The 121,896-nt window shown below is 37.1% G+C and overlaps 9 protein-coding genes, 2 long non-coding RNA genes, 1 other non-coding gene and 1 pseudogene across 18 annotated transcripts in view; 7 read left to right on the top strand and 6 right to left on the bottom strand.

Moving 5' to 3' along the window:
* The window catches only part of LOC148863478 (uncharacterized), a 1,684-nt gene extending 470 nt beyond the window's left edge, over positions 1–1,214 (bottom strand). Inside the window, exons 1-2 of the long non-coding RNA XR_016110550.1 lie at positions 1,067–1,214; positions 1–38 (exon numbers count right to left, since the gene is read on the bottom strand). The exon at positions 1–38 is cut by the window's left edge and continues 470 nt beyond it. This is a non-coding gene — a long non-coding RNA (uncharacterized LOC148863478). The remainder of the gene's footprint in view (positions 39–1,066) is intronic.
* Positions 1,215–14,776: 13,562 nt separating this feature from the next.
* PERK9 (Protein kinase superfamily protein) lies at positions 14,777–23,511 on the top strand. 3 transcript variants are annotated; one of them, XR_016109093.1, is made up of 9 exons: positions 14,777–16,276; positions 16,664–17,074; positions 17,157–17,243; positions 18,958–19,028; positions 19,129–19,205; positions 19,385–19,532; positions 22,246–22,407; positions 22,533–22,810; positions 23,147–23,511. XR_016109093.1 is itself a non-coding variant. In XM_088974837.1 (8 exons), the coding sequence occupies exons 1-8, from the start codon at positions 15,376–15,378 to the stop codon at positions 22,722–22,724; spliced, it is 2,049 nt and encodes a 682-aa protein (XP_088830963.1). In that variant the 5' UTR covers positions 14,777–15,375; the 3' UTR covers positions 22,725–23,105. The 3 variants fall into 3 exon arrangements, 1 of the variants encoding a protein (XP_088830963.1); XR_016109094.1 differs by having other exon boundaries at positions 22,533–22,775; positions 23,147–23,286; XM_088974837.1 differs by lacking the exon at positions 23,147–23,511 and having other exon boundaries at positions 22,533–23,105.
* Positions 23,512–31,712: 8,201 nt separating this feature from the next.
* LOC148863480 (cinnamoyl-CoA reductase-like SNL6) lies at positions 31,713–36,813 on the top strand. Its single transcript, XM_088979428.1, has 5 exons — positions 31,713–32,263; positions 32,364–32,539; positions 35,562–35,747; positions 35,967–36,120; positions 36,281–36,813. Exons 1-5 carry the CDS (start codon positions 31,939–31,941, stop codon positions 36,592–36,594), a joined length of 1,155 nt encoding a protein of 384 aa, XP_088835554.1. The 5' UTR covers positions 31,713–31,938; the 3' UTR covers positions 36,595–36,813.
* LOC148863481 (uncharacterized) lies at positions 35,313–36,673 on the bottom strand. Its single transcript, XR_016110250.1, has 2 exons — positions 36,534–36,673; positions 35,313–35,731 (listed from the first exon to the last, which is right to left on the bottom strand). It is a non-coding gene; the product is annotated as an uncharacterized LOC148863481 (long non-coding RNA).
* A 1,783-nt stretch (positions 36,814–38,596) lies between the features above and the next one.
* LOC148863482 (uncharacterized) lies at positions 38,597–52,781 on the top strand. 2 transcript variants are annotated; one of them, XM_088977396.1, is made up of 10 exons: positions 38,631–39,008; positions 42,167–42,281; positions 42,443–42,543; positions 46,469–46,594; positions 46,694–46,814; positions 46,943–47,027; positions 50,591–50,704; positions 50,795–50,834; positions 51,246–51,310; positions 51,510–52,781. In XM_088977396.1, the coding sequence occupies exons 1-9, from the start codon at positions 38,841–38,843 to the stop codon at positions 51,264–51,266; spliced, it is 891 nt and encodes a 296-aa protein (XP_088833522.1). In that variant the 5' UTR covers positions 38,631–38,840; the 3' UTR covers positions 51,267–51,310; positions 51,510–52,781. The 2 variants fall into 2 exon arrangements, with proteins under 2 accessions (XP_088833520.1, XP_088833522.1); XM_088977394.1 differs by lacking the exon at positions 51,246–51,310 and having other exon boundaries at positions 38,597–39,008.
* A 3,005-nt stretch (positions 52,782–55,786) lies between these two features.
* On the top strand, positions 55,787–56,888 carry LOC148863483 (putative calcium-binding protein CML16). The gene has a single exon (XM_088981702.1). The coding sequence runs from the start codon at positions 56,046–56,048 to the stop codon at positions 56,532–56,534; it is 489 nt and encodes a 162-aa protein (XP_088837828.1). The 5' UTR covers positions 55,787–56,045; the 3' UTR covers positions 56,535–56,888.
* A 3,566-nt stretch (positions 56,889–60,454) lies between these two features.
* LOC148863484 (pentatricopeptide repeat-containing protein At2g22410, mitochondrial pseudogene) lies at positions 60,455–61,865 on the top strand (annotated as a pseudogene).
* Positions 61,866–64,359: 2,494 nt separating this feature from the next.
* On the bottom strand, positions 64,360–73,217 carry LOC148863485 (putative phospholipid-transporting ATPase 9). Of its 2 annotated transcripts, XR_016109619.1 has the most exons (13): positions 72,622–73,217; positions 70,143–71,494; positions 69,139–69,249; positions 68,673–68,949; positions 68,474–68,562; positions 68,277–68,385; positions 66,382–66,588; positions 66,165–66,290; positions 65,977–66,075; positions 65,549–65,740; positions 64,873–65,454; positions 64,598–64,778; positions 64,360–64,421 (listed from the first exon to the last, which is right to left on the bottom strand). XR_016109619.1 is itself a non-coding variant. In XM_088976635.1 (11 exons), exons 1-11 carry the CDS (start codon positions 73,012–73,014, stop codon positions 64,849–64,851), a joined length of 3,561 nt encoding a protein of 1,186 aa, XP_088832761.1. In that variant the 5' UTR covers positions 73,015–73,217; the 3' UTR covers positions 64,707–64,848. The 2 variants fall into 2 exon arrangements, 1 of the variants encoding a protein (XP_088832761.1); XM_088976635.1 differs by lacking the exon at positions 64,360–64,421 and having other exon boundaries at positions 64,707–65,454.
* Positions 73,218–86,802: 13,585 nt separating this feature from the next.
* Positions 86,803–101,520, top strand: TADA (tRNA arginine adenosine deaminase). Of its 3 annotated transcripts, XM_088976638.1 has the most exons (5): positions 86,803–87,058; positions 87,194–90,515; positions 90,598–90,685; positions 94,195–94,322; positions 101,147–101,520. In XM_088976638.1, the coding sequence occupies exons 2-5, from the start codon at positions 87,538–87,540 to the stop codon at positions 101,421–101,423; spliced, it is 3,471 nt and encodes a 1,156-aa protein (XP_088832764.1). In that variant the 5' UTR covers positions 86,803–87,058; positions 87,194–87,537; the 3' UTR covers positions 101,424–101,520. The 3 variants fall into 3 exon arrangements, with proteins under 3 accessions (XP_088832764.1, XP_088832762.1, XP_088832763.1); XM_088976636.1 differs by having other exon boundaries at positions 86,838–90,515; XM_088976637.1 differs by lacking the exon at positions 94,195–94,322 and having other exon boundaries at positions 86,838–90,515.
* Positions 101,521–102,555: 1,035 nt separating this feature from the next.
* On the bottom strand, positions 102,556–102,628 carry TRNAK-CUU (transfer RNA lysine (anticodon CUU)). Its single transcript has one exon. It is a non-coding gene; the product is annotated as a tRNA-Lys (tRNA).
* A 694-nt stretch (positions 102,629–103,322) lies between these two features.
* Positions 103,323–104,380, top strand: LOC148863488 (uncharacterized). Its single transcript, XM_088980432.1, has 2 exons — positions 103,323–104,027; positions 104,178–104,380. The coding sequence occupies exons 1-2, from the start codon at positions 103,338–103,340 to the stop codon at positions 104,268–104,270; spliced, it is 783 nt and encodes a 260-aa protein (XP_088836558.1). The 5' UTR covers positions 103,323–103,337; the 3' UTR covers positions 104,271–104,380.
* Positions 104,381–104,974: 594 nt separating this feature from the next.
* On the bottom strand, positions 104,975–109,462 carry LOC148863489 (Zim17-type zinc finger protein). The gene is made up of 4 exons (XM_088976639.1): positions 109,188–109,462; positions 108,914–109,034; positions 108,445–108,573; positions 104,975–105,281 (listed from the first exon to the last, which is right to left on the bottom strand). Exons 1-4 carry the CDS (start codon positions 109,325–109,327, stop codon positions 105,174–105,176), a joined length of 498 nt encoding a protein of 165 aa, XP_088832765.1. The 5' UTR covers positions 109,328–109,462; the 3' UTR covers positions 104,975–105,173.
* Positions 109,463–110,622: 1,160 nt separating this feature from the next.
* On the bottom strand, positions 110,623–121,316 carry LOC148863490 (nucleolar essential protein-like protein). Its single transcript, XM_088979264.1, has 7 exons — positions 120,645–121,316; positions 120,263–120,355; positions 119,751–119,895; positions 119,528–119,638; positions 119,364–119,446; positions 119,178–119,235; positions 110,623–111,152 (listed from the first exon to the last, which is right to left on the bottom strand). The coding sequence occupies exons 1-7, from the start codon at positions 120,966–120,968 to the stop codon at positions 111,073–111,075; spliced, it is 894 nt and encodes a 297-aa protein (XP_088835390.1). The 5' UTR covers positions 120,969–121,316; the 3' UTR covers positions 110,623–111,072.
* Between the last annotated feature and the right edge of the window lie 580 nt (positions 121,317–121,896).

The following is a 121,896-nucleotide window of genomic DNA, read 5'->3' on the forward strand; positions in this document are numbered from 1 at the left end:
AGTACCTAACGCAAACCTACAGTGCACCCTCAGATCATCTGCTCAAAACAAACTGGTAAGAGCTAGCATTTTCCACTCATTCATTTCATATCCATAATAAAATTATTCTCTGAAGAAACATCAAGTACTTTAGTGAAAGAAATAAAAGCATCAGAATAATTGTTCCCAAAGACAGATTATACATCAATATTTACTGGGAACAAAATAATAGATCCATGGCATAGATTGATATGTCTTATTGGGGCATAGTTATTATAACCAGAGTGATGCAACAATAACCTAGAAGATGCAAAGAAAACCCACAAGTACATGCACTTATTTGAAAGTTTCTGAATTAGAAATGATAAATAAACTGAAGTTTAATCAACAGGAAAAATCAATGCTTCAGCTGACTCAAAAAAAGAATGCCAACAACCAAACAAGCAGAAGAAACCAAACTGGGAAAGCCTCTTCCAGTGTCAATGAAGCATCTAATATCTGCTTTTTTGCATACGAGGTTAATGTGTAAGCAGCAATCTGCAGAAAGAGAATCTTAGAATTTTTAAGTCCAAAACTGCATTTTGGATTCTTCGAGGCAGAAGGGTATCAACTATCAAAAACAATTGTCTAATTGAAGCAGATTTATTCAAGAGAGGAAGGAATCTTAGACACTCAGAAGCTAGACAGACCCACATATAAGGATAGAATACTCTACTGCAAGAGTTAGTAACAGCTGAACTGCAAGCATTCCAGATACCAATTGAAGCAAAAATTCAGAGAAATAACCTAAAATAAAAAATTAACTTTTCAACTCTGTCCAGTGCTTAAGTAGAAAAAGAAAAAAAGCCGGGAGTCGGGAGTCGGGAGAGAGAGAGCGAGAGAGTAGAGACTGGGTGAGCACCGGATGCAGAGGTTTATCGACCGATTCCTGTTTTGTCTTTGACTTCAATTGGGAAGCAATCCGTTTAAACAATCAGTCCAGGAAGAGATCGATAAACCGCTGCGTCCGGAGACACGACAAGTTCGTCTCTCCCGAAAAACCAACCGGACCGAAGCAAACACACTCTTGTGATATAATAAAACGAACCTGCTAAAACTAAAAAAATCGACAACCCCGTTTTCCGATTGAGCTTCTGATCTGATCGACTGGGTTTACAGATTCGATCTGAAAGAAATTTTATAGCTTAAGAATCGAAAAAAACTGGGAAAACTAAGCGAGGATTGGTTAAAAGAGACCGCCACGTGGCAAAAGCTTCGTTAATGGGCTTCTAGTTTCTTTTGGCTGGATGGCAATGAACTGGGGCTCCTGCATTTAGTCTGTCCAGCCCCTACCTAGGAAGGCCCGGGCTGCTAGGCCCAGCCTATGCAAATATAGAATTATTATAACATGGTATGATCATCGGCTTCGAGTCCATGATCATCCAAAGCCCACGGTCATCCCTACCAAGATACCAGGTTACCCTCTCACGTGTCCAAACTCCAAAGTAAGACATGAAACTTTTTAAATTGCAGGGAAAATGACTTAAACCTCCCAATAAATACTTAAAATTTTATTTATTTTTCAAATAATTATGTAAGTAAATACCAAAAAAAATAAATATGTAAGTACAACCCTTCTATTAATTATCTTTTAATAAGTCCTTGTTATGAATAAGATCACGTGAGTGGTGTTTTAGGTAATTAGGGGAGGTTTGAGTGCAAAAAACAATTTGGTAATTTTTGTTCACTACTCCTAGTTACTTGAGGGCGAATCGGACTTCAGGTAGACAGCGAGTTGAATCGGTGTGTAAAGCAATTTATCAGAGAACCCGAAATAGTTAACCTGGCGAGGTTGCTCTGATGCTTAAATCAGTAAGTATGTTATAAATGCTGCTGAATGCTTGACTGTTAGAGAATAGAGTAATCACGCGTACTTTTGCCTTGAGGTTTCTGTTTTTATATACTAGAGCAGTCGTAGGTCTCACGAAAGAGCTCTGGGATCTCCGGGGTATGGAGATAAGGTTCGTTCCGCTTTTGAATGAGTGGTATGTAGATAAGGCTTATTGTTTCACCTCCGACTCTGGCGGAGCCGGGATGAGTTCTCATCGTGATCTTGGAAAAGTCAAGATCTGTTAGCTCATCGTGATCTCGAAAAACTTGGAATCTGTTGGAGAGACCTCTGGAGTCAGTCACATAGCGATTAAGGTCATTAGCTTTGAGTTGGTACTTTGGTTCTTTAGTCTCGAACTGGATTGGATGCCGATGTGCCTTCTACACCGAGGTGGGTTTTTTGGGCTGAGGTGGCTGAATACCCGAGCTCCAAATGTTGCGAACTAGGCTCGTCAGGCTGAGTTGTCATCCCTTGATCAAATCACACCCACGTGTCCCCTTCTTGCTAGGTCGTGCCAAATCGCCCTTCATCATAAACCATGAAACCCACTTATATAAAGCAAATTACCTTTTCTTTGGGGGGGGGGATAATTCGATAAATCTTCATCATAATAATGTTTTTCATAGGTAGAAAAAAGAGATTTTAAAAACTTTAAAGCATTATGTCAGCATTGTCCATAAATACATTTAACCAAAAGAGGGTGCTCCTAGAACTATCAATGGACTAGATATTGGTTCGATCCGATCCAATCCATTATAGATGGACGAGGTCCAATCCAGTCTGATGAATACTTTGGACCATTTTTAGACCGGTCAATTTCAATGTTTGGACCATCCAAGCTGTTCAAATTGGATTTAATCTAGATTGGGTCCGATCAAACTTGGTCCATTGACACTCATACTCTAATTTTGTAATTGCTTTATTTCTAAATCCCAATTAGAAAGTTAGTTCATATATTTTAATAACAAATCAAATCTAATTTAATTTCCCATCTCAAATAAAAAAAAATCAATACAAAATAAAACTTAGATAGGTGTGATGGCATAAAGTGGGTTGTTTAATATCAATCAGACCTAGTTTAGTCTCCTATGAAAGTAATTCGGGGAAGAATTGGACAAATAAATTTTCGTGTTTAATATGTCTTTGTTTAAAATGTTTGAAGTCAAAATTTTGGCATATTTTGTATGTACATCAAATATGTCTACGTATGTAAAAATATAAATAAATTTTAAATTATTTCCAATTATGTTGAAGTTATTTGTGTATTTATCAAAATATCATTGAAAATTATAATTCAAGACATTTTCTTTAGGCTTCATTTGTTTTCCTTGCAAATGGAATTTGCACTAGTGTAAACGAATAAAAAAGCAAATGGGCCGAGTGTAAAATCCTGGTTTACTTTTGTTTCAAATCTGATTTCGTTTTGTTTTGTTTGTTTGCAAGAAGTAGGATGGGAAATAGAATGATGTGATCCCCATTTTATTTGAAAGAAAACGAGGGTGGGAGAGTGAAGTTGGAAGCAAATTGATGTAACTATCACTTTATACCAGAGAGAATTAAGATAAGAGGAAAACGATGCACATTTTGCATCAATATTTCAGATGTAAGATTGAACCAAATGCAAAAGTTGTATCTAGTTGAGATTTGCGCAGAGCCTTAAGAAAAATCAGTTAAAAAAACGAGTGGTTTAGAAGGTCTTTTATTCTAAAACAAAAAGGAAATAAAAAGAGCTGATTCTGATCTCCATGTGAATGATAGCACTGTATAAAATTATAAATAGGTGGTAATGACTAATGAGCAGTATTATCATGTACAAAAAAAGATTTCTAAAGATTCTTTGTGACTATTGATTCATTGAATCACGACCTTTTCTAGCCAAGTCCACATGGTCTACAGCTTTACCTGTAATAACAATGCACCACGTTAAATATGTATCATGTAGTGAGTGGTGCTTGCTCTGCACTCTTACCCAGTTAATACTGGGACCATTCAAATTTTAACAATTTCTCAACCTAATCGGTGTTCGCTCCTTTGAAAACAAAAAAAGGAGGGAATGGTCGTATTCTGCATCCACTCGAAATTATAGGACCACTTTTGTCCTATTTAAAAAGAGGCAAAAGATTTTTCATCCTTGAACATAAATGGCGTGGTAGGTACCAATTGTCCCATTACCATTTACCATTTGGATGAAGAAAAAGAAGAAATAGAGAAATAACCATTAATGCCATTTATATTTTATGTCATGAAAATACAATAAATGGATAAATGCAGTAAATAATGTTATTCTTTTTTCTAAAAATTATATATTCTTGAATTGGTCATGATCAATAATTTGAAATTGATGTTTTAATGGTTTTGAAACCCAAATTTTAGCTTTAAATATCATTTGGTAAGACTTCAAAATGTATTCGTGTACTTATGCCTGTGTAGATGGTATTGAAACCCAAAATTTTAGCTTTAAATATCATTTGGTAAGACTTCAAAATGTATGTGGCAAATAGAGTCATGGTATCTTTGTCTTTCAATCGAGGTTCAAAGTATCGATACGTATCGGCCCGTATCAGTCGATACGTATCGTGCTGATGGATTCTTTATACGCCCCTAAAGGGATTGTGTCGGGTCAGCCACTGGTTCAGAGTGTAGTCGGGCCTTAAGCCGTCCGACTCCTCTGAACTGGTTTCGAAAAAAATAAGTAAAATCTAAAAAAAACTACCGATACAGCCAGATACGTATCTACCGACGTATCGAGCATATCAATATTTTTAACCTTGCTTTCAACATCTTCAAAAAATATGTGGTCATAACTCCTAAATGAGTTAAATTCGGTTCTAGATGTGACCATCATTCTATATTCCTATTTTTTGAACTCAAAATTCTCAATAATTGATTCAAACCAAATAATATCTAGAACCAACAATTTTAGGTCACTAAAGCTGTACATTGGGAACATTTCTGTTGTCATTCATGGGGAGAGGTTCCCAATGTACAGCATAAATACATGAACAGTTAAAAGTTGTTGCACTTAAGTCGTTCCAAACAGTCACACATTAAAATAGATTAGGAGGAGGAAAGTGATTCGGCCCTGTTTGTCATGTCTTTCTGTGCAGCTTTTCAGTTGTTTATAAGGTTGCGGCCTTTTTTCATCTGGTATAACAGATCTTTCTGCCAAAAGTCAGTGCACCGAAAAGATGCAAAAAGCTCATTTTGGACTAATTTTAGGAAGCTCCAAATGGAGCTTTTTGCGTTTTTCTCAATTTATTCTTGCATGAAAAGACAATTGAGAAGACATACAGTAGCCAAATTATCTTTGGACTGCTCAGATCTTCATGTTTTTTTATTGTCAGAGCTACCGAAAGAACTTTCCAAAAAGACTTGCCAAACGATCCCAAGATAATGTCCGGCTCTCCAATTGTCAGGACCATTTTTATGAGCTTAGCAGTGTTCTCATAGTAGCAATTAGCTTTTGCTAAGGTCAGTCTCCTTATTTCTCCTGTTAGTTGAAGAAGGAAATAGGCCGGGGCTAGCTGCTTGGCTTTTGGGCTTTCGGCTCTGAGCTCGTTGTGTGAAGAAAAGAGCAGTCACTTGCAAACTACATTCTGCACTGGACTTAACCTTTTCATTTTAACACCCCATTTTCAAATTGTGGTAAAATATAACAAAAAAATAGTCAAGGGACTCAAGGTTAGAAGAAAAACTTTTATTGTGAAAAATGAAAATAATAATAATAGCAATAATAATAATATTATTAATAATTGATACATATATATACATACATACATACATATATACACATACGTACGCATGTATATATGGTAGGTCATGCTTAACATGAAATATTAGGCCAAAGCTGTCCATCAAATTTGTGGGCCTCGGCCCAAGCTGACCTGAAAATGATCACTCCTATTCTGAATCCAAATCTAACCACATTTCTACTTACAAGTGACCCAATCCAATCAGTGAGCTAATAGCTTTTTTATGAGCTTATGACAAGTATTAGCATAGTTGCAAAAGATTAGAGCTGATTGAGGAAGTGTTCCATACTTCCAAGCGCTTAGCTTTGGACTAGTTGAGAGCCTCATCTTACATTTGCTGCGACCACGGCTGCAGCACTTGTTGTTTTTATTGCCAATGATGTAAATAAATTGAAAATATCGCATTTCTTATTTTCATTGTTATTGTTGGTGTGTTCATATTTCATTGGGGTTGCAGGGGTGTTGTACGCCCATTGTTCGCAACAGATGTGACATACCCATTCATTTTGTTATTCTTTTAAAAACAAAAAATAAATTTAAAACAAAAATAAAAAAGATGCTCAAAAAATTAGAATCTCTCAAAATTTCTCAATTTTCATTTTTTTTTTCTATAAAGGAAAAAAAAAAAAACTAAATCCACCCTTGTGCAACTGGATGCCGATGAATGGGCTCATATCAGCAGGTTTATTTATTTGGGTTGAATCCATGTCCGGTTTGAATTTATTTTGGACCCATCCATTGAAACCACATGTGGCCTGATTTGACCGGCTTGGCTGTGTCTCATGCCCTACAACTCTCAGACTGCCTTAAGGATGAGTACAACTCTTTGACCAAAGGCTGCTGAGGAAGAGAAATGAGAAGTTTTAAGAGAATAGACAAATTACCATTCTAGCTACATCATTAACTACTGTCTAGGGCAAATTGAACGATGGGCCTATGATGATGATGACTGTAAAAGCTTGAATGGAGTACACATATCAAAAACCAAAATTGAACTTATGCATGTTCCTTTTGTTGGATGGTGATAGGGCTGCAAACAGTATTCAATTGTTCAAATTCAAATTCGAACTTGATTCAGATCAAATATTTGGATCTACTCCTATTTCATAAAATCTATTTCGATTTGACTTTTATATATTTCAGATTTATATTATAGGTTTGAATGTTGTTTTTTCACTAAATTGCTATAGATTCAAGTTTAATTCAAGTAATTTTCAATTCATTTTGTTTATGAAATAATTTTAGTAGTTAATTTTATTAATGACATATAATGTTTTGGTCATTCTTTGTTTAATTTACTTATCCTATCTAATATTTGATTATAATCAAAATCCAATTCGAAACAGATATAAATCCATTTCGAATTAAAATATAAACAATCAAATTTGGATCTACCTATATCCAATTCTATTAAATCCGTTTGCAGCCCTCCATTATCAAAAGTTGGAGGTGCCCAGATCACAACAATCGATAAGAGTGTGTGCCTCTTGAGAAAGAATGTTGTTTGAGGAAGTTTTGTTATTGAGAAGAAATTCTTCTCTCTAGGATTCTTTTGAAGTTTGGACATTAAGTAGGAGGCATCTTCTTGAAATTGACATTCGTTGTTTAATATTAATTTCTTTATTTTTTCTTTCTTTTTTTTTAGTACCATCAAACCCATATTCATGCTTCCCCACAACAATAAAATATGCTTGATTTACTCAATCTTTCAAAACTCAACCACATTAAATGAACAAGTATATTTTACCAATCTTTTCTTTTGTTGTCATCTGACAGAATGTTTGCCTTTATTCTTTAAACCTTGAAGCTAAAATTCATACTTATTTTTCTATATCCTTTTTCCTGAATTACTAATTTCTTGTACTTGATAAATTTGAATTTTGTTGTTCAACTTGTAAAACCTAATTAACAGGTCAATTTTGCTGCAATCTACAAACTCTGGGAGGAAACTCAAGAAAACAATCAACTTGAATAATCAATTAAGAACATCAAGGTCAATTATAATTTTTTTTTCTTAAAAGATGTATTTATTTCATTGATAAATGGGTACAAATATATTTTATTTGTTATAAAAGGGTCAAAATAGCCAAATTATTGGAAATTGAAAAAAGAAAATGTTTCAGCCACTTTACAAAGTCGAAACTCAAAAGTAAAATCATCACATCAATCAAGTTAGAACAAAAGCTTAATTGATAGTGTTCTCAATTGATGCACAGTCTTATCAATCAACACAGATGTTTTCTTTGAGTAAAGTGAGCTCCATCAACAACCTGATAGCAATCACTGTTGCGGTTTTGCCAAGCATACTGGATTGAGGCTTCTTTTCTGGGCAAGCAGCAGATCACAGGATGGGGGATTATGTTTTTTTTTTTTTTCTTTTGAACATCATCATTAAGTCATTAAGCATTAAAAGATCCCTACTTCACCACACACATGGGCCCAGCCCATGTGACTTGGCTTATGAACAAACGTGGTTGCTTGGCTCACTTGCCCTCTATTTCAGTTTTTCGTCCCTTGTCTCTTTCATGTGGGGAAGTACGTAGTAGTAGGTATCCCACTTACTAAGTGGGGCCCAGTTCAACCCTGGCTGGTGGGTCCCCCATGGGCTCACTTCTTATGTTCTTTTAATCACCAGATGGGCATCTCGTGTTTTGGGGGAAGAATGGTTTTGGATTTTACAACTTTATAATATTAGGCTAAATCTAATCCTTCCGATCTATATATTGAATTCACTAAAATAGCCTTACTGCTTTAGGTACATGGACTTGTGTAATATTTGTTGGGTTTAATGTTTTGCATCTTTCAAAAAATTAATAATATTTTAAATCTTATGTGAATAATAATTGATAGTTTATGTATTTTTTATATATTTTAATCAAATTATTGAAAATCTTAATGTTTATTCATATATTTTTGCTTGTTTATTATTTGTATATAATAGGAGATAAAGAGAAAATTAGATGTGAGTCTCGAGTCACCCCACCCTCAATTGCAAGGAGGGTATTTTGTCTTTTTTTCATCTGTATTGAACCCGTATTGAAGGCGTATCAATTAAAAAGATACGACCAAAACTAGAAAAAAAAATAAAGAGGGAAAACAAGATTCTTTTCCTTGAAATAATGCTTCTTTCACCCCAAATGATTCTAAAACTCCAAACTTCATTCGTAGAGTGTTAGATTTGCAAAAAAAAAAATGCAATAAACAAGTGTGAATCATTATTTTTTTTGAAGATTTTTTAAATTTTGAAAAAATATGGCAAAAATAGGTAAAATTTTTCAATTCTTTATAATATCTTGTGATTTCTTTTCTTTCTTGAATGTTTAAATTTATATTGATCTAATTTTCTTACATTCAAAATCACAATTTTTTTGTGTTATCAATAGATTTATGAAAATTTCATCAAGATATTTAGGGAAATATAAATTAACAAAAAATTTGAAAATGTAATTTTTTTCTCTGCCTATAAATACTAAATATGTTTTAGATATATCGATTTATCTATCATATCCATAGAGCAATTGAAATATATTTTTTAATATTTTTTTATTTTTTATATTTTATAATTAAAAAATAAATAATATTTTATTATATTTTATCATTTTATCACAATAATTGAATATGTTATAATTATATGGGTGATTTATAATATCCATATACCAATTTAAATTTCTTGTTTAATAATTATTTTTTATTTTTATATTTTTAGAATTAAAAAATAATTAATTAATTATATTTTATTATTTGATCACAATGGTTGAATATATTATAATTCTATAGATGATCTATCACATCCATAAAGCAATTGAAATTTCTTCTTTAATAACTATTTTTGAATATATTATATAATGTTTATTTATTTTTTAATTTTGAAAATAAAAAATAAATATTTAATATTTAAATAATAAATAATTATTAATTATATTTTCACTTTGAAGTTGTGCCAATGCATGTTTTATGGTTGGATAGAAGAGTTGGGTTTTTCCCATCCCATAAAACATTAAAACTTAAGAATTATAATTTATAAATTATAGTTAAGCATAGGTTTATAATGAAATGTACCAAACCAAAGTTACAGAAACACCCACAACGACACACAAGTTAAGAATACTCACAATGAATTCGCAACTCACCACGAACCTGTGATGAGCTCAAAGTCACCATGGACCTGCAATGAACTCAAAGCCACCACAGACCTATGATGAGCTCAAGGCCACCACGAGTTTTCGATGAGCTCAAAGCCATCATGGATTGGTAATGAACGAAAATACAACTATCAGCCAAAATCGCTCGTAACAGGACATCCAGTAACATTAAGTATGACACGTCAGACTAGTCCTAATGCCACTCGTAGCACATCAATATAGGAGACCAACAAAAGGAAGTAACTCACATGTACTATGAGAATACCCAGATGAAAAGAAACTTCATCTTGGAGAGGTCTCACGACTCCAAATCAAAGACCCCCTTTCCAAATAGGAGTCAAATCCTTTGTCTCCTTCCCTTCAGGGCCTTAGGATCTCTCTCTATAAAAGGAGGCATGAATCATAATAAACACACGATTCTGTTGATAGAAATTTGCAACCTACCCTTATTTTTAGCCCTCCTTCGTCCTTCAATGAGACTACCACAATTAACCTTACCACACCACTTACAATTATAATATATTTCTTTATAAAACCATTAAAATATATCAATATAATGTATATACACCTCACATAGGTCTTATATTTAGTATTGTTGATGTATTTATGATTTATTAAAGTATTTATAGTGTTTCCAAACATATCTATGTGTATCTTAGTTTTTCTCCAATACACATGCGTATTTAAGGTGTATCTCAATACATCTCATAAAATTACCTTTCTGACACACTTGGCATTTTCGATACTTTAAATCTTACGGTGGAAAACACTTACCTGAATAAGTGAACTTGTATTCATTTTCTACATGCAGATAAATTATACAATGACTCTTTTATCCAAAAAAAAAAGTCATTGCTATAATGAATAGACAAAATTATCAGGACACATGTTGTCAAATTTTCTCAACATATGGAACATGAAAATGAAGAATGAATATAGGAAAAATCGTCAAATGGCATTTTATGGTTTTCATTTGATGCACCCAACCCCTGCAACAAGGCCAAGGCATAAGATTGTCAAGTCAATGTATTTGTTCGGGTGGACAGCAAGTGTAATCAACTTGCCATTAAAAATTCAAAAATAGTTGGAAGATTATTTCAGCAAAGTTAGCTTCTAATGATAAGCGGGCAATGCTTACGACCCGGGATGATGCTCTTTATTATTGCATGTTCTTCTACATTTTAATATTCAACATATTAAAACTTGTATTATATTATATTTGGAAAAAAACATTCACTAACCTTGGAGCATTATCATAAGCATGGTAATATCGGATTAGCAATGGGGGACACTGTCTTGTTACCAGACGGTACTTGTTGTCTATGAACAGGATTCTTGCTGAAAAATACTCACTCCCTCCACCGATCAAGTTGTAATTTTAGTAGTCCACTAATAGATGAAAAAGAAGGGTCAACGCACTCACTCAAATATATCTCATTCTTATGAAACAAGAGGGTATTTTTTTTTTTTTAGTTTATTCTGGAGTGGACTCCAAGAAATTAAAAATCAAGTTGTGGTCCATATAAATAGCCCACTTAATCTCCGTTTATCATTTGGTGGGCCAGCTTTTTCATGGGCTACAGCCCTAAGACCACATTGCTCAAAATTTTGCATTCTTTGTATGAGACAATGAACGGAAGACTTTCAGGTTCAACTGTTTTTTGAGCTGTTAGTTTGTTATCATGAACTATGCGGATATCTGGTACTGTTTTCAAGCATGGTTCCTAAGGTTGGATATCTGTAGGGGTGATAATTTTTGGCCCACCCCGGAAATTCTGGGCCTAGGTTTGTATTTAGGCTCGGTCTGGGCCTGATTATTTTATGATATATTTTATATTTTTTTATATAAACTAATACTTTCTTTTTTAATTCTTTGATATATATATATATAGCAAGACGGTCCAGTTTACCATGCCTCTACTTTCTCCAAAGCCCCATTCCTAATTTTCTGTTTTTTCGAATTTTTTATTTTTTTAACTCCACATAATTACCTATTAAACCAATAAGGAAACAATATGGGCTTAACTATTTCTAACAACCATGAAGAAAGAGGGATTTGCTCTTCTAATGTTTAGCCAAGTGGCACCACTTTCCCCTACTTTCTCCTAAATTGTCTCTAATTCCCATTTATGTCCTAAATTGGGGAAAATATATGATGCAGGAAAGGCATGGTATGAGAACAGTTTTGGCCAATCAAAACCCACCCATGAATTTTGATAAATAACACCTGATTGGCTACCAAGTTATTATTCCAATTGACAGGTCAAAAGTTTTTCAGATATCATATTTTTTCCATATCATAGTCGAACCCCCTAACTTATCTCTAACTCCTATTTATCTCTTAAATTATTTCTAATTTAGTAGAGAGTTTCTCATCTAAACAATCTCTAATTCCTGATTATCTTCTCCCCCACCTTTTATCTACATCTATTTAAAGAAAGTTTCAATTAATAAATTTCAGATTTATTTAAATATTATAATGAAATTATATACTAACTTTAAAATATTTATTCAAAACACAAAATTAATTATAATAGATTTAATCATATTCATATTATCAATTGTTCTATGTTTTTACAAAATTCATCATTAAATTATATAGTAACAATAAAAATTATAATTTTATGAATTATTCTATTTAAATGTTATTCAAATAATATAAATTTAACATTCAAAAATAAAACATTATTTACATATTTACATAACTAAATATCTTAAATAATAGAAAATAAAAATAGCTAAATAATTATATAACAAAATATTAATATTATGTAATAACATTAAAATAATGAAAATTTAAATAATGAAAAATTTTAAATATTTTACATATTATTTAAATATTTAAATAACGAAATATTTAACATGACTAAATTTTAAATTGTTAAAATAGAGAAATTATGTAATAAATTAAAAAAAAAACTTCTTAAATGTAGAAAAATAATTATAAAAGATTTCATAATACATATTAATAATAATTTAATATTTAAAAAAATTAATAACGAATTATGTAATAATAGTACTAAATATAATTTTATGGATTATTAAATTCAATAACTAATTAATATTTTAAAAATCTAAATAACAATATTATTTAAATAACTAATTTCACTTATATCAATTAATAATTATAGAAAATAACTTTCAAAAAATTTAATATTTATTAGTAATAATTTCACAATAATAGTGCATATTCATTATATATTTATATATATACTAAAATTAATATTTATTGCATTTTCAGGAATTACTTATTGTAGTTTTTGATAAATATAATAATTATTTATAAATCTATTTTTGTTTTGTTATTTAACAGAAAATTATCAATAATTATTGGATATTAAAAAATTATTATTTAACTTTTGAAATTTAATTTATTATATTTTTTATAGATTTTTTAGTAATTATGTATTTCATATAATTTAATAATTTATTGTTTTTTTGTAATTATTGTATTTTTATTAGTTATCTATTTGTATTTTCATTATAAATTTATTTTCTATAATTGTGTGTTTTTGGTATAAATTTTCAATAATTATTGGATATTAAACTATTGTTATTTATTAGTAATTAGATTATTAATTTAGCTGAAATTAGGAGTGTTCAAAGATTGGTTCAATTTGGTTGCAAACTATTTTGCTAACCAAGTAGACTTGGTCAAGTTGGGAGTTTGTCACTCGAAAACTAACTGACCATGAGTGAAAACCCACCAACTCGGGTTGTATCAGTTTGGGTCTATTTTTGGTTTTGTTTGTTTATTCAAAATATTTAAACTTACAAATTAAATTTAAATTTAATAAATTACAATGATATTATTAAAAATTAAATTTATGATATAAAATATTTTAGATTAAGAAATATGAAAAATTTTCCACTTTTTTATATTAAAAATTATATATATATATATGGTCGGATTGATTCAATTTTGGTCGACTTACAAATGACCCAACCAGAATTGACCTAACTTGGTCAGGTTGGAAAATTCTAAAATAAAGTCAATCAAAATTACTAGAAAACCGACTTAACTTAGGTCGAATTTGATATATTTGATTATTAAAATGTTGAAATTAAAATATAAAACAATTATATACTCTTATGTATTTCTATTGTTTATCTTTCGTTTAACAAAACCCGTGCATCGCATGGGTCCCTGATAGTATATTTAATGCTTTATACATAAAAGTCTTACTTCCAGAATCAAGTCGAGTCCCAACTCATGATCACCCCTAGTTATTGGGTTGGAACTTCCTAGTAATAGGTTTAAGATTATGATTATTTTCCCTTAAGATTGAGTTAATTTTTCAGAAAAGTGCACTACACCATACTATAGAATTCTGAATTCCACTACAATTTTATACAATTCAATTTGACAAATACCCCCACCCTAAAATACGAATACCCTCCCATGTATTAGCATCAATTCTGAGCTGGCACTTATTCCTAATGTATTGTGGGGCTAAGAATTCTTAGGATGTGCTTAACGGTCATTCTCTCTTATTTTAATTAGACCTGACAAACAATCGATCCAACCTGACGGGTTAAGTTGGGTCATGGGTCTTTATGGGCTATGGTCCACGGGTAATCTCTTTTCACACCAACGTTTTCAAGTCGGAGAATTAATCGAACCGATCGGTTTGGTTTTGACAACGGCTTATTTTGTGTTTTTGCCATTGACATATGGGACATCTCTTGCGTCTGGGTCACACCAAATGGTCACCATCGGATCATAACATGTAGAAGAACTGATCAAATAAAGCGCTATACTGAATCCGCATTGAATGAGCGCACAATCGAACAGGAACGCCACGGTTTTTCTTTGACTTTTCGTGTTTTTATATTTGATTGGGTTTGATTAAGAGATGAAATGCTGCCAACCAACACATTTCTATTTGTTATGATCATGATGTGATGATGATTTTAGCATCCTTTTCTCTCTGTCTGTCTAATGAGTGGGAAAAAAAAAATTATTCTGAAGTCGCTCTCACGCGCGTTGTTGCTTTTACCTCATTGAGTTTTGAATCTTTCTTTTTGATGGAGAAGCTTCGTGGTGAATCCACCGGGATTCACAATCTCTCTACAGAGAAGGTTCGAAAATTCAAATCTTTGGTGATGACCAAACCGCTGAACAAGTAAGAGAGATGTATAGAGATAGGTAAGAATTTTGGGATTTAAGCATCTAAGGTTTTTTGTCTGTATCCATTTGGATCACTTGGGTATACTGCATTTGCTCTTTGAAGCTTGTTTTTAAATTTGGGTGGGCTTGATTTTACTCAGAAAGGTATATGGTGAAGTGGGCTTTTTTTTATCACAAAGGCTTTTGTGATCGGGATTTTGCTTACTGGACTGTAAAAGTCTCAAGAAGTCTGGAGTGTTTGTAGATATGGGGTTTTGATTAGTGAACTTTTTGCCGTTTGAGAAATCTGACGTTGAGAGTTTGGAGATTTAAAAATTTGCAAAACAGACGGCATTGATCACTAAAATGCTATTCTAATATTGAGTGTTGCTCTGGACACCTCGGCGGTTTATGAACTTCTCAGTAAGATTGAGATTTTGGCGAGCTGAATTTGCTTTTTTTTGTTTGAGTGGGGGATTCTGAATTTGGATCTCTTGACTGGAGAAGGAAGTGACAGCCGGAATGGCGTCGCCTGCTCCAAATTCTCCTCCTGCTGCAGTTCCTACGGCTTCAAAAACTAGTCCACCACCTTCCTCTTCAACGGTTTCACCACCTCCCTCAGTGCCTCAACCCACTGATACTACGGGTTCACCTCCGTCCACAAGCCCTTCTCCTCCATTCCCACCACCTCAATCCCCTCCGCCTGTTCCTGCTGCTCCTCGTCCAGTAACACCATCGCTCCCATCGGCACCACCTACCGCTCCCCCTCCAGCACCGCCTACCACCCCTCCCTCTCCTGTAGTCACCCCACCACCATCCTCTCCTCTTTCTCCTCCACCTCCGGTGCCTTCACCACCCCCTCCGGTAGTGTCCCCTCCACTTCCTGCTGTCACTCCCTCTACGCCTCCTGCAGGTTCTCCTCCACCTCAACCAGTCTCTCCTCCTCCTCCTACTCCTGTCACCGATCCATCCTCATCGCCCTCCAATTCTCCCCCAGCGCCATCAGCAAAACGTCCTGCTAGTTCTCCACCTCCGCCCCCAACTCACACGCATAAACCTGCACCATCTGGTTCTCAATCGGCGCCTCCACCGTCCCCAACTCCCCCACCTTCATTTCCATCACCATCGGCACCTAGTGGGCAACCAGTTGCCACCCCACCTCCAATTCTTGCACCTCCTCCTCAAAGTCCATCAACTCCCCAAAGTCCCCCACCTCCTTCACCGTCTCCTTCAGTGGGTTCTGATGAAAACATTACAGCAAACAACACTGGAGCTGTAGCGGCAATTAGTGTTGTAACAGGCCTTGTAGTTCTTGCTTTGATAGGAATGGCTATCTGGCGCGTCAGGAAGAAGAAGAAGAAAGGCGTTAGATACAATGGTGACTATGTCATGCCTTCCCCGGCACCCTCTTCCCAGAAGTCGGGTAATGATTTAAACATTTAACTGTTGCTAATACAAGTTATTATCTCATCATACATAACTGATGCCAAACTTTTCATAATTTGGGTGCTATTTTTTAGCTATGCTTATTAGTTACTAAATGGATTCTTTAAATTATTTTTAGATGCAAAGCTTGCCCAATATAGTTATTTGGAATATGAACCCTTCCATCTACCAAAATCTGGTTAAAATACATATTTATAGAATAAAATTATACAATTGGATGGTATTTTCTGGATCTTTTCTAGTTAAAAAAAAAAAAGAAAAAGAAAACAGAGGTTGGATGTTGGATGATATCGTTCTTGATAAGATTGTAAACTCCACTTGAATAACTTTTTTGTTCATTTGAATGCCATGTAAATGAATTCAGATTCTTCCTTTATAAAGAACCACTCTTCAGCTCTGCGAGTAGGAAGTGGCTCTAGCAGTGATTTCATATATTCACCATCAGAGCCTGGTGGCTTGGGCAATTCAAAGTCATGGTTCACATATGCAGAACTAGTAGAAGCCACAAATGGGTTTTCCACACAGAATCTTTTGGGTGAAGGTGGATTTGGTTGTGTGTACAAAGGATGCCTAACAGATGGTAGGGAGGTGGCTGTAAAACAGCTCAAAATTGGTGGTGCACAGGGAGAGCGTGAATTCAGAGCTGAAGTCGAAATTATCAGCCGTGTACACCATCGCCATTTAGTTTCACTGGTAGGCTACTGCATATCAGAAAGTCAGAGGTTGCTCGTTTATGATTATGTCCCAAACAATACTCTTCACTACCATCTTCATGGTAAGTTTGCCATTTAGCTTTCTTGGACTAATTCACAAGCAAGAGTTGATCAGTTTCCTGTGTTGTGTTCTGAAATTTGTAGAGGAAGGTAGGCCAATTATGGATTGGGCGACCCGAATTAAGGTTGCTGCTGGTGCAGCTCGTGGAATAGCTTACCTGCATGAAGACTGTAATTATCATTCTTTTATTTTGGATTTAGCTGTTTATTTTCCTTTTGCATTTTATCACCGCACTTGTCACATTATTGAGGTCAGCTTGATAAATTGATGCATGATCATAGTTGCCAAGGTATGTAGGCGATTTTGGGGATGGTGGGGTGCCTAGATGCCTAGGCGTCACCTAGGTGATGAGAATTTTGTAAAATAAAAAGCTAAATTTTAGTTGGTCCCCCAGTTCTATATACAAGCAACAATCATATTAATTGAAAAAAAAATAGCAATTCTGTTTTTAAGAACATGGAAAATCATCATACCTAAAAGATAATTACATTTAAATATTTTAACAATAATGCTAATATAATAAGCATTTAATAGAAGATTTTCTTATCAAATTAGCAACTAAAGACACATGTGCGTTTTCATACATATGGGTATTTTTACACACGTCACAGACTGAATGGAGGTGCAGGAAAAAATTGAGGAAAGAAAGTGTAGGAGATCAAAATACATCTTTGCCCAGCTTGGCTGGGACTTACAAACTTTTGATTGGGCTGATGCTTATAAATGAGCATAATGTGCTGAGCCCATGCTCAGCTTGCCATGGTAATGTCAGACTCTGGCATGGTTCAGCACATCTAAATCATTTTCAATGTTGGGTCCGTTAAAGCCCAGATTTTGGAATCTTATGATGCCAAGAATTGAAGGCCCAGGAACAAGTGGCCATTAAATGGGACTTCACAAAATAATTAAAACATCTGCATTGGTTGTACTATACTAAACTATGTAAAATACATGCCCATAAGAGAAAATAAGCAGATATCATATTTATCTTTATTCAGGCTCTATTGGCTACTTAAGCTGAACTTGTGCTTGGCCTTCTACTACAAGCCCACCCCAAAATGTTCTCAACTCATTCAGGCAAGATGAATTGACAGCCTAAGTAGAATGATGCCAAGTGTCAAGGTTGCCAACCTCTGGAAATAACACAACTTGGATGTAGTAAAAATAATTCATTACATATATACCAAAGGAAATAACTTGAAAATCAATGTTTTGGAGCCTTTGATATTTCTTTTCCCATGACACTTTCTCTAAACAAGTGCTTGCTTAATTCAGCTTGAGGCACCACCTGTATGACAACTGAATGTTGGTACAACTAGAACCCTTGCTTTTGAGGAGTCTTGGTAAAACTTTGGATATGGATACTCAAAAAACTGAGGCACAGGCTGATTTAAAAAAAATAAAAATAAATAACTGAGGCTCAGTTTCCTTAGAGGGCTTCTTTATTTCTTTATGAGGTAATATGCACTGTTCAGCTAAACAAGCCTTATGCCACTTGGTTCAATTGGTAAAATCTCTGGTTGTAGGTACTAGAGGCTCAGATTGAACCTCATCTCCTCTGTTCTAAGACTTGCAGGAAGGGTGTTTGTGGGGATACACCTGATAATGCTATATTGCCCTCCTCCGTCTGGGTGCCCTGGGCTTGCATAAGGTTATATCTTAAAAACAAGTATTATTTAAGTTGTGCATCGAAATGGTTATGAATAATCAAATACCTAGATCAAGACAAAGTAAAGTAGATGCATTGAAACTTATCAGTTTTACATAGATAGGATAAAAATAATAATAAATCTAACATTAGGTTGTTGACACAACAATTTCTTAAAAGAATTGACTATGTTTTCTCATAAATTTAATTTTGTTCATCACATCTGTCTTTGTCAGGCCATCCACGGATTATTCACAGGGATATTAAGTCATCAAACATTCTTTTAGATAACAATTTTGAAGCTCGGGTATGCCACTTTTTTTTTTCCTTTTACAGAATATTTTCATCACAATTCTCTTTGACTGTCATTAATGCTTTTTGTATTCTTGTATTTCTCGTATTGGTAGGTTTCAGATTTTGGGCTTGCAAAGTTAGCTCTGGACACATACACCCATGTGACCACACGTGTGATGGGAACCTTCGGGTAGGCAGCTATGTACTTGTTGTTAGTATTGTTATTTTGATATTTCTTGGCACATTTTAATTGTTCCACTTAAAAGTGAATGTGTGTGCTGCAATTAAGGTTTATATTTACATCTGGTATGTGTATATTCTGGTTCATGTTGATAGGCTTCTGACAAGTGGCATTTGTTGGTTTTCCAGATACATGGCACCAGAGTATGCATCAAGTGGAAAATTGACTGAAAAGTCAGATGTGTACTCTTTTGGAGTTGTGCTTCTTGAGCTGATTACTGGTCGAAAACCTGTGGATGCATCTCAGCCCTTGGGAGATGAGAGTCTAGTTGAATGGGTAAGCTTTTCTACTTGGAATTGGCAATAGGTTGGGTGTGGTATGGATTGGAGCAATCAGAATCAACTAGATGAAGAAAACATTGAAAAAGAAAGAGAAAAAGGATGAGATACAAAAAGGAAGAGATACAAAAAGGAAGAGATACTTGAAAATACTTGAACAAATTTGAGCTACATTGTGCAGTTTATAGAATGTAGCCCAGTAGCAGTAGGGATGGTTGGTGTTAAGTCTACTTATCACATATTATTTGGCAAAATTTTCTGAGCTCCTAAGCTGTTATAAGAGTGTCACTTTTGTTGGTTCATTCTTTAGAAGATAGGACTTGTACAGAACAGATCAGTTGAAGAGAATTTTATGTAGCTCATGTCCTTTGATGGCAGAGACCAATTCTAACCATAGTCTTTTCCAACTGGAATGTGTTTTTGTTTCATTTGTTCATTGGCATAGGAGCCTTAGATGATGTTGTTCCATTTTGCACTTAGTTGTGTGATTTGGGAGAAATAATTATGAGGGATCTTCCAACAACAGCGTAAATAGAGTGAATCTACCTTTGCCAAAGTTGTGCATGAAAGGCATGAAGGCATTAATTAGGTCCCAATATTGGAGTTTCATGTCTTTCAATTTCATGATGTCCAAGAGATGGTTGTTCTTGAATAAATATAGGCAAAACCTATCTGAATTTTGATGGAATCTAATTTGTGGAAGTCCTTTGTAGTAATGAGAGTTGCATGGAATCTAATTTGTGGAAGTCCTTTGTAGTTATGAAAGATCCATCTTAGTTTTGATGGATGTTCCATTTGTACCAGGGTTGACCAGTATTATATGTCTATTCTGAAACGAGACTTTGGCACAGTTGGTAAAAGGGATTCCGCTATGGAGAAATGAAAGCTCTTATTATATGGTTCAAAGATTTTCCAAAGCTGCTTTGACAGCCATCTTTTCATCGAGAATAACTCCAGCAATATTGTTTTCTGGGCTTTGGGAATGTTGGTTGGACCCAAGAAGGGATTAAAATATAGCACTAAAGCTGTCAAGCTTGGGGAATTGACAAGATCAGTAATCCTTAGTTCCTTATATATAGAAAATTTCTTCTGTATTTTTCCTTTATGAGTCTAAATTTCCCATACTACAATTATGAAACAAATAAAAAAAAAAATGAGGATACACCAAAACAAACTATATTTGATGGCATGGAGCATAGGTTGGAATATTATCAGCAACTCTGCCAGTATATTGTCAAATCTTAATCAACAATTGACAAGCATTGGAATTTCAGGTTGCTGTGTTTTGTCTGGTAAGGGGAGGAAATCAATTTTTAATTATTTAAAGGATATTTACTGGTGTTGCTGAATTAGCCATAATGTCCTCATTTTCATGGTTATGGTTGTAGCTGTCATGGAACTTTTCATGGGTTTCATTGGTCAAATAGCATATGTGAGCAATTCAGTTGTAGTTTCTTATTTACTTTCCACTATTTAATGGTTTGGATGCATCTGGTCTGCTAGCTGTGGTAATCAAGTTAGTATTATTGGTGGTAGAAACATTTAGAGGGTAGGATGGAGATTTAGACTAATGTTCTATGGACCTATTGGGACAAGGGATTCTGTTTGAGCTGAAGTCCTCTCTTTCTTCTATCAACAACAGAGATGTAAATTTTATTGAGTGTAATGGTATATAGACTGACAAAAACTTCCTCTAAATCTAAAGGACAAAAGGAAGGAAAACAGGCATCCGGACATGATATACATAAATTCCAGATTGAATTACAGTCAATTCACCCATCTAGTATACCCCAATGAAATTTCTGTCTGGTCATTCATTGTTTTACATTGTCTATTTCAGATAATTTCATGGGATTGGAGCAATGTCTCAAAGATTGACAAGGAGAAACAAGGGGAGGCGGATGAGAATCAAGCCATGCCATCATACACAAAGATGGAATAACATATCTAACCAGTACTTTCATGAAGCAAAAGCATGGATAGCACTAGAGACCCTTAATAACCTAGGCCTTTCTGGCATATGTGGTTTTTTTAGAGATCATATTGACAATATCCTTAATTTCATGGGATCAGCCAATGAAAGAATCAAAGAATATCTTTGAGGTTTGAAATTCTTGCTCTTCTTCATAAACTAAGACTAACCTACTCATCATGTTTTAGTTGACTGATGGTGGATGGACTGCCAAATGGTGATTGGCTGGCTTTTGACAAGAGCATGAGGTCCATGGTCCCATAAATTGTTACTTAAAAGGCAAATACATAGTCATCAAACCTGGAAATTTTGCTTTTTTAATACCAAGATTGGCAATAAAATTGCAGATGCTCTAGTAAGGGGTAACAAGGAACAAACTGGTGGTGGGTGGGGGAGGGGATTGCACCAGGGGTTAACATTGTAAGAAGATTATATCTTTTCTTTATTTTTTTCTTGAGATGTCAGCCTTTGGTCCCTTCATTCCAAATTCTTTTGAATGCAAGGTTTTCTATTTTACATTTATAAATGTCAAATTTTTTCATTTTTTTGAAGCTAGTATTTGTGCCATTCGATATTTCTTTGATATTGCCATAAATCACATCTGGGAAGTTCCTCCATTTTTGACAAAGAAGATTATATTTATTATGCTGCAACAGAAGGTTATTGTTTTATGAAAGGGATCAGATTCCTGTGTATACATAAAGAAACAGCCTAACCAAACTGCCTGCTTATCTTTCAGGCTCGACCATTGCTTACTCAAGCACTTGATAATGAAGAATTTGAAGAGTTGATAGATCCAAGGCTTGGAAAGAACTACGTAGGAAATGAGATGTTTAGGATGATTGAGGCAGCTGCAGCATGTGTGCGTCACTCGGCTGCAAAGAGACCTAGAATGGGGCAGGTAATGAATTATCATTTACCCAATTGACAGAAATTTTTGGTTACTTCTTCTCTCCTTGTCTCCTTGCACAAGTGTTTAGGTGGGGCTATAAACAAAATTGACTAAAGATATATATTTTTTCTCAGGTGATAAGAGCCTTAGACACTATAGGGGACCCATCAGATCTTAGCAATGGAATCAAACCAGGCCAAAGTGAAGTATTTGATTCTAGAGAACAGTCTAGAGAAATAAGAATGTTTCAGAGGATGGCTTTTGGTAGTCAAGATTACAGTTCAGATTTTTTCAGCCAATATAGCTGGAGAAGTGGAGATCATTGAAAACGACTACTGTTGCTTGCGAATTTCCAAGAGGATGAGATGGTTTGAGAAGTATGAAGGCAACTCAATGTTGCAGTAAATTTCATGTAAATGTGCAAATGACTTGTCAAAGAGTGTACTGTTTCATCGTGGTCTCAGACTCGGCCAAACATGCAAGAAGTATCTCATATACTGTATACTGATCGTTGAGAACTATCACACATTCAAGCCTTGGAGCCTTGAATTAGATAGTTCAACCAGCTTCCTTTACATTCAGCAAATACTGATTTTTTTTTTTCTTTTCCTGTAATATTTTCCATCCTAATTAACCAATGCTTGTACGGATATATGTTTTTGTCTCACCATTTTTTTATATCTTGTCAATAAAACTTTAATTTTTTATGCATTGTTTTAATACAACTTTTAATTTTCCTGCCTTTCAGGGTGCGGCCAGTTGCTTCAAAGTTAAAATCTATGGCATTCTCTCCTACTTCAACCTTCTTAGATCAATGGGGCAATGACCCTGTTCACAAAGCTCTTACTTGAGTTGAAATCAGAAAAGGATAAAAGGACAGAGAAAAAAAGGAACCTTGAATGTTTCAACGATAACAACATATTATAGTAGGGAGATGATTACATGCTCTCCCTATGATTTTTAATAATTTGTACAAAAAAAAAATAATTTAGTTTAGACTGGGGTTAGGTTTATGTTTATTCTCCTTTTTTCTTCATATTTTGTTTTTCTTCTTGTTTCCATTTTTAGCATTAAATAATAACAATAAGGTTCTAATTGATAGCAGCTAAAATTGCTGAACTGAATGACTCGTTACCTTCTAGTAGATAAAATAATTAAATAATAAAATATTCAAACACATAATAATCAGAACCCGTTTGGGAGGATTTCAGCATTAACTGAGCCGCATTGACTGAATCACTTCGGGCTCGGGGGAAATACCAGAAACAGCTTCACTGGAAGCTTACTTCTCGGTTCATATAAGCATATATTTCTGGCTTTCCAGGTTTTTCACTAAACACAACTTCCCAGAAATAATACAGCGATGGCTGTTTACTTACGTTAACAAATTTCTTCAAAAGAACAATAACACCTCCCCTACGGCAAATTCATAATTGAATTGCGATCTTCCGTGTGGGTTGTGTAGTATTGACATCCTTGGCTGAGTGACGGTGTTATTGTGCTTTTGGGGTGTTTCATCAAACATAGCATACCTGTTCGTGTGAGACTCACCTCGCAAAGTCAGAAGCTGCTGTGTAAAAGCCTTCCCAAATTAGTACTACGGGTCAATTTGGGAGGGTTTCCGTGTTGGTTGAGCTGCGTTTACTGAACCGTTTCAGAGAAGCTATCAGAGAGAGCTCCATAGAAAAGTTGATGTTACGTTTCATATAAGTTTGGCTCTTCAGTTTTTTTTTTTTTTTTTCAAGAAACCTGGCTTTACGGCATTCCAGCCTTCTCAACTCAGGTAAGGCCAAATAGGAAGAGGACTGGAAACTTGTACAAGCTGGGGGTGAGAATTATTCGGTTTGAGCATTATTCGGTTAAAACCGAATTACTGAAATGAAAATTTTGGTTTTGATTTTTTTAGTTTTTGGGTAATTCGGTTTGGTTAGTTTGATTTTTAGCAATTTCAGTTTTTGGCTTTGGTTTTCATATTTAGAAATTCAGTTAACCGAAAAAACTGAATTAACTAAAATTTATTATATAATATATAATATACAATATAATATGTTATATATTAATATGTTCTATATAATTTATTATAATGAAATTAATTTTCATGATATATATTATAGGTTATAATATATATATATATATATATATATATATATATATATATATATATATATATATTAAATTCGGTTTTTAACCGAAAGCCGAACTGAAAATTTTGGTTTTATTGTAACTCGGTTTTGGTTCAATTTTAAAAATTTTGGTTTATTCAGTTCAGTTTATAACTGAATAAATTAAATGCTCACCCCTAATACGAGCTTTGTCAAACATTAAGGTTATGTTTGGTTTGAAGGAAAAGATAAGGAAAGGAAGGAAAATATAAGAAAACCTATACGAAATTTGCACAGGTTTCTCTTTGTTTCCCTTTATTTCCCTATCTTTTCCTTCAAACCAAACACAGCATAAAGCTGTTATAGATTTCCCTATCTTTTACTCCAAACCAAATACATCCTAAAAGAAGCTCCAACAGAAAACCCTTTTTTAGTTGAAACTCAGTTATTATTTAGGAGGGTTATGTGATGACTGACTGTTTTGAGTGTTGGAGGCTCTCACCTTACGTAGTAATTGGGCAATCACAGAAAGAGATAATGTTGTTGTGTAACCAGTAGCTGTAACTATCTTGTGTGCATAAAAGCCCTACACGATTCTGACACTCATGTATATTTATTAGATTGTAAATCAATGAGAATTATTTTTGACTCGTCTTGCTTAAACTATCTTTGAGGCAGCTGCTAGTTTCAACTCAACAAGCCCCTCCTCACACAAATTGCACTCTACAAAAGCTATGTCTTCTGTCAAAAGATTGGCCCCAAGATCATAATTCATATCAGCTTCTTCATTTCGTATATATATATTTCTGTGCCCTTTCTCTTGTTCTCTTTGAGTCTATAGGACTTCTTTGCAAACAATGTCAGGCCTATACTTCGACTTATAATTAAAAAAATAATAATAATAATTATTTATACATAGTATGTTCATTTGAGAAATTACTTATATACATCCTTAACTTTAAAAATAACTTACATGTTTTGTTGATCATGCCACACATAACATAAATAAGATCCCCATCATTACACCGTTTAGAGATCCCTTAACAGCTCACTCCAAATATTCTTATGATATCAATTTTACCCTTGAGGTTGTGTTTGGAAACAATGCGAATTTATACTATTATTAAAAGTGTGAATAATGGTGTAGAACTTTTATTTAACTAAATTGTCCTAATTTTTGAATTTGGTCTTTATCTAATTTTAAGGACAGAAGTGTAATTTAAAAAGCCACTTTTCTCCTTATTCAAATCTCTCTCGTTAAGTCTCATATTTAAACCTATTAACTCCCATTAACATATTCATTGAATCATTTTCTTGACTAAAATATCCCTATTTTTGAATTTGGTCCTCTAATTGTGATGGCACAAAATGTAATTTGAACTACTACACTTCTCCTTATTTAATCGAATTGTTTTTCCATCATGGTGGTGAGTAAGCAATTGAACCATCCAGGCTAAGTAGGCTAATCCATGATGTCATAATTAAATAAAAAACTTTTAAAATATAAATAAATAACAAATATAGAAAGATTGGGCACATCTCTAATGTATATTAATCATACTACCTGTGACCTATGTGATACATAGCTACTGTTTAAAAATGCATGTTTTAAGGGAAAAAAATAACAATGATTCACCAAAGTTTTTATATAAATTGAGTTTTTTATGGATAAAATAGTAGATTCTTTTTCTTTTTTCTTATTAGTTATTGAGTTTTCCAATTTTTTCCCTTTCTATATAGCTTATATTTTATAAGAAGCACAAAATTTAATTACATAGTATGAGAACCAACTGATGGTGGCTTAATTGGTAGGTTCTCTAGCTAGTAGAGTTTAAATATAAATATACACATTGCATTTTGGTCCATGCAAATGTATAGTTGGATTAATTTTGTATTGACAAATTTACATTCTTACCAAATAATTTTTGGTTGTAATGGATGCAAACACGAATCCCAATAAAGTAATATATCTTTTTTAACAAAAGCACACTTTGAATGCAAATTTACGTTTATTTTTTACTGTAAAATTACATCACTTTCAATGTAAACATGTCTTAGAAATTGTATTTCTTTTTGTCATTATCAATGCATAAATACATTATTGCCAAACACTAGAAGAACTAAACTAGAGTACACATTCACACTGAATCGACATTTACACTCTATTTACAACATTTCCAAACCCAACCTGAATGTTCAAAATGTTGGGAAAAATGCATTCAACCCCAACTCCCTGATTTACAAGGGGAGCTTTCGAAATGATGGGTTGCTTTATTGGCAAGGGGGGGGGGCTACTAATAGACTATGGGGGACTGTAATTTCAGTACTTCTCTGTTAGATTTATGATCTGCATATCTTCCTAAAGCAATTGGGTTCGACCACTTGCCCAGGCTACCTCTATGATGAGTGGAGTAGATGGGGTGACTCCTGTTCGGGCAACCACAGATCAAGTAGGGGAGGCCACGAGCTGAGTTCTTCACGAGCTACTTGAGCTCGACTCAACTCGGTTTCAATTGAGTTTCGAGTTGAGCTCAAGCCCAATATATATATATATATAATAAAAATATTATAACTCTTAATTATTATAATTCTTAATTTTTTAAATATCAAATAAAAAAATTTCTATATAATGTTTTATTTTTATAAAATAATTTTTCTCAAATCGAACTCGAGCTTATGAATTTTTTACTCGAGCCGAACTTGAGTTCAATGTGCTAGCTCAAACCGAGCTCTAACTCGAGCTCAATGTTCTAGCTCGAACCAAGCTCTCGAGCTTGAGCTTTGTACAAACTTGGCGAACCGAACTCGAACCTCATACTATTCGATTCGACTTGGCTCAAATCCACCCGGTATATATAAGTAATTATTGCTTTAAACTATTAAAGAAAGGCTTGTATAATTGTATTGCCACCTGGGAATAAGCTACAAACAAAAAGTTGCGCTCAAAAGAGGGCGAATCATAGAACAAACACATGGAGCCTTCATATTTTAACCACCACCTGAGCTGCCATTCCAAATTTAGTATTAAGTCAACTATGCGGCCTGCGGGATGCAGCCAATATTTGGTTTACTTGGCCTCGTATATAGACGATAATTCTGTATAAAATAAAGGAAAACAAATGGTTTCTTCTTCATAAAAATAGATGCTTTTGAAAAATCAGAGGAAAGTTATTTCCTTGCTACTAGGATGTCAATAGATCGGATTCAGTAGGATTTCACTTGACCCATATCTGACTCGAAGCCACTCCAATCCAAACCCGACTTGACTAGCTAAATAAAATGGGATATTGAATTACAACTGTCCTGTTTCACGAATATATGCCTACCTGTTCATGGGTCGGGTTCGGGTAAGACCCATTCAAATTTTATCAAAAGCTAAGCCCGACCTTGGTCCTGAAATACAAGTCTACTCATGAATGATACCTCTAAACCTTTTTTTTTTTTTTTTTCTGCTAAAAACAGAAAAATTCCAGTTTCGAACAAGCTTTGTGGGTTTGATCCCACATTCCTTAGCTTATAGGAGTGTAAATTCACGGGGAGATATTTTCCATGTATGGATTGATGCTATGCTCTCGAGGTGTTTATACGATTTGATTTTTGCTTTCAGGAGATCACTGACCATCTCAAATATTTGGGTCTTTATACTAAGATTTTATCATTAAATCAAGCAATTGTGCAGATAAGTTTTCCTAATTAATGTTTATAAAAAGGATTAAATACTCAAAGTGCCCTTGGGCTTTGCAAATTAAAATGCACCACATATCCCTCCATGTTTCTAAGAATACAATGACCTTGCCATTATCTCTATATGGAAGGAACTGAGGTCCAGTCAGTGCAAAGCCGTTCAAACAACCATCTTGCATTGGGAATATTTCCCCATAAAATAAAGCATAAAAATATGAAAGTGCACTTTAAAATTTCAAAACATGAAAAATGACTACCTAGGAATAGAGACAATATCAAATATTGTAGTCCTAGAACTCTGACCCAGTCCTCGATCACAAGCTTCAAGCATTAATGTACCCCAGGACCAGGAATGTGGTGTGAACCCAAAAATAGCCATTGACTTGGAAAATAGCAAACCTCCAAACTGCATCTAGGCATAACCATCAATTCCTCCAGGCCAGTTCTCGAACTCCCAAAGATCACACTCCCTTTCATTGGTCAAGTGAATCAAGCCATGTCATCATATACTAAATTGGCTAATAGGAAGTTGACAATATTTGATGACACAAAAATGGTCATTGTCCTATCTACTTAGGAAATAAAAGAACATGGATTATCCGGATAAGTGTTTTCTAAAGAATGTTTAGCCAAATAAGTGCATTTACGTGTATAAGTAACTTAGAAAAAACGAATAAGGCCTTATTATTGAAGGATTGTCAAGAATGTTTTTGGCGCACTAGCCACATGTACAACCAAATTTTCAAAAAGGCAAAAGGGAATTGGCACAAACCCTTAGAACTCAATAGTTTGGGACATTTTTACTTATTTAGACGTAGTATTGTAGAAATATAGGTCTAGTTCTTCTTTGACTTGGAATCTTCAACGAAGAGACCCACATCAGCTTGCAACCTTTGGTCGAGGGGGTCTAATTCAACCTAGTGGCTTGGGTTCGTATGCCATAGACTTGGGCTGCGTAGGCCCACGCATCATAGACCTAATTACCCAATAATCTCAAGGCAGATTTTCTATTTTTGCTGGTAAGGTTGCATTTACCCGACTCTCTTTTCACATAGAGGTACTCACGGTCCAGTTTGGTGCGATTTTGAGAAGATCTCAAATCAAATCGGTAAATTACGACTTGAGAATTTTTTAAACCGAATTAAACCGTTTTGGTATAGAAATTAAAACAGATCAAAACATTTTATTACGGCTTGAGGACTTTGAGGACTTGGACCATTCTATGATTCTATTGGGCTTAATCCAACTAGAATGCCCAAATAACTTCTCTAAAAATTAAAGCTTAAAAATTTTATTTTATTATTTTTACTGTAAAATAAAGAGTTTATTATATATTTATAATTTTATGCATTCAATTTATATATATATATATATATATTATATTATATATAATATTTGTACATCATATATTCATATTATATTTATATATTTACCAGAGCTGATTATGTCATCATTAGGAGATGTTCCCAATTCATGGCGGGGATGTGCTGTAGGACATTGTGGGGCACAAATGTAAACTCTTCATACACCTTCCATTCTTGAACTTGTTTTTCTTGAAAGCAGCACGGCAGCAATGGCTCCTTATGAATTCACATATGTGCCCCACAACACACCCCAACCGTGTATTGGGAACATTTGCCAATGACTAGTATGGGAGATGTTCCCAATGCACGATGAGATGTGCATGTAGACGCAGATGTGAACTCCCCCTATGGCCCATAAAGGCCCACTATTCCATGTATACCCCCCTCCATGCCACGCCTCATAAAAAAATTCTAATTCCGTCCATGCTTGAAAGCAAGGTTTTTAAAATCAAACTAGACAACGAACAGTTTGACCACCCTGGTTAGTGGTTTGTTGACCAAATCAATGGTTTTTGGCGAAAATAACGATTATGAGGTAAAACAGAACTTGATCGATTCTCGGTTTTTTCAGTCCGATCGTCCATTCCGGTCTGGTTTTGAAAACCATGCTTGAAAGTCTTATATACACCTTCGTTCTTGAACTCTCTCTCTATTGTGTGAGAAAGGGAGAGAAGAAGATGATGATGGATATGAGGTAGAGGTGTAAATTGGGTCGTGCTACCTACGACCCAACACGATTTCAAGCCGGCTTGCCCTGATGGTCCATGGGTTGTGCCACGGCTCGACACGATTGTATGGCCGATGGGTTGTGCCAGGCTCAGGGTTTCAAGCCAGTGGGTTGGGCTGACAGGGCACGACAACTGCTCGTGGCCTATGGGTTGACACAACCCATATATATTTTAAATATATTTATAATAGTTATATATTTATATAGAAAGATGGTTCAGCCCAGGGTCAGAATTTATAGGCACAAAATACTGTTGGAGGTATGTGCCAACTCAGAATTGATTCCAATTCACGAGGCATTGATTGATGCATAGAATGTGGGTTGTTATCATTTTGAATGTTTATAGCTCTATAGTGGAAATCAGAAATCTGCATTGGGCATGTTCGTACTTTTCCGTATACAATATATTATATATTATATAAATTATAATTGTATAATATATAATATATTAATAAAATAAATATTTTTTACAATTTTATTATACTATTTTATTTAATTCTTGTATATATCAAAATTCATATAAAATTAATTTTTTTTTCAACTTTTTTAAATAAATAACTTTAGTCTAGTTCACAGCCCAGCTTGGCCCAAGGCTCAATCCATGAACTAACCCAGCTTGTGGCTTGACCCAACCTAACACAAGCCCGCACAGACTTATGCCATGGGCGTAGACCAACCTTCCAAGATATCTCAAGAGAGGAAATCACGGCCCGGCCCAACACAGCCTATTTTACACTTCTAAATTATTATGGGGTTCGGTGGTTAGAAATGGTGAAGAATAATAGGAGGGCAAAATTTGACCATGGAGAGTACCGAATATATACTAATTTACATAATGCATTTTGCAAATTAGTATTTTATCCATAAAAAATGCCCTAAGTTGATTGGGCGCAGCCGCCGAATCATTCGAGACTGGATCTGCTCCACACACCTGCTCCACACACCTGGCTCATCATGTATTGAGAATCTCTCCCGTATTTATTAATTATTATTCGGGGGAGATATTCCCAATGTAATGTGAATGTACATGTGAGGCGCCCAGATCCCGCTTCGAATCTCACTCACGTTGGACGCCGATTTAAGGCGCCCTGAATGAGGAGGTCGCAAAACGGAGCAGCGTATAAATATGATGGGATCTGTCATTCACAAATGGGCGCCTCACAGGCACATGCACCGTGTATTGAGAACATCTCCCGTGAATTATAGCTAATAATTCACGGGAGATTTCGCTTGATAGGATGCGCCAGGTGTGAGGAGCAGATCCGGTCTCGGTCTCCGTATAAATACCCTGCACCTCCTCCAGTATTATGCTATAAATTAAAGGGGTGACGGAGATATTTCCGATGTGATGTGCGACTGGATGCCGTGCTGTATAAGTGGATCTGATTTGGTGCTTTGGATGTATCATATAATGGTGTCGAAGACTCCAAGGTGAATGATTCATGGCAAGTGGCAACGTTGATCCACAAATTTGGGATTGGGACGAGGACTTGTGGATGTGGTGTGGGTTTTGACTCGTAGATACAATGAAACTGAGAAACAGAGAGACAGGGAGTGTAAACAAACCAACTACCTCTTTTTGCGCGCTTTCATCTGTACCTAACCCCCTCCCACGTGCCTCAACTCAAAAGCGTATAATCCACCCATTCACCGGTCATGATTTATGACTGAGTGGCTCGCTCCGCTCAAATACACATCCTCTAGTCTCAAGACAATAGTTGACTACAATACACAGATAGACGAAGACGACGAAACGATGGACAGAGGTTGCAGAGGCGAGGTCGTCATTCCGGAGGCGGAGGCTCCCCTCTTCACACCTTTCAGACAAAAACCATGCGCTCTTACAGTCACTGGGTTTTCGTGTACTTTGAGCACAAGCGAGAGGAAGCTCATCTGTGTCACAAGCGCCAATTCTTTCTTGGCCTCACTCATCCTCAAGCAGCTCTTGGCTCGTGGTTATCTGGTTCGGGCCACCGTTCAAAATCAAGGTCTCCCTCTCCCTCTCCCTCTCCCTCTCCCATATATATCTGTTAAATACTACTTAATTAGCTTATGCTGAATTGAATTTGGGTTGCCCTTGCTGGACAGTGGAAGTGGAGGAGGTGAGAGAGCAAATAAAAGAGGAAGAGATGATGAGAGGGCTGGAGAGTGTGGTGGTGGTGAAGATGGGAGATTTGCAGAGTCTGTGTGAAGCCTTCAGAGGATGTCATGCAGTCTTCCACACTTCATCTTTCATCGATCCTGCTGGTATCTCTGGATATTCGGTTAGTTCTTCATCTTCTTCCATAATTAATTTCCATTTTCATTTCTGCACTATTGTAATTGTAGCAGTGGTGTCCAGCCATTATATATATAGCAAGGCTTCTTCTTCCTTTAATTCCTATCGTGCCGTAACAATCAACGGTTACGGGTGAATTTTTTCTTTCCTTAAACGGTCTAGTTTTACCAGCAAAGACAACGGGGCAGGTTCGGAGTCGGGCACCATCCCGACTTTTAAATTAATCCCCCGTCCCCGAGTCCCCCACCCATCCCAATCCCATCTCGGGAACATAGTATCCATATCCACTCTCCGGGTTCCCCGGACCCGAATCTTCAAAATTTTAATTAAAAGATTTTATAATATTTATTTAAAATAAATGAAAAATATTAAGATATAAATAATATTTAAAACAATACAAATAATATTAAACATATATACGTATATATATTTATAAAAACAAAGATAGGGTGGGGGCGTGGATTTCACTCCCCGGATTGGAAAGGCCGGGTGTCTAGCAGTAGCAGTAGCAGGGATTTTCTAATATTTTCTGTATATTAAATCGAAATGTAAACTAATCACGTAAATTACATCATTTATTCATATTTTACAAGGGCTAGGCTTACCATGATTCCCTTGAATCTTCATTGGGTTGTATAGCCCGCTCTGTTGGGACATTAAAAATTTGACCAATTTTATGAAACCAACAGGTACTTTTCATATTCTGGTACGGGAGACTCACTACAGTCCCAATTGATAGTTATGACAAGATGAAACTGGCCACGTCACAATTTTGTGCCACGTGTACTTAACACGAGAAAATGCAGTTGTGTATATAGTAATTATATATGTTGAGTATGAATCGACTCCGGATCTACCATCCACAACCTACCCACGCCTTAACCACTAGACACTACAACTATGTATATGGAAGTATGGAACGTGTCCCATTCAGATGTGGGTAGTAAATCACTAAATCCCGTTGCGTTAAGAACAGGTGGCACAAGCATCCGGACTCGAATCACCTTTATCGTTTTTGGACAAATCCCAATTAGTTGTTGGATTGCTTGACAAATTAACGTTGCACACAACAAATTGTCAAACAATTACAAACCTAACACTAGTGTCATACCATTACCCAACTAACATATTAGTTAGTCTTTTCAGATGTGGATTTAAAAGCTGGGTCAATCATAATTATCTTATTATACAATTACATGATACCGGAAAACTTGTATTTTTTTTTTTGATGAATAGGTAACCAAATAGTGATTTGATACCAGTATTGAAAACCATTTTCTTAACAACTTTTATTACAAAATTTTGGTAATGTCACAATTACACACTCTTTGCACAAATATGGGGGGTATTCGCTAATGTAAATGCTTTTGTTTTATAAAATAATAAACAATTAATTGTTCTGTTCAATGCATCTGACTTCTCAAAACATGGGAACAAAGTTTTTTTTTTTTTTTTTTTTTTTTTTCAAGTACAATTTATCTAAATATTTTAAAAGGCAAGACTTGATAATCAACCTATTCAGAAATGAGGTGTCTAATTAATACTCTCTTAATCTCTTATATGGGGTTTGTAGGAAGGAGAAATAAATGCTCACAAAATCAATAAATGAGAAACAACTGAAATAATTGGTTTGGATAACAAAACATATAAAACATCAATAAGGATAAGTTTCCAAATAAGCCAGAGCTTGGCACCTTTGATTTTGGGTCAAGCATGGCATTTCTCATGGGATAAATACTAAGTAACAAATCAAAAATCAGAGGAAACAATAGATTACAAGTAGCTCTTATGTAATAAGATGCCATTTAACTTTTCATGGTCTGCACAGAAACGAAGGCAAATATCAACCTCATATGGTATAGATATAGATGCACTTTTATATTCCATTTACTTTAAGGTTAGGATTGTAATACTGAATTTATATGGAGAATAAGTTATGAGACTGTTTTTTATAGAGAAATTTAGGATCCACATGTATAGGGGTCTGGAATCGGAATGGTATATGTCATTTGGTTGGGTGGAACTGAACATTATTGGCGGAATGGCATTTCCCCATTTGAAGGAATGGCCATCACCCCTTTCATGTTTTCTTTATTTCTTAATTGAATCTCAAATTATGAATCTATTTAAAAAAAAAAAAAGTTTTTATCAGGGGTGAAAATGAAATCCTAAGTAATTCCGATTCTGGATTCCAAATGAACCAAATGGCATCAGTTGGAATCTAATTCTGATTCCCATTTGAAGCAAACAGGCGAGGAATAGGCCCTTCCGGTTCCAATTCTAGAGGATTTTGATTCCAATTTAATTTCCATTTTGAGTGCAAACCAAACAGATCCTTATTTGGGCAATTGATAATTCGCTAGGATGGGCAATTGATCTTCAGAACTGTTCTCCAGAAATCAGAAAGCAACTAATTGCCTCATCCAACTTTTTGTTTAAAATCAGTTTGGAACACTCTTCCCGAACGGAGCATTAGCTCCATTTGTTTCAAGGACAATGCGATTGGAATTTTCTCAGACTGGAGTTCTTCAGTCATTATTCTCAATCTTCAAAATCATTGTATTTTTAAAACGAATTAAATATGCATTTATTTGACTGTGGTTTTTTTTTCAATTCTTGGAACCAATGGCTCTCCGGCCTTCAGACAGTTCTGTTTCATGCAAATATGCTTGGGAAATTGCATTATCTAATTATAGAATATAATTATGGGAATCGGGGTCCGGAATTGGAATTAGGATGGGTTATTCTAATTCTAACTGTTTGGTTGGACGGAAATGAAATCCCATTCTCATTCCTGCTGAAATGACATTTCCCTATTTGAGGGAAATGGTCAATCCCTCCCCTCACTTTGAAATGAAATTCTATTTCAATTTATTTCAACTCTTCTTCCAATTCCTGTCTCAACCAACAGATTATGAGAACTAACCATTCTGAGTTTGATTCCGATTCTCACTGCAAACAACGAAGTTGCCTATATCTCAGAAAGAAGCGTTTGGCCTTAATTGCAGGACAGAATGGCTTTTCTTGAGACTGAAGGAGCAAAGAATGTTATTGAAGCTTGTGGGAGAGCAGCATATGTGAAAAGATGTATTTTCACTTCTTCTCTGCTTGCCTCAATCTGGCAGGGCGATGGAGCTCAAGGGCCAGTTGATGAGAGTTGTTGGAGTAATGAGGAATTCTGCAGAGAAAACAAGGTATCAAATTCAATTTTCAGACATGGCATGGCATCACAGATTCACAGCTCTTGCTATTTTCCTCATATTCAACCAACGGAAGGGATCTATCCATTTTTTAGGCAAAACAATCAATTTAACATCAGAGACCAGTCTTTTCTCTATAATATGATCAAGGGGTTGTGAGTGTTCTAGTCATGAATTATTATAACACAGTCTCTTTGTGTAATTGGGGAACAGCTTTGGCTTGCCTTGGGGAAGACAACAGCAGAGAAGGTTGCCTGGAGGAAGTCCAAAGAGCTGAAAGTGAATCTTGTTGCTGTGTGCCCTGGCCTTCTCATGGATCCAACATTTCCAAATGCTCACATGGAAACCTCTGTACCCTATCTTAAAGGTAAACCATCTTAAGCTACTGAAGTTCATATCAATGCAAAAAAAACCACTATTACCCAACGTTAGAACTTAGAAACAACAAATGCTACTAACCATGACCTAAGTATATTTTGGTGCTGGTAAACCCTTTACTTCTGAATTTTAATAACAAATGCATGTAGGTGGGAGCATTATGTGGCAACAAGGGATCTTAGCAACTATAGATGCTCAAAAGGTGGCAGAGGCACACATCCATGTTTATGAAGCTATGGATAATGGAGCTGGTGGGCGATATCTCTGCTTTGGAAGAGTGATAAGAAGATTAGATGAAGTCATTGATCTTGAAGATAAATTGAAGATGCATGGCTCATTGTCAAGAGGAAGAAATGAGGAATCGCAAGAAGATGATAATGATGAAACACGTTTTACTCTTACCAATTCAAAGCTTACTGAATTGATGTCCCGTGCTGCTCAACGCTCATCATGCAAACAATGACTTCAATCTGCCATTTCTTTTCTAGAGACTGCTTTTCTTTTTCCAGCTCCATGGGGTGAGAGATAGTCTGGTCAATGTATTATCATCATGAACATGAGAGAGAGAGAGAGAGAGAGAGAGAGAGAGAGAGAGAGATGCAAACCCCATTACAGACCTTTTGTAGTTCTAAATGAAGAGTAGAGTTTCAATTTTTAATGAGAAAAGAAGCCTATTTGATAAGTTGAGGCAAATTGAAGACAATGCGACAAGTCTCTTCACCCCTATCTAATTCCACTTGCGAGAAGAAAGGATTACTAATCAATTCCCTTCATCTGCATCTCCTCCATGCTTCAAGCCATCTTTCAGTGCCATGGAGGATGCAAATATGTTGGGTACAGGGTGTCTTGTGGTTTATGTTGCCGTTAATGTACTCTTTAATCTCTCTCCAAGAATTCTATTAATGGAGTACTTAGAGAGTTTGAAGATCTAAAATAGCTATTACCCAATGTTGGTTCCAGCTATTTAGGGTCTTGGAAGGAATATATTGGACACAGCCCTAACCTTTGATTTTTTTTTTTTTTCATAAAGTGGTTGCTCTCATGTTTGAACTTGCCATCTGGGGATTTTACCAATACACCAACTAATGGCCCTTGAGGAATGGAAGGCTTTTGAATAGGGTGCAATTCGGGTTGGCCTGAGTTAGCATTTTACATTGCTTCGAGTTAGGGCTTTGGGTTGGGCTCATTCAAAATTTGACAAAACTCCAATCTGAGCCCATCTAAGTTGCACCCCTTTGAAAGGAGAAAGTTTGATTGTGGAAAGTTAATAGTTACATAATAAGGGTATAGTTAGTTAATTAACAAAGGTAGTTTAAGCGTCTGTTTGGCATCAATGTCGTTGCTTCAGAAAACAATAACACATCAGCGCCTCGTCAGAAAAAACAGTGCTCCAAGAAACGCCTACCTGTTTGGAATTGTTTTCCATAAAAAGCGGTGCTCCAAGCCATGCCTTCCCGATTTAGTGCTTCTTGGAGCTGCAGCTCGTTGCTACCAACAGGAGACATGAGGTGACAGTAATAGGGACATGACATGACACTGGATATTAGATACCATTGCTGAAAATGTTTCCTGGAGTATTGGTACCAAACAGAAAACATTACTGTTACTCCAGAAAACATTCTAACAACATTTCTAAACAAAAAATAAAATAAAATAAAAAACACCATTTTTTTGGAAAACAATACTTCCAACCCACACATCAACACTACTGTGTTGTATATACAACATCGATGCCAAACATTTACTAAGAGATTTGCCCTTCTACCAAAAGGTTCAAAACAAAACTTCGAGGTTGGCTTTGATAACAGGTAAAAAGGTAGTAAAACAGTAAAGGGAAAAATTAGGTTTTAAAACAAATTAACTGCTATATATGGTCATGTTCGAAAGGGATCTGGATGATGGAGTGTTAGAGGAGGAGAGGTTCTTCTCTGATGACATCACCTTATAGGGGAGGTATTAGTTCAATTTAAAAAGAAAAGTGATGTTTCAGTATTTAAGAGAAATCTCGGGGGGAAGTTTAAGTCTTTTTAGCCTTTATATTAACCAACAAATCAACTTTTTTTTAGTAGTAGACTTTTCGGCACTGGAGAAGATGATTACACCATATGGATCGTTTTATTTTTTATACATAACTCGGAAGATTCCTCACAAGCCACACCAGTGCAAATTGAGCCGGATTGGCCCCAATCCAAAAGTTGAAAAAAAAATTCAAGTTGGGTTGGATTGGGTTGAAGGTTAAGAAATATAAACCTAACTTAATTTCGGACTGGGTTGGTTGAAGCCTTAACAAAGTTGAACCTGAAATATATGCAATTATATGTATTAATATGTTCATAACTCAATCCAAGAAAGAAAGGATGGGCTTGGGGGTTCAACAAATCCGGTTGGGTTGATGGGTTCGGGTTCACCTCTACCCGACTCTACCCTCCGATCGGTTAGATTTGGTGTCTCAGGAGTAGAACATTAATTAACTTCCAACAGTTAACTACCGTTGATTAATTCCTTAAAGTGCCTAGACAGTCAGACACAGAGAGACTTCCGAAGCTGAAAGAAACAAAGGAAGCCGTCGGAGACTCGAAGGTCGTTCTCTTTTTTACTTTTTATCAACACAGTCACACAGACACAGAGAGAGGGAGAAAGAGAGAGAGAGAGAGAGAGAGAGAGAGAGAGAGAGAGAGAAGAACGAGAGACGCACACGCGCCCAGAGTAATGGGGGAAGATCCACAGCGCTCAAAGAGGATTGCAGCGGCCTTATATGACTACGAGAACGACCCACGATGGGCGGATTACTGGTCCAACATACTTATTCCTCCCCAGATGGCAGCTCGGTCTGACGTAGTCGATCACTTCAAGCGCAAGTTCTACCAGCGTTACATTGTTAGTATAAAGCACCCATTTCCTTGTTTTACTCTATGCATTTTCTTCTTTCTTGATTTGAATGCTTCTAATGGAATTAGAACTGAAGACTACTAAACTGATCTTGGTTTATGGGATTTCATTTTCCGTCTTGTTTTCAGTTTCTAGAAATAGGATCTTTGATTAGATACTTAATCGAATTATGGAGATTTTGGTTACTTTATGTTCTTTTATTTACTTAATATGGGTTTCGCTGATTGCTAGTATAAGCTTTTGTTTCTTTCCTCCGTATGAATTGCTGGTTATCGTTTCTGTTGTTCTGGGTTATCTCTTTTGTCATTGAAATAGAACTATACCACAAGAATTCTATCCGTCCACCTTGTCTTTTCTTCTTTTAATTTCAGAACTTGCATTTCTATAGTGTAGAATTTTATTGGCAATGTAAATCGAATTCTTTGGATAATGGATAAGCCAGATATTTCATTTGGTTGCCGTTTGGGCATTGCTTTTGGACCTCTAAAAACCTCCTGAAACTTGTATGGTAAATTATTGCTTTTGGACCTCTAAACTTGTAGGGTTTCAATCCAACTTGTATATCACTTTCAATGCCAGGATTATTGCTTCTTACTTATCAAGTGTATGGTAAATTATTGAAACTATGTTATTTTGAGTATCGCTTTTTTATCTAGGGCTGACAAGTGTCGGAATAAGGGTTTTGAGTCTGAGAGTGACCACTTTGTGCCAAAAATCACGAAGGTTAGGTCCTTATCCAGTCCAACCTTCCCGAGGTCCTGGATTGCTTGGACCGGCAGATGATGGTTTATATCACCTTATTTTTTTTATAGTAAATTAAAATTTTTATCGAATAGAAAAGAAGAGGAGGTATAACTACAATCCCAAGTGACAAGAAATTTTTTTTTTTTTGAACTGTGATGTGAAGTATTTCATTCAATCAAAAAGCCAACAACGAACTCCTTACAATGAGAAACTGAACAGAGCATATACAATTTGCTCCCTACAGCCAAAAACCCAAAAAACAACTAACTTTTCCTTACAAAAAAAAAAAAAAAACCCCGAATCAAATAAAGAACTAGGATGTCTATTTCTATACAAAGGGTGAACTTCCAACCAAGAATGAGCCATCCTCAGAATTTTACGTAGGATTTCTTCCTTTGAAGCCTGAGTCCCTTCAAACAGTCTCCTGTTTCTTTCACTCCACACAGCCCATAACACTGCTGAAGGAAGTATGCTCCATGCTACCTTTCCAGCTCTACTTAAACCTTCTAGATGCCATGCCTCAATGAAACCCTTCACTTCAGCTGGGAAGCACCATTTTACATAAAACGCACCTACTACCCTTAACCAGATCCAATGAGTAAATTCACGTTGAATCAATAAGTGACCAAAAGACTCCACATTACCATTGCATGAGAGGCAATCCAAATCTGCCACCTCTAGACCTCGTCCGACTAGATTTTGCTTTGTTAGGATCTTGTCCAGCACTGCTGACCAGACAAAGAAGGCCAGTTTAGAAGGAACAGCTTTAATCCAAATCCTGTCACTTGGAAATGGTGTGGTCTCCTCCCTTGCTACAGATTTGAAAAAAGGATCTTACAGAAAAGCTACCCGACTTCTCTAACTTCCACAATCTTTTGTCTTCCCTTGGACCAGACGTTTCTGAATCATATAGAATCTGCAGCAAGCTGATCGGTGACGGTACCTCCCAGTCATTCAGGTTCCTTCTGAATTGGGGGTTCCATATGCAGTGTCCATTCTGTCTTTCCAAATAGTCAGCTACAGTAGCATTCTTATTTATGGCTATTTCAAACAAATCAGGAAAGAAAGTCATTAAAGGTCCTTCTTCACACCAGAGATCCTTTCAGAACAGAACCCTCTGGTCATTTCCCACTTTATACTTGATGCCCTTCAGAAACTGATGTTGTACTTTCTGAATTGCCTTCCAGTTTGAACAACCATATGCTGATCTAACCTCTTCTGTCTCCCACTCCCTACTAGACCCATATTTAGCCACAACTATCCTTCTCCACAAGCTGTTTGACTGCACATTGAATCTCCATAGCTATTTTTCCAAGCAATGCAGTGTTCACATCTCTCACTGATCTGATCCCAAGGCTCCCATTTTCTTTAGAGCTACAAATTTTCTTCCAGTTTACCAAGTGACATTTTGATTCCTCCTTCCATCCTCTCCACAAAAAGTTTCTCATTCTCTTTTCCAACGCTGCTGCCCACTTGGCTGGGATTGGAAATAAAGACAAATGGAATACAGGAAGGGATGGCAACACACTTTTAATTAGAGTGGCTTTTCCTCCTTTGGACAAGTACTTGGTCTTCCATGATGTTAATTTTCTATCTACCTTCTCCAGTATGGGTTCCCAGATGGCCTTTGATTTGCAGTTTTCCCCCAAAGGCATGCCCAAATACTTGGAGGGTAGTTTCAGGTTTGTCACCTCCCCAACAGCCATCAATTCACTCTTCAAGATGTTAATTCGCAGACCTGTTACCACCTCAAACTGTCTCAATATTGCCTTCACATTCCATAACTGATCCCAAGCTGCATCACAGATATCACTGGGAGTCTGAGACAAATGAAAGGAAAATCCCCTAATACCACAGCCCCTAACAAATAAATAACTCCTTAGCTCCTGAAAAGAACAACTCCCACTCCAAAATACAAGATAAAAACATAAATAATAAAATAAAAAAAACAAGTTGTATATAACCTTATTATTTGTACATTTAAGGTCCAAAGTAAGGGAAAATTACCATTGTATCTCTAAAGCACAGGACAAATTGATCATTGATTCATTGGTACTGAATTGTAATCCTATTGCTTAAGTATAGAATGCTTAGAAGTTTCGGTGTTATGTTACCCAGATACGGCAAGGACATGGTTGGATATGGTATTGGATATGAAATTTACACTAGAAGTTGAAGTATCTGACACAATATGGCACCCTTGTACAGGTATCTGGGTGTCATAGATTGGGTACTATGTGCATTCTGATATTTAAAAAAAAATGTTAATATTTGAAATCTCTCTCTCTCTCTCTCTATCTATCTATCTCCTTTTGGTTGTTATTATGAATTTCCAAAGTCATGTAGAAATAACATGTTTTCTAACTATTAGTTCTTCCTTGTTTGTTCTGTCACATGAGTAGGATCCTGATTTTGTGGTTGAGACAATTTCTTCAACAAGCTCTTCTCAGTCAGCAAGATCATCTGCACAATCCTCAGCCTCATCTACAAATGAACAGGCATGGCCATGGAGCTCAGGTAGCAAGAAGTTGTAGCTGCTGTTAAGGCACTGTTTCTACTCTGCATCTAACAAAAGAACTACATGAATGGCAGTGCCAAAAGAAGATACCCATAACACTTTCTTCTTTCTTTTCCTTTCATTCATTTTAATTTATTTTTAACCCAAAATTTTGGTGTAGGGTCAACTTCCAGAACATCAAGGGCTACAGCAACACCAAACGTGAACTCGACTTTTCTACGCTTGGACCAACAAACCATACAGTTTTCAGTGAATGCTTGGGTACAAAAAAAATGGACAATTTGCTTGTGCATGCACACAAATATCTGTACAAATGTACAACTATGCATGTTTTCATGCCTTAGCTTTCATATATGAAATTGCAACCAAAATAGTTTGTTTTCTTTTTAATAAATCTGTATAAGCATGCGAAACTGGCAAACTGCATCCACACACACACACACACATACCCCTTGTGAGTTCCTTCATCTCAAGCTGAAATTGGGTTAATTATTCTGCTTTTGAATATTTTATTATTTAATTATTTGATCCACTAAAAGACAAAGCAATAAGCCATTCAGTTCAGCCACTTTAGCTGTCATCAAATGGACCATTAATGAGTTTTATCAGGCTCAAATAATACCAGATATAAAATTTTTGTTTGCATATGGTTTCTTTTATAGTATTCATGATTTGACGTTGGATATGTTGCTTTATAGAGTGGAATTACAAAATAGGATTGTGCATCAGGGGATAGAACATTGCTGGGTCCAGTAGAATATTTATCTCTGAAGTTCTAACTTGTGATCAAATTGTGTTATCAGGAGAGGTTGAGAGATGATAGAAATGTAGGTATTATGTATGAACTTGGTGTTTGATATCCAAAGCAATTAGGAAGGGAAATAGTAAAACAAATTTCAGGCTTTCTTTTTCTCACTACAAAAATTATAAAAAATTGTAGTTTTGTCCTGAATTGCCATGGTTCTTTATTTTATTTTTTTATCAATAACTGCAAACTTTCATTAATTTTTAAAGAAGGTAGAATAATACAAAGAGTTATGATACGATGCAGAGTCAAGAAGAGATAAAATCACTTCTCTCTCCCCATTACAAGACCCCTATCTTACAGTTGTGCCCAGAACAGAGTCTCTTGCCTCACCCCTTGTTTGGCTAAGGCATCTGCAAAGGAATTAGAACCACACTTATACCAACTTAAATTTACTTCCATCTTTCTTGTTAGCCATTGTTCTTTATCTATTCATAAACTAAACTTTTGAAGGTTTCAAGTAAACTTGGCTAAATGTTGGAAAGCGTACCCTTCCAGAACTGATGTAAACACGGAGGCAAAAGATTCTATGGCAATGCGTATGAAGTGATTCTACTGGGAATTTGTGTAAAAGAAATGCTAGAATTTTCAAGGAAAAATAAAAGAGAGTGGAGGAGTTGATTGAGCTCACATTGATAAAGAGTAACTCATTGGGCTGCTATATGTGATGTGTTCAAAGGAGTTTCTTTAAATGACATATTAAGAGGTTGGCAGGTTATTGCTGGCTTCCAAGTTAGAAGACATCAACATGTAGCTTAATGGAACCAGCATTTGGGAAACTCAAGTTTAACTTGATGGGTGCTGTCATGGAAACCTAGGGGAGTTGGGTATTGGGGGGGAGTAATAAGGGATCACAGTGGTAATATCTTCCTCAGTTATTTCATCAAGGGATGAACTAATGGCACTGATTCAAGGTTTAAAGTTGATTAGGTTGATAGAAATGAGAAATGTGGAGGCGGAAGGGGATTGTGATGTTGGACAATTTTGTATACCCTTAGTTTCAATCAGAATGATGTACTTTATGAGTTTATTGTAAATGAATAAAAGTGCATATTTGATTCATGTTCTCTTGGTATGTTTCTGTGTAATACCCTTAAATTGGACACTTAATGAGACTCGTGTTAGTTTAGAATGTTCACAACCAGTGGTTCGGTCTGGGGAGGCCTATCCTGATAAGGCTGACATTGTTGTGCCACCAAATCGGTTGGGGTGGTCTATCTTAGCTGCCAGGGTGAGACCCTAGGCACATACAGTGTAAGATTAATTGAATCTATGAACTGGACCAGATTTCCAATATTGCCCTGGACCTTGGAGATTGATGGACAAAACTAAAAAGTTACACCCGACCCCTAGACTCGATTATGATACTACACTAGGTGTCGGATTGGGCTGCCTTTGATGTACCAATCAGTGAGATCCTTAGCGAGGGTCAAAACCTGGGTATGTTGGGACAGTCTGAGAATTTATCTGAGTGGGTGATCATAGTGACAGAATCAACCCCTTTGTCGGACAAAGGTAATGATCGAGGATGCACTCTCACTGATTGAAACCAAGACTGTCGGCAACCGATTTCAATCGTTGAGATATGTTTTGCAAAGTATATTTTATATGAGATATAAAAGTATATATATATATATATATATATATATATATATATATTGGTTTCTAAAATGTTTGCAAAAGGTTTTAATTCCCGGGATCCATATAAGCAGAGAGTGCAACACTGTTCCTTGCAGCCGAAGGAGATGTCCTCTCTCATCGGGCAGTGCATGATCATTATGGGCTGAGAGGTTAAGTGTAAGACCATTGAGGATAATACCTGATGGGCTAATCTTGCATCTGCTCACAGTCCCTGGGTGTTACAAGGTGGCTTGGCCCAGGGACCACTTAGGGTAAGTGTTGGGCCTATAGAGTCCATTTGATGGGTTTTAGGGGGTGCACTGTCTATAACAGTGTATTCGGCCAGGCCTTGTAACAAAGGTTGGGCCAAACCCATGTGGTTGATGTGTAGATCAATGCTTGGGTCCCACGCCATACAAGGAAGCCCAACTGGGCAGCAGTTAGGAAGGTTAAGTGAGCACATAAACTTAATGGGCCTAAAGCCCATTTCGAATTGGACTTATTTAATAAGTTAAATATGGGTGAATTCTGAGATGGATCAGCAAATAGGATAGGGTCTTAAACCTATCCACTCAGAGAGTCCAGATCTGAATATGATTCAAATCTAGAAACCTCCTAATGAGATTAGGAGAAGGCTGATCTAATTTGCAGATAAGATAAGGGTTTATCCTTATCACCAAAAGAGAGGTCTGATCCAAAAAATATGATTTGGATCAACAACTCCTAATTGGATTAGGAGCTGATCTTTTAGGGTTACACAAGAAGGAAGGGGCGGCAGCCTTTAGAAGAATCACATAATCAGATCCTCTTCAGAGCTGAAATCAGAGAAGAAAGATTTCTGCAATCCCTGCAAAGACCTTTCTTGTCGCCTCATTCCTGCAGCCGCCAGACATCCAGTTCGATCTCCAATTGTGGGAGAAGTCAAGATTTGATCTTGACATCAGTTCTTTGAGAAAGAATTGATAGGAAGCTGTGCTCACGTGCCATCCTGCTGTTTCTTGTGAAGGACAGAATTCTTGGAGAAGAATACTGCTAATTTTGCTCCATCTTGCACTACGCCATCTTCAGTGGGAGCAGTCTTTGGATCCTTCCTTGGGCGTGAACACCTTCGTTGGGGGATACTATTTCTCCGTATCAGGTATGATTCTCTCTTACTCCTTTTGGTTTAGATCCGGTTCAAGAATGATCCTTGAAAATATGATTTTCTAAATAGGGAATGCGATTCCCAGTTGAAGGGAGAGAAAATTTTTTGAAATTTGCCCCTTTATTCCGCAAGATTTGGGCGTCCATACGATGGATCTCTCATCCCTTCACGTGAAACTTTAAATGGGTGGGTTGGGCAAGTTCAACAGGTCGGGTATGAAATTGCCACCCCTAACTGTAATTACCTCGCAGCATACAGAATGAGAAATTGAAGGTCCAACTTTGGGTAAATGGGTTTTTGTTAGATCAGGTGTTAATGATTGTTGGATCTGATTAAACAAAGCAAACTATAATAGCACTCAAGCAGTTTTGTTGAAAGTTCTTTTTTTTTTTTCCTTTTGATCGTTATTGTTTCGATATAAACTCTCTTGGCACTCAAGAACTGTTGAAGCAATCTAGCATAATAAATTGGTTTCTATATTGAGGTTTTTTTAACCGTTGGCAGTCTGATGGCAATTCTGGGTTTACAGGACAAGACATGCATCTGATATGTGTTTTTTGCTTTGCTCATGACATCCTTTTCCATTTACTAATGACCTTGTATTGGTTGTTCTGCAGATTTTTGTTGTTGGCATGCTTGCTGTCCTTCCAATTATGTCTAAAAATCTCTCCAATAGAGCATATCGTTTATCTTTTATAGGCACAGCATGTTCCTCGTTGTATTCCTTGTATTCATTATATGGGGTAACTTTACCATTGAAACCCATGCTACCCTATTTGATTTGTTCATCTTTTTATCTTTTTGCATTAATCAGTTCTTTCTTTCTTTCTTTCATTTTTCAGAAACCTAGGGCATGGAATCTGCAGGCTGTCCAAGTATGGTTTCAATTAGTGATCATGACCAAAGATTTTATCTACTTTCTCTACTGCCTTATGTTTGTGACCTCACATCTTCAAATTAAATGTGCGCATCACTTGGCCAGATCGTTTTGAAATGGTTTTATCTTTATTTATTTTTGCTTATTGGGTTGCATGTACTTAAATTTGAATTGGGTCTTTCATAGTATATTCTAATATTAAGCCTTATGGCAGTTGCTTTGATACCTGTACTTTGCCGAGCTCTTGAACTTGTTGCGAAGTTCCTAAGGCGAAATTTTGGCAATTCATCTTTATACAGGTAAATGAGTAATAAGCAATCACACTTTCTATCAAATGAAATTTATTCCTCAGTTGGGCAATCACCTACCAGTAGCAAAATTCCTTAATCAGGTAGTTACCAACCAGTAGCACTATATATGGATTTCTTTGCAGATAGTATGGAAAACACATGAAGTAGTGCATATATAATCGACTTATCTGTATATCACATAGCAGTAGCAGATTAAAATGGTTCTTGCTCTTTGCTAATGAAGTGAAATATCTAGTTAGATGCATCATACAAACGATGGATGACAATTTCCTTAAAAGTGTTATAATTTAATATTGTAACTTTGTGGTAAATCTTTTATTATTTATATCTGACACCATATCTGAAGTCTGTAGTATCCAATACAAAATATCTTTTTATCACTGCTTCCTTTGTTTGAATGTTCTTGAGCTCTTTCTCCTTTAAAACCAACCAAAGAATGGTTGCCCTTGTACATCTCCAGAGAATCTTTCCCCTCTTCTTTGGTGGGGTAAAGAATGAGGTAGAAAACAGTGTCACAAGGGTAGGAGACTAGTAAATGGAAAACAGTGTCACAACCACAACCTTCTTTACATAAAAATACATATATAGTGAAATTTGCCAGTTATGTAGAATCTCATAAATGTTGATGTTCATGTGAAATGCTTTGTTGGGTGTGATCCTGTCAATGCTTTCATAAGAAGCATCATAAGGGAATGGGTGGTTGAAGATAGAGTTTTAAAGAAGGAAGCACAAGATAAATCGACATAATCAGAAGTCCAAACTCTACAGTCACCTGGAAGTCCAAAGCACAAGAAATTGGAAGGCCTTAAGACTGTTGGAATACATCAAGCCAATCACTTTATCATTTGGGACCATAACAGGATCATGAAGTTGCAGCAGGTTTTCTGAAGCTTTGTTAATCTGAAGCCTGACAATGGTGATTGTATATTGTATCAGATTTTGGAGAGATGTTTGGTGTGGTAACCAACCTTTTTGTGAAGCTTTTCCAGACCTTTTTGGAATTGCCATAAATAAGGTCCTAAGGGACTGTAATGAAACTGGTGGGTTCACAGCTGGTGTGGGTGCCTTAATTTACACTCAACCTAAATGCTTGGGAAATTGATGCTTTATAATATTTATTGGAGAGGTTCCATGGCTCTCACATCCAACCTGAAGTTAGGGGTGGCAATTTTTCACCCAACCCGCCCAACCCACCCAGAATCTAACCCGCCCATTAACTTGGTGGGTTGGGTGATGGGTTAAATGGGTTGGGTTGGGTTGGGTTGGGTTGTGGATAACCGTTGGATTAACCATTACAAACATAAGTATTAATTCCTTAGCCTTTTTTTTTTATTTTCTTCATTTGAATTAAATAATTTATAATTAATGCATTAATTTTCTATTAATTGTTGACTAAATTTAGTTGTCTTGAATCAACACACTTCACCCAACATAAATCCAAATCAATTTCACCCAAGTCCAGTTCAGTTCAACGCAGTCTGACCTGATCCAACATATACCGATCCGGGTCAACTTGAATTTGAAATAGACCTCAAACGGGATGGCTTGGTATTGCTTGCTTTGCCCGGTTTGGGTCGTCCGGTCCAAACATTATTCACACAGCCCGGACCAACCCGACACAAGCTGATCCGGGTCGACCCAAAGTCGAAGCGGGTTGGACCGGGTGAAGTCCAGACCACCCCACTTGCTTTGCTCGGTTCGGATCATTGGTTTGGCTCGTATCCATACAACCCGACCCGAATCCGGCTCGTGTCAACAATGCTAGCTAACCTAGATCCTTTGGAGCCTTTGGCCTAGGACTGACCCAAATCCGGCTTGGTCCGGTCCAATTGAAGTGAACCGGTCCAGCTAGGGTCTGGTCCGAATTGGTTCAGTTGGGACCTGGTTCGGCTGGACTGGTCCAGATCTAAACGGTTCAACCACTCTTGATGTGATTAGCTCAAAGACAATCCAATTAGATAGTTCAAGTTGATCTGACCAGTTTGAACCTAAGTGGTTCGTCAAATCCGAAGCCTGAACATAGTTAAATGGCTTTGCTGCTTGTGTAAAAATAATGCATGTAATGTGATTTGAACCTTCACCACTTGTGTAAATAACAACTACTATTACCACTAAGATGTAGCCAACTTATTTATTAGGATGGAGTTAGTTTTTGGTTTTAAGTACATAAATATAAGATTAATGGGTTTGGGCGGGTTGGATTGGGTTAAAGCGGGTTTGGGTTGAACCCAACCCATTTAATTTTACATAATTGGGTCATTAATGGGTTGGGTTGAAACTCAACCCAAACCCAACCCAACCCAACCCGCCCAATTGCCACCACTACCTCAAGTTAATGGCTCACTTGGTTGAAGTGCAACTGTGGTGTGTTTTCAGCATTGCTACCATCTGATGATTGTCAGGGGATCTTATCCTGTTCAATGGTGATGGATCTGAAAGGCCCATGCTCCATCTAAGGTCACCTTCCTTTTGTGGATGGCAATTCTGAATAAGATCCCTACCATTGACCCAGCTCATATTGCGTGGTATGGTGCTGCCTAATAGTTGCTATTTTCTGCTCAGATCGGGAGGAGAGAGCTAGAATTTATTTATCCATTGGTATTATGCTGTCCCAAGTGTTCACCCACTTCTTGCAACTTTTGGCCTTCTCTAGTCCCCCCCTACATCCAATCACTTGTGTCATCCTGGAAGGTTAAAGGGTGGTTGACCAGAGGTAGAGTTCTTTGGAACCTAGTTCCCTGCTTTTTCCTTGGCTCTCTTCTGGGCTATCTGGAGAAAGAAACTGCCACATCTTTGAAGGTAAGTCTAGCCCTTGTGAGACATTAATCAGCAAGACTAAATAGCAGCTCAGAAGTGGGTGGGTGTCTTGCAATTTTTTTTTTTAAATCAATAGATTGGAGTTCATTTTGAATAACTGGAAGTTCAAGCCATTCTTTGTTTGTGATAATGAAATGACCCAAACTTTTAGCTTCCACTTGCAAGAAACATGGTATGGCTTAACTTGTTTCTACCATTAACAATCTTTATTTGTTGTAACCTAGTTGCTCAAATGGAGGTTTTTCTTTTAGAGAGGAATCTGAGAAAGCTAATACCTCAAACCATAACCAGAAAGGGTTTCAACATTTGTAGACATCAAGCAAAGTCCTATACAGAAGAAGCCTTTTCAAGTTAGACCAAAAAAAGGCCCACTACCCAGCAAAGGTGGGCCTTGCATGAAAAGGAAATTTGGATTGGACCTTGAAAAACCAAAGGCTTGAATCTGGGTGTTAATCGTCTCACGCCACAAAATAAAACACACTCAAATGGAGGTTACCTATTACATGTCAGTTAATTGCCTAGCTTACAATCCTTGGGTGCTAAGCTTTCTCATATTGAGGTTCACATTGTTTCCCTGTTACCTTACAATCATCAAGCTTGTTTTTTCTTTTTTTTTTTTCTTTTTTTATTTAGCTTAATGGCAGAGTGGAAGTTTGTTCCTGCATGCTGATTTCTGTTTGCTATTCTTTCTCGTGTAAACATACTCAAAAGTTGTGTATACTTATTCTTGACAGGAAGTATTTGGAAGATCTGTGTTTGTGGGTGGAGTCAAACTCTACCACACTTGGTTTACTGACTTCACATGCTGAGATTGCACTTGGTTTCCTCTTAGTCATTTCACTTTTCTCGTCAGTTACTTAATTCCTTTTCTTTTGTCTTTGTTTCTGCCCTTTAACCCTTCCTATTTACTCTTTTTAAGTCTAGTTTGGTGGATGCAGGTGGCAACGTAACATAATACAAACATTCATGTATTGGCAGGTTTTTATGCTTTTCTTGCCCCTCAGCATTCATAAATCATTATTAAGGAATTCTACATCCCCATAGCTTCGCCTATTCCTGCCATACTTTTAATTGCAGAAAGAAAATACAACTGAGAAACAATATTTAAAAAATAGTAATCTGAGCTAGCTGCTGAGGAGTTAATGACTTAGGTTCTATTACTGCCAAATGGTGCAGATGTAGGTGGGAAGAAACATAACAAGTCCTCATCAGTCCCTTATTTCTCCTTACCAGAATTAAATAAAAAAAAAACCCTCCCTTATTGAGCATGCAAGACCCATCCTGTGGGGATCAAAAAAATTATCAGAAAAATGCTAAAGATGGATCTATATACTGGATGATTCCTATCTTTAATAATCAATGTGATTTTATGCCATGTTGACCTTACAGGTAGACCGTAGTAGTCTTTGACAGATTCAATAGACTCTTACGTGTGCCACATGGTAGTCACTAAGGTCAGATTTTGTAGGAAGAATTATTAGTAGCTGGTGTGGAACTAGTTTGTCTTTTTGCCTTTACCTTTCCGGCTTTTAAACCTTTTGAAAGAGTCTCTACCGAGTACCATTTTGGTAATTGTTTATTATTTTTGTGTTTTAAGAGTTAGACAATGAAACCTAATTCTATCATCGTTTTGTCTGTGTAACTCTTGTGCAGCTGTTGAAGCTCATGTACCATGCCCCAGTTACTGCAAGCTACCATCGGAGTGTGTGGACTAAAATTGGCCGGACTTTACATTCTTATGTTAACCGCCATGCCCCATTCTTGAACACCACAATCTCTTCTGCTCAGAGGTGGTGGTTTAGGTAAATATGGAAGAGAAAAAGAAGAGAGGCGTACAGAGATCAAAGTGACATATGGGGTTCACTTTTAACTACTGGAATCTCTTTATCGAAAGACTGGCCGCTGATAAGACCATGCAACAATGTTGATTAAAAAAATATTCAAGTGAATCCTTTATTATGAAAACCCTTGTTACTTTTGCTTTGCCCCTTTTCCTTTTTTTGTTGTTTTCCACTCATGCATTAGCTGTCAGTTAATGGGCTAGCTGGCTACTTTTGTTAAAATTTAAGGTTTACTGTGCAGTATGCGTCCATAAATTAGACTCCAGTGCGTCTGTTCTTCGTGCCAAAACATTGATGGCAACCAACCCATTGCCTGACCAGCAGGAGCAGCAGCAACCGGCTATCTATCCGGAAGCGGTATCATCAAGCAGTGCTCACAGTTCAGGATCCGTGGGTCCATTCTTTGCTGTTATGTCTGTTCTAACTGTGCTGGCGGTGCTATCCTGTGTGTTTGGTCGGGTCTGTGTGGATCGGACAGTGACTCCATTAGAGAGTATTAGGCACAGAAGTTGCTTGGATTGGCTGAGACAGCGCTGTCGAAGGTGTGTTAATGCCAAGCAAGAGTTAGGAGCCAAAGTGGTTGCGCCTGTGGAAGGCAATGATGCCAAAGCACAGGATGTCGAGTCAATACCTCTTCCTCCAGCTTAATATCTTGGTTTCAGTTCAGATGACTGACTGCGCTGCATTGTTGAGTTTGGATCGGTCTCAGTCCCAAAAATTGGGTGAATATTATCCCTTAAGATGGAAGAGCTCGTCTCTATGTTTTGATTCGTTTCAGCGACCTGATTCGTTCCCTTGAAATGTGTTCTCTGGAGACCATGTAATTGGGTCCTAACGGTGGATCCTTGCATCCTGCAATTTTAGATAGTGATGCTGCGTGGTTCTGTGTCTCCCGTTATATAACCAACCACCAATTGTGGAATCCATCTCCCACGAGGGTTGGGACTCGTAGACCTTGTAATTGTAATCGGGTTGCTGCTCTGTCATCTGTGCTCTGCTTGCTTTATGGTTTTTAATGTAAATTTGGATGGATACCCACTTACCCATAAAATAAATAAGGAAAATCTTGACGGATTAACTATTCCACTGGCGTGGCATCTCTATCATATTGCAGATTTGCAGTGGCTGGTTCTTCACTCTAAGATGTCTAAATTTCAACCTGAGCTGCGCCATTTTAGTAGCACACCATTTGGTTTATGACCAGACGTTAACCTGGATTGTTAGACCGTTTAGCCTGGAAACCATTCGTTCAAACCAGATGATCGAACTATCAACCTGGAAACTAGTGAATAAAATGGTTCTAATTCTGGGTCAGTTTTTAAATTCTTGATTGGGAGTATCTCCCGTATTTTTATGAATTCGGATTTGCTCCTTACAGAGTGCATCTCACACCAACCTTACATGCACTGTGCCGCTGTAAGACACGCTCTACTTTGCCTTAAAAAAAAAAAGACACGCTCTTCTTCTATGTTGTCTCTATTCTTTTTCTTACTTATCATTCATGGTGGATTTATCGTATTAAAAACGTGTTGACACACTTTTGCTAGCAGGAGATCTGGGGTCTTATGTTCATGGGACCAGTGTGGTCTGCCACTGGGCCTGATGATGCATGTGCACTTGTTTAATTGGCAATTCGTTTGGATGCACTGATCTACACGGATACTATTGAATTGATTCATCCAGTTAAACAAGTAAGGCAAAAATGGAAGCTCACGATAATATCTAGTTGGTCTTATACTCAAGTTGGGGTTGGTTTCCGATGTCTATACTCTCAAAAGTCAAAACATCATCTTCTAATATCTGTTTTTGTTAATTGTGTATTGGTGCACCCTTTTTCTATCTGTTAAATTAAGGATTCGCATTTCTCCATAAATTTTCTCACTAAAAATACAATTTTCTTTGTAGAGTCTCTATTACTAACAATCATCCTATGTGGTACATAATTGCAACAATTCGCGGAGGGATCAAAACAAGTGAAAGGGTAATCTATTATTATATTCTAAACTGCAGTTGTTCACCTCTCTCTTGCTCCCTTACCCCCTTTTATAATTTTTTTTTTTAGTTTTAATTAAAAAAAATAGAACATGGGTTACTCGTAACTGATTCCCTATAAAGGTTTCTCAATGTGGTTTTTCTTCTAGTGTTCACGGTTTGATTGCCTTTTCTTGTTCAACAAGATTAATTTGATTTATAATTTTATATTTTTTTCTTGCTTCTTACATTTCCTGGGTTGTAATCTGAGCATTTATTAATGAATTATGCCTTATAGCTTCACAAAGAAAAAATATGTTTTCTTTGATAAATTACAACACCCACATTGTACTTAGGGGTCATGACACTTGGCCCCCTGAATTTTGTTTTTACACACAGATCCTCAATATTTTTAAATTTCAGCACTTTGCCCCCTGCCATTACCATTTAGGGGGCATTCTTTTTTTTTTTGGCTTTTGAGAGGGGGAAAGTTGGTCAATGAATTTTGGTTTCCATTGACTTAGAATCTCATGTTCTTTTTTCATATTTATGTGGGGACCAGGAAAACTTTATTTTCCTGGGTATCATTACTTAAGTGATACCCATCTCCTATGTGGGTGAATACCCCTTTTAATAATGAAATTTTATGGTTAAAACAAGGTTTAAAGTATCGACACGCGTATTGGCTTGTATCGATGCTTTTTTATGTTTTATTTATGTTTTTCAAAACCGGTTCAAAGGGGTCGGTTTAAGTCTCAACTACCCTTTGAACCATGTTCTGACTTGATACAACCCCTATAGGGGCGTATCGGGAAGCCACCAGCACGATACGTATTGGTTGATACGGGCCGATACATATCGATACTTTGAACCTTGGGCTAAAATGGTCATTGCCTTATTTACCTGGGAAAGAAAAGAGCATGGGTAAATGCACTTACCCAGACCTAGGTAAGTAACTTACCGAAAAGCGAACGAGCCTTGGTGAGTCAACTACATGGAATATTTCCATTTGACTGTCATGTGTAGATTCATATTAATAGGGAAATTTCTGATTAGTACTATGTACTTTGGGCCTAGTGCCACTTTAGTCCCTGAACTTTAAAACGTGTCAATCCAATACCTATTGATAATCAGCCCGTTAATGGTTAAGTAGTTGTTAAGTGGCATTTGAAAAGACACAAATGCCCTTCAAGTGTCATCTAATTTTTTTTATCAACCATCCAAACGTTGATAAAATAATGTATAGTCCCAAATCCTTGCCTCTTCTATTTAAGAAAGTTGGGCTCACCAAAATGCCCACTAAGACATGACTCCAACTTTCTCGAATAGAAGAGGCAAGGATTTGGGACCGTTTATTTTTTTGTCAACGTTTGAATAGTTGATAAAGAGAATTAGATGACACTTGAAGGACATTTATGTCTTTTTAAATGCCATTTAATGATGATTAATGGGCTGATTAGCAGAAGGTATTGAATTGACATGCTTTAAAAATTTAGGTACTGAATTACTGTGTTTTAAAGTTTCGAGACCAAATTAATAATAGGCCAAAAGTACCGGGTAATAATTGAGAATTTTCCCTTTTCAATATCCAAATTACTTTGACCATTTTGCCCTTTGACTTTATTTCTTAAAAATACCAACATTTTTTATGTTTCTTTCAACAAAGGCCGATAACGATTCATGCCCACACCACATGCCCTCCACGGAAGTGCCGACTTTGAACAGCAGATCATCTTCACCTTGAACGAGCGGTTGATCTTCAAATACTGTGCTTTCCAATGGGTATAGTCATAATGGGCAAATTGGCAATTCCACCTTATGACAGATAAAAGGGGTGGGTGTCTGTAATTAATTCACTCTTCTTTTTTTCCCCTATTGGAAAGGTTCATTTATAGGCAATAAAATGGGCCAATGGGCCCACGGCCCCATACCCAAAACCCCACATCACCAATTTATTATTATTATTATTATTATTAAAAATTTCCACAATATGAATTAATAAAATGCCATTGCCAGTTATGTTTGCCACGGCCACGGGCGGGGGCTGAGGCAACTTCCTTGAACTTACCCAACAAAATAAAATCAAGCGTAATTGATTTGCCATTTGAGTTGGACTCAAAAAATAATATTTATTCACCGACGCGCTTTGCTTCCCAAATTTCAGTCATTCATTTACCAATCTCATGATTCTCATCTCCTCTCCTCTCCCAATCCCAAAACACACAAACACCACCACCACCCCACGTCTATAACAAACCAACCTCCCATCCTTACCAGCTGCCCTCAACAATCCCAACACTGCTAGATTCCTGATCTCGCTTCCCTTTCTTTCGTTCATTCGTTCTTTCTTCTCCATCTTCCTCCTCTCCTTCTCCTCATGGCTCAGATTCATATTGAATCTGAACAGCTTAAACAACTCAAAGACATCTTTGCGCGCTTCGACATGGACAGGGACGGCAGCCTCACCCATCTAGAGCTCGCGGCTCTCCTTCGGTCTCTCGGCCTGAAGCCAACAGGTGATCAGATTCACGTCCTGCTCAGGAACATGGATCGCAACGGTAACGGGTCGATCGAATTCGACGAATTGGTCAGTGCAATCTTGCCCGACATGAACGAGGAGATATTCGTCAACCAGGAGCAACTTCTGCAGGTTTTCCGGTCTTTCGATAGCGACGGCAACGGATACATAACCGCGGCAGAGCTCGCCAAAGCGATGTCCAAGATGGGCCAGCCCCTTACATACCGAGAGCTCACCGATATGATACGAGAGGCGGATAGCAACGGAGATGGGGTCATTAGTTTTAACGAGTTCGCCACCATTATGGCCAGGTCCGCCGCTGACTTCCTCGGCCTCACCGTCAAATAGCCGGAGGCCGGAGAACGGAGATGGTTGTTACAATGGTGTTACCTTGCCATCATGCCCATGGTCAACCATGCTACCATCACCATCATCATCGCCATCTCTCCCCCCCCCCCCCCCCCCACGTCTTGGGCGGTTTTAATTTGACTTAACTGCATTTGACCCGGTCTTCTATTCATTGGAGAAAGAGTGTTTTGGTTATAAAGCGAAGGGAAGCATCTTAACTCCATTCTCTAGTTGGGGAACAAAACTTTATCAAAACCCAAATTGTATTTTCATTTAAGGGATTTGGTTAGATGTTGGGCTTCAATTGATTATATTTGAACTGTCAAATAAAAAGATATGGCTGTTGTTTTATTATTTCTCTATCTTTATTCTTATAGGGTTTGGACATATTTCATTTTATGTGTTCAATCTCATTTTTTTTTCTTAAATAATTCTCACGAGATTCATAACCATCTCAACCATTGGATGGATCATTGGCAAGCTCATAAAGGAGGTAAGTTTCATGACAACGGCCTAATTATTAATTTTCTATTGTGTAAGCTCATGGGTTAGGGTTAATTATGGTGGACCCACATATCAATAAAATAATTGAAATGGTCACTTGGCATCGCTCTACAAGACCACAATGGAAGCACAGGTCAAATCCGTGTAAGTTGTAACCATGGGTTCTCTGTGGTAACTGGTAAGGCCCAACACGTACGCATCCTACTTTGTCCCCTCCCCACCCAATTAAGCCTCCTTTTGTAAAGTGTGTTATATAGCTTGTTATATGACAGCCAGACAGGAAAAAAAAAAAAGTCAATATTAGAAACTTTTAATCTACTATTTAGGCTGCATTTATGATTTTGTCTCCTTTTTATAGTTAAAATGCTCCATGAATAATATTGAGTTTTTAACTGTAAAAAAGGAAGCCCTTATAATGCCAAATGCAGCCTTGGATACCTCTAGCTCGATGTAAGACCTAATCTATCCAAAATTCATCTTTAACACCATTTAAGGTTAGGGTTTTAGTAAAACCTTAATCGTGTATTGTGTGGATATTTTAATCCATACATATATATATATATATATATATAATGTAAATGCAATCTATCTTGTTTAATAATGTTAAGACTGGAATCCCATCTATTTTCACCAACCTTGAGTCTATTTTGTTCCCGTTTTGTATAAAACAATAAATTTACTTCAATTTTACAAATATGTATTCTTATCAAATACCAACCTTGGCTCTACATTTACATATTTACCAAATGCAGCCAAAAGAACAAATTTTCTGTCCTCGACAGAAAAAAAAAAGGCCATTTTATTCTTGTGGGTTTATAATTGCAACAGGTTGCAGGGAGACCAAATCTGCCCCCACTACGTCCCACAGCACATCTCCGCTGTGTATTAGAAACATCTCCCGATGTTAATATCAGAAATGATGATGTCTTCATCGGAAGATGTTTCTAATATACAGCAGAGATGTGCTGTGAGGCGTTGTGGGGGGGTGATCTGGATAGGAAAGAAAAAGATTTTCACTATTCAACCATTTTATTATGGATTATTTGGAAGCAAAGAAATAGGTTTGTTTTTGAATGTGTTGATCCTGATCCAAACTTGGCTCAGATTTTGGTTAGCAGGATGGTGGAGAGGATCATGACTTCCCAGAAAGGACGGCCTCCTTCCAAAACCCTTGAGAAGTCAAGTTCGTTCCCATACTTTTAGTCAGATTCCTTCGCCAAGGATATCGACTTCAGTTCTCATAAGACCATGTTCACACTGTTTGTACGGTCCCTTGCAGCTTTGTATTGAGAATACCTTCCTATGAAAAAAATACAAATACGGAAATATTCACAATGCATAGTGTAAAAGGCTGTGCGAAAGATGTGAACATAGTTTTGTGAGCACTGAATTCGATCACTTTGCCAAGTTCTCTTAAAGTTAACATTGATGGTAGTTTCCTTGCCAGGCAAGGCAGGGTTTGGTTAGTGATAAGGGATCACGTTGGTAAGGTAATTAACATTGATGGTAGTTTCTATATCCTCTCCTATCCAAGCTGAGGCTTAGGGTTACATGTCTCTCAAGTTGTTTTTGAAAGCAACTGCCTTAGCCTCATTCAAGCTTTTAAGAGTAGAAATTTGCGTTGTATATTCTAAAAGCTGTAAAATCCTGTAATGTTTGCCTTTTGCTTTGTAAAATGGCCTTTAAACAAGGTTGCTGAAAAGCTGGCTAAGAAGGGCCTAACAAAGTTTGGCTGCTTTTTTTTGAGTTCGGCTTTGGCCAGTGCAAGCCCGTGTTCACGTTGTTTGAACAGCCTCTTGCAATCTTGCATTGGAAATATTTTTTCATGAAATAAAGCATACAAGTACGGAGATACTTTCAATATGATGTTGTAAGGGCCAATGCTTTCAACCCTGCTAGCTGTTGACACGATCGATCAAACCATTCAAACCATCACCCGGCCAAGATTCTAAGTCTAGTCCAGTCAAGACCCGTTAGACAATCAAAACCATTGACTTGGTCAATAACCATACAACCTAGGCGGCTTGACCGTTGGCTTGTTTGACCCGGTGACTGGGTCGTGGTTGCACACTGAATACATGCAAACTTTCGGAGGCCATAACTTTGCACTCCGATGCCCAATTGTGTTTTTTTTCTTTATTTTGGGTAACACTTTAAGATTTATGCGTCCCAAGGTGACCCACTATTTTTGCGAAAAAAACCCCCTTTTTTAACCTCAAATTGCAAATTTTAATACTTTTTATAAATAAAAATTAAAAGCATAAATTAATATAAAATAATACATATAAGTATATAATATATCTAAAACATATTTGTGCATTATTTATTGTTAAAATATATATTTATATATATATGCTGATGTGGCATGGTCTAAACCGTTTGACCCAGTCAGTCGAACTGGTGACCCACGACCCAAAGGCAAAAACAATTCAACCTTTGGATTGGTTTTAAAACATTTGTAAAGGCTGTTTGAACGGGCATTGTAGTGACCGAAGCCAAACTCTTTTTTTTTTCTTGAATTGTCTTGGTTGGTTAAAAGTGTTTGTGAGCCAATAGACCCTCTTAGATTGGTTTGACTCGCTCTTATCTCTATTTTAGCTTATTTCTATATATTTCTTATCCACAAAAAAACAGAAAGTGGGAATTCTTTTTATTTTTAGAATTTTTTTAAATAGAACATTCTTTAAAAGGCGAAATTTGAGAGTGCTTATTGAAAAATCAGTGCTTAACAATAAGTGTTTATGATCGTTTTGTGAAAAAGAATATATTTTAAACAACAATAGTATAGGTATTTTCAAAATGAAATGGCAGGTTAAAGATAAGATTAGTAGATCAACCAAAGCTCAACCCATTTCATTGACATTGACCTCACAAGCGCTCGTCCATTTTTGAATTTCGAGGGTAACTAACATACAAGACAAAACTAATGCCACCCGAATGGTCCAGGCTTTTGGTTCCCTTCTACAATCTAAATCTTAAATCTTAAACCCTAAACCTTTAAAATCCTAATTTTAAAAACGCTAAAATTTAAGTGTAGAGATATATATATATATTTTCTCGTCCCTGCTTGATATCTTTTCGGCACAAAACATCGTATTTTGCATAAATGATCGATTCCCATGCAACAGTCCCACCGGATTTTACTAAGATACTACCATTCCATCAACCGCTTGATCAGAATCCCCAACGACACCTCCACCTTTTCATGGAACACTATCCTCCGTTCCTCACCTCCTCAGCATGTAATCTCCCTCTACCCCCACATGCTCCAGTCTGGCGTTCCTCCGAACAAATTCACCTTCACCTTCCTTATCAAAGCCTGCAGCAAAATCTCGAAACCCCAATTTGGACTTCACCTACATTGCCATCTCATCAAATTTGGATTTGGTCCCGACCCATTTCTGCAAAGCGCTCTTATGGGTCTTTATGCAGACGCTGGCCTGATTAACATTGCCAAACAGCTGTTTGAGCAAACTCCCCACAGAGACGTAGTCTTATGGACTTCTCTGGTCTCGGCTTATGCTAAATGCGGCCTGCCTGATGAAGCACGCCATGCTTTTGATCAGATGCCCGAAAGGAATGCCGTGTCATGGGCTGCTGTCATCTCTGCTTACTCTCAGGGTGCGCGTCACAAGGAAGCTTTATTGGTATTTGATGAGATGCACTATGCTGGGGTTGAGCCTACTGAGGCTACGCTTATCTCTGTACTCTCCTCTGCAGGGCATATTGGTGCTCTTAAGGAAGGAAAGTGGGTCCATGATTACGTTATTCACAACCAGATCTTTTTAACTGCCAGTCTTGGCACTGCACTTCTTAGCATGTATGCCAAGTGTGGTTGTATTGATGATGCAATTCAAGTTTTTGCTGGAATGCCTCAGCGGGATGAACTTGCTTGGACAACTATGATCTCAGCACTCGCCATGCATGGACAAGGAGAGCTAGCGCTTGTTCTTTTTGATGAGATGCTTAGCCTTGGATTGAGACCGGACCATGTTACATTCGTTGGGGTCTTAAGTGCATGTAGCCATGCTGGGTTAATCGAGGAGGGCCGCTATCATTTTAAGTGCATGAAAGATACGTTTAAAATTGAACCCAGAGTAGAACACTTCGGGTGCATGGTTGACATTCTAGGCCGAGGTGGATATGTTGAGGAGGCTTGGGATTTGGTCCAAGCCATGCCCATGGAACCAGATGTTTTGGTGCTCAAGAGTCTTCTTAGCGCTTGTGCTAGTCATGGTAGAGTAGAATATGCGGAGTGGGCTGCTAAGAAGCTTAACAAGTTAGATCCAGGTATTGCTTCTTCCTATGTGCTTCTAGCGAATGCCTATGCCAACATTGGTAGATGGGCTGACGCTGAAAGAGTGAGGAAGATGATGAGAGACCGAGGGGTAACAAAAACTCCAGGTTGTAGTCTGATTGAGGTGGGTGGTGTGGTTCATCAGTTTGTGGCCGGAGAAAATGAAGAACACCACCAAATTAAAGAGATCAAGTCCACGTTGCATCAAATGGACAAGCTTTTGAGATTAGTTGATCAATCACCAACGTTGTGAGCATGGTCATTGGCAGATGCCTTATCCCCTTGGAGATGCCTCATTTTCTACTTGTGTACCCCACATTTGTTTACTGCTCCAGAAGAACCGATAAGAAATGGCAAGCAGGAAGTATTTTCTGCATTTCTAAATACTAGCAAATTATTCCATGTCATACTCCAGGTTGGTTGCTGTTAGCTCAAATACTCTAGTGCTTAAAGAACCTTCTAATGGTGGCAGCTTCTTGTCCTGTGGGATCAAGATGGAAATGCGGAAATTAAGAATCACTTATAAGTGAAAATACGAACAGTCTCAAAGTCTTAACACAATAAACACAACCTTCTGTAGTGTTATCGTAAGTTTTGGTTCATTGTTTCTATTTAACTAACAGAAGATGGTAGATCTTTATCCAAGCTTTGGCATGGTATGGAAATCATTTTATATTTTTGAACTTTGGACTGCTCCGATCTACATGAAAGGAAATTGAGTTTCCAAGTTGATTTTTGGTCATAAAACTGATGGTCCTCACATCAAATTTCAGAATTTGGATTTCCCCTATGCAAGGCATCATCATGAATTTCAGCCTTTTACCCCGTTCCTTCACCTTACCATCTTATGTAACACTTTTCATTCCAGTAAGAACCTTTCTTTTAAAGACAGTATTATTTTTCCCCATTCATTCTCTGTTGGGCCTCAAACAGCCTTGTAATATGAAACCGTTCAAGCTCATCATTCAGCCATATACAGAACTTTGGTTACCATCCATTAAAAACACCTTGAAGATAAGACATGGGAATGGTCCAATGTAAGGAGCTAAAAGTTGTAAGTAATAAACCACTCAGAAGTACTGTAGTAGCAGGCTGGCAGGTTCTGTCTAACCAAACCTAATTTACCGAGTATAACATCATTTTATTATACTAGCATGCTAGATACAAGTTTTGGTTTAAACCAGTATCCACTAGCTCAGAAAAAAATGGCACCTAACTGAACAAGGATAGAAACACAGGTTCCAGCACAGATTTAAAGTTATAAACCTATACCTCGATTCAAGACCGTTAAGCTTTCAATAATAATGAAACAATATTCTCAGAGTAAATTCTTTCAACCCAAGAATTAGTGGATACTGGCTTAAACCAAAAGATGCGCAGAACGGGGCTATACAGGTTAGACTTAGACCTCAAACAACATATCAATTCTTCATCGCAAACAAACCTTTTAACTCCATTCTGAGCTAAGCTATCTGCAGCTATGCTCTTCTCTCCAGGAACATACATTATTTGGGGTGGGACAGAATTCAAGATGTCCCTATATATTCATCAAATGAGAAAAATTCCAAGGATGATGGTGCTAGCATCTTCACCTGATATAATCAACTGCATCCTGCATCCCCCTCTACACGACCATGGAAGAAAAAATTCTGTTTATTTTGCAGTAAAATCTTTCCTCATAACTTACAAGAAACCAGTCCATATATTATATTGCAGAAGAGACTTGTTTATCAGGCCCTTATTAACAATCCTACATTTTCTGGAAAATCATTCATGGCAGCATTGCATAGTAATATATTATGCTCTTGTTTACATTATGATGAAATTCTTTACCAGCATATCACTCACAAAGTTCTGAATGGTACTGTTAAGAAAGTCTTTAATAAGCCCGTCCTAGCATAATAGCTAATAAGAATTCTGTATCCTAAGTGTACAATCAGCTATTTAACATCCAAGATATCTTACCTACAGCCTCCTTATAAATCCCTGAAGAAACCCACTCCCAAAGAATACCACCATTGCTTCCTATGAGCCTTGACCTTCAAAGAGGGGTTCAAGTCCTTGAAACCAGATTTGTTAAGAGTCTTTAACAACAACCTCAATCAAGTCAGAACAAAGTTCCTCACACAACACAAACATAGAGTACACTATAAGAAACCCCTAAATCACCGCATCATAAGGCTTGACAATTGATAATAGCATGTTGCCAGTAACCGGAGATGATGGCCAAAATGCACTCACAAACTTAATCATACAAAACTCCCTTATATTTGGAGTAAAGGGATAATTGTCTCTTAACATAATCATGACACCTGGAAACTGCTGATTTCCAGATGATTACTGATGACGACAAAAGCCACCAAACAAAGAAAAAAAAAGGATGATCAGGTTCCTCAGACAGAGACTCGAACTAGGACGAGGCGAGAACCTGCAAAAGGAAAGAAAGTCAGAGAGCGCAGGGTGGATATCCTGGGCTTGAAATTCCTACATTCAAGTCAGTAGAGTGAAACGAGCTGTCCAAGGTGTTTTAAGGCTAATAAATGCAACTAAACTTCCAGGTTCCGGGTTTACCTTTATATAAGCTGGGACATTCATCTTGTGGATCAACACGTGGTGAGTCTGGTGACAACCTGTGGGAGGACACCTGTTAGATTTGAAAGACATGTTTAATGTACATGGAGAAAGTCCGGGCACCCCTCTCTACCAGAGTGGGTAAATTGGATGATCGTATCGCCAAGTGGCTGTTGTTTATCACACATGGATTTGCTTGGTTGTGCTTCTTCTGATGTGAGCTCAGCTTGGCAAGGTGTGTTTCTTTTGACCACAGCTCAGCTCGGTAGGAATGTGCTTCTACCAAGCTGACCTAAGAAAGATGTCATTGAGAAACCACATAGCTAACCACAATTGATGGTATCCGAGGTGTTATCAAATCTTTTTATGTAGCCACGTGTCACAATCCTGTTGGTGGTTAGTTTGACCCTCATCAATTACCCCTTAAGGTTGTGAAAGAGCAAGCCCATAACCTTTCTCCCAATAAACATGAGTAGAATGTATTTCTCCACTCTTATACAGCACTACAACAAATGCTATGATCCACAAGGAAGTCAGATGGATAAAATTTGAAGTTACGTAGAATAAAAAAAATGAAGATTTGGAAAGGAGTGCCTCTTTCTGTGGGAGGACAAACAGTTGGAAAAGGGAAAAGAAAAAGAAATAAATGTAACTATTCAAAATTGGAGTTGGTTTCTTGAGCATTACATACATCTTGCCAATTCTGTGAAATGGATAGCTATGAATTCTTGAGTTTCTAGCTTTTAGACTTCTGCTCGCAACAATAGTACGAGAGGTTCTAGGTTTGACTGTAATCCACTTGGAGAAGATGACAGTATCAGCGAACTTGGAGAAGATATACAATGTGCAGAAATTTGGCTTACAAATCACCTCTGCATGTACCCAAGGGCCAAAAATCCATAAAAATCTTTACAATTTTTTCTATGGACTTAGATGATGTTTCTAGTGATTTCTTTTCTCTTCTACCTGTGCTGTAAAGCCTACTGTTGTGGGCTGTAAAGATATTTGTGGCGCCACATTGCAATACTCGGGGTTCTCAGATCTCCCCTCCAGTCTTGTCCATTGTATTGTCTCATGGTACATCGGGAAGAACCGCATCTGGATAGCTGAGTATGAAAAGTAAGGGACGAGGCTGGAGATTACCACAAAAAGTATGACAAGCCAGTAGGAGGGGGCTGGGGCACAGGCTTCAATGAAGACCTTGTAGGCAGTGGTGGATATGGTGGGGGACATAGCCCCATAGGCCAAGAGGAAGAGATACCATAGTATGATTCCACCCCAGATGAAGATATGCTGTATTAGGGTGAAATAACTGACAGAGAGGGCCATCTGGCAGTTCACAACCCAAATGACACATGAGTACATAGTTGTACCCAGGATCCCCAACCCAACAACCTCACCTCCTTTGCGAAATGCTTGATGCTCCAATGCACTTGTGCAGAAGAAGAAAATGATTATGGAACTGCAAACTCCATTGAACATCCAGCTCAGAATTCGGCACCAGCTGAATAGGACATTTTGCACACCTTCTTGGTATAGTAGAGGGAACTGTAACATGAAAGACAGTAAATAATGAGTTACTAAATACATAGCAATATAAGTTAAAAGAAGGGGGAAATACAAATAAGAAGGATGAAAATACCTTTAAACAAAGCCTTGCTGAGACATCCTGGTCAAACACACCAAGGGCAACCACTGGAAGTGATGTGAAGAAGACATTATAAAGAGACATATACCAATCATTATATGCAGGTTGCCCAGAGAATGATGCAAAAGCTTCAAACAAGAAGAGGGTAAAACCGTATGTAATGTTTTTGTAGAAGAAGTAGCAGATCTGCAAAGCATCAGAGGGAAAATATCAACCTTTTACATTTAATTCATTTATTTGAGCTGAGGTTGGCATTAACTAACATTGTTAGTGGCTTGCAATGGGAGACATGACATAAAGGTTGTTAGAGAGCATTTTTTAGTTGAAAACTTGAAGGCTGAAGGGTTGAACTAGTAATGCACAAACTAAATGGAAATTGATGATAACTTATGGTTTAAGTGTAAAAGACATGAAAATCTAACCATCGATGAGATCCTTCTGTAACACCAATGCCCGTGTACAAGTAGCAAACGTTCCAAGTATTGGAACTGAGCAATTGCAATGTCACTAGACATGACAGCCTGAAATTTGTAAAGAAGGAATGAGGAAAAACAGAACAATAATTGAAATTCTTCCAAAAACCAATAAGTTTAATTGGCTATCATTTTACCTGCATCCCTTCGACACCACTAATACCAATTCCAATATCTGCTTCTTGAAGCATCCCCACATCATTGGCCCCATCACCAATTGCTAATGTTGTCTTACCTGTTCCACGTTTAACTAGTCGTGTAACCTTGAATTATTAAAAAAAATAAATACCTTTTTAGTCCAACAAATACCTGAAAGGGTGAATTTTAATGAAATAAACAACCACGAAAACTTACAAGTGCCTTCTGCTTTGGTGATGAACGACAGCAGATAACGGATGCACAACCAATTGCCAACTCTAAAAACTTGCTTTTGATATCATCCTCAAGAGCATAGGCAAGTGACTTTCCATCAATGATCAAAGCATATGTACTGTTGCCATTTGATGCAGTGAGCTGTGCCTTCCCTTCATTTATCTGATTCACAACACTTGTCTTTGAAGCCTAAAGAAGGATCCACAAAAACACATCAACATTACGTAATGCTTCATTTTCATTGTTATATTAACAAAGGTTCTAGAAGTCCATTTACTGAATACACTAGACTTTATCATAAACAAAAAATCAAAGATTACATTGGCATCGACATTTGATGCATGCAGCTTATTCAGATATCATTATGAATGCAATTAAGTGCAGAAATCTAGTTAATTCAAGGTTTTCTTTCTTTCTTTCTTTCTTTCTTTTCCTTTTCTTTCCATGTCATTTCTTTTTTTTTTTCTTTTTCTATTTTGGAAAGGGATCTTGATTCCACCCTCGTAAGTAATGGTTCAGAATTGTAAGATGTATAAGCTGAATAAGCAGGAAACAAGGCACCTGAACATGCTGGTATACTTTACAATAATCAGAATCCTGTTGGCAATGCTTTCAATGTTTGAGCCTTTCATTTAAGGGAAAACATGTGTGGAGCTGACACTGGTTTACTACAAAGGCCTCGTTTATGTTTCAATAAATGACTTACCTGGGTAAATGCACTTATCCAGGCATGTGTTTCTTGGGAAACAGTTATCCGAATAAGATCACTTACCAATGTTCTTTTATTCCCCAGGTAAATGTGTACAATGACCGATTTATCCAAAAAAGTGACATTATTGAAGGGATAATATTGTCCCATCACATAATAGCAATTTTCGGAGTGCGTGGGTAAGTAATTTACCCTGGTCTGAGTAGAGTATTACTTCCCTAGATAAATGAGACGCTCACGAATCATTCTTTTCTATGGGACCCACTATACCAAAAAAAAATGCAGGTTTGTTTCTTTTCTGTAGGACCTACCAATTTACCTGCCCCCACTTCCCGAAAAATAAATGTGACCAACTTACCCCTTAAATTGAAGAGAATTATCCGCAAAGGTCTTTCTTGGGCCTCTCAAATAGAACCCACAATAATTCACTAAGTTCCTTTTTTTTTTTATGATTGGAAAACCTCTTCTGAGTTATTTATCATTTTCCTTACACTAATCTCATTATCCACGCCTTATCCTAGCTATATGGGGTTGGCTACATGAGTACTGTTTCACCAATCTGTTTTATTTAAAGCCATATCCATTGTCAAATTATTGGTTCTTAAATCATTTCTTACTACTTCTACCCATGTCCTTTTTGGTCTACCCCTAGCTCTTCTAGCCCTTCCATGTGTAACAAATCACTTCTTCTAACTAGAGCCAAGCTACTCCTAGGTTTCTATGGATGGATTCATTCTTGATCATATCCTTACACTAATCTCTTGCTTCATAAAATTTATAGGTCTAGGTGTGGGTATATTTGTTTCTTCTATAAATTACTCAGGTCGGGGACTTTTCTTTCCAAGTATATTTTCAAAGTCATACCATAACATAGGTCAATGTGTTAAGTGTTGAGAGAATCTATATTTAATACACTTCTGTTTTCTCTTTTTTTTGGTACAAAATCCATCTGAAATAGTGTAGAAATGTTGCTCATAGAGTTTGGTTTGTGCTTCTTCTAAAAGTCAATCCTGTCCCAATTGAATTAGTCAGATGTATTATTTTGCTGATAAAAAAAATGATACAGATTATTTTGATCCTTTCATATTTAAAAACAACTGCACAATTGCCCATGAAAATCATCCAATGCCACTTCTGAAATAAGAACAAATGGGAAACTAACACTTACCTTGGCAATTGCAAATTTTTCCCCCTCTTTTTCCAATGCTTTAATTTCTGGTGTTTCCAAATTAATAATTATCTGCTTCATTCCTTGCCTGAGCAAACTACAGGCAAAGCTGCAAGATTGAACTAAAAGTCAGAAGATGAAGAGTACACTTCATGATATATAAATGTTAAGAAGAAAACCATATCCGGAATTAGTACCCAATGTTGATGGCAGTCTCCATCTTATCTCCAGTTAAAACCCATATTTTAATTCCAGCTTGCGCAAGCTTGTCAATGCACTGTGGAACCTACAAGAAACAAAATAGAATATTCACCCCAAGATCCTATGTTCATTCCAAAAAGAGTCCAATTATCTATGGATTTGCATCCCCCCCCCCCATTGAGATATTCTACCCACCCCATTTTGGAGTTTGTCCTCTACAGCGGTAGCACCAAGAAGAATCAAATCTTTCTCAATCTTCTCTGCCACTTCATCAACCATTTCATCCTGATCTGCACTGACTGAATTCTTGGCTTCGGTAAATTCCTCATTGAACGCCTTGTATTCTTCCTCACTAAGTTCACGATAAGCAAGTACCAAGGTCCTCAAGCCTGCATCAGCATACTCATTCATGTGATCCCTAGTCTGCTCTTCAAATTTTCTTCCATTCTTTGCAAGCCTCTCAAACATAACACTGCTTATAGAAAAATATGTAAGCAAATTTAGAATATAGAGGAAATTGCAAAGAAAGAGCCTTTTTTTATCAGTCAAAGAAAGAGCCTTTAGGTATAAGATATTTAATCATGCACACCATGTTTGATAGTAATTTACTAATTTTTCATATAATGTTGGCTTAAGTCATTTTTTTTTTCTATTTACAAACCTGTCAGCACCTTTGCAAAGTAGTAACAGCTTTCCCTCTTCATTTTGTACTATCACAGACATCCGCTTTCTTGAGCTATTAAACTCTAATATATTCAAGAGTTTATATGACCTGAAAAAAGAGAGAAGAATACATAAAATATCCACTCACTGGCAAGTTATCAATACACAGATAGAATCAAGCAAGAAACACCTCCCAGACCCTGCATGCTAACTTCCATTTAAATTTCTATGGCCACTGTGAATTGTATATATGGATTCATCTTGATTGTAAGACTAACTAGTATAACCGACATGTTTGGAACCACATCGACCATATAGGGGCCCATGTAACAGGACTCTGCAGATCCTTTTCCACAGAGTCTGGAATTTCTGATTCCTTTTTCTCTTTTATCTGTTTAGCATCCATAAAAAGTAAAAATACAATCTATGGATAGGCATAGACCTTGAACCTGGTCAATGTTAGATTCATAATGTTGATTATGAGCACAGTTCATAGATTGGATAGTTTGAATGACATACCTACATACTGCCACAGAATATAGAAGGTTCAAATTAAATATATATATATATAGAGAGAGAGAAGGTTCAAATTAAATATATATATATATATATATATATATATATATATATATATAAATTGATGTCGTGCACTTAGAGCATGTTAGAATGTTAGAGTGATGTTCGGCTGATAAGAGTTCTTATTAGCCCATTCTTATGTTTAACTTATCTTGTAACTGGGCTTGTGTTAATGGGCCTGGGCCTAATCCTGTTTAATGATTTAAGTCATCTGGGTGTCCCATCACTAATCAGGGACATCCCAGTAATTTCTTGTACCTTGTATCATATTCATCTATAAATAAAGGACTGGTCGACTGGATAGAACAGTTCGACATTCTCTTCAGTTCTGTGGTTCTCTTCTCCTCCTTGCTACTTCGAGTATAGATCTTCAGATTACAAAGCAGAAGAAGATTTCTCACCAACATATCAATGAAAGAAACTAACCTTTCAACCTGTTTTCTAGACACAGGATCTAACTCATGCAGTGAGATGCTTGTTTGTGTTCTATTGTAAAATGTAAATCCAAGTTCTCTTGCTGCAATCACAAAGGCTGCCTCATCCGGTGATTCGGCTTCATAGGAGATTTTCCCTGTCTCTTCATCCACTTCAGGTATGGCTGTGTGGCAGATTGCCAATAAACGTAGGAACTTCTCAATGACATCTGAGTGCGCCTCATTAACCCATTTTCCATTCATGATCCTTTTATCCTTAAAATTGAAGCCTTTAACCGATGGTTTTGCTGAAGCAGGATCTTCAACATCATTCCTTCCATCTTCCACCTCATGAACCAAAGGTGATCCTTTTCTTCTAGCCATATCCCTCTCGACCTCTGTGACCCCATGGCCATAAGCTGTGCCAGCCACAGAACATTTAACAAATTCCATGGAGTTGCAGGTGAGTGTTCCAGTCTTATCAGAAAGTATGGTGTCAACTTGGCCAAGTTCCTCATTCAAATTGGAGGTGCGGGCCCGTGCAGGCTTGTCAGCTTCCTCATAGTACATGTGCAGATCATTGTTGATAAAGATGCTCTGCAGAACTTTGACAATTTCTATTGATACATACAAGGAGATAGGAATCAAGGAATTGTATAACATCAGTGCAGTCAAATAATGCAGAACAGCTGCAGTGGGTGCTTTCTTGGGATCAAAGTAGATGGTTGAATCATCAGGTCTAAGATACCACCTTTTCATCCAGCCATTTCCCAGGTCCTCATTAGTTGTAATCCCAAAGAAAATTGACCCAATCAAAGCCATTAAAAACAAAGTGCAAAATAAGAAGTAGACAATTTTATCCATCTTCTTCTCAATTTTACTTCTCTTTGATGGGGGCTCAGTGGAATTTTGAATAACTTTAGTGTCATGACCTGTAAAAACAACAGCCCCATAGATGTAGTCTGTATTCCGAAGCTTTGAGTCCCTGAGGAGAAGTTGCTGAGGACTAAGGGGAAATTGTTGCTCCTTCACATCCATGCTTCCAACAAAAGTATACAGGTTCACATTTGGATCTTCACATTTAACAAGTGCCTTGAAATCCTGGAAGCTGGAATCCTCATTTAAGCCTGAAGTCACCTCCAGTGCCTGTTTTAGTTTCAAATTTGTCTCCCCATCAAGGTTCATGGTCTCAACATAGCAAATGGCATCATCATAACTGGATGAAAGCAATAATAAGTCAGCTGGAAAAAAAGAATCCTTCTCTACTTTCACTATATCTCCAACTCTCAGATTCTTCCATTCGGTATAGTCAAAAATGCCATTGCCACAATGCACCTTAACCTTCCGGTTGTTCACCTCAATGTCCTGAAAAATTTTAGGACATTAAATTAGGAAATACAGAGACTGATTAATGCCTTAATTAATAGACTAAAAGAATAAGTACCAATATTAGGAATAGGGGACAAAGACAAAATTCAAAGGAAAAATGAATGGAAGGAAAAAAGAAAAAAAAATCTACTTGTAAGAGAGAATCAGAAGGTAATGATGCATAATAAATCAACTATGATAAATTCTTAAAAAATCTTAATGAGCAAAGCACAACCAAATGATCATGCAGGAATCCTGACATGAGTGAGACTAGAAACTAAACTAACAAAATAGATGGACTACAGGAAAATCTCTTTTGGACCTTCCTAATCTGGTACTAGTCTTGAATTGAATTTTGAGCTAACTAGAGCAACATGAGTCTAGTCAATGTTAAGAAGGTTTAGGAATATATAATTCATAGAAATTGAAATTTGTTCTTGCTTGAAATCTTAAAAAAAAAGGGAATAAATAACAGCAGCAACAAAATACAAACAAGCGACAGCAATACACAATAGTCTTGCTAAGGCAGGGCGCATAGAAGTGTTTTGGTTGGGGATGCTTTCTTTTGTGCTTTCATGTACATGTTTTCATGTTTTTCTTAATATAAGTTCCCTTTTCTTCAAAAAAAAAAAAAAAAAAAAAACAGCAATACACAATGAGTCTAAATGCTGTGCTAGTTTTAACTACACATTCCCCTTTTCACAATCTGATAGATGGATTAAATTTCTTCCAAGTACACCAAAAATGCAAATGTTGAGGAAATCCTTTTCAATAAGCAGCTCTAAATAATTAACGTTTTTCCAATAAAAGCACCTCCTTAGATGCAGGACAAACAAAATCCTACTGTTATTAAGTTTCAAGAGTAAAATAAACTAGTGGCCATTCCTTCAGGATTAATTGTGCCAGACTCGCAATTCATAAAACCACAGATGTTATCTCACTTCTTACCAAGAAAGAACCACTTTAATTCCAATTTGAGCTCAAATGACTAAATAACCTTGTTTGGAAAACGTCCAGCTTATATCACACAGGTTATGAGTTGAAAAAAAAAAAGAAAAGAAATCTCTCCAGAAGGACCAGAACTACTCAAACTCAAAGTACATTCAGAGCATAAAAACAGGTACCTGTTTCTTTCTCCTCCAGTCTTCAATAGCCTCTTTGATCATGGTAGCCCCAATCACAATGATAAGAGGAATAATGGCACTGACTGCAGCGTAAGGAGCAAGCGGAGTGAAGGACAAGCAGCCAATGACTAGGAAGTACATGTTAGCGACCCTCCTGAACTGCTCGAACAAGGACTTGGGGAAGAACGTGGCGAGTGTATACTTTGTTGTTCTAACATAATTCCCTCCATAATTGCGTGAAGTGGCCTCAGAACAATCTGGTTCATTGCAGAATACCAACCTCGAGAAGCCCGGACCACCAATCTGAGAAAGGTCGTCCTTGAACGATGCTTTCCCACAGGCGAAAGAATAGATCTTGCTGAAATGTAGCTTCTTTCTTCTTCCATCACTCATCTTATAGCTCTGCTGCCAATTCCACCAGAAAAAACTCCCAATAAAATGTAGCTCCTATTCCTAAAAGAAGGACTACCTCCCACCAATTCCCAGAACCAAAATCCCCCAAAAAACCAACTTTTTAACAGAACACCCACCAAGGCACCAATCAACTGCTAAGAGCAGAGACTCAGAGACACAGCACAGAAACAAACTCAGGCCCCAGAAGAAAAAATAAAAAATAATCCAGAAAAAAAAAAATGGGAACTGCTTCAAGAGACAGAGAAGGGAGCAAAATCCAGAAAGATCCAAGGAGTTCTCCAAATGTACCACCCAAAAATTAAAAAAGAAAAGAATGTCCTCAAGATACAGACAAAACAAAACTAATTGTCCGAACTGCAACACCACCCTTTGGTTTACTAACTGTAATCTCAAGTGAAATCTCTGTCCCTCAAACAAGAGAATCCCAGAAAAAGACAGCCCTTGAACCCTCAAACCCACTTGTCAAACACCGGAATGTTTCCATCTCATATCCAAACGCCTTATAAATAGCAATGAACGGGACAGAAAAAAAAAATTCCCGTTTTCTGAATTTTCTCCCTCAATGAAGGCGAGCTTGAAACTTTAAGCACAGACCTCTATCTCTCCTTCGAGTTGCAGACGATAGCGACCATACAAACGCGCATACGGGAGACGATCTCAATTCTCAACTTCAGCTTTCGTCTCTCTGAAAGCTACCGAAGAACACGAGGGGAAATAACACCTTTCATTAACTAAACCAAACTCCAAGGAAGCCAATTTCTAGAAGTTGAATCAAATCTCTGCTGCAATAGTCGCCAGGCTTCTGGAGCTTGAATTTCGCGGGTGCCACCCACAAGTCACGATTGGTCTTCGCTCCAAGCTCCGTAGAAGAAGCGACGAAATTGTTTGTTAAACCTTGTTTCTTCCTAATCCTACGTATACGAGAGAAAATCTTGTGTTGAGTCTAATTACTGATAACTGCTCGCTGTAATTAACTAATTAGACACGCGTTCTAAATTCTGGTTTGGTTGGTTAAACTTAAACATCATCGCCAATAAAGGGTAGAAATTTGTTTCGAAAGAACCGAAGATAATTAGATACGCCGTCATGGCGAAGAAATCGCGACGTGTGGAGGGGTCAAACGAGGAGAAAAAGAGAGAGAGAGAGAGAGAGAGAGAAATGGCGACATGTGGAAGGGTCAAACAAGAACACCCACATAGTCACATGCATTCCCACATTTTTCTATTTTTTAATATATATTCTACAGTGAAGGTTCTAATTGAATGTCACGTGCAAATTCACGTGTGAGAGGAGATGGAACCAAAGTAACGGTGACGTGGACGTGAGGCCAAGGCAAGTTTGGGCGTTACATTGGCGAAGATGTTTGATTTGATAGGAAGTAAAGAGAGGAAGTGAAAGTTCAGAGAAAGTTCACAAAAGTAAGTACTTGAAAAGAATTTCACAAAAGCAACTTTGGGCTCATATTCGGCCTTTCCGTTTTAACTTTTAACTAGGGTAAGCCATTTGGTTTGGCTGGATTGGATCGAACCGGATTTTTCTACATCCAATCAGCTGAATGTGATGGCTATTTAGCTGGGTGAGGAACTAATGATAAAGTTTACACTGTCAAAGGTGCAGGTCCCATTGCATTCTACTAATTCTTGCTCGCTCATATACATTTTATTTTTAAGAAATCTTGTATCGTATTGGATATTGTTGATAAATTAAACTAATTTTATCAGAAAAAATATATATTATTGATTTCTTGATAAAATAAACTAATTAAAATGAATGAAATATTGTGGACCAGATTGGGATAAATCCATATTCAATCCAGTTATAAACAGATCATAATTGGCTTAAAAAATTGGATCAGAATCGATTTTAAATTCAGATAAATGGATATGATGAAAGAAAAAAATAATAATTTATCGTTGAAGCACATTTATGTTATTAGCTGATTCTGTTACAATCTTTGAAGGAATTTATTAATTTAATTTGTTAACGTGAAATATTGCAAGAAGTTTGAAACATAAAATCTTTATGACTAAAGCCAACCCTTTCGGCTTATTACACCCAACCATAAATGTGGTGGATTTTAGGACTGGAAGAGACATGAGTGCGATGCAGTTTCAAATCATGTCTAATTTAGCATCAACCTTAACTCTAGAGTGTTAGCCACGTGGAAAGTATTGAATGATATTGGTGGCTTCATCATCTATAAGTACATCAGACCTGAAATTATCTCAATTCTCAAATTGTGAAAATATTGAACAATTAAAAATTTGGTCCTGTTTGGAACCTGGGATCTAACTGCAGAGCTTGACCTTTGACTCATACCATCTATCTTATTTTGTCAATAAGTTGATTAAGACTTTATTCCTTACTTATCTCGAAGGATACGTATGTGGTTACGTAGATTGTAGAACTTAAGCCCTCTTTTGTCATCAACCTTGATTTTTATGGGCCACCATGAACATATTTCATCTAAGAAAAAATCTTGTATATGGTATTTCTAAATCTTGTATTGCATTGTTATTTGTCTATGCTTTCTTTTCAAACCGAGTCGAGAAAAAAATGGGAATCGCTAATGTTGTGTTTGGTGTTTTCAATTAAACTTATTTCTTCTATTGTAAATTGAAATGTTATGGGTTGATCAATACAAATTGGTTAGAAGTAGGGGTGATTATGGGCCAACCCAACCCAATATGAGTTTTGCACCCTATGATAAGGGTTATAACCTAGACTTGGGTCTAGTCCGACCTGGGCTTGATTCCAAGCTTTTAATTTTAACTTTTATCCAAAATACGTTAAATATATATTTGTTTATATTTATATGCATATAATGTGAATAAAATTTGATGACGTGCGATCTGGTGCTCCTTGTTGGTAGATAGTTCGGACGTTAGACTGAGTAGGTCACCTGGTTGAGCTGCAAGAAAGAGGTGATCAGAGTATTCATGTTGCTTTACCGGGGTGGGCACTCCAATGGTTAAGTCAACAAACTAATAATGTCATTGCAAGAATGCGAAAAAGCTAAATCATGCGTACCTTTTATGCGAATGGGGACGTCTTTATATCGGCAAGTTGTCGTAAGACTCACAAAGCGCGTCCAAGATCTCTGTCCCGTCTAGTTCAGAGGTGGTTTCACGCCTAGAGATGGACTCTACATAAGCGGGTAGTGTCTATCCAGTCGCATTCGAAGCAAGAAGGGCGATAACTAGCTCTTCCACGTGGCATTGTGATCCTGGGGAAGTCGGAGACGATAACCCGCTCATGGAGGAGGTTGTCCGGCACGTCAAGCAACCGAACTCGAGTCAGGTCAGCAGAAGCAGGTTGCCTCTTATGCTGACCTGATGTCTTATCGGGTTGTTCGCAGTTTGGCCTGCCGAAGTGGTGTCAAGGTTGTCAAGGCAGGTGTGAGGTATCTGAGGTGCTCCCAAGGTTTGCTTACACGTGGTGTTGAGATGTCGTCTGGTTGTTTTGAGGTCCACATGTCATCACGTCACTAGAGAGCCAAATCGCCCCTCATCAAAATTTATTTTATACATTATATAATAGAAAATAGGCAGCATCTATGATGCATCAACTGCACCACGTAACAAAAAACATAAACCATGCAATGATAAAAATGACACATCAAAGCTAACATTTTTTAATATTATTAAAATCTTAATGATAAATACACCTTGTGAAACATGAAAGTACATTTTAGGAAATGTGAAACAACAAAAAAATAAGTAGAACATGTAGCAATCTTTAATATAATTAGTTGAAATATTGATTTAATATGCAATAAATGTTAATAAATGTACCATGACCGAGCTTTATAAAATATTATATGTAATTTTTATTGTTATAGGTGTTATATTATAACATATATAATATAAAACACAACACAAAATAATATATATATGTATATAAATTGTAATATTTATGAAGGGTAATTTGGTTATCCAATGACATCGCTCCACATGGCACTTCCAAATCGTTGCATAACACCTTGACGCCACGTAGGCAATGATGCATCTTTACCAAGTCAGTCGGACCCACCTTAGAACCACCTCTTACGTCTTGAGAAAGCAAGCGCCCAACATCACCTCGATTAGGGTCAAAGAGGGCATAGCCCTATGCAGCGTACGCACCTCAGCGGAGTGGACCAACGACCTCGGTAGGAGTGGACCAACGACCTCAGTAGGAGTAGACCAAGAACCTCAGCAGGAGGGCTGACCTCCCACCAAGCACTCATTGACCTAATCGAGGTTGGAGGTGGTGACCTATATGATGTGGCGATCGGCTTCCACTATGTGCAATTTATCATCTTTGATTCCTTCGGGATCAAGTCACCTAACCGATAGAACTGATTTTCACGTCGCTCACTTCGAAGATAATCAGATAAGCCTTATTGCTATCCACTAAAACCACCTTCCAGAGATCTCGAACGTATTATGTGAGACCCATGCCTATGTAAAAAGCACTTCCTTTGACCACATAAGGTACATGTGATTATGCACTCAAGACACCATTACATTCTAGCTCTCTTGCTTTCTTTGACTTAAGCATCGGAGTGTCCATCCCAAGTACTTTGATTGTTCTCTTGCAGCTTGGCTAACCAACCTTGCCAGCCCAACATCCAAATATTGTCCTTTAGCATAGAACTACCAAATCGTGAACCATCAAATATATATGAGGGTTGAGATAAAATGATCACCCATATTGTCACATCACATATGAGAAAGAAGCCCTATAATATTTTTTAGGGAAAATTCTTGATCAGTACCCTGTACTTTGGCTTGAGTGACAATTTGGTCCCTGAACTTTAAAATGCAATAATCCAGTACCCAAACTTTCAAAATGCGACAATCTAGTGCATGTCGTTAATGTCTGTCAATTATGTATATCATGTGACTTCATGTGCAATTTAAAACTTTTGAAAATAAAACACATTGTTCATCATTTTCATCCTCAAGAAGATGAAACAGAGCCCAAGCTCTCAATAGTCTAGACCATCATTTCATGACAAAAACATCCTTGATTGGTGAATTAAATTCACATTGTTATCACTGATGAATTACCTCAATGGTCATGGGCGTGAATACAAACAAATCGGTGATATTGAAGGCAAAGGAAGAGATCAGAAACCCAAGCTGATATCTTTCTACAGATGATGATGATCGCCACGGATGGAGGTACTCGAAGGATGCCACGGGCATTGCATAACAGATCCCAACCAACGAGAAATATGCCGACAACATCTTCCTCTACAGGTTCCTGAACTAGTGCCTTGGAAGATTCCTAGAACAAGAAAGAAACGAGTAATTGATAAATCGATGAACAAATTTTAAATTTCTTATCAAAATTCTTACCACAGTCTATAGCTACTAGAAGGATGGAAATTTGGGGATTAAATAAGATATAGATAGAGTGGGAGATGAGAGGGGTGGGGGTTAACATACTTGAACATGATAATTCCGCTGATAAAGGTAACCCATAGAGTTGCGCCAAAAGCGTCAATGAATATCCACCATTTGATTTTGATCTAAATATTTCGAGAGAGAAAAGAACCCCGATTGCAAGGAATGCTAACGCCGCTAGAAATCGAGTTAACCAAGCTATATATATCTCTCTCTCCTTCAAGGAAACTAAATTTGAAATGACTTTAATTATTGCCTTATTCACTGTTCATCTCCTATTGAGCATAGCATGTTGAGGCTGAAATTTTTGATGGTTGGTTCTGATTTTAGTAGATGGTTAATAAAAAAAAATTAAATGACACTTGAAAGGCATCTGTGTCTTTTCACATGCCATTTAACGGTTGATTAATGATAAATACTGAATTGTCACATTTCGAAAGTCTGAGTACTAGATTGTCACATTTTAAAGTTTGAAAATGAAATTGTCACTTGAGCCAAATTATAAGGTACTGATCGAGAATTTTCCCTATTTTTTACCCTAATAATAATAAGCCCACTATGGACTCATGGAAAGGGAAAACAATAGGTGAAATCATGGTTTATGAATCAGCTCAGACCTTGGAGATCAAGTAATCTAATACCTTTAAGAAAGTTAGGACTCAAGAGAGAGAGGGACTCATCACCCATAGTCCCAACTCCCATACCCATGTGAGTTGTTCTTTTTTTTCGGTAACTTGGCCCATGTGAGGTAGTAGTAGTGGTTATTTCGAATCCCTGATTTTGGTAATTGCGAGATTATTAATAGTTGGGTTAGAGGTCCAAGGCAACGCGGTTTGACCAAAATAACCTGACCCAACCCCAATTATTCTTCATTACCAAATTCAAAAATAACGTGACAACATGCCTACTTTTCCGGGGGGTTGCCGGCTTAGGGACCGATTTAGCCCCACCCACCAACCCTAGACCCATTGCTACCTCATGATTCAACATGCTTAATTAAAACCAATTTACCGGTTTAAGCAGTGTCTTAATGGTTCAACCCCATGGAAAATCATAAAAAACCAGGAGCTGGATAGCTCACTGAGTTACCTGGCTCAACTGCTTTCAAGTTCCGAACAGTCGTAACTCGTAAGTTTGGTTGCATAGGTCAAAACAGAAGATTACGAAGGACAAATGTCTCAATCTTTTAAAGTATAGGGTATAGTGATGGTCAAATTTGTTTGTTGCAAGGAAAGAATCCCAACTTTATTGGTTATGGTTGTTCACACTTCACACAAAGAATATCCTTGCTGCAAAATTTGCCAAATAATTTATCTTCCATGATGGGCATTTCTTGCCCCGGTTTTGTTTCCTCCGTGTTTGGGTCGGGTTTGACATATTCTAACCACTTCACATGGTGCTTCATCTATAAAGCAATGTTTTTTAACCATCATTGACTTGGATGGTCAGACCGTTCAGCCCGGAAACCGTCCAAACAACCGATTCCATTCACCCCTAACCCGCTACTGGGTCAAAACCCGTTGATTTCGTCAAAAAACCACAGACTCGGGTGGTCAAACCGTCGACTTGTTTGACCCGACCAATGGTTTGTAATATAAAGTTGCAGAGAGGAGAACTTATATATGAGATCCAGTCTGAGACACAAACTTAGATCTGGGATCTAGCACAAAGAGAAGAAGAAGAAGAAGAAGAAGAAGTCTTTCTTCAGGTGTTTTAGAGAAATCGGTCTCAAATCTGAGATCCAAGAACTCAGATCTCAGATCTTCATCTTTTGTCGCTGCCTCGCCGTTGCCATCGCCAGTGAGCATCCAATCATCCTCATTTTCCTTCTTCTTCCCTCCTCTCCTTCCTTCTTCTTTATTTTTTTCTTTATCAGCCAACAATAGTTCTCCTTTCTCCTTCTGCTTTCTAACTTTATTAGCTAACATCTCTTCTTTCTTATATGAGGTCTGCATATTAGGGCAAATCTCATATTAACATTTGCCCTAATATGCAAACCATCCGGACCGTTCGATCCAAACAATTGAACCACTGACCCGGAAACCGATAGCTAGAACAGTTCTGTTTATGGGTCGGTTTTTAAAACTTTGCTGTAAACCAAAACCCACTTGACACCCATAACCACAAATATATAAATTTTATTAATGGTGGTGCTGCCTAAACCTGCTCCAAATTTGTTAGGTTGTAATAAGTCATAAATGGATTGGATTTTAAGGCATTGGGAACCCGAAATGAAACGAGCGATCCATCTTGATTAGTAGTCATTATTCCCTTGTCAACCGGTCTGCCAGGTTTGGCATAGGTTGGGGCTCAATCCAAAACCGGCCTGAAGTTACACCAATCCAAACCTCACCCAACAGCCAACACTATTACGTATGTATGTTTGTATGTATTAGTAGATATGTACATACTTTGTACGTGACAACTTTTTATGATGATGGTGATAGTAATTTTTTTTTGTATTTTTTATATTTCTATATCTATAAAATTTATTCTCATTTTGTCACATTGATTTTTGTTTAATATGATGAATATACAATATTATAAATGTCCTCAAATGTTTTTTATAAAAGTTGTGTATTTTTATACTTTTGTGTGGTTTTATCTTTTTTTTTTAATTTTTATTATTATTTAATTATGACATCAAGGATTGATACATTTAAACTCACCACCACATAGGAATACAATTTCAATTTTGGATTGGTTTAAATTTGTATTTTATTCTTATCATCAATAAAAAACAATTATTTTTTGTGACATTTTTTTATTAATGTGGTTAATTAATATCAAAGATTAGAGTGCCAAAATGTTTTTTACATAATGTACATACAATACATACATACATACATATTGTGTTTTTATCTTTTTTTTTTTAATTTATTATTTAATTATGACTTCATGGGTTGACATATTTGACTTGAAAGGTTGAATTATTGATCTATCATGCCAAATAGGAAAACAATTTCACTTTTGGGTTAGTTTTAAATTTTGTATTTTATATCCATTGTCAATAAAAAGTCAAAAACAATATTGTTTATTGTGTTTGATTTTTAATATGATTAGTATAAAATATTCGAGATGTGTCCAAATGTTTTCTATGGAGTTTATATATTTTTCATAATTTTTATATATTTGTCTATTTTTATTTTTTATTATCTAATTAGAAGATCAAGGGTTGATACATATAATCCAAAAGGTTAAACCATTGACTTACCACAAGGAAAATGATTTCATTTCTAGGTCAGTTTTAAAATTTATATTTTATTTTTAACATCAAAAAAACAATTATTATGTATCACACATATTTTTCTTTAATATGATTCATATACAATACTAGATAAGTGTCTAAATATTTTTTTTACAAATTTTTTTTATTATTACATAATGCTTTTTTGTGTTTTTTTTTTTATCTTTTATAGTTTTTACCTAATTATGATATCAAGGGTTGACAATTTGACTCAAAATGTTGAATTCACACTTATTTTCTTTTATATGAATAATATAAAACATTAGAGATGTGCTCTGATATTTTTATATTTTTATTTCTTTCTATTTTAAAGTTTTTTATTTAATTATGACATCATTGATCAACCCATTTGACCCGAATGGTTGACTTGCTTACTTTCCACCAAGATGGAAGAATAGTTCCATTTTTGGGTTAATTTTAAAAAGCATGAAAGAGTGGGAGTTAATACCCTAAATATTAGACTTGATGATAGGTAATTAAATGAGGAAAAATGCAATGGTTCAAATTACATTCGGTGCCCTCACAGTTAGAAAGTGACTAAAATTAATTCTCGTTTTTTGAAACATATTTTTGTTTAATACAAAGACTATATAATATTAATGCATCTCCAAATTTTTCTATAAAATGTATAAAACATTCTATATTTTTATTTTTTATTATTTAATTTATAACATAATAAAAGCTACTTATTTACCAGGCGGAAATGCAATTCCAATATATTGTTTTGATATTGATTTTTAATATTGTGGTCAAATCAACTTATTAGATTGACCAATCCACCGTCGGATTTAGGATTATGTCTATTTACCACCAACTGAACCGCAAAATGTGGTTAAACGAGGTTCGGTTTCAGTTCAAAATTTTTGAAAAACAGAAGGACCGGTTCGGTTTTCAGTTAACCTATAAAAAACCAACAGTTGACTAAACTGACCGGTATATATATTTATATGTATATTTTATAAATATTTTTAATATATGTCACATATTTTCTATGTATTTTATATAAATATATACTTATAGTATATTTATAATATATTATATATTTTTAAAATATTTATAATATATTATATATCATTTATTATTTATAACATAATATTATACATATATTTATATAATATATATTATAAATATAAAAAACTGAAAATCCGAAGAACCAAACCGGTCAAAAATTGAAATCAGCAAACCGGTTAACCAGTGGTACCGATTTGGCAAAATGAAAAAACCGGTACTACCGGTTCGGTTTACAAAAAAGGGTCATGGTTCGGTTACCGAACCGTGGACACCCATACCTATGGTGACCTATCTAATTAAGTCATTGGGGTCATGTGTACATTAATGCTCTTTTTTTCTCCTAATTTTTTACCCCACTTCCATCATTAATTAAAATAATTCTCATTTATCACACTTTTTTCTATGATGAATATATAATATTATAGAATGTGCCTAAATTTATCTACAAAGTTCTATATTTTCTAAAACTTTATGTATTTTATTATTTAATTATAACATCATGTGTTGATTCATTTGACATGGACAATTGACCTACTAACCCACCACTTGAATGGAAAAACCATTTTGCTTTTTTGGTTGATTTTAAATCATGTATTTCATTTTCATCATTAATAAAAGTAATTCTTATTTTCATATTTATTTTTGTTTAAAATGATGAATGTGTAACATTAGAAATGTATCAAAATGCTTTATACAAAGCTTATACTTTTTTTTTTGAGTTTCTATATATTTTTAATATTTATTACTTAACTATGGTATCATAAATTGACCCATTTGACTCGGAAGGTTAGATCATTAACCTACCATATAGATAAGAAGATGGTTTCATTTTCTAACTGGTTTTAAATTTTGCATTTCATTTATATCATTAATAAAATAATTATTATTTATCACACTTATTTTTTTTATTATATGATTAATATATAATATTATAGATGTGCCCAAAATTATTTCATATTTTTTTTGTATTATTCTATTTTAAAATTTTTTATTTTTAATTATACATCATGGGTTAACCCATTTATCCTAAAAGGTTGAATTATACATTGAAAAGGCTATTTCAATGTGAAAAGACCAAAAGCTTTATTTGAAGCTTCCGAATTTTTAGTTTTTCCAGTCTTTCCACATACTCGTTGTCGGGTCTTTTGGTCTACACGACACCAAATGAGAAAAAACCTTTTTTAGTCTTTTGAGCTTTCCACAGACTGAAAGACATAAAAAACACACCAGACGCTACCTTATTCATTACTACACTTTGCATGTTCACTATTACCATGCAAAGGGATCCCGAATTCCAGATGAGCTGAAAATGTACTCTGGTAAAAAAAGTGCCACTTCAACTACTTTCTGCAGCATTGATGGACATACACACCCAACCACCATTCATTCAAAATATCATGGTTTTTAAAATCGAACCGGTCAGGGTCCGGTTATCGGTTTGAACAATCCAACTATTCAACTTGAACGGTTGACATGTTCTGACAAAAAAAATTAAAAAATAGTTAAAACCGTTCGAACGGTTCAAACGATTAATCGGCTGGTTCAGCGGTTTACTGACCAAAATCAACGGTTTTGAGGAAAACAGAACTGGTCAGGTGATCGGTTCCTGATTTTTCCAGTCCGATCCGGTTTGGAAAACAATGCAAAATATGGTAAGATGGCTTAAGATAGTTTTTTTTTTTTTAATTAAGGTGCCCACCCCGACATGCCATGTTGATTAGGGCTGATGTGGCACATCAAGACCACAAAACCATTTATTTTGCCTGTTTCATCTCCACATCAGCCGAGGATCCATTTCCTTGGACTATGTTTGGTTTGAAGGAAAAAGTAAGAAAAAGAATGAAAAGACAAGAAAACTAATACAAGCGTTGTAAAAGTTTCCTCACCTTATTATTCCTCTTCCTGCATTTTCCTTGAAACCAAACATAGCCTTGATGAAAAAACTTTAGCTCTTATTATTATAAAATAAAAACGATCTGATTCACAGTGAATAATGGGGCCACACCTCGTTGTTTTTTAAAAGTTGTGTACTTTTATGATAAGGTGGTTTTAACTTTTAACTTCCTCCTCTTTTATAATACATGTGAAAGTCAGTTCTTCCTTAATTTCCCGGTTTTTTGTGAGTTGTTTGTCATGCGTGTGATTTTTTTTCTTTAACAAAAGCAATTGTCATATCCTAGGAAAATCAATTTCACTGTAGTGATATCGGATTAGCTGAACTTGATGGCTATGAAACGGACTACGGAGCAAATGATAATGCCCCAAGCCAGTCATAAAATATTGAGCATTGCATTTAGCTAATCTCAATTTCATGTTATCACTATCTTTTGATAGCTGACAATCAGTCCATGAGAGATGTTAGAGAATAAAAAACCTTTCAGGGCCTCACCTAATAGCTTCAATTCAGTTTTAGGTTGAATTATTCCTTGAGATGGTTCAAATCTATTTGATCAAGAGATTTATTAGTATTTGATCGTTATCCGGTCATCCCCCTTAATTATAATTAATTAAGGTTGTATTTGGTATTATTGCTATTTCTACTAAAATGTTTGAAATTTATCAATACAAAATTTTGAAAAATTATCTTTATCACATCATATCAAATATAAAGACTTGGTTTTCATTTGTTTTACACCATTTCTATTCTCAACAGTTGCAATGATCTGAAATAATCTATTTATTAGAAATTAAGAGCAATGTACTTAACAAATTAATAACCAATTAAACAACCAGTATTTCGCTTGAATTCACTTGTAATTCTGATCAGTTAAAGTCTTTTAGCTACCTTTTCAGTACCAATGAAAATAATTTATAGACACAATTACATTGAAACTACCTCAGCATCAGAGGTTGAGGGAAAAACCCTAGAAAACCAACTTGGAATTTGTAGTAATATTAATACGTTTCTGTCTCAATATTCTTCTGCTTCATCTACAATTTCAAAATTTCTTTACAGACTTACAACTTGATCCTAATCAGGAACTCTAGTAAAAATAAAAATCAACCCTTATAAAATAAACAACAAGACAATACAACTAACTATAAGGTAAAAAAAAAAAAAAAAACTAAATATTATAAGGTTATTTGAGTCATAAAAGTTTTGAAAAAAATAATAACATTTCACAATTAAAAAAAGGTCATTTACTAAAACACCCCTATAGTTTCATGAATTTACTAAAACCTACTTTATAGTTTTTGTTTTACTAAAACATCCCCTATAGTTCTTTCTTTTGGTAAACAAAACATCCCCTATAGTTCGCAATCAATTTATTTTATCGACCTCTATTAGATGAAAGTGAAAAATGACAGTCTTACCCTAACATCCATTCAAATATATTTAATCAAAAGAAACTAAAAACAAAAGTGCCTTCTTTTCCCCAAGTAAAACATGGATAACCACTCTATTTTTTTCTATTTAGTCAATTTTGTTTTCTATACAAAAAAGTGTGAGGGATACTTTGAGAATAAACAACCATGGATCCATACCCTTGAACATTTTCCACTCAATTTAGGGGTATTTTTGGAATAAACAACAATGGGCCTATGCCCTTGAACATTTTCCACTTAGTTTAACTTACCATATTACTATTTTCATATGGCAAAACAAATATTTCTTAATGAAATGTTGATTAAATAAATAAGTTGATTAAACAAATAAAATATAAAATATAAGATAGATTTAAGTAAATATATGAAACTATAGAAGGTGTTTTAGTAAATCATCCTAAAAAAATATAGCCCGGGCTGAATCTAGGGTAGGCCTAATGTATTGGCCCCAATCCCGCATAGAAAAAAAGTAGAAACTTTTTCTTTTACGGTCTAAAGAAAGTAGAAAAACTACTTGGTGCCTTTTAATATTTCTTTCTGCATACAAAAAAAATGATATATCTACAGAAAACAGAAATTGAAAAGAGGAATGATGAAGGCCCGGCTCGGGTTGAGCTTTGCCAAAATTTAAATAGGCCCGGCCCGAAGCCTGAATGTAAAATGTTCATGGATCATGGGCGGAGCCCCAAGCCCGGCCCGTGAACAGGGACATTACATAATACGTATGGTGTTAAAGGTGTTCGTAGCAGCTACGTTAACCCTCTTACCGTGGCATATCAATGCCCGAAGAAAAACATGCACTCAATCGAGTTAGAGTTATCGAGGCTCGACCAGCCGAGTAGGCGGCGAGTCAGCGCAACCAAAAATCTGTGAACCGCCCATCATTTCCTTTTCGGTTTTGTCTCCTTGTCTGAATTGTTTAGATTTTAGAAAAGAGATTCTCGTACCAGTTCAGCAATCTGATCATCTACACATGGTTCCACTACAATCTCTTCAATTGCGCAGAGCCAACAGATTCTTCAAACCCTGTTCTTCTCAAATTGAGGTAATTGTCTTTCTTTGATCCTTCAGATACATTTCTTATTGATGTAACTCTCTCTCTCTACTCTACTCTCTCCCTCTCTCTTCATCTCTCAGAGTTCAATCAAACTAAACATGCACAACATTTACATTAGCTCAGGTTTATCTTTTAGGAGCAAAGAGTCTCTCTCTTATTCCTTCAATGATTTCTGTTACTTCTTACATGAAAGAATTGGTAATACTTCAGCTTCACCATGTGTTTGTTGTGCCTTTTCCGTTCACGGAGTGCCCGTAAACCCTAGAATTTTGTATGGGTTGAGGCAGTCCACTCTAATTCACCGGTCAGCTTCTAGAAGACTGATCCTGGGTGGTTTGGATCGTTATTGCCGGTTGCCCGTTTGTGATCTCGATAGAGTCTGTTATCGAATTTCATGTTCTCTTAAGGAAAGTAATCTTACTAGTAGGAGGAGGAGGCCCGGGAGGAGAGACGGGAGATACGGTTGTATGGTTTGGGGGGAGAAGAGTGAGAGATGCGACTTAGGTGTCGATGGAAGTGCTGAAGCAATGCTCAGCTTGTTGACTGAAGAAGTTAATCAGAAGTTCTTCGGTGTTCGGGAGAAGAATGCTAGATCGGTAACAGGGAGAGTTCGGGTGGAGAAGAGAGGGAGAGCTGTTCACGAGTGTTCTAAAGAAGAAAAGGAGCATGCTGGGACCTATTCTTCAGAGGGGAGGGCTCGGGTTGAGCAGAGAGGAAGTGTTGTTAACGAATGCTCTAAGGGAGAAAAAGAGCATGCCGGGACCAATTCTTTGGAGAGGAAATCAAAGGGTGAATACAGAGCTGTCAAAATTAAATCAAGGGAAGAATTGTATCAGCAATCAGGACGGAGGGAAGCTTCTTCAAATAGTGAGAATCGTGGTGCAAGGACAGATGGATCCAGCTGCTCTTCTTACTACTCTGTGTCTTCGGGTGATCTTGGTGACAGTGTGGATGTTCAGGTCGAACATGAAGAGCTTGTTGGAGAATCATCAAGTGATAAGAAGGAATCAAGGGGGTTCAGAGAGGAGGTGTTTGTGGGGGACATTGTAGAATCCGACAGGTATGGTTGTGATGATACTGAAGAATACAAGGGAATCACAAGTCAGAGAAAGGCTTCTGTGCAGTCAGATGCAATGGGAATTGATTTTGAGTTAGATTTAAGAAAGAAGACAGAGAAGAAGCTAACAGAAGTATCGGTTGGGAATACAGAAACAAGAAAAGAGTCCTCACAGAGGTTTTCTGCTGGAGTAGAGATCCATAAGAGTGGTACCAAAAGATCTTCTACTTCCCAGAATCAATTGAATGTGAGCAAAAAGGATTCAAATTTAACTGTTAACTTGACTGAGGAAACAAGAAAGCAAGACAACCAAATAGGTCTCCTAGTGAATGAACAGCTTGAGTCAAGAAGAGAATCCCAACTACACAATAAAATGTCAGAGATCCGTCAAAGTGATATCCAGATGGCCTCCAGCTCTCTAAAGCAATCCAGTGGGAGGGAAGGGAACTTCAATTCAGCTGTGAATTTGATCCAGGAGGCAAGAGATAGACGTAGCCAAATGGATTATGTAACCATAGAGCAAGCTGAATCAAGATCAAAATTACAGGCTTCACAACAGCTCATGAAAATGTCAGAGGCCCATGTCAGTGATACCAAAAGGACCTCCACTTCACAGAGGGTTTCTGAATCTAGAATTAACAATAGGGTTGAAAATTCGACTTCTATTCTGCTTTCTGTTCAGGTGGGAAATAATCAGCAAAACCAAACTGATCAAGAATTTTCCAGTATAACTGACTCAAAATTTGAACCCCAGGATCTTACCAATACTGAAAATATTCTGGTACAGTCAAATGAAAGAGAAAAACAAGCTAGTGAAAGTTTTGTAGAAAAAGTTGGCCTAAGAAGAAAAGAGTCCCAAAAGCCAATCAAAATGTCAGGCTTCCATAAGAATAGCACAGAAGGGAGCTGTAGTTTCCAGAGACCATCAGATTCAGTTCCACAAGGCCAAGAGCAACAAATTGATGCATGGAAGGAAGATGAGAGAAATTCACAGATAATGATTACACCTCCACCATCTCAATTAATACCAACAGGTTCACCAAATGTTAAACTGACTGGCAATAATGCAACACAAGAGCTTTCTAGTGAAGCCTCAGAAGGTAGCATTAACACTATGTTTACACATCTGCAAGGGGAAGCTTGTGGAACCACAACAGATGAGACTTATGGGAAACACCCAGGGCTCATTTTCCATGAAGATGTATTAGGTTCAGCTGATCGGTTAGAGAAATCCTCCACGCATTTTGTAGGGGAATTTGTAAAGAAGCTAAGAGATGAAGTATCAACATCTGAAATACAGAAGCAAAGTACCTCTTCTGAAGAAATGAGAATATATAAGGATGAGAAATATATGCAACAGACTTCGAGCCACTATGCATCCAATGAATTCCAGTCAACAATGCATTCTTCAAGACAGTCATCTGATGGTTCTGGATCAAAGGGACCCCCCGTTGAAATGTGGGATGTTGTGCAACCATCTTTGCAGGAAGCTCCTAAGACGGAAGGACCTGAAGAGACCGCTCCCACAACTGAGAGCGTTATTGTCAGGAGAACTGGCAAGTCCTTGTGGAGTATCATTGGAGATATAATCCGACTTCGCTGGGGTACACGTGCAGAAACTCATAATTCAGCTGCAAAATCTAGTGGTAGGAGTTCATCAAATGAGTCTGTTAGCAGTGATACATGGTTTTCTGGACATGAGCCAGATGATAATGATGATGCAAACTTCAAAGGTGGAAGAAGAAACAGCCCTAAGGAGCCCAAATCTGTTGATCGACCGCAACAGGGGAAAACTGCAACTCATAGACTAAGGGGAACCTTTGAAACAACAACTTCCCTTGGTGGAATGTCACAGGTTGAAGGCAATATGCCTTCTTATTCAGGTCTGTCAGAAAGAGTGTCGACATCCCAGGGTGCTTCCTCAGCACGTGGCGAGGAAGATTCTAGTAGGAAGGAAAATGGAAAGAGAGATCAAATTGTTTCTACCAACATTAGAACCACAGACTCATCATCACAATCACCCCGGCAACTCTTAATAAGATCTCCAGCCATAGATATATCAGAAAGCAGTAAAGTTGAAACATCTACAAGTAACTTAAAAGCGCAGGTGGAACAACCAGTTGGAGAGAGGCTAGCTGAAACCTCTGGAACAGAGGGGAAGGATGGAAAATTGAAGCATAGAAAGCTTCAGCGGGCCAAACAAGTCCCAAAAGATAGATTTGATGAATGGGAAGAAGCATATAAACTTGAAACTGAACAGAGAAAAATCGATGAAATGTTCATGAGGGAAGCACTGCTGGAAGCCAAGAAAGCTGCTGATACTTGGGAGGTTCCTGTTGGTGCCGTGCTGGTACAAGATGGAAAAATTATTGCCCGTGGTTGCAACTTGTAAGTAATTTAGTGGTTATATTTCTATTATTCTGAATAAACATTTGTTTAGTTGGGTCATTTGTAATTTTATATGTTGCAGAGTGGAAGAATTGAGAGATTCCACTGCCCATGCAGAAATGATTTGTATACGGGAAGCTTCTAACCTACTTCAGACATGGAGACTTGCGGTATTTAATTTTATGCTTTAGTCTTTTCTTTTCTCATTCTAATGGCTAGCTTTTCTTATTTGCTCATTTTTTGTTTTCTTTGATTTTTAATCTGGTGCCTTGATTTTCAGATTGTTAAAATGAATAGCAAGCTCTGATAAGTTTATGTTCCTTTATGTTGATTATTATAAGGTGTTTTACTGCCATGAAGAACTGCATTTGAGTCAAAGAAAACAAATGTAATAGGTTTGCATGAAATTTAGTTAAATCCATCTTCCAGAGTTTTCTTGTCTCTTATATTTCATTTTCTAAGGCTCCTATGAAAATCATTAGAGAATTTCATTGGGACCATTCCATCATTTGGGATGTGATTGGTAAGGGAAAGGATGGTGCTGGTCTTGGTATTATATACTATTATTAGAGTTTGACATGGAAGTACATCCTTTATCCTGTAGATTATTAAAGTTGGCATTCAGTGAATGAAAAAAGTAAATATTCTGTTAATTATAGGCCCTTTTTTGACTTCTTTTTGCATATACATTTTATCCATGAGAACATTTGATTTCATTTCCATAATTGAGCTGTTAAAAGATGTGTACCCCAACTCTCAAGGGTGTTCACATTGTGTCTTATTAGTTGATTCAAATGTATCACCAGTTTGACAATCTGGGTTGATGGTTTTTTGACCAAGTCAATAGGTTTTTGAAATCTACCAGGTTTGGGGTAAAATGGACCCATCATTGTCTATTGGTGACGGATCAACCAGTCCATCTATCTGGGTCAATGACAGGTTGTAAACACCACTGTACTCTACAGAGGCTAAGGCTATGGCTTCCAGAGTGAAAAGATCTTTCAGATGGATTCTGAAGTTGGTTAATTTGATAGATGATAGACTGGCCAAGAGTGGGGTTAGAAAAAAATTGATATTTCTGATTTTTTTGTTATGTAGTTATTTTAAATAAGTATAGAAAACAAGAACAGGGCCACAGCTCCACAAGGATTTTACATGGCTAATGAGAAGGAACCATGTGAAAAAAATGTATGCATAAGCTTCTGAAGATCAAAAGATGATTCAAAAATAATTTTTTGCCCTATTCATTCCTGACATAATTGTTCTTGAAGTGTTCAAAATCCTTCAAAATGGATGTCTGAAGTTTATTTGTTTTCTGAAGTTTGTAATGAAGTATTTCACTATTTTTGGGTTCTCTTATCTGTTCTTTCACATCCTTGTTCCATCTCTAGTGTGGTCAATAGCATGAATTCTGTTTTCCCTCTATTGAGAAAGAGATGAAATGCTTGAATGCTTGGTGCTCTTCTCAAAGTGACCTACTTGTGAAATAGACCTGATACTCAATTTGACTGTGTAAAAGAAATCAATCTCTTCATTTTCTTGCCAACTATGCCTCCAATATGTTAGTCACACAAACATCTAATTCCATGTATTCCATTCTCATTTTCATGCTCCTGATATTATATTGGTCTTGCAAAGCTAACACTTGTCTTATTTTGCCTAGCTTGAGGCTTTGACTGAGGAAATTTTTGCTGTTGATGTGGACAATAACCTAATAAATTATCAAGTCCAACAAGTGCTACACATCCTGGCACCCATTGCTTTCACTTGAAAATGTAATATAACCCAGTAATATCTTTTTAGGTCAAGGGAGGGCTAGGTTTTAATCTCTTTGCCTAGCTTAACAGATAGGGAAAGTTTTAATCAACACCCACTTTATCCACTTCTGCAACTGTATCCATTGCAAGGTTTTTACAGGGATATTATTTACTGTGGAGCTTCTTTACTTTGCTGATGAATTGTAGGCAAAAGGCAATGCGAATTCAGATGATAATGGGGAAATGCTTGTTAAGTTGTTATTGAAAATTTTAAGGAGATGACTAGGATGTGTCTATGACTTGCACTGAAAAACTTGAAAGTTTTATCCCTAAACAAGATCTTAATAAATAGATTTTTCTAATTCTGCAAGACACTTCTCATCAGTATGCTCTTCCATTGACTGATGATGTAATTTTATTGTAAGAAACCAAGACTTGGTTGTATTTGCACATGTTCTTTGCCAACAAGTATGCCAAGTCACTGGTGCAGATATCAACACTAAAACCTGTAAAGCATTTTTCTAGGAGTAAACATGCTTAACTGGGTGGTGACAGTTTATTCTCTTAATTTTTCTAATGAAAGTTACCGTTTCTGATAAAAAAAAACACTAAAACCTGTAAAGTCTTCCTTTGAGCATACCCAGTGAGAAACCCATTAGGTGAATCATATTTATTAGGGTTCTGACCTGCTCCTCTTTTTCTTGAAAAACTCTAGAATTTCTTTCTACCCATATCACCCGCAAATTGCAGCAGTTGCTCTTTGTGATGGAGAGGAGAACAGGAATGGAAACAAAGAATGAAGATCCTCTGCACCTGCCATTAAATACCAAAGAGAGAAGAAGAATCTCCTAAAGCCCCTTAGACTAGAGAGCTTCTCCCTCAAAGGCTCAAACAAGTGGCATCATCTCAAAAGTGGTTACCCCAACTTTCAAACAAAACCTTCCTTCCTCAGGCATGTGTCTACCCACTCAAAAAAAAAAAGTATGAGCTTCAAATAGTAGTTATTTCCACTAAAAGTTTAGTGGTAGTTACCTCCACTAAAAAGAAAATAAAAACAAAAACTCATTTCAAATAATGTAGGATCCATTACTCATCAAAAAAACAATGTAGGATCCATAAAGTAGATTATTATTTAAAAATAAACTTGATTTGATATCTTAAATTAAACACCAAGTTTATATATAAAAAAATAACTTAAATTTACAACATAAAAAATGGGTGTCAAACAAAACTTATCAGAATACACACATACTTAGTACAGGGGTCGTTCTTTAGTATCATAAACAAAAGAGCAAAAGAGGTGAGAAATAATCTGTCCACTACACCCATGAAGAAAACACAATGACAAGAGCACCATCTTTTTTGACAATAATCACAGGTCATAATCTATGATACCTAGATACAAGGGTGTCATATCATGTCAGATACTTCAAGTTTTAGTGTAAATTTCATATCTGGCAGTGTCATTGCTATATCTGGGTGGTATAGGTCATAATCTTCATATGGTACACCTCCCAGAATTGGGGAACAAAGGGTAAACTGAGACGAGTTTTAGAAAAGGACACAAGAGAACATCCCTTTAGAATCAGCAGTCCAAAGTCTCTTGTCCCAACCAACATTAGGAAACTTGTGAGCTGTAATCTGTTGTATTGGTCTGCATGCACAAGATTCAAATTTTGGAACAGTGTTCTGAGTTAAGAGTTTCTACGAGAGTAATTCTAGCTTCTAGGCCAATTCCACTCCAAGTATATAGATCCAGTAGCTTATACTTAGATCCTGCCCTGCCCTTTGGCATGCTTCTGGTTACTAAGATGCAATATAACAGATAAATGTCTAGTGTTTTCCTGCAATTCTCTTGGTTATGCGATGGTCTCTTGATTATTTATACTTCAATTCACATATTTATCATTTGTATACTTCAGGAGACAACACTTTACGTAACACTTGAGCCATGCCCCATGTGTGCTGGAGCAATTCTTCAAGCTAGAATCGATACTTTGGTATGGGGTGCTCCCAATAAGCTTTTAGGAGCAGATGGCAGCTGGGTTAGGTATGCAATTTGGTACCTTCTCTGTAATTTTTCTTTATTTTATTCCTTTTCATTGGTCAGTTCTTGAAGTACATTATGCTGAGAATCTGGTTTCAACTTTCTGTCCATGAACAATGAAAAGTCCAGCTTTTCAAAAATATCCCTGTTTAATGTGTCCATGTGCCACAACCTTTTTTTTTTTGTATCAATAACAGTGTATACCCAAAATGTAAAGCAATTACGGAACAGCCCAAAACATAGAGTTTCTGTTCACCCCTTGCCTTGCTAGACCATATGCCAATGAATTTGCACTTCTCTTTATCCCTGTACATTGAATTTCAATGTCCTTAGTCAGCCACTTAAATTTCCTCTTTTCATTGCTGTAATTCCAGGGCCTAGAGTTGTCCTCTTTTAGCCAGTTCACCACAATTTCAGAATCTCCTTTTATGGTCACTTTTTTAATATTCATGTCCTTTACCCTTTGTACCCCTTCAAGGGCTGCTAGTATCTCAGCCCTCAAAGAATCTCCCACCCCAATTGGACCAGAATATATAGCTAACAGATTCCCTTTTTCATCTCTTACCACTCCCCCTATTCCGGAGGGCCCTGGATTGCCCATACTGTTGCCATCGAAATTCAGTTTAGTAAAACCATGAGGTGTAGGGGTCCAGTAGGAACTTGAAGCCTTTTTAGCTAAAGATGATTCCGCAATCTCCTTCCAATTCCTTAGCAACTCAACAACTGAGAAATCTGCAAACAAGTCCAAAGTTTTCAACCAATGTATCATCATAATATGAATAACCTCCAAAATTACTTCCAAGTTTCTTCCCTTATCTGAAAAAATCCGTGAATTCCTCTCCTCCCAAACAGTTCAACAAACTGTGGCCCTAACACATCTCCACATAATCTTAGCCCTTTTTTTTGACCAATTAGGCATGGAAGTGAATAAGCTTTGCACATTCAAAGGGGGAGTCCACTTGCACCCAAACAGAGAAGTAAACCATTCCCAAATGACTTTAGCAAACTGACAGGAAATTAGTAAATGGTATCCATACTCATCATTAGATTTATAGAGGACACACCAGTGAGGAGATAAACAACTATTAGGACTTTTTCTTTTAAATAAATCGCTTGTACTAACTCTTTCCAGAAAGGCTTCCCAACAGAAACTCCCAACCTTTGGAGGTATAGGTTGACACCACACCTCTTTAACATGAAGGGATAGTCTAGCAGAAGAAGGTTGTATTAGGGCTTTAAAGAAAGAGGCATAGGTGAAGGAACCTGAGGAGTGAGTGTCCAAATTCTTCTGTCTGCCTTTGTTGGCTCTAGGAAGACCCCTTCAAGGATGGATAACAAGGACAAAGTACAACTTAACTTTGTGTCCCTGATGTCTCTTCTCAAACCCAAGTTCTAGCTGAACCCAAAAGTTGAGTTGGAAGGTACAAGGAAGGAGGAAACCGGTTCATTTTTAAGGGTAGAGATAGCAAAAAGAGCCGGAAAGTGGTCTTTTAAAGAGGTATCCCCAACCCAAACATGTTCCCAAAATTTAACGAGGTTGCCTAAGTGCAAATACCTGATCTAGGGAGAGAACAGGGGCAAAATAGCTTGAATGGATTTCTAGGGAGATGCTCTTGTACAGTGATTTAAAAGGCGCGCCTCAGACGTGCCTAGGCACACAGGCGAGATGCATTTTAGGGTAGGCACCTCGCCTAGGTCCTTGGCGCAACCCATTCAAAAGGCGCATGCCTGGTTAGCCCAGACGTGTGCCTTTTGAAAATTTGACGCTTTTTCCTTTTTTTTTTGAGGGGCATGGCACAAAGGCGGCTCGTAAAATTAGGAATGTAATATGTCAAATTAGCTACTTAATTTAATTGAGAAAAAAGAGATTGTGGGTTTTATATGTTTGATTTCATTTTTAAATTCTCATTTGAATATGCTTTACATATTATGTTTACGTATTTTAATTTTAGATAATAGGTTTTTTAAACATTTATTTTAAAATTTAAGTTTATATTTTTATTAATATTATGTTTTATAATTTTTTGATTTTTTTGAATTATTTTGGCATTTTTGACTTTTTTTAGCTTTTTTTTTAATTGTGCACCTTGCCTCAAAAAGGTGCGCGCCTTGCCTTGTGCCTTGCGCCTTAGGTGCAAAATGGCCCTTGCACCTTTTTTGTGCTTTTCGCTTTTAAAAAACTGCTCTTTTAGTCCTTGCTAGAATCCCAGACCTAGAGTCCCATCCATTGTTAGCAACCCCATGAATACTAACCACTATATTAACCCAAAGTTTTTTCTTTTTCCAATGAGAATCTCCACAACCATTTCCCTAATAGTGCCAAGTTCCTATTCCTTATGTTCCCAATACCCAGACCTCCCTCCTTCTTACCATAGTTTTCAAGGCGTCTATGCGATTATGTGCGACACTGGGGCGCCTAGGCGATAAAAATTTTATAATATAAAAATTTGACTTTTGGCTAGTTTCCTAGTTTTATATACCATTCAGCATGTACGTTAATTGAAAAAATAGCAATTCTCTTTATTAAGAACATTAAATTTCCTCTAAAAATGTGGCAAATCATCACATCTAAAAGATACAAATCTTTTACATATATTAATTTCATTATTTTCTAAAATAATACTACTATAATAAGTATTTAATAGAGAAAATTCATATTAATTAGCGGCTAAAGATGGTTATCAACTTTATATGATAAATATTCAAGATGGAAAGTAAAATAGAAAAAAAAACAAGGATGGAGTTTCTGTTTTATTTAATTAGAGAGAGAGAAGAAAAAAAAACTTTATTATTCTATTCTTTCTTTCCTCTTTCTTTTCTTTCTTTCTTTCTTTCTTTTTCTCTTCTCAAAACCCTTTGATCTTTTAAATTTCAATAGTAAAACATTAAAACAAAGTATAATTGATATATATAGCATATAATAAAATGTATTAACACATACATTAATAAGACACATCAATATAAATGATATTATAAAAGGTACCCGTCTTGTCATTTTTGTCGCCTAGGCGGGTGCTCAGTCGTGCCTAGGTCGCCTAGAAGGGCGCCTAGTTGCTAAAAGTCAAGGTGTTTGGGCGAGGCGCCCAACCAAGGACGCCTAGGCGACGCCTTGACAACTATGCTTCTTACTCCTACACACCACCTCCCACTTAACCCTATGGTTCTTCTTCTCCTCCCTTGGCTCCCAGAGAAAATCTCTCATTAGTATTTCTAGCCTACTAGCCACTCTAATCGGAATCTTAAAGACATAAAAAATAGATAGGAAGGTTAGCCAAGGTAGACCTAATTAGAGTGATTCTCCCTCCAAGAGACAAATAATTTTTCCTCCACTTGGCAAGTCTCTTTTCAAACCTCTCCACAACCGGAGCCCAAAACTCACCTTTCTGAGGATTATCTCCCAATGGAAAACCAAGGTAGTTAAAGGGCTAATTAGCTACTGCACACTCAGATACTTCCCCCTCCCCTTGTTAACTCCAACTATACAACTTTTCTCAAAATTCACTTTAAGTTTTGACATTTGCTCGAGGAGTTGTATAGTGAGCTTTAGGTTTTTGATCCTATTGATATCACCTCCTTCACAAAAGAGTATTGTGTCATCTGCAAATTGCAAGTGTGTGAGTGGTATGTTCTCCCTTCCAACTCTCCATCCTCTTATTAAATCCCCGGATTCTGCTCTGGAAATTTGTCTCCCAAACACAGGGGTCTCCTTGTCTAATACCTCTCAAAGCTAGAAGGAAATCCACCATTGTCCCATTCACCAAGATGGAGTAATGGCAATTCCTAATGTAGCCCATCACCCACTTGCACCAATTATCTCCAAACCCAAAATTGATCATCACCTCTAGCAGGAAAGACCAATCAACCAAGTCATAAGTCTTTTCCAAGTCCAATTTGCAAACCACCCCTTTTTTCTTGGATCTCTGGAAATCCTCCAAGTTCTCATTTTTTATAAGTATCTGATCTATTATCTACCTCCCTTTCACAAAAGCTCCTTGGTTATTTGCTATGATTGTTGGGAGCACCTTTCTAATTCTAATGGACAACACCTTAGTGATGATTTTATAGAGGTTGTTAACTAGGCTGATCGGCCTATAGTCCTTTGGATGGTTTGCATTTCTTTTCTTGGGTACCAAGGCAATGAAAGTGGAATTTAGCCCAGGGTTAATCACTCGATGAAATTCATCAAATACCAGTTGTAGGTCCTCTTTTAATATCTCCCAACAATCCCAATAAAAATCCATCGTAAAACCATATGGGCTTGGTGCCTTTGATCTATCCATAGAGAACACTGCCTCCTTTATCTCTTCCAATTCAAATTTCCTTTCCAGCCACTCCCTGTCTTCTAGTTTCACTGTTGGCCATTCCAACCCCTCAATCCACACCCTATTGTTTAGGGGTTTTCTAAATATAGACCTAAAATGATGGGGTTATTACTGCCATGTTCTCAGGAATGAGGATGGGGTTATTACTGCCATGTTCTCAGGCCCAATTGGAGAAGGAGACTCTTAGGGCTGAGATTCTTGCAGCCCTGGAAGGTATCCAAAGAGCAAGAGATTTGAACATCAGATATTTGGTCCTTGAAGGTGACTCAGAGGTGGTGATTAGGTGGCTAAAGGAAGAAGACAGTTTTGTGGAGTAATAACAATGAGACGCAAATATTCAAATGGCTGAGTAGGGATATTGTAATGCAATATAGCTGGGTGAAGAGGACTGCCAACTTATTTGCTGATGGGTTAGCCAAGCAAGGGGTGAATAGGGAATCTATATTTTGGGCTAATTTTTAACCTTCTTCCAATGTATTCTGTTGGTGGCGAGTTAAGACATTTTACCTCCCCCCTTTTGTACTTAAAGTTTCACATAGTTTCACATCATTGATAAAGTTTCTTGTTACTGATAAAAAAATATATTATAGACCTAAAATGATCCACAAAGGCCCCTGCAATCTCTCTTTAATTGGAAATTGTTACCCCTTCAATCTCCAGACTTGAGATAAAATTTTTTCTCCTTCTTCCAGTCTTCCACTTGCCACAACATGAAAAAACTTGGTATTCCTATGCCCCTCTTTCAGCCACTTGAATCTTGACTTTTGTCTCCAACTTATTTCCTCTTGAAGAAGATAGTCCTCTAACCATTTGCGCAATTTCCATCTTTGTTCCTTATCTTCTTATGTAAGGCAACCCTCCCTTCTTTGCTATCTAGGACTTCAATTTGTGTTGTCACAGTTTGCTTCCTTTCCTCCAATCTCCCGAACTCTAAAAGATTCCATTCCTTGGTTCTAACTTTTAGATATTGGAGCTTTTTGTGAAACCGCATTCCACTCCATTCCACTATTGGATTGCTCTCTAACCACCGCTCTTTAACTTTCTTGATGAATCCCGGGTGTCCTAACCACATATTTTCAAATCTAAATGGAGTAGGGCCTGCATTTCTCACCTCTTCCTTACAAATTACAATAGGCCAATGTTCAGAGGTCACCCTTGGAAGTGCTCTAGAGGTCAAATTCCCCCAATGTTCTTCCTAGTCATTTGAGAATAAGAATCCGTCCAACTTCGAGATTGGACCAAGTAAAACAATTATGTGATAAATGAGATCTCTTTAAGTTCATAGGCATCCACAAATTGATTAAATTTCCTTATGCTCGTGGACGGCCTCTGCCTAGGACTGTTTGTTTCTTCCAAGAATCTAATTACATTGAAGTCACCTCCTAAACACCATGGCCCTTCCCACAGTCCCCTTATGCCAGACAGTTCTTCCCATAATTTCCTCTCTATTGTCCATGTGCCACACTTTTAGGACATCTTGATATGTTTGTTAGGATATAAATGTGAATATCTTCTTGATTTCCATTCATGATATTTATCCATGTCTGTATCTCTACATGTTATTTTTTATATGCATATGGGTATTTACATATTTCTCATCTGCCTATTGAGGAAAATGGCATCCCAGTTTGCGCAGTCAACTTGTCAGGGATGGACTGGACCCAGTAGCCTGGAACCAACCTGATTATAACTATATGCTAATTATAATATAAAATATAATATAATAAGTTTTGGTCCTTATCAGGCTAATTAGGGTAGACCTGGTACTGACCCAACAGGACTGGGAGCAGTCTGGGTTCTATGTAATAGGGTTAGATAAGTTTTGATCTAACAGGTGGACCTGGCCCAAACAGTTTAGTCCCAGTTAGGTGGATCATATAATATCTACTACTACCAGTGATCTATCTGTATGTAATTATGTATGGTCAGATGTAGGTGGGAGGGGCCTATCATTTGGTGGAAGTGCCTAGATATTGTTAGCTAATTCTGCATCTGCTTAGGTGATCTCTGTCATCCAAGCATATCAACTTTCTTTTGGCTTGATTTCCATTTTCTTCTGTCTTGGAAGGTGCATTTGTCAGGTGGTGTGATCATTGAATGAGTTTTAACATTGGAAATTTCTGGGAAAGGATGCTGCATTCTGCATTTGCTTCTCCCATGTCTACCATAGATCTAGGCCTGTAGCTAATGCCCACTTTTGGGCTCTATCAACTTGTGAACCTGAATCACCTGAATACCTGATGATGCATAGATTTAAATATTAGTTAAATATAACATAGATACACCTTGATTAAATTTGATCTTTTGAGAAATTATAGTGTCATGGGTTCCATGCCCATAGAGCCTCTTAAATTGCAAAAGGACAAAAAATAACATTGATGATTAAACAAATGAGTAAAATGTAGTATTAGACTATTAGCAATGCAAATTAAGAAACTTGATATGTAAAAGGAGTTAAAAAGGTCTTAAAAATTCTTCTATATTGACTTGAGTATCATATTGCAGGCTTTTCCCTGGTGGAGGTGCAGAAGGAAGCGGATCAGATGTGCCAAATCAACCTGCTGGCCCAGTCCACCCCTTTCACCCGAAGATGATGATACGCAGAGGGATATTGGCAACAGAGTGTGCAGATGTAATGCAACAATTCTTCCAGCTGAGGAGGAAGAAGGAGAAGAAGCCTGAGCCCCCAACTCCACCACCTTCATGCCTGCCTATTTCTAATCACCCATCAAAATTTCTCTCTAAGATGCATGACATCTTTAGCATCATGTTCTGCTTGTAAGAGTCGGAAAGATTGCTGATTTGGTCATGACTGTAAAGTGGCACAATGAAGCATAATCTTCTCAATCTAATTCGAGTTAAAATTTTCTTCGGTTACAGATACCCTTGCCTTTTGCACCAGTGATTTTTCCTTGTAGGCCAACAATTTGATAGCCGATACTTCCTAAAGAAAAAGGCACTCAGCTTACGAATCGAATCCAAATGTTGATATCATGAGATCTCTGCAGGGTCGACTGCTGCAGTATGCTTTTTAAGCATAGTGATCCTTCTGTGGAGGAGCCCGACCAACACTTCGGAACAAATTATCAAATGGAAGGCTGAAAAACATAATAAGTTTTTACCTGTTGGGAGATTTTAGGTTGTCCATCTTTTCCACCTATCCTATCTGTTTGGGATGCCATATATTTACAGCTTCTCTTTATATATGAATACAAATTTAAGCACAACGTTCATGGTATATTATATGTGAGATAACAAGCATCGTAACAGAATCTTGCTATAAATGTAATTCCCTAGCAACAAAAAAAAAAAAAAAAAACAGTAGGAATAACTTGTTAAAATTAAGTTTTATTGCATTCACAAAACCAAAATAGAGACTTGGAATTTGGGTAATTTTAATTTTCAAGGTCAGACTCAAAATAATACTAATCTTGGGTGGAGGATACTATTAAGGACAGTTTTTCCTATCTGATTCAATGATTGTTTTTTTGAACATGTTAAAAAAATTCAATAATTGAATATTGATTCTCAACATTTTTGCCATTTAACTAAATATTGCATTAATTTACCAAAAAAAGAATCAATTATGTTAAATTTGGCTCCTAAAGTAAATAATGAACATTAGATACCATCATTTATAATGTTTGTCTCATCTGCTTATGTTCTAAAACATCTTCTTTCCTTCACCTTTTATAGTAAATAACTACGACACAATGAATAAAATTTTCAAAAAAAAAAAAAACAAAAGTTTAGGCTCTCCACATAGAGATGGAAGGGTTCACTGTAAGTCAGGAAACTTCATTATGAGAGTCAAGTCCTGAAAGGAAAACATTGAAAAACGCCTATACACTTCTATAAGCTTCATTAGTGCAGATAAAAAAAAATAAAAATAAATAAAAGAAACGAAAAGAAAGCGCCCATCGTGGGGCTCGAACCTACGACCACAAGGTTAAGAGCCTTGCGCTCTACCGACTGAGCTAGGCAGGCACCGATGACAGGGGTTCCCTCTTTTACTAATAACTTCATATAAACATAACTCAAATACAATACGTTCTACCGAAAGGTCCTGCTTTTTCTTCCATTTTTGGTACAGATGGTGTACCTACAGTCTGGGCTAACTTTTATTCCAATTTTCCTACTACAAGGATCATCACCATTACCATCCTCATCATTTAAGAAAGCCAGATGTTTTGCTAGCATTAATGTATGCAATTGGTGGAAGCATATCTCAATCACTGAAAGTGTAATGGTGGCTGTTTGAAGCTCCGAGTCCGACCCACATAGGAAGATCCAATTTTGATACTCAGGTGGTCTTTGAGTGAGAACATTTCTATCTCAAGCTCGGGTTGTCAGCAAGTTAGAACCCAACCAGGCTGTTATTCCCAGCCATGGCATAACAAATTTCTATCTCAAAATAATCCAACTCAGGAATTTGGACCAACATGAGTTAGAGTCCAGACCCGTGATTAATTAAGCAATAATATTGGAAGAGATTACTATTATTCATTCATTGGCCAGGTCTGTGGGCCATCAAGCAAGGTGACAGTCTTATTCTCCAAATCAGTAGTAGGGACGTCCATTCGCTTGAAGACTACATCTCCCTCATTCACCAAACGTTTTTGTTTCTGAGTCCATTTCCCTTTTATATATATACCCAATTACCTCTCTGCGCTATCATCCATTCATCCCAAAGAAAATGGAGGGTTTCTGGTGGTGGGTTTTCTGCTTGTACTGCCTTTGCATTCGGATCGGCATAGCCAATGCCCAAGCACCAAAAATAGCACCTTCTAGTTCTGTCAACACAGCTGCTCCATCTCCTGCCACAATTCCTATATCTTCACCATCTCCTGGACTCCCACCGGCTTCAAGCCCAAATGTTCCACCTTCTCAAAGTCCATCACTCCATCAGTCTCCACCTTTCTCAGCTCCTTCCAAAACACCAGCTACATCTCCACATCTAGCACCTGCTTTACCACCACCACCAAAACTCTTGCCGCCATCAGAAGTACCACCTTCACCAACAAGGAAGCCACCAGCACCAGCTCCAGCTAAGCAAGCACCACAACCAGCAGCAGTGCCTTCACCATCAAAAGAATTGCCAGTGCCTGCACCAGCACCAATTAAGGAGATACTGGTGCCAATACCAGCACCATCTATGGAGACACCAGTGCCAGCACCAGTTCTGGTGCCTTCACCTGCACCAGTTCTGGTGCCTTCACCTGCACCAGTTCCCACAAAGAATAAGAAACACAAGCACAAGAAACATCACCATGCACCAGTTCCAGCACCAGCACCAGTGCCAAAAATACCTAGTCTACCAGCACCACCTGTCACTTCAGACCCAGATGATCAAATGGAACTGGCTCCTGCCCCGGAACCGAATCCGGTAATATAGCTTTCCTTTTTCCTATTTTCCATCATTGCAACTTGCAAGCCATCTTTTGCATAATATTCACCATTTGACCACCTTGTACTACAAGTTTTTAACATATCACTGCATCGAATGCATTCCAATGACCACTTTATTCAATTGCAGAATGGAGGGATTGAAACTTTACAGCACGGAGGACAATTTAGGTGGGTGAGGATTGGAGTAGCTATTCTTGTTCCTCTGGCAGTTATGACCTAGAATTTTTGTCGACCCATATTTGATAAGATTGATTTATTTACTAAAACGATATGCATATTTCAATTTGCTACTACCGAAGATGAATGCAAAAGTGAAGATTTATGTTTTAATCCCTTGGCTCAATTTGCAGACTTTCTGCACTACAACAATGAAACGAGATTCAAAGTATCGTATCTTTTAAAAAAGATACAGTCTGAAACGCCTGTTTTCAGGATTTCAGACCCCTAACTTTTTTTAATAATAAAAAACATCTTATAAGATTCCCAAAAAACCAAACTTCGAAATTAAAAAAAAAAAAAGTGTGTATCGACTATTTCTAAGTACCGATATGAAATGGTCAAAATGCATATTGTATCGATACTTTAAACCTTGCTTTTGAACCTTGCCATGAAATTGAAGTCCAGTTCTAACCTCACTCACCCCCACCCCCCCAGAGAGAGAGAGAGAGAGAGAGAGAGAGAGAGATTCCTTGAATGCAAAGACTATGTATCAATGCAGCACATATGACACAGGTCCAATACGGCAAACTTCACTGGTAAAAGGTTGTGGGATCTAAAAGCATTAGTTCTCATACTGTAGAAGCTTCAATTCTGAACCTTACGAATCGATCCAGCCATTGCATTCTCAATGAGCAAATAGACATTTGAACAAAAGGAAACAAATAGAAATGTCCAAAATCTAGCGTTGCTCCAATAAAAAAAAAATGCTGTCAACCCTGCAAATCGAATTCTTTTTATTTTCAAAAAACAAGCAGGTGATCTGAGCTGAACTGTGCATGTTGAGGGCCAAAATGTATTTAAGTTACAATCACCATTGCTGAAGAACCGAAACTTTTATACTCAGTTTCACCAAAAAAAAAAGGATCAGAATGATATGCTTAACACTGAATACTGATGCCAAACGTCATACTTGATCAGCAGTTGTCTCTGTGCTTATATCCTCTCGCAAGTCATACTCAACAACTAGGCCAAGATTGTCAACTAATTTGTGATGCTGGAGACACCCTGCACACTAATGCCAAGCAATGCAATTGATCAGAGCACAAATTTTGATAAAATTGAGATGGAACAATAACAAAATTTTCAGAACACAATCTAATGTGACTATCAAATCTATCAAATTGAGACAATTTTTATTTTATCAGAAACGGCAACTTTCATTAGACATATTAAGAGAATACATTGTCACCACCCAGTCAAGGGTGTTTACCGCAAGAAAAGTACTTTCTGATTACAGAACAGCCCAAAACAAGTTTTTCCTGAAAGTTCCTTGCTTTGCAAGGGTGTCGGCTAGTCCATTCGCTGACCTCCTTGTCCACTTGAACAGTGCCCCAACCTCCCTTGCTAAGCAGTTTATTTCCCTCATGAATTGTCGATGTACCCAGGCCCCCAAGTTATGTGACCACAACCACCCAATTAATAGTTGAGAGTCCCCTTCTACCTCAATCTGGTGTAAGCCCCATTGTTTAGCCAGTCTTAGACCTTGTAGCAAGGCCATAATCTCTGCTCTCAAAAGAGTCTCCATCACCTATCGGACCTGAATACAGTGCAACCAGTCTGCCCTCCCTGTCTCTGAAAGCTCCTCCCACCCCAGAAGGACCTGGATTTCCAAAGGAACTCCCATCGAAGTTCAGCTTCACCCATTGATGTGCAGGAGGGATCCATTGCTCCTTTAACACAGACCTCAATGAGGAAGAGTTTGCCACAGTGTACCATCCTCTAAACAAATCATCAGCTGAATAATCTTTAAATAAAGGGGATGCTTTAAGCCAATGAATGACCTTGGAAGATATGCAGTCAATGATTTGCTCCTTAGATCTTTCAGAACCCTGGCAGATCCTATTGTTTCTTTCTTCCCAGATTGACCACAAAACAGCTGCTCTTGTTGGTCTCCCCTTCTTCCTTGGAGGTCTAAAGAAGTCCGGATCAAAGAGTCTTACTACATCCGAAGGAGGGGTCCACCTGCATCCAAAGAGAGAGGAAAACCACTTCCAAACAAAGGCTACAAAAGGACAGGATATAAATGTGTAATGGTCTCGCCACAAGCCAAGCAGAGGCTACACACATGGGGTGAAAGGCAATAGTTTGGCCTTTTTTGCAGCATATCTAAGGTGTTGATTTTCTGGAGTACTACCTCCCAGCAAAAGGCCCTTATTTTTTGGGTACAAGGTTACACCAAACCTCCTTTGTTGGGAAGGTTCCTGCCAAGTTAGATGAAGGAAGAAGAGCATTGTAAAAAGAAACACTAGTGAAAAACCCAGAAGGAGAGGCTGACCAAATTCTACTATCCAAGCAAGACTGATCAAGGAACAGAGTATTAAGAAGGGCAATCAGATCATCAACCATACCCATTTCGGACTCCCTCAACCCCTTCCTCAGACCCAAATCCCAAGAATTACCATTCAGATAGACAGAGGAAATGGTTTTTTCTTTATTCAACGAAAGAGAGTAGATGGACGGGAATCTATCTTTGAGGGAGACATCCCCAAACCAGACATCTTCCCAGAATCAAACTTTATTCCCTGCACAAGTATCAAGTCTGATAAATGGAAGAAATGAGGATAAAACGCCATGGATAGCTTTCCAAGGAGATGACCGGGATGCCCTAAGGTCAAGACCAATACCCCGCCTGTTTTCTGCCAGTTGATGAACATACTTAACAGAAATTCCTTTTTCAAAAATTTATCACTGGCATTTAATACTATAATCATGGCTACAGAATCCACTGCAATCACCATTTATAATTAATTAGACAGCTGTGTAACACTTGCACATTCCTACCCTGAGTTATTCATCCATATTCACAAGTGGCCAAACATTTATGAATTGAAATAAAGTAAATGTTCTTGGAAATTACTTGAAGTAGAAGTGATTGGATCCTTCCACAAGATGCATGGGCATAAATAATCAAATTTCAGTTTCAGCATCAACCCTGTTAGTTCATGGTTCAGACCCAGCACAGTAAAAGAAGGGTATCTTCCTTTTAATCAATATAAAAGAAAGATACATAACCATTTTATGTATGAGCATCCATTGAAGTTGCCATCCCCCTTGACATTTTTAAAAGATGCAAGAATTGCAGAGGAACTCCAAGGTACAGAAACAGATCAGAAAAAAAATGCCACCCCCCCCCCGGTCTTGTGTAGCCCCTTTTGCTTATATGTAAAAAAAGATCAGAAAAATAAAAAGTTAGAATATAATACATGCTACACATTTTTTTTTGTGTTAAGATGAACTACCGCATGTGTAAAAGTCCAGACTTGTATCATGCAAGGAGATGAGGGGATATCAACAATTTTCTCTAGTAAGTCCAATGAATGGGGTAACAATATAGTCGTGATTGGCTATTCATCAGAAAAAATATATATATATATAGTCATGATTGACAACATTTGGAATGAAAGGAACCCAAATGAATCATTGGATTTTCAGTAACTCCTATCTTATGTCCAAACAAATCATTACCGATTTACTTTTGATTGATCAGTTTTGACTGTAAAACATGCTTGGTGCATATTCAGAGTTAAAAGGGGTCACTTTTTGGGTTGGCAACATGAAGCATCAATTCAGATTCATGTATTTCTTAAAATCTTGGTTGGTTGCTATTCCATCCATCCATCATCCAAATCTTACCTCAACTGTATGGGGTTGGCTACATGAATCCTTTTTCACCATTCTGCTCCATTTAATGCCATTGAGCGTGAAAAGATGAATCATGATCCACGATCATGAGAAGCACTTATGGGTTTGTGATGAGGACAGATTCATTAAATGTCATGATTGTCTCAAATAATGTTATAGCACGGCTGCCAGATTGTCTAAATGATGGTATCACATTGCCATCAGAAGCTCATGCTAAACCTATTGTTATTAACTCATTGGTTATGAGTTTTAGTTTAGATTATATTTATTTTGCACAGGAAACCAAAGTATGGAGATCATGCGTGAACAAAATTTTGCAACAGATTTTTAAGGAGGTTGTTTGTTCCCCAAGCGAATACCTCCGTGACCTCTTGAAGGCTATTCAAGAGGATGCTATAGCTTGTAGGTTACATGAGATCGTAAAATCCACCCACCCCAGTCACCTGATATAAATATCATACATCCCCACCCACGCAACACAGACACAAAAAAGGAAGTATAACTGCAATAAATAAAATAAGAACATATATTACCTGTACAAAAACAGTTCCTCGTTCATAGGCTAATCTGTTCACCAGACGTTGCGATCTTTCACCACAGGCGTTGCACGTAAACTGTACAAGCAAACTTCTCCTGGGGAGCTTTATGTCAATGGTTGGTTCCTGCATAGAGTTGATATTAAAAAGAAGTAAGAGTTGGAAAAAATTATATGCGATTCAGGTTGCCCAAGTTCCTTGAATTTTCGAAAGGAAAAAGGGGGAAATACATGGAAGCCTCAGATGGAAAGATGAATAGCAAACGCCTGTTGATCTGCTATGCACTGGGGAAAAAAAAACAATTTTTACATAGGAAATGCCTTCTGTGAGTGCAACATTAATGGAAGGTGATTCTATTAAAAATCCTAGAAAATACGCCTTTGAGCAGGAAGAAAAGAACGGATAGGAAGAAGCATGAATCTGTATGAAATAGGTTGCAAGACCATATTATGTACATTAAATATACCCTTAGAGATGTATCATCTATATAGTTTTCTTCAGGTGGAGGTAGTTCAGCGATATCGTCCTCTAATGCTCGCCGCCGCTTCTGCACTACTGACACTGCTCGATGAGAAAGAATTCGCGAACTGTAAATTATTCAGAAGTATTCCATTGCTCATCAAAGTGCTATCTTACCCAAATAGAAGAAATTAAAACACACACACACATACAGAGAGAGAAAAAGAGAATTCGGGATCAAAATCTGAAGCCCTAGACAGGAAGTGAGAAAGGTTGCAGACCTAGGGAAGATGACAATCTTCCTTGATTCAGGGTTAAATCTGAGGAAGTTGCGGGTGGGAGCAAGAATGGTAGCTTGACGAGGCTGGACAGTGTTGGGCTGAATCAGAAGAGAAATGGCGGGAGTGACCGTTGCAGCCATTCCTCCTTGATGCGGGAACTAGAAAAGAGAGGGAGAGGAATGAATGGTCGACTAGACTACTCCGTCTTCACTCTTCAGTCTCCATCTGCACGCTATTCGATAGACGCATGAGATGAGGAGATGCTAATAAAGGACACATCTGTCCTATAGGCTATATACCTTAACATCAATCTGGGCGTCCAATTAATACCCAAAGCCCAAGCCCAAAAAGATTCCATTACTTCTGATGGGCTAGGCCGCTAGGGAATGTCTTGGGCCTAGACCCATAGAACGCCTAGTTGTTGACTTGTACATATTGATATTGACCAACCAGGATATAAACAAGGGTCTTGTTTGCGCTGTACGTCTACGTTTCCATTCCGTCTGAGACAGTCTAAGAAGAAAGATGCAGCGAGAACAATTGATATATCTGTAGCTCTGCAACCAGGTCGTAATGAGAAATTAAATGTGAAGATTAGAGAAAGAAATCCGTCAAGGGTTATTGATTGGCAAGGTGCCAACCAACTGGTTGGTAAAGTCAAGTCTCCTGCTGGTCGTAGCGGAGACTTGGGGTCGAATCCCTCATTCCCACCTACACCTGGGGTTGGACTTTGAAGGGGTTATGAGTTGGGGAATGGGCTAACCCCGGCGGTTTACTTGGTAATGAAACAGTTCATTTATAGAGATAACATATACTATATTGAAAGATACAGCAAGATAATTCTACACGTTTATTTATTATTATAAGGTCGGTCGATAGTATGATGGGTGATCGGTCCAAAGCCCCAGCCACATGGACGACGGACTACACACGGACTCAGATTGTGTTCATGGCAAAGCAAATATACCTTGAGCTTGATTGTTGATGCTGAGTATCAACCCCCCTGAGCTGTCAGCAAAAGAGAACAGCCAGCCTAAACTCAGCCGCAGGAGAAAAACGATGCCTCTGCTAGGGCTGCGAACAGATTGGATATTTGGATTGGACTCGATGAAGGATATATCCGATCTAATCTGATGATAAGAAATCATACTGATCCGAGTCCCATAAGAATCCGTTTAGTTAAAGGATCGAATATACCGGCCAAGCGATTATAGACGGATAGAGCAGCCACAGCCAATGATGCTGCGATTCAGTCAAGACTCAGGACACTCCGAGTCCGACACACTTTCTGGTTCAGTTAGGTTGGATTTTTCCGATGGCTCAAGCCTCAAAAGATGGTTTCTACCAAGGAAAATAACAACCAACAGCTCGGTTTCCCGCACATTGCATATCTCATTTTTAAGAGTTTGATTTATGCAAAATCAGTGCTAGTCAATTTTCATAAATAGCCATTTTCCAATAGGAATTTTAAAATGTTTGATGGCACAAAACATGACTAAAAAGTTGAAGCTTTTCTTTCTCAAAAAAACAAAAAAGTTAAAAGTAGTCTTAAGCTCCAATTATCCACAATCATTTCGTTCCTCTTCCCTGTCAGGTGTCAAAACAAATTGCCATTTTTCCATGTTTGGTACAACGGATTAGGCATAGAGGAGAGTGTATTTGGAGCAATCAGATTCAAAATTATGCAATTCTCGAGTAAAATCCCACACATCATCAATCTTCAATTACTACTCTTCCACTTCATCAGAAGAAAGTCCCCAACGTTTCGCTATCTCTGACTTGCAGTAATTCTTTCTTGATGAAGGCCGTTATTATGAATTGTACCACAATAACCGCCAATGTATATGATTAAATTCTCAGATACTGAGGGAAGAGAGACCGGGATCTAGAGGATCTTCCATTTATACTCCAATGCGTTGCATATCCGTCCAATGCAACATGCAGCACTCAGTGGATAACTAGAAACTACAATATGTGAGAAAACAGAGGATTATGACTGGATTCAACACTTATGTTTGATCTAAGCAAAATTAAAAATGTCAAAATAGAATAAAATAACTAAGAATTTGAAATAATTGATAATATAATCCACTTCATATTCACCAAATTAGCAGAGATGCATTACTTAATGGATAACCAGGAATTACAAAAGAAAAGTTCTAGCATCATAAACAGAACACACAACATACTGTTAGCCAGGAATTTTGAAATTGCTAATCAACCTAGAAAATGCTCAAATCAAGTATTTTAAGAATGCCTAACCAACACTCAATATTGAAAAAAAAAATCAGGTACCCAGAAAAAGGATAAGCGTAACCCAGCAAATCCTTAATCCAACTAGTTGGGGTCATCTGGTATAAATCTTGTCAGACTAGTGCACCTCATCGAGAGTCATGATTTCAGTCAAATTGTGTGAAACAGGATTAAAGTGATCTTCAAATTTGAATAATCAGTCACGCATACAGAGAGCTAATAGAGTTATAATTTTTAAATTTTGGTGCAAAATATATCTTCGTTTTAAATGATATCCAGTTTGCATTTGATTTTATCACGTGCAGCAAAGACATTACAATGACAATAATCACCAATATGCACAAGCAAGAATATTGGCATGGCATCATCCCAGTCCAGAGCTCATCTTGCTTCTGCCAGCATGGATGCTTCCAAACCATCCTTGTGCTCTTGATCATACCAGCAATTATCACTAGAGATATGACACTTGAACAGACTCAGTTGATCAATCCAGAGTACAGGTCAACTATGGCTTCAGACGTCCCTTCATAGACAAGGAAGAAACTCGCCAACCCCTCCTCCCTTTTCGTGCCAAACACCTCAGCAGACTTCAGGGAGTTCTCCTACCCCTCTTTCTTCTGGCTTTCCTCATCCCCAGCGCCCCCCCCCCCCCTTCATGCCTCTCACCGAGTTTCCCCTCCCTGTTGTTTTCCAGGTTCAAAATGGATCAGCTTCCCACCCTAAACAGAGTGATACACTTCAGAGAGCTGCTCCATCAAGGTTTGGTAAGAAGGTCATGGAGAGCACAGGAGACGGTAATATAAGTAGAGCCTTGGGGATAATTAGAAGGGAGGAAAGTGGCAAGGAACAGAGAGCAACTGAGAAAAAACAATTTAAGGATGGGAAACTTCAGGAGAAAAATGGTAAAAAGGGTCCCAAAAAAGAACTAAAAGAAGGAACAGAGAGCAACTGAGAAAAAATAATTTAAGAATGGGAAACTTCAGGAGAAAAATGGTAAAAAGGGTCCCAAAAAAGAACTAAAAGAGGCTCCAATGGTGATTGTTGGACGGCTTCTCAGATGAAAATAGGATGAATAAGGGAAGTTCTGTAACAGTGGCTCAAAGAAGGTTCTAAGTTGGAATGTCAGGGGTTTGGGAGGTCAGCTCAAAAGGAGTCTAGTAAAAGAAACTCTAGAAAGAGAGAATCCAGATATAATCATCTTACAGGAATCAAAAAAGGAAATTGTCGACAGAAGACTTATGAAAGCTATCTGGGGAATAAGGGGAAGGAAATGGACCTCTGTCCTTGCAGTAGGTTCTGCAGGTGGAATTGCTGTAGCCTGGAAGGAAGAAGAAATTTCAGGTCTGGAGATAGATAAAGGGGAATTCTTAGCCTCAGTCTTGTTCACCAATTTAAAGGATGGGTTCAACTGGATTTTAACCGGAGTTTATGGCCCAAACTCACCCTTAGAGAAAAATTTTGGGACGAACTGGATTCCTTGCATGAGGCTGAAGACATTCCGTGGTGTTTAGCAGGAGATTTCAATGTAACCAGATTCAATCAAGAGCATTCCAATGGCAGAGCTCCAACCAGAAGCATGAGGAATTTATCCAACTTCAATTTCAGACACAACCTTTGTGACCTCCCCCTTAGTAATGGTCTCTTGACCTGGTCAAATATGCAAGAAAATTCCATAAGTTGTAGACTTGACAGATTTATGTTTTCTCAGGAATGGATGGAAAAATTCCCCAACCTTTCCCAAGAACTCCGCCCTCGTTGTACCTCAGATCATTGGCCAATATTGCTGAATACTGACAGTATCATAAAAGGAAACCCCCTTTCAGACTGTCAAAATTCTGGGCTTCTCACAAAGACTTCAAAAAGAAGGTTGCAGCTTGGTGGGAAGAATGTGGAGTAGAGGGTTGGGCGGGATTCAGGCAGTTACAGAAATTGAGTACTTAAAGAGAAACCTAAAATCTTGGGGTAGAGAAGAATTTAAAGCCCATGAAGAAAAGAAGAAAAGAACTCTCTCAGATTTAGAGGAGTTAGACAGAAGAGAGCAAAATGGTATCCTTGATGACTCAAGCAGGAGTAGAAGATCTGAATTGAGGAAGACGTGGGAGAAGATAGTTAGAAAAGAAGAAATCTACTGGAGACAAAGATCAAGAGTGAGATGGCTGAAAGGAGACAATAACACTAGATTCTTTCACGCTTATGCCTCAGGAAGGCGTAGAAAAAACTTCATCTCCAAGATAAAAGTGGAGCAAAGGGAAGTGGAGAATCCTGAAGAGATTAAGGAAGCTTTTCTCTCCTTCAAAATCCTGCACTCAAAGGAAAATAATAACTATTTTACTTTGAACAGGTGGGAAGGTACAGTTCTATCAGCTGATAAGAAAGAGTGGTTGGAAATAAGCTTTTGAATTTATACCTTTATTAATGATGGCAGAGAAATGGAAGTCCTTGAAGAACTCTATCAGATCTGTTATTACAATTTCCCAACATTTCTCTGCCTCATCCCAAAGAAAAGGGGAGTTCTGGAGGTCAAAGACTTTAGACCAATAAGCTTGATAGGGAACATCTATAAAATTCTGGCTAAGGTTTTGGCAAGAAGACTCAAAGAAGTCCTAGGAGACCTAATCTCCCCAAATCAATTTGCATTCGTAAAAGGAAGACAGATAGTGGACAGCATTTTAATAGCAAATGAATGTGTGGAAGAAAGGAAAGTCTCAGGGAAACCAGGGATCCTTGTCAAACTAGACCTTGAAAAGGCTTATGACAAGGTGGGGTGGAACTGTATTCTAGACTGCTTAAAGATGAGAGGCTTTGGTGAAAGATGGATCAGGTGGATTAAAGACTGTATTGGTTGGTTCCTCTTGGTTTTCAGTGCTGATTAATGGAGAACCTAAGGGCTACTTCAAGGCTAGCAGGGGGCTCAGGCAAGGTTGCCCACTTTCCTCCTTTCTCTTCACCCTGGTAATGGACATCTTTTAACTATCTTTTCGAAAAGGCCAACCTGCTTAATCTTGTGAAAGGTTTTGAAATGGGAAGAAGCAAGATTCACATTTCCCATTTACAATTTGCTGATGATATCATCTTGTTCTTGGATGCCACTCTTTCAACATCACAAACACAAAGAAGGTAATTGAATACTTTGAATCAATCACATGATTAAGGGTTAACTATTCCAAAAGTAGCCTAGTAGCACTAAATGCAGTGGAAGAGGAGCTTCTAGAAAATTTTAAATCTTTATTTGGGTTGCAAAGAGGAGAAACTTCGTATCTCCTATTTGGGGATGCCCCTTGGAGGGAATCCAAAAACATTCAACTTTTGGGGACCGGTAATAGAGAAATGTGAGAAGAAGTTAGCATCTTGGAAGAAATACCATCTTTCAAAAGGGGGAAGGCTTACTCTCTTAAAGGCCTCTTTAGCAAATCTGCCAATCTACTTCCTTTCAGTCTTCCAGATTCCAACCAAAGTCAGAATTCAGATTGAAAAGCTTCAAAGAAACTTCCTTTGGGAAGGAGGGGAGAAAAGAAGCCACCTAGTTAGCTGGGAACAAGTTTGCAAGCTAAAGGAGGAAGGAAGTTTGGGAATTGGGCACTTGAAAGAAAAAAACTCCTCTCTTTTAGGGAAATGGCTCTGGAGGTTCCCTAAAGAACCCAATGCTTTATGGACAGCTGTCATCACAAGAAAGTACGGATCCAATACCAAATTATCAATGGGTGGGATAGCAATCTCCATTTGAACAGGATAAAGACAACAAATCCTTGGAAAGGTATAGCCTCCACTCACACCTTGTTCTTTCCTTCTATAAGATATGAAGTGGGAAATGGTTCAAAAATAAAATTCTGGAAAGATCTCTGGTGGGGAGATTCAACCTTAGCTGCCTCTTTCCCTAGACTTTTTAACCTCACCCTTGACCAAGATGCCACTGTCTCTTCCTGCCTTCCAGACCAAGCTGCTGAAAACTTCCTAAACCTTAGCCTTAGAAGACCTTTAAGGGACATAGAGATTTCTGATCTAACTGCCCTTTTTCAGACCCTGAAGGAAGCCTACATCTCCCCCTCCCCCTCTGATACCCGAGTCTGGACTCTCCAGACAAATGGTGCCTTTTCTTCTAATTCTATGTTCAAGGCCCTAACTGCAGGTGAACTTAACCCCTCCTTCCCCTTTAAAAAGATTTGGTGCAACCATGTCCCAACCAGAGTCTGTTTTTTATTTTTTGTATGGGAAGCTTGCCTTTAGAAATTAAATACTAATGATCTCCTGCAGAAGAAACATTTGGGAAGACTCTCTATCTCACCTCATGTCTGCATCTTATGTTAAATGAAGGAGAATCATCAGATCACATCCTGTTTCACTGCAAATTCACCCAAAACATCTGGCTTCATTTCTTGAGAAAGATAGGTTACAATTGGGTTATATAAGAGCACATTCAAGACTTCCTGCAGCAGTGGCAAGGAATAGGACTAAGCAAAAGGAAAAAAATTAATTGGCAATCTGTTTTTCATGCAGTGACATGGGGAGTTTGGGATGAAAGAAACAAACGCCTCTTCGAAAATAAATTTGAGTCACTTGAAGAATTAATTTCTGATATAACATACCTTTGTAACCTCTGGACAGTCAATTCAGATTTGTTCGAAGGAATCTCAATTAATAATCTCAATAGAGAGTTTAACTCCTTTCTCTTTCTTTCTCACCATCGTCAAACAACCCTGAAACAAATCCTCTGAAATCTCTTGGGGATCCTCCCCTCTTCTTTTGTACATCTTCTCATGTACTTGTTCTTTCTTTAATGAAATCTGGCTATCTTTCTTTCAAAAAATGATCATCTAAGGGGGCTTTGATAACAGCTGAAATGTTTGAACTAAAAAGATTTGTCTTTTAGTGAATAAGGCTCCTGAATTACAGAAGCTGAAATCAAATAGTTTACTATAACCTTGAACATTTTATTATTTATCCACTACCTGTTCAGCCCAGCAACTTCAGCCATTATCAAACAACCCCTAAATTCAATTTCTAAAGTCTTCTGTCACCTCTAACTGAAGTTGCTAAACTTTGTTAGACATCCCTTAAACAACCCATGTTAAGATTATACAATACACTCTCAAACATTTCTGCTTTCAAAAAGTGCAGTTCTCCAACTCATCTTTGTCCCATTATATCACAGCTAGCCAACTACATTGATAGGATTTTCAAACTTCAAAGTATAAAGAGAGATTGAAGTTGGGTATATCATTTTACATAATGAGACAAGAAATGATGATTAATTAACCCAACTTATTTAATTTAATGACCAAGCTAACTTCCTGAAACAAAGTTTTTCCTAAACTTGAGAGTCTTCAAAATTTTTCCAACCATTAATTTCCATGCAACCCAATCTCTTTCAGCATTTATTTTGTCCTTTATAGCTTTCAGGCAGGGGATTTGGCTTCCACAGAGAGAATCATTCAGATCTACCTAGAGAAATACTCCTAAACCACAAATAATAACTGAACACAACCTTATCCCAACTATTTCAATTGGCTATGTGAGTCCTGTTTCACAATTCCATTCTGTAAAGGAACAAATTCTGTCTCCTCGTGTCTTTTTCTTACTACTTCAACTCAAGTTTTGTGTTATTACTTTTAGAAATCACAATTTAGGTCTGGTGACACCTCACTAGTACAGCGGTTGGTTCTACATACACAAGACTAAACCATCTTAGAAACCAACAGCATACTAGAGAAGATCAAAGAGTGGGACAAAATAGCCTAAACAATTATCAACAATGAAGAAATGAATATTTAGCACCACTTACATCTTCTAGGATACAGAAATTGGCACAATTTTTCCCTCTAATCAACTTGTCAATTGTAAGAACCTTTTCTAGTTATATTAAGAGGATGGAAGTTTCCAATGAGTTTATTCGAAAATGAATAGCATCAGAAGCCATATAGGAGAAACTGAAACTCACCATCAGATTCATTACATCCATCTTCACATTGGGCAAAGATAGAAACGTGAAGTATGACTACTTCCTACACTGGTGCAAAAAATCTTTATACATGTTCATTATAAGAACAAGCCAAGACTTAACCTAAATTTTCCTTTAATAATCGGTTTCATGACTGCATGTCTCACCCAAATGTCCAAGAGGATCTAAAGTTCCATGCCTTCCATTCTTACCAGCACCAATGGTGGTCTATTCTACCTAGAGTAAAGGCATAATCTGAATGGCTTTCAACTGACCTAGTCCATCATAACCTTACTTTGTGGCATGGCTTAATAAACTTTTAATAGGAAGTAGGAACAATCTTCAGAGTAACATGATATAACAGTCTTTTAACGTCCAACCCTAAGGTCAATCAATAAAAGAACACATGCCCCCCAGTTCAACAGACAGACTAAACAAGTTTGACATGGAGATGCACATGTGTTGTATCTTCTTGTGCAAATAACCTTCTACTTAATTTCCTGCTCTTCCTTTTCCCATTTCAAGGGGAGTAAGTGAAGTTCTCCTGTTTCTATATCTCCAAAACTCCTCCAGCTGTTCCTCATTGCTTTCTTTTCAAAATGCTTGTCTCTTTGTCTCTGTCACTCCCCTAAAATTGAACTTTTCCCTTTCCTTCTTTAGGTTGCATTTGGTTTCAGTGCAAACTTGACCAGATGCAAAATTTTTAGCCAGTTCAGTTTTACTCTCATTTGTTTGTAATTATGATTTGCATTCCTGTCTGATACAAAACTTGTACTTTTTGTCTCTTTTGCACTCACTGGCAGTGCAAATTTGACATCCCAAAAACTGATGCAAAATTTGCACCACCTTCCTCCTATCTCAATTCTTTCTCATATAAAGTGGGGACCGCATTATCTTGCATCCTACCTTACCCCTAGACAGATAACCCTCCTCCTACTTCTATTCTCTTTCATTTAAAGTGGAGGTCACTTCATTTTACTTCTCACAAACAAGGCAAAGTCAAACCTAAAGCAAAAACAAACCAGAATTTACACTCAGCCCTTTTGCACTCCCAAGCATTTATTTACACCAAGGCAAATGAAATTTGTGCTGCAACCAATCACAGCCTTAGTTTGTCATCACTCGACTCACTCCTCTATCTCTATTTCCTCACATCCTCTTACTCTTACTCTCTATTCTTTTTTCTTCCTTTTTATGTTTCCTTAAGATTGTGATTTGTGAACAAGTACCATCTCAGAAATGCCTAGCCGGGTCTTGCAGTGTTCCTGGGTCTCCTCATCAAAATACTAATAGTGCAGATAAGTTGCTAGGTGGAGCAACCAAACCAGCATCCAGCTCTCCAGTTTGATAACAATTGTGTGCTCATATCTTCTACATTTGAAATATGTCAACTAGTAATTAAAGAGCTTAAGCCTTAAAAGTCAAACATCTATATTAGATGACTAATTTCCATTTATATTCTAAACAATGAGCATACAAATAACCAGTCAATGACAGAAGCCAGTTTGGCCAACAAATATATTCCAGTAAAAAACTTCCCTGCAGAGTATCGATTTGTCAAATGCAAAATAATTGGGAAAAGCAGGGGACCCTCAGGGAAAATTTTTTTTGGTCTGTATTGTAAGCTTTGAGATATGTTTGGGGTCAACACTCATGCTCTGAGTGGTTGACATTGTATTAACTGTTATTTTAATGAAGGTTACTGTTTCCAATAAAAAAAAGCAAAATAATTGAATAATTTTTTTTCTTTAACCTTTGACAAGATAGCCAACAAAGAATAATGCAAATCAAGAAAATTTTACCTGATATAAAATCATCAGTATACTCCTGATCTATTTTCCCATGGGCCATTGCACCAACCTGGAGATAAATAAAGATAGTAGTAAGAATAAACTGAGGCAATAACCATTAAAAAAAACTAAGAACAAAACAGAAACAATAAATACAAAGAAAAAAAGAGGTTGAAAATTTAAATCTCTTTAAGGTACCACAAAAACAAGTTGCTGGTCATCGCCAGCTGCAGCAACATAGTCCCGTAACTGAACCAACTTATTTGAACTAAAAGAGAGGCCTGAAATGCAATGAAATTTTTAATGGCATATCACATAACACTCAATCCAATGAACACACTTGTACAATGTCAAATCTTCACCTATTTTACGAGAATCAGGGGGTAAATACTGGGTTACAGGGTTCTTGATAACACGCAAAAGTTTTTCACGCTTTCCGGTAGCAGTCACACTCAACTTTTGTAGTAGCTGCACTGCAGTGATCATAAAGGACAGTCAGAGACAAAAATAAAACAAAATAAGATCCTATAAAAACTGAACAACAGAATAATATCACAAAGAAATAAATGGAACTGTTTAACTTACACATGAGACCATAGAATCGTTTACTTGTTCTTGGCATGCGAACATATGGTTTTACTTCAAAAAGTACTCCTTTCCCAGTTTTCACATAGACAGCTTTTATCATCCCGGCCTTATTAAGTGGACTATCCAAAACCGCAAGGAGAGCCTGAACATTTAACAATTTGTGGCAAATCATGCATTTTATAGAAAAAACAAGCAAGTAGGTATTCATGGTACAATAGAAGGGAGTTAACCTAGTTAACAAATTGGATGGCCTATATTTTAAGTCAGTAAATCAAAATTCTTCTTTGGAGTTTTACACATTAAAAGATTCAGGGGGTTAAGTGACTAAGATATTTAGTTTTCCTCCGATTGATTACACGCTAGAAAAAATATGAAGTGAAGGCTACATTTGTCTCCATGTAAAAGGGAAAGAATGCAACAGTGAAACAAATGGACGAGGTAAAGTTGAATTTCTAAGACAATTTGTAAGAACCAAAAGATGGAGCCTGTGATGAAAAATTCAAAGTAACCTGGTGAATAATGTCAGGCCTGTAGTCTGCAGGATTCCTGTTATTCTTCCGCAGAAAATTGGCGTGGTCGTCTGAATTCAAAATATGATAAGTCTGAACACATTGAAATAGGGAAATTAGAAATTAGATCCTAAATTCGCATGAGAAGAACAAATGCTGGACTACATCCCATGAATAAACCCCAAAACCTAAACTTGGATCCATTCAAGAACAAAGAAGCTCCGTAGAAAAGTAAACCAAAACAAATCAAATTAGCACCAGAGATGACCCTAATTCTTAAACCCAAAACCCTAGGAGGAGAATAATATGATGAAGAAGAACCAAAATTAAATAAATAAACAAGTTGGAGCGCTGTTAGAAATATATAAAAGAAAAGGTGAACCTTTCCGACTTTGGCGACTTCCAAACAAGCCTTTTCGAGGACGAAGATGACCCCAGCCTTGGTCTTCTTATTGGAAGGTGCTACTGGAATTCCCGGAAGCACAACTATGGCCTCTTCTGCTTTCTTCTCTTCTTCTTCTTCTTCTTCTTCTTCTTCTTCTTCTTCTTCTTCTTCTTCCTCTTCTTCTTCTTCTTCTTCTTCTTCTTGTCTTGCTCTCTTCGTTGTCATCTCCTCTTGTTGTTCTTCTATTTCTCCTTCATCTATATCGTATCTTTCCGCTTTCTTCTTTCGCTTAATCCCTTTTACTGCATAAGGCCTCACCATCTCTTTCTGCACTCTGTGAGTGTTTTTGCACGGCTCAGGTAGTAGAACCGTGGAAGCAGCACAAATAATAGAATTTTTTTTTCCCGGTTCTTCTCTTTCTTTCCACAATGACGGACAACCAAATTCAGTTGGGGTGTCGAAGAAAAGTAGAAAACCTAGCTTCTCTGGTCCTGGCCTCCTGGGTAATAATAACTACACCATAAGGACTGTGTAGCACCTTACACTTCTCCTATATGATATGAAAAATGTAAGGATCCGTGGGAAATCGGCTTTGATGCTCACAACACCGTGTTCACACTTTACATCGTTCGCACAAAATATCCCCTCGTACAAAAAACATACAATTACAGAAATATTTCCGGTGCACGGTGTAAAAGGTTATACGAACGGATGAGTACGGAAGCGAATCTCGTCCGTGGGTCAGAGGGTCCAAATATTCTGATGCATTGGTGACCATGATTTCATAGAATACGCAAGTTATGAGTACGTGTACATTGAATTCGCATCAACACCCCACAGCGTGCGCCCTGCAATATATGAAGTATCTCCCGTAGGAGATGCTCCTAATGTATGCTGAGATGTGTATGTGGGGCCTGCTCTATGAGGCGTCAATCTTATTTTGTATGACTATGCCCATCCATGAGTCAGGTTGTTCCATGCATGCAAAGTTCCGCAGGGTTAGATCGGGTTGAGCTCAACCCTAGGTTCTGAACTCCCAATCATAGACATCAAATCAGACGGAAGATGTGCAGTGGGATGTTGTGGAGGGCAATCTTGTAGAGGGTTGATTTGAACTCCTAATTCTAACCCTAACAATCCAATCAGTCCTACTCTAACCCAATTTAAAATCTCACATGGGATAATTTCAGGAAATTGAAGACATCCCCCAAAGGATTTTGTGCTTTGTATGGAGATGTTTGAGCGGAGC

This window comes from Nelumbo lutea, chromosome 3 (assembly GCF_056320005.1).
Source record: "Nelumbo lutea isolate HS-2025 chromosome 3, American lotus-T2T, whole genome shotgun sequence".
NCBI classification, from domain to species: domain Eukaryota; kingdom Viridiplantae; phylum Streptophyta; class Magnoliopsida; order Proteales; family Nelumbonaceae; genus Nelumbo; species Nelumbo lutea.

Coding starts and splice junctions, on each gene's coding strand:
- PERK9 (XM_088974837.1), top strand. CDS start 15,376: ATGGCGTCGCCTGCTCCAAATTCTCCTCCTGCTGCAGTTCCTACGGCT. Junction 17,244..18,957: donor AGCTTACCTGCATGAAGACT/GTAATTATCATT, acceptor TGTCTTTGTCAG/GCCATCCACGGATTATTCAC. Junction 19,206..19,384: donor CGTGTGATGGGAACCTTCGG/GTAGGCAGCTAT, acceptor TTGGTTTTCCAG/ATACATGGCACCAGAGTATG.
- LOC148863480 (XM_088979428.1), top strand. CDS start 31,939: ATGACTGAGTGGCTCGCTCCGCTCAAATACACATCCTCTAGTCTCAAG. Junction 32,540..35,561: donor CTGGTATCTCTGGATATTCG/GTTAGTTCTTCA, acceptor CCTTAATTGCAG/GACAGAATGGCTTTTCTTGA. Junction 35,748..35,966: donor AATTCTGCAGAGAAAACAAG/GTATCAAATTCA, acceptor ATTGGGGAACAG/CTTTGGCTTGCCTTGGGGAA.
- LOC148863482 (XM_088977394.1), top strand. CDS start 38,841: ATGGGGGAAGATCCACAGCGCTCAAAGAGGATTGCAGCGGCCTTATAT. Junction 47,028..50,590: donor GGCAATTCATCTTTATACAG/GTAAATGAGTAA, acceptor TATTCTTGACAG/GAAGTATTTGGAAGATCTGT. Junction 50,705..50,794: donor TTAGTCATTTCACTTTTCTC/GTCAGTTACTTA, acceptor TGGTGGATGCAG/GTGGCAACGTAACATAATAC.
- LOC148863483 (XM_088981702.1), top strand. CDS start 56,046: ATGGCTCAGATTCATATTGAATCTGAACAGCTTAAACAACTCAAAGAC.
- LOC148863485 (XM_088976635.1), bottom strand. CDS start 73,014: ATGAGTGATGGAAGAAGAAAGAAGCTACATTTCAGCAAGATCTATTCT. Junction 68,563..68,672: donor AGGACAAACTCCAAAATGGG/GTGGGTAGAATA, acceptor TGTTTCTTGTAG/GTTCCACAGTGCATTGACAA. Junction 65,741..65,976: donor ACAGAAGGATCTCATCGATG/GTTAGATTTTCA, acceptor GATGCTTTGCAG/ATCTGCTACTTCTTCTACAA.
- TADA (XM_088976636.1), top strand. CDS start 87,169: ATGCACAACATTTACATTAGCTCAGGTTTATCTTTTAGGAGCAAAGAG. Junction 90,686..94,194: donor TTCAGACATGGAGACTTGCG/GTATTTAATTTT, acceptor TGTATACTTCAG/GAGACAACACTTTACGTAAC. Junction 94,323..101,146: donor GCAGATGGCAGCTGGGTTAG/GTATGCAATTTG, acceptor ATCATATTGCAG/GCTTTTCCCTGGTGGAGGTG.
- LOC148863488 (XM_088980432.1), top strand. CDS start 103,338: ATGGAGGGTTTCTGGTGGTGGGTTTTCTGCTTGTACTGCCTTTGCATT. Junction 104,028..104,177: donor CTGCCCCGGAACCGAATCCG/GTAATATAGCTT, acceptor ATTCAATTGCAG/AATGGAGGGATTGAAACTTT.
- LOC148863489 (XM_088976639.1), bottom strand. CDS start 109,327: ATGGCTGCAACGGTCACTCCCGCCATTTCTCTTCTGATTCAGCCCAAC. Junction 108,574..108,913: donor TAGATGATACATCTCTAAGG/GTATATTTAATG, acceptor AACTCTATGCAG/GAACCAACCATTGACATAAA. Junction 105,282..108,444: donor GAGGAACTGTTTTTGTACAG/GTAATATATGTT, acceptor GCTTGGCATTAG/TGTGCAGGGTGTCTCCAGCA.
- LOC148863490 (XM_088979264.1), bottom strand. CDS start 120,968: ATGGTGAGGCCTTATGCAGTAAAAGGGATTAAGCGAAAGAAGAAAGCG. Junction 119,896..120,262: donor GGCCTGACATTATTCACCAG/GTTACTTTGAAT, acceptor TTAAATGTTCAG/GCTCTCCTTGCGGTTTTGGA. Junction 119,236..119,363: donor ACCAGCAACTTGTTTTTGTG/GTACCTTAAAGA, acceptor ATTTATCTCCAG/GTTGGTGCAATGGCCCATGG.